The sequence below is a fragment of the Ylistrum balloti genome, unplaced genomic scaffold, assembly GCF_031769215.1.
Source record: "Ylistrum balloti isolate Yb309-2 unplaced genomic scaffold, AGI_CSIRO_Ybal_v1 Utg369616, whole genome shotgun sequence".
NCBI lineage: Eukaryota > Metazoa > Mollusca > Bivalvia > Pectinida > Pectinidae > Ylistrum > Ylistrum balloti.
Window position 1 is genome coordinate 907,501 of NW_026781889.1, and position 114,131 is coordinate 1,021,631.

At 33.7% G+C, this 114,131-nt stretch overlaps 2 protein-coding genes across 2 annotated transcripts in view; both read right to left on the reverse strand.

Annotated features, from left to right (window-relative positions):
• Window positions 1–22,334, reverse strand: part of LOC132548305 (ADAM 17-like protease) — a 29,602-nt gene extending 7,268 nt beyond the window's left edge. The window contains exons 1-15 of the mRNA XM_060212163.1: window positions 22,268–22,334; window positions 21,049–21,178; window positions 20,338–20,465; window positions 19,425–19,513; window positions 18,926–19,026; window positions 17,838–17,941; window positions 17,136–17,272; window positions 15,878–15,973; window positions 15,410–15,499; window positions 14,024–14,165; window positions 12,830–12,940; window positions 12,060–12,065; window positions 11,439–11,557; window positions 11,184–11,253; window positions 807–933 (exon numbers count right to left, since the gene is read on the reverse strand). Of these exons, the coding sequence (XP_060068146.1) occupies window positions 807–933; window positions 11,184–11,253; window positions 11,439–11,557; window positions 12,060–12,065; window positions 12,830–12,940; window positions 14,024–14,165; window positions 15,410–15,499; window positions 15,878–15,973; window positions 17,136–17,272; window positions 17,838–17,941; window positions 18,926–19,026; window positions 19,425–19,513; window positions 20,338–20,465; window positions 21,049–21,178; window positions 22,268–22,334 (1,517 nt within the window). The remainder of the gene's footprint in view (window positions 1–806; window positions 934–11,183; window positions 11,254–11,438; window positions 11,558–12,059; window positions 12,066–12,829; window positions 12,941–14,023; window positions 14,166–15,409; window positions 15,500–15,877; window positions 15,974–17,135; window positions 17,273–17,837; window positions 17,942–18,925; window positions 19,027–19,424; window positions 19,514–20,337; window positions 20,466–21,048; window positions 21,179–22,267) is intronic.
• A 4,329-nt stretch (window positions 22,335–26,663) lies between these two features.
• On the reverse strand, window positions 26,664–96,435 carry LOC132548219 (leucine zipper putative tumor suppressor 2 homolog). The gene is made up of 3 exons (XM_060212044.1): window positions 96,252–96,435; window positions 62,893–63,562; window positions 26,664–31,094 (listed from the first exon to the last, which is right to left on the reverse strand). The coding sequence occupies exons 2-3, from the start codon at window positions 63,544–63,546 to the stop codon at window positions 29,697–29,699; spliced, it is 2,052 nt and encodes a 683-aa protein (XP_060068027.1). The 5' UTR covers window positions 63,547–63,562; window positions 96,252–96,435; the 3' UTR covers window positions 26,664–29,696.
• Between the last annotated feature and the right edge of the window lie 17,696 nt (window positions 96,436–114,131).

Sequence of the window (114,131 nt, forward strand, 5' to 3'; positions counted from 1 at the left end):
GGATATAGATAGCAGGTGTAGCCATGGACCATAAAAGGGAAATGGATACTGAGGTCTATATCTGAGCCTCAGAGGGATATAGATAGCAGGTGTAGGCATGGACCATAAAAGGGAAATGGATACTGAGGGCTATGTCTGAGCCTCAGAGGGATATAGATAGCAGGTGTAGGCATGGACCATAAAAGGGAAATGGATACTGAGGGCTATGTCTGAGCCTCAGAGGGATATAGATAGCAGGTGTAGGCATGGACCATAAAAGGGAAATGGATAATGAGGGATAGGCCTGTACCTTAGTTGGAGACTAGATTCTGGCAGGTAGACCTGGGCCTCCAAAGGGAAACTGATATTGAGAGCTTGGGCTCTGGAGGACAATGGGTACTGAGGGCTGACTGACCTTGTTTGTTGGTTAGGTATTATTTTTCAAAGAAGTATTAATTATCTTAATTCTTATGGTGATGATATGGAGGCATGGCTTTAACTTAACATACACTTGTAAACTGTTACATGTAATGACAGGAAATACTTGTAGCAACCCCAATTTGAATATAAAATATCAAAATTCATACCATAACTTCACCTTGATACCCAAAATAAAACACTGCTAGTTACTTACAAATAGGCCAGCATACCAATCAGATTTATTTAGTCATCAAAACACTGTTGTGTTTGGTTACTAATTTCCAACTCAGATATATACCATCAACACAACAGTGCTATAGTTGTTTGTCTAAGTATTAAAAAAATAATCTGACCATTCATATATTTACATACATCAATTTGAAATACTTTTGTGATTGACTACTTACCTACAAGTAGCCTGATCAACAAGCTTGCAATCTTTGTCACAGCAAAGGTCACCATCTGGCCCTGCATCACACTCTTCCTTGTCATCTACCCTGCCATTTCCACACAGAGCAATCCCACCAGTAGCAACTGTAAACCATCCATCATTACTTTTTCTCATAATACCACTAAAATGTATTGTAAGTTACTTTAAGAACTGGAGACTACATTTAATTAATTATTTGGGTCTCTTTTAAACATTTAAAACTGGCAATCATGAAAATTATAACTTTTTAAAAAAAATACAAGTTTAATGTATCATATGGTATAAAATTCATATGAAAGTTTTGTCTGGTCAATAATTAGGTTACATATATCTAGATTTTATTTCTCTAGCTTCCATACTTAATATCCAAAGGTGCTTTTCTGAAAACATGATTCAATGATATTACTTTTTTACAGATAACAATGACTTAAAAAAGACTTCAGTTATTCAAGTAGGATGTACACCATGAACTATTACAAAACAATGCCGGACCATACTGAATAATTCAGGGACATTGGAACTTGAAATAGAAAGATCGATTCTAAAATGAATTTTAAAAAAAAAACATGGATTAATTCAATATCTTATTTTTTCTTCTTTTTTTTTTAACCTGGATTTTACATCCCTGACAACAATCAGAGTGATGTGTTCTTTTATCAGATTCTATCAACATAAATATAAATGTATCAGGGAGTTTTTTTAAAAAAGGTCCTTTAAGCCTTCTTTTACTAGGTGTTCTTTGAGGTAGGGTGGCTCTTCTGCCCTCTTTTCCATACAATTGTATCAAAATTCAATTTTCAAACTAAATCTTAAATAATGCAATGGAAATGTTAAAGGCCTCATATACGTAAGATACACTACTATATAGCAATATCATACAATACTGTAAAATCTTATGCTTTCAGGGGGCTTAATTTTCATGGTTTTTCAAAAACTCACTATTTCATGAGCACTTCTTTACTTGGATAAAATTGATGTTGCTCGATAAATCTACTTAAACTAATTTTGGCATTTTGTGGATGTATGATTTCTTGGATTATGAGTATCCTTGAAATCAATGAAATTAATCTCCAAGGCAAATGACTGATTTTACAGTACTTTAAGTTAGTAATATATCTTCTGTACAATTAACATGTTATAAGACTTTAATCATGCTCCATATTCTTATGATTAATGATACAACATAAACTGTCATTCTCACACAGCTTCACATCTTATATCAATAATTGTTGCTGAAAATAATGTCAAAACTATCATGTTTTACAATATAAATAAACTGAAAATTAAAACTGTCACATTTAATACAATGTTTCAATGTTATTCTGTATTTTGCTGTATCCACAGACTTTTCTGAATATATGTCACTTTACACAGCTTCCTATCATCTTTCTAATCAAATTAGTAACACAATTGTTTAAAACCTCTAAGTAACACAATATTTTCATTATCTCACAGTAACACAAGTGTTTCATTACCTCCCAGTAACACAAGTGTTCCATTATCTCACAGTAACACAAGTGTTTCATTACCTCCCAGTAACACAAGTGTTTCATTACCTCCCAGTAACACAAGGGTTTCATTACCTCCCAGTAACACAAGAGTTTCATTACCTCCCAGTAACACAAGAGTTTCATTACCTCCCAGTAACACAAGTGTTTCATTACCTCCCAGTAACACAAGAGTTTCATTACCTCCCAGTAACACAAGTGTTTCATTACCTCCCAGTAACACAAGAGTTTCATTACCTCCCAGTAACACAAGACACAAGTAACACAAGGATTTCATTACCTCACAGTAACACAAGGTTTCAATACCTCTCAGTAACACAAGGGTTTCATTACCTCACAGTAACACAAGGATTTCATTACCTCACACTAACACAAGGGTTTCATTATCTCACAGTAACACAAGGTTTCAATACCTCTCATTAACACAAGGTTTCAATACCTCTCAGTAACACAAGGGTTTCATTACCTCCCAGTAACACAAGGGTTTCATTATTTCCCAGTAACACAAGGGTTTCATTACCTCACACTAATACAAGAGTTTCATTACCTCATAGTAACACAAGTGTTCCATTATCTCACAGTAACACAAGAGTTTCATTACCTCCCAGTAACACAAGAGTTTCATTACCTCCCAGTAACACAAGGGTTTCATTACCTCCCAGTAACACAAGGGTTTCATTACCTCACAGTAACACAAGTGTTTCATTACCTCTCAGTAACACAAGGTTTCAATACCTCTCAGTAACACAAGAGTTTCATTACCTCCCAGTAACACAAGGGTTTCATTACCTCTCAGTAACACAAGAGTTTCATTACCTCTCAGTAACACAAGGGTTTCATTACCTCCCAGTAACACAAGGGTTTCATTACCTCACAGTAACACAAGGGTTTCATTACCTCCCAGTAACACAAGGGTTTCATTACCTCTCAGTAACACAAGAGTTTCATTTCCTCTCAGTAACACAAGGTTTCAATACCTCTCAGTAACACAAGGGTTTCATTACCTCTCAGTAACACAAGGTTTCAATACCTCTCAGTAACACAAGGGTTTCAATACCTCCCTGGAACACAAGAGTTTCATTACTTCACAGTAACAATGGTTTCATTACCTCACAGTACCACAACGGTTTCATTACCTCCCAGCAACACAAATGTTTCATTACCTCACAGTAACACAAGAGTTTCATTACCTCACAGTACCACACAATAACACAAGGGTTTCATTACCTCACAGTAACACAAGTGTTTCATTACCTCACAGTAACACAAGGGTTTCATTACCTCCCAGTAACACAAGGGTTTCATTACCTCCCAGTAACACAAGGGTTTCATTACCTCCCAGTAACACAAGGGTTTCATTACCTCCCAGTAAAACAAGGGTTTCATTATCTCACAGTAACACAAGTGTTTCATTACCACCCAGTACCACAATGGTTTCATTACCTCCCAGTAACACAAGAGTTTCATTACCTCAGTAACACAAGTAACACAAGGTTTCATTACCCCAAGGTTTCACCCAGTACCACAATGGTTTCATTACCTCCCAGTAACACAAGTGTTTCATTATCTCACAGTAACACAAGTGTTTCATTACCTCACACTAACACAAGGGTTTCATTACCTCACAGTAACACAAGGGTTTCATTACCTCACAGTAACACAAGGGTTTCATTATCTCACAGTAACACAAGGGTTTCATTACCTCACAGTAACACAAGGGTTTCATTACCTCACAGTAACACAAGGGTTTCATTACCTCACAGTAACACAAGGGTTTCATTACCTCACAATAACACAAGGGTTTCATTACCTCACAGTAACACAAGGGTTTCATTATCTCCCAGTAACACAAATGTTTCATTACCTCACAGTAACACAAGAGTTTTGTTACCTCACAGTAACACAATATTTTCATTACCTCCCAGTAACACAAGGGTTTCATTATCTCACAGTAACACAAGGATTTCATTATCTCCCAGTAACACCAGAGTTTCATTACCTCTCAGTAACACAAGGTTTCAATACCTCTCAGTAACACAAGAGTTTCATTACCTCCCAGTAACACAAGGGTTTCCTCACCTCACAGTAACACAAGGGTTTCATTACCTCCCAGTAACACAAGGGTTTCATTACCTCACAGTAACACAAGGATTTCATTACCTCACACTAACACAAGGGTTTCATTATCTCACAGTAACACAAGGATTTCATTACCTCACAGTAACACAAGGATTTCATTACCTCACAGTAACACAAGAGTTTCATTACTCAGTACCACAATGGTTTCATTACCTCCCAGTAACACACAAGAGTTTCATTTCCTCTCAGTAACACAAGGTTTCATTACCTCCCAGTAACACAAGGGTTTCATTACCTCCCAGTAACACAAGAGTTTCATTACCACCCAGTACCACAATGGTTTCATTACCTCCCAGTAACACAAGGGTTTCATTACCTCACACTAACACAAGGGTTTCATTACCTCACAGTAACACAAGGGTTTCATTACCTCACAGTAACACAAGTGTTTCATTATCTCACAGTAACACAAGTGTTTCATTACCTCACAGTAACACCAGAGCTTCATTACCTCTCAGTAACACAAGGTTTCAATACCTCTCAGTAACACAAGAGTTTCATTACCTCTCAGTAACACAAGGGTTTCATTACCTCCCAGTAACACAAGGGTTTCACAGTAACACCTTCATTACAGTAACACACAAGTAACACAAGTGTTTCATTACCACCCAGTACCACAATGGTTTCATTACCTCCCAGTAACACAAGGGTTTCATTACCTCCCAGTAACACAAGTGTTTCATTACCTCACACTTACACAAGAGTTTCATTTCCTCACAGTACACAAGTGTTTCATTACCTCCCAGTAACACAAGGGTTTCATTACCTCACAGTAACACAAGAGTTTCATTACCTCACAGTACCACAACGGTTTCATTACCTCCCAGCAACACAAATGTTTCATTACCTCACAGTAACACAAGGGTTTCATTACCTCACAGTAACACAAGGGTTTCATTACCTCCCAGGAGTTTCATTACCTCCCAGTAACACAAGAGTTTCATTACCTCACAGTAACACAAGGGTTTCATTACCTCCCAGTAACACAAGGGTTTCATTACCTCCCAGTAACACAAGAGTTTCATTACCTCCCAGTAACACAAGAGTTTCATTACCTCCCACTAACACAAGAGTTTCATTACCTCCCAGTAACACAAGAGTTTCATTACCTCCCAGTAACACAAGTGTTTCATTACCTCAAGGGTTTCATTACCTCTCAGTAACACAAGGGTTTCATTACCTCCCAGTAACACAAGGGTTTCATTACCTCCCAGTAACACAAGTGTTTCATTATCTCACAGTAACACAAGTGTTTCATTATCTCACAGTAACACAAGGGTTTCATTACCTCCCAGTAACACAAGTGTTTCATTACCTCACAGTAACACAAGTGTTTCATTATCTCACAGTAACACAAGTGTTTCATTACCTCCCAGTAACACAAGGGTTTCATTACCTCCCAGTAACACAAGGGTTTCATTACCTCACAGTAACACAAGGGTTTCATTACCTCCCAGTAACACAAGTGTTTCATTACCTCACAGTAACACAAGTGTTTCATTATCTCCCAGTAAAACAAGTGTTTCATTACCTCCCAGTAACACAAGTGTTTCATTACCTCACAGTAACACAAGAGTTTCATTACCTCCCAGTAACACAAGTGTTTCATTACCTCCCAGTAACACAAGTGTTTCATTACCTCACAGTAACACAAGGGTTTCATTACCTCACAGTAACACAAGGGTTTCATTACCTCCCAGTAACACAAGTGTTTCATTACCTCCCAGTAACACAAGGGTTTCATTACCTCCCAGTAACACAAGGGTTTCATTACCTCACAGTAACACAAGGGTTTCATTACCTCACAGTAACACAAGGGTTTCATTACCTCACAGTAAAACAAGGGTTTCATTACCTCCCAGTAAAACAAGGGTTTCATTACCTCACAGTAACACAAGTGTTTCATTACCTCACAGTAACACAAGGGTTTCATTACCTCCCAGTAACACAAGTGTTTCATTACCTCACAGTAACACAAGTGTTTCATTACCTCACAGTAACACAATGGTTTCATTACCTCCCAGTAACATAAGAGTTTCATTACCTCAGAGTAACACAATGGTTTCATTACCTCCCAGCAACACAAATGTTTCATTACCTCACAGTAACACAAGGGTTTCATTACCTCCCAGTAAAACAAGGGTTTCATTACCTCCCAGTAACACAAGTGTTTCATTACCTCACAGTAACACAAGTGTTTCATTACCTCACAGTAACACAAGAGTTTCATTACCTCACAGTAACACAAGGGTTTCATTACCTCCCAGTAACACAAGGGTTTCATTACCTCTCAGTAACACAAGTGTTTCATTACCTCTCAGTAACACAAGTGTTTCATTACCTCACAGTAACACAAGGGTTTCATTACCTCACAGTAACACAAGGGTTTCATTACCTCCCAGTAACACAAGGGTTTCATTACTTCTCAGTAACACAAGTGTTTCATTACCTCTCAGTAACACAAGTGTTTCATTACCTCACAGTAACACAAGTGTTTCATTACCTCACAGTAACACAAGGGTTTCATTACCTCACACTAACACAAGAGTTTCATTACCTCCCAGTAACACAAGGGTTTCATTACCTCTCAGTAACACAAGTGTTTCATTACCTCTCAGTAACACAAGAGTTTCATTTCCTCTCAGTAACACAAGGTTTCAATACCTCTCAGTAACACAAGGGTTTCATTACCTCTCAGTAACACAAGTGTTTCATTACCTCTCAGTAACACAAGAGTTTCATTTCCTCTCAGTAACACAAGGTTTCAATACCTCTCAGTAACACAAGGGTTTCAATACCTCCCTGGAACACAAGAGTTTCATTACCTCACAGTAACAATGGTTTCATTACCTCACAGTACCACAACGGTTTCATTACCTCACAGTAACACAACGGTTTCATTACCTCCCAGCAACACAAATGTTCCATTACTTTGCAGGAGTTTTATTTCATTTCATTTAAGTCCCTGCAGACAGATTTTTTCTATGTTTTAAATCCTTGGATGGTATTACATGGTCAAATCCTACCTAATTTTCAAAAGTATTTCACCCTTCTGATTATAATGATATTTTATACCTTAAAATAATAAGCAACATATGTTTTTCATTCAAATCTCACTGAGTAGATGAATGGGACTCTTAATAGAGAACAGAATTACCTTCTTGATTGTTTAAGTTAGCACTATAATGCATTACAAACCTTTACCTATGTCTTCACAATAGTTTATATCCACTATGTACACCTTCATCTTACACTAAGGATGCTACTTAAAAAAATAACCTTTAGTTGATCATGTAAGATAAGTTCCAAGAGCCATAACTCTACCTGTACATACATGCAGAATATGCATTATAACATCTGATACTATTATGGTACATAGAAACTAAAAGGGACTAGTTCGACAGACAGAACATTCCTTAACTACAAAACATGGTGGAAGGGGGCATTCCAAGACTTTTATGGTGAATAATGGATACCCAATACTACAAAATTGTAATCAGAAATAGACTGAGTTTCTATCTCAAATATGCATGGGACGTTCTATTATTACAAATCTACTAACTTGTATGTTTATAACTACCTGCATCAGGTTTTTTTTCTGGAACATTAATGATATGGTCTTCAATTTTTACTGCGGTTTTATTTCAATGCGGTCTATCTTGTGCAAGTCAGTACCAAACCCTACTGCTGAAAGCAATTCCACCAAGAAACTAGCAAATTCTTTTCAAATAACATCTCAAATACTTCAAATTTAATTTATTTTTCAATAACTGGGAATCAAGTTATTCCAACTTTTATTAACCATTCCCGTCGACCTGGATAGAAGCATGTTCACAAGCAAAGGGTCTTACTGTGGGAGGAAACCAGAGGACATGAGGAAAACCCATGTGGACAAATAGGCACTCCAATACTTTTTCCAGCCATTCAACAAATCAAACCTTTGATGCCAAGATGAAATGCAAGTATTTATCATTGCCCTATCTGAAAACCCAACATTCTTTAAAAACATAAATTTGATACCTTGTACAAAAGTTATATTTCCAAATAAATCAGGATAATCATAATAAATGCTCCATTTGATTAGGGCCAAGGTCAGAATTTATCAGAACAAAGGCAAATGGGTAATTGGATCACACATTTTTTTGGGTGACAAGGATCATAATGGTGTATCGTACATGTGTGTTGAGATTTCATTTCTTTTGCAAAAGTAGTTTAATGATTTATCACTACACAATTTTTACACAGATTTCAATAAAAAACAATTTTCCAAAATAATTTTTTTCTCTGAAACTATTGCAGATTGCATTCTACAGACAGAAGAAAGAGAATATGATTTTTGCATACTGTACTAAAAAGAATCCTGGGACCTTACCTTAACCTAAAACCACATCATCAGAATTCATATCAATATTTGACTTATCTCTTTCTTCTCTCCATCTCTGTTTTAAGATGCCCATAATTAAATGTGAAATATCAACTTGTTTTGCAATATTTGAGATTTCATAGCACAGGTTTTCGTGGCCAGATGGAAATGTCATAAAAACACAGCAATATTGGAATCAATAGCTATTAACATTAGGTTGTTAAAAATGGTCAAAATCATATCTTTACAACCAAAAGGGAGCATCCAAAAAGAAACCAAAAAGATGTTTGCCTTTCTTCTTGTACTAAATAAATTATGTAAGTAAAAAATCTTAATTTTAAAATGAAAACCACAACTTATGGAATAAGTATTTACTTATATACACATCAATATTAATGAACACAAATGTTCAGGTATCTTATACTTTATTTAGTATAATACATCTACTGTTTTATTGATAACACATCTAAATCAGTATTAGTGAATGTCTCCATTAATTTCTGTCTGTAAGATATCAGCACTCTTATTGAAGAGTAATTTGAAAACAAGTTTCTTACGAAATCTGATGCTTAATTCTGTCTACTGGCTTTCTTTGGAATTTCACTTTAGAATACCATAGATCTTAATATGTAGATGATAAAAACAAGGTTTTGACAGAAAGAGAAGAATTTAATGATATTGCATCAAATAAGAACAAAGATCAATCTTTTGAAAAAAAAATAGATCCAAGAAAGACTCGAAGAGGACACTCTCTTCACAGAAATACTGAAGTATTGCAGATATATCAAGCAGTTACCAAGGTACATTAAATCATTAGTAGGTCCGGGCTTTAATGGGTTAGGTTTAGCTTTTAATGGAGTTTAGACCATCCTTTAATGAGTTTTGTCCATTTTTTTAATGGAGCTTGGTCCAGTCAATTGGTTAAGAGCAACAATTAATTGACTAAGTTCAGTCTTAAATGGGTTAGGTCCAGTTTTTTGTTTTTCTGTTTTAATTTCTGTTACTTTGGTTCAGTTTACACCACATGTTCACCATTGAGTGGAGTAATACAAACATTTGTGTACACAGTGGAAACATGTTGCTGTTGAGAAAAATTTCCAAAGTGTGGGTTATTTCTCAAATATGCTTTTAACAAATGTGCAATCAACAGCAGTTCCTGAATTTTATTAACAATTTATTGTGTATTCTCTCTAGAAAATATCAGCCAATCAGAATGTGAGTTGAAAATAAAACCAAACAATTGATTATGAAATATTAAACTGAACTTAAATAGAGAAATTGTGGGTAGTGAGCAGAACCTTGAGCAATAACGCTGGAGTTAATCAGTGGGTTTTTTTCTGGTTTAATACAACACCACTCTTCATCAGTTATTGTTAATATATTCTATGGAGATATACAAGTTTATATACAATTCCTTACCTGAACTTTCTGTTAAGGAGAATTAAAAAAAAACTTTGAAACAACTCGTTTGAGTACATGCAAAAGCAATTTATAAAACCACTTGCCAATTAATAAAACCATTCGCCAAATTAATGAACAGAATTTCCAACACAAAGTTAAGCTTGGAAGACTATCAGAGATTTAGCCTTAGTATTAAACAAGGAAACAGTTATGGACTGTAAAACCTTTTAAATTTGACACACGAAATCAATAAGGCAAGTTTTCAGAACATACAGGGTTTAGCAGTTGAAGTCTAATAAGATGTACATTGTATGTATGTCAGATTTGATAGGACATTTGACTTTACAAGTTCTACTTTTGCAAAGATTTAAAATCTATTCAGTAAGTCAAAAATATAAACTATGACAAAACTGTCATCCAGTGAATGTAATATTGTTCCAAATATTAAATTTCTACTACAAACAAATCTTTTATTTTATATTATCTTTATTTTATCTTTTTCATTTTTAAGTAAGTTTTTCTTCCAAAAATTACCAATAACAAGTGTATTAGTTTCTACTGATATTTCATCCATCTAGTTTCTCAGGTATTGAGTAAATTTCTGCAACAAGTAAACTGATTATCCATAAACCAATTTTCTATTATAATCTTATACATTATTCTACATCTGTTGAAAATTCTTCTGCTTATAAAATCCCTAACATTTTTGATTTTCAATATTTTGTTTCCTAAATTTCTTAAATTGACTGGACTTATATTCAGATAACCAAAAACAAATTTCAATATTAGAAAGGTCACACAATCAGGTTTTAATAATTGCTGCAGCAGTTAATATCTATTTCCCAAAGATAACATAATCCTAGCTACACTGTTATCTGTGGCAGTTATACTTAAATCTGTCCTTCTGTATCATTGACAGAAAATAGATAATTGCTAGGCATACCTGAGAAGCAATCGAAGCCTTTACTTTCCAGAACTTTAAACACATACTGTCGACTGCATTGTGAAAACACCTGAAAGAGAACACAGACATTTTTACATTTTTTCATCAGACATCTGCAGAAAATTGACAATGATCCCTGGTCCACTTCCTCATACTATCACCACACAAGTTAAATGACTGATGATGGAAAAACTGACCAACCCACAATCTGATGATAGGCTAATGAGAGATTGTTTGAATTTTATAAACTGTTACCTGATTGTTGGCCTGGTAGCCAGTTGTTGAGCTGGGATACATGATGTACTTGCCCCCAGCCGAGGATTTCGGAGAACAGGTGACAGTGTCAGGATCATGCTCACTTCCCCAATTGTGACCTAATGACAACAGTCACAAAATGTATTTGACAGTCACTTCACAAAATTAATTACTTCATATAACTGGTTTCTTGATTTTTTCACATGAATAAATAAAACTGTGTAGATACAGAAATGAATATGTATGTCAGTGAAATAAATAATGAGTGCTCTGATGAATTTATATCGCAATTAGCCAATGTAAATGTTGACCTGTATCTATTTCTGCTCAGTACGTAGAATCATCTACAATGCTATTTGATTGTCCTATAATAGGCCCGCCCCCTGACCATGAATCAGAGATCAGTGTTGATCAACTGAACTTGTCACAGTATAAATACAATACATAGTTTGTCATGTATTCTATAATCATAAAGATCAATAATATCCTCAGTAAATTTTTCACTTGACACAAAAATAAAGAATTCCAGTCAACAAACAAAACAATACAAACAATTAAATATTTGGAAAGAAAATAGTAATGTTGTAAGACGAAATCGTGCTCAATAAGATATCAACTTACCTAATTCTGTAGTCAGAACAATCCAGCACCATATGAAAAAGTCGAATGTATTTTCACATTAATTATGAGAACAGAGTATGAGCTAACCATATAAAAGGTATATGATATCTAAATGTAACTATCTTATCTCCTTTTTAAAGAGATAACAAGTGACTAAGTGACTCCTGAAATGTCTTAAATAAGGCATTCAGAAGCTTATTTGACTTAGATGCAAAGAAATCCTTATGAAATCAAAGTGTAAATACACTTGTTTGAAAAATCAGGAAACACGATTAAAAGGCATCGTATGTAATTAGGCTGAGCATAGCTATGTCATTAACATTTATATAATTAATTGTTTTCATAGGTAGCTTTAACTCTTACAGAAAACACAGTTTGATACAAACAGGTCTGATGGGTAAGGTAGCATATACCCTTAACACAATCACAAACCACAAGTTTGATAGGTAAGATAGCATATAGCCTTAACACAATCACAAAACAGAGGTTTGATGGGTAAGGTAGTATAACTCCAACACAAATCACAGGTGTGATGTGCAAAGAAGCATAAAGCCTAATCTCTGACACAAATTCACAAATTACTGTGTCAAGTAGTGCAGTGTAATACAAATATATTAATAAATGACTAAAAACTGTACAAATTCAAAATTTTTTCAACTAAAAAACACCACTAAGAAACATCAGAAGTACTACTTTCTGATAAACAAATAGGAAACCTACGATATTTTACCTCTAACAAAGATGATGAAAGAAAACAAAATTTGACATACCGTGGGATACAGTGAGTGTTGAGGGTAAACTCATTGCAGTGCTGCCCCCTGGTGTTCGGAATGAGCTGACACCTGTGTTGACAGCTTGCTTTTTCCTATTAACATATGCCGCTGTGAGAGACAAAGAATGTGGTTTAATATTTATTTTCTCACACATCATTTCTCAGGTTTTATTCTTTTCAGATGAGTACTGCTTATTATTTCACAAGCAAAAACACTTCATTACATTACTTTCTTTTTCTACGTTTTTGATTACAAAACTAGACTAGTATTATCTTATTTTCTGCATGCTATATTCATATCTGCATTCTTTATATATGGATTTTTTTTCATGGGGTAATGATATCAATATTGATATAAAATTAGGTAAGTTTTGTTAAATTCAATACAACTTTCAATATATAAGCATCAAAAGCTCACAGGACAAGCAAATTGCAGAGTCAACATGAGGCCCATGGGCCTTAACAGTCACCTGAAGTCTCCAGGTCTGAACAGTTTTAAATATCTGTCAGTCAGTCCCAGCATTGGGAAGACAGAACAGAACTGATATATGCATACTTACAAAGATCTATTGTTTCATAGTTTGAAGGCTTAATTTTCAATTAAACGGAACTGATAACACTGACTGTTGTTACAGTTTAGCATGTTTGACCCATGGGATCTTGAATGAGGGTCAAGGTCATTCATTTGAATGTGAATGTAACTGGTAGCCCTTCATCCCAGCATGCTACTGGCTTAATATCATGACCCTGGGTCATTTTGCTATTGATAATAAGTCGTTTAAAGGTTTTTAATTCATTTAAACCTTGTGACCTTGAAAATGGGTCAATGTCATCCATTTGAATAAACTTGGTTGCCTTTTATCCCAGCATGCTACTGGCCTAATACCATGACCCTGGGCTTTTTTGTTATTGAAAACAAGTTGAAAATGTAAATTGTTTATAATATACAATGAACATGCAGGAGGCCAGACAAAATACTATCACAATAGGTTTTTGTCTCAGGTGACCTAAAAAGTCAATTTTACAACATGTGATACATCTGAATGTCTCTTTTAATCAATTCAATACATTTGTAGTACAAATTTCCTATCATTCCACATGTTTCTTTCTTTTAGATAAATTTTAGCAATGACTGGTTAATTACTTATTGTGAAAAGTGTCAAAGGAAATCAGAATTTGTATTTGTTCATACCTTCAGAACAAATTCCACCCAGGTTATACTTGTGTGGTGAGGCAATGTAGGCAAGGCCCAGCTTTCCTTCGAATGCTTGATATGTAAACAGATGCCCTAGACAAAAATTCTTGAAATCTTTGACATGTGCTTCACCAAACCACTGAAATAGTATCATGTGAAAAAAATGTACAAAGTCAAACAAATAATTACATTTACAAAGTCAGTTTAACAAACAGTCATATGATACTTTCTGAATCAATGACCCCCATCCCCACCCACTCCTAAAAAACCAGGGATTCACATTTCCTCTACTACTCTCCGAATTTCTTTATATTTCGAAAGAAGAGTTACCCTTAACCTTTACTCATGACCACCAACCTGTCTAAGAATTTGATGGTGAGGAGTAATGGTGCAAATTAGAATGAATTCTTTGGAGGGGTTCATGAAATATCTTATGCACAAATATTACACTTATGTACCAACGGACACACACAAAGCATTTACTATACATGCATGTCACTACTAAGGGACAGGTGAGGTATCATATTACTGATACAGTTAAACCACATATATACATACAAAATCCCTGAAGCATATCAACATTATAATGCATCAATAAAATGGAAGAAAACACTTTAAAAAAAATCCTTGCCATTTCTGAGGAGGAATGACATTTGACCTGAAAGGTTTCTATGACTTGAAAGCTTTAACAGAATGTTTTGAGCAGAGATGAGGTAATCTAGCCCAATTCTGCAGACTCATAGGGTCTGTATCACTACACGGGAATCAGAGTGCATGAGGTAGAACCCAGGGTAGAGGGTTAGAGGGAGCAAAGCCACCCCAAAGGAATGAAATCAGGATAATTTTGAAAATAACTTGCTTCATTTTGTGATGATATTTAGCAGATATGTATTTGTACAAAGATAATTACATGCCTGGCCATATATCTAAACAACCCATAGCAAAAAAACATGACTATTGCAAATGTCATCATACCCAGCAAATGTCTACTTTGATAAGATGGCGATTTCAACAATCACCCACATTTTGGCTCCTTCTCTAACACCTCTGTTGAAGTCAACCAACTTAATTATGCTTATTTTTAATCTATTCTTCATGAAAGTACTTTCAATCAAACATTAATGACATGGATCAATCCCACGGTTCTGGAGCAGAACTTATTTCAAAATTAAGCCCAGTTAAATGAGGAGCCTTTGACCTAGATAAACATTGAGATTTAGCAACGGTATTCTGATTACATTTCCCTGATAATTAGTGTAATCCATGCAAATGTTCTATTGATGATATATCATATATGTGGGCTTATTACCAGATATGGGCTTATTACCAGAAACATGTATATCCTATACCGGAATGTAATTTGTATGGTTACTTCTGACTTACATCTAATACATTGGACATATCTCTGACACGATTGGCCATGTTGTAATGGTTGTTTTCACTGCTGTTCGTGTACGACTCATGGACTATGATCTGAAACAGGAAACCACAAACTATTAGTACATGTACAGATTAAGTAATATTGTACTGTGTATAACTGCTCAGTCATATTCTAGGATCATGCTGGCAATAAAGCTTGAAAGTCTTTGATGGGATATCACATAAAAAAAGTATTCTTGAAAATCTCATTTTTGTACAAATCTAAAATAATTTCAGCAATATTTTTAAAACAAGATTTTGAATCCGTTTTTGTATCTCATCTAAAATTTACAAAGTTTGTTCCAAAGCCTCCCCAACCCAAAAACTTTTTTTATCAAATCCTGTAAGAAAATAAAACTTGAAATGATTAAAATACAGCATGATCTGAGTATATACACAATATAATATTCCAGGTAATTTTATCGTGTTTACCTCAGCTATTTCAAACCCTGCCTGAATTATGTTCTCCTTACTGTCAGTCCAGATAGTTTTTTTGTAGTAACCATTGACTCTGTCTATCAGACTTATCTGTGGAACAAAACATATAATATAAAAGTACATTGATAAATACATAGCATTACACTGTGCTTTAGATTTAAGACTTAAAGATGTGTGCTACCTACCTGTGATATGGTAACTTATTTTTGTACAAAATCTACTTATGCCTTAAAACTAATGAGTACATGGTTTAACTGCCACTTGGAGACTTTAGGGGACAAGCCATGATCTGCCACAAGGTGACGTTAGGGTACATGCTATGATCTGTCACAAAGTAAAATTAGGGTACAAGCCATGATCTGCCACAAAGTAAAATTTGGGTACAAGCCATGATCTGCCACAAGGTGACATTAGTGTACATGCTATGGTCTGCCACAAGGTGACCTTAGGGTACAAGCCATGATCTGCCACAAGGTGACATTAGGGTACATGTTATGATCTGTCACAAAGTGAAATTAGGATACAAGCCATGATCTGCCACAAGGTGACCTTAGGGTACAAGTCATGATCTGCCACAAGGTGACATTAGGGTACATGCTATGATCTGTCACAAAGTAAAATTAGGGTACAAGCCATGATCTGCCACAAGGTGACATTAGGGTACATGCTATGATCTGTCACAAAGCAAAATTAGGGTACAAGCCACGATCTGCCACAAGGTGACCTTAGGGTACAAGTCATGATCTGCCACAAGGTGACATTAGGGTACATGCTATGATCTGTCACAAAGTAAAATTAGGGTACAAGCCATGATCTGCCACAAGGTGACATTAGGGTACATGCTATGATCTGTCACAAAGTAAAATTAGGGTACATGTCATGATCTGCCACAAGGTGACATTAGTGTACATGCTATGATCTGTCACAAAGTAAAATTAGGGTACAAGCCATGATCTGCCACAAGGCAATATTAGGGTACATGTTATGATCTGTCACAAAGTGAAATTAGGGTACAAGCCATGATCTGCCACAAGGTGACATTAGGGTACATTCTATGATCTGTCACATGAGACTTAAGGGTACATATTACACACTGCCACAAGAAGACATACCTATCTCACATGTTCAGAAGGGGAAAAAACGGATAAAATATATAAACACTTTACAAATTTAAAGTCAAAGATACATAGTAAAATAATTTATACTATCAAAGATGATCTTATCTGTTCATTCAGTAATATTGTATCTTTACCATAAATTCACTTGTCTGAAAGCGGTCACCTCGACCCATAGTGGAAAAAAAGTAGAAGTCTGCGACTACAGCCAATCTGCACACAGTTCGAGGCCCTATGATGGGAGACACCGCCTGACGTTTCTCTCTCTGGGGAGCTAAAACGGGAAATTAACATCAAATTTCAATATTTATAAAACAATAGATATTGAGTACCTATTTCTATAGTAGATTCTGATAATTGTCAGTCATAAATTCACTGTTCTGTGTTTATCTGGTGGTAAATCAATGTCGGGTAATAAGCCAATCCATATATAAAGCTGTTCAGCAAAATAACAAACCATTACTATTTCATTGTCCTGTAATAAGCCCATTCCCTGACTTCGCCTGATAAGTAATGTGTTGCTTCCCTTGTTTCATTTGAAGATAAATATGGTCAGTCCAAAGGATTATTGATTTAAAACATAGTTTTTCTATCGATAATTTGGTGCTATGAACAGCTGCCATTATAAACTATCGTGTCAAGTCAAGACGCATCTTCTTCACTCCAACCCCCATCAAACCTTCTCACTGAATAATCACTGTAAAAAGAACTTTTACAGACTTTCACAACAAAGTGAAGTACAAGTTAACTTTATAACTGAAATGATAAATGAGATTCAAAACAAAATAAAAATTATTTCAATTTTAAAAGCAGGAAGCAGATTTGATATGGTTTTCTACCTGTTTTCTCCAGCTCTGGTTCCGGTTCTGGTTCCCGTGGAAACAGTCTGATGCCGTCATTAAGTTCCATTCCAACAAAGTCATCGGTGTTATCAAAATCTCCCCTGAAATAATGTACATATATCAAAATATTATGTCTATCATCATATCCTCACTTCCTTTTTTAGGTATGTTGGCAATTAAGATTGGTCCATGATTGGTCAATCTGAGGAATCAGTGGCCACATGTCCATTATGTCGGAACAGCAAATAGTTAACTGGTGTTTACATGCTTAATTCGGCTAGGAGGTGTAAAGATCAAACGAATGTGATAGGTATATTGGAAGTTAAACTGTGTACTTTATTTAATAACAACTTGCACAAATCTTTGAAAAGTAAAACAGCATACAAACTTTGTTATCTTGAACTCTGATAACTCAAAACCTTGTTTTACTTGAAGTTTTTATCCTGTCTCAGACTCTCTATCTCCGTTAACTCCATACCAGGATTTCTTAAGATCCCCTCGACATCAAGATAAAGAGGTCTGACTGTACTGTCAATTTGTATATGTCTATTGTACCATATCTGAGTCAGGTTTAGGATTGCTTAGCAACACAATCATTAATGGGGTGTTTTTACTCATTTATTTTATTAAACAATCACAGGCATAAAGTTTTTCCGCAGACAAGTAGAAATTCCTTTGATTGTTAACTGCAGTTAAATTTAGAAAATGTAGCATTATTCAATCAACAAGTCATTATCCACTTACTTCATGTACTGATAATGTAACACTGTGTTTTATAATCCATTAAGACAACAGTGATGTCAAAATAAATATGATACGCCAGATATGTATTTTACTCCCAAATGAGATTAGTTAATAATTACCAAATATTCTAATATAATTAAATGTTACATATAGCTTAACCTTTATGATAAATAACTTGTTTTCTTCTTTTTGAACAATGACATTTTTGCTTTAATTGACATTTACACCCTAGGTGAAATGAACATACATTATATGAAACATTGAATTTGTTTTTATCTACTTTTTTTTTATAATAAATCTGTGTCTTTAAACAATTTAATAAGTCTGTGTTATACATGTACCTGACTCCTCCAATCACTGCATCAGGGTCAAACTTGACATCTGACTTCTTGTAGGCCACCATGGAGTGGTTTGCAGATGGTGACAGATGTCGCCAGGAGGGCTGTAATACAAAACATTCATTCAGATGTCTTAAATATTCTTTCAGTATGTGCAGGTCATTAGTAAATTTAACAGACCATAATAGGCATTTCAAATATTTTCTTGCTTTCTGCTTAAAAAACATTAAGCATTTTTTTAGCAGATTGAACACATTTTTATTGCACATGTCATATAAGTTAGATAAAATCTGGTACATACTGCTCTTCATAATTAAACATGACACAACATTTCTAATTATTTTTGATATTCATTTCCATGAGAAACTGATGCTCAGATTTATCATCCAATCAGATATGAGGAAACAAGCAGTGTACTTATTACATGTTATGGGTTGATTACATGAGCATGTTAGCCAATAAAAATGCTTGTTTTCATGAGAACGTAATTATGAATAATTACCTCTACAAAATACACTTCATCATTGGTTGATATACTGGCCGTCATGATCTCACCATCCCAGAGGACATGTACAAACGAATCAGGATCATCTACAGCAAACAAATAAGAACTTCAAGCATCATGCTACACAAGTGTGAAATGTACCTCCTTTTAAAAAGATTTCTTTAAACCATCATCATAAAAATTTGTTTTAAATAAGCAAGCTGTTTGACTGATTGTTGACCCACAAGCCCAAATCTATATCTATATGATTCTAAAAGTGTTTTTTTTTTTTGTTTTGTTTTTTTGTATAAAGAGATTTTCTTCATAATTAAACTTGCAGTAGTAATGTGATATTTTTTCTGTACTAAATCACAAGAATAATCCAAATATTTTAAGCAACTATCTGTAACACTTTTAAAAAATGTGGACAACTATATGAGGAATATAATGATTTTTGCAATTCAAGCAATTATTTCAAGCAGTAAACACAATTAAATGGGTTTCTTTTGTACAAGAATAAACAAATCTTGTCTAGTATTTTTCTACTCTTTTGTCTTCACTTTCATTTATCTACATATTAGATTCTATGATATACAAGTATGTAAATGAAGTATGTTGCATAAGTTAATATACTGAATGTGTTTATTGAGTGTAAGTATGTCTCTATATGAGTATTTATAAGTGCATGTCAGTATTAAATGTATGTGGTGAGTTTATATGTGAACCACTACAAAGATGCTTTGTATATTTAAAATGTGAATTCAAAATCAAAATTAAAAAAAGGAATAAACAAATCAATGAATAATTCTCTCATATATAAAACAGAAAACAGTTTCACTGAGGTGATAAACATCACAATCAGTTGTAAGACAAAACAAGAAAATTGATGGTTAAATCTTTCAGTCTCATCGCAGGTGTTTGCTATACATACCATAAAGTTTACCAGATAGAAACTTGCTCCTATCAACAGAGAAGGTCTCCTTGCTGTCACCATTTATAGCTGTTGCTTTGCAGTTGGAACTCAAGACAGTAGATTGGTGCAAATTTAAGTGAAAATCTCTGAAAATACCAAACATTTCTATAGTGAAACATTTGCCAGAAAGAAAAGATTTCTGTATACATCAGTCAAATAAGTGTTTCTTTTATCCATGAATCAACCTTTGAAATTTCAAACATTGTTCTCCTGGTTGGTTGCTTGGTTGGTTGGCACAACACAATATGCCATTAACCTTCCATAGTTGGACACTTAATGTGCTTTCATTTCAGCCAACAAAAGTAATTAATTATTGATGATGTAACTTCTTGTTTCACAATCTTTGTAAAATAACAAAACTAACTTCAATAACTAGTCTTTAAGAAAAATGAAAGTTCTGTATGTGGATGACAGGAGTCCTGTTACAGAATCTTACAAGAAAGAGCCAACAATGGGTTGTTTGTTTAAGTGGTTTCTTCACAGCTGGATATAATGATGCAACATACCACCTCTAGAGGATATAACTCCTGATTTACCTTGAAGTGATTGACTATTTTTTTATTCCAGGAGCCAGTCATATGGTTTAATTAACATGACATGCTCAAGAAGTAAAGAAAAATTTGTAACCCTTGGATTTTGAAGTTGAGGAGGAGATTGATTGAAGCTTACCTGCCCATTGTGTTGAACCAAATTTCTTTCATGTCAAATCCTGGGTTTTTGTCAGCACTTCGTCGAACACGTATCCGAATGTCACTTGTGTGCAATGTTTCATAGTAATGGAGTTTGTCATCTAAACCAGCTTAAATATAGCATACAAACAAAATTATTCTTTTATTCTGATTGTTCATCAAATATATTTGATGATGTTTTATGATCCAACTGTTGCTGTGCTTGGCAATAGTCTAATATTGTTTTTTAGATATCAGCATGAAGACATTCTCAAATTGTACGCACAGCGATACATTTACACTGTTTAACAAAATTCTTTTTTTTTTACATTTGAAAGTTTTATCTCAATTTCCCAGTAAAGGCATTTAATTAAACTCTCTTTTCTGGACAAGGTGATCTAATGAAAAAGTTTTAATTTTATTTAGCTTTAAAATAAAGGTCAATTTATTGTTTCAAAATTGAAACCAGGAAGGCTTGGGAAGTATCATAAAATGAGAACAAGGACAGGGAATCATTTTCCTTTTTCCACCTGAACATGAAATATGACACATCATACCCGCAGGTAACCTGTTATCATGTTCAGTCATGCATAGAAAGTATTACTTTATAAGTGTCTACTACAAAACATAGGGCAATCAAGATATATGAATGATTACAATCCTAGTTTACTACTTTTTTTTGCAGTACTAGTTTCATTCTATAAATTTGAAGCAAGAGAAAAAATATTCTGTGGCTACAATACTAAGCTATCAAACACATATTCTCATAATGTTAAAGACTGTCTGGATTATGACTTGTTGGCAGTTGTTTACACTACATTTATTTGTAAACGTATGAACAATCTAAAACAATAACAAATAGCATTATAATTGCACTAGATTTTCAAACGTAAAATGAAAATACAGATTACGGTGACTAAAATCAGGCCATCTTATTTTGCAGAATTTTGTAACATGTTCATATATTGATGGAAACTAGCGCGATTGCATGGACTGTATTTTCTGCAAATTTGATACATTCATACATATAAAATAACACTGTAGAACTACGTAACTGACAGTCTGTCTAACGGGATACAGTAAAGTGTACGAGGAAATCAATCGAGCAATCACTTGACGAATTACTTTCGCTTTTGAGAATTGATTCTGGTCGTTCATCAAAATTTCCCTTCGGATCTGATGAAAAACATATCAGTAATCTATTAGTTGTGACTACTTACAACTCCACACCAGATGGTAGTGACATAGCAAAACAATTATCCACAATAATGAAGTTAGCCTCTGCATACTGTCCGAGATTACAGGTAACTTGGCCGCGCCTGACTCAACCGGATGTTTGGCTGTTTTGGTCCAAATCGAGCTTTGAACTCAGTCAGATACAGGATCAGCAATTCTATTTTACATTTATCAGGTAGGTGATTATAACTGGGTTGTTAAATCAATTTCATTCCTCGAATTAACATTGATGATTCCTCATTATCTTGTAAATAATATATAACACAAAATGATTTCTTAAATTTGAAATTCCCTTGTCATTTATTTGCGAGTTATCATCCTTTACCTATGCCTGCGCCTACGTAAGTACTGAAAGTTTGAAGTTGAAACGTTTCGTTAAATTCCTCTTTGTGGACAAGAGACGTTCCGTAATTTATTTTACAATGTTTGCTGAGTTAATGATTTTTTGAATCAATTTTTTATCAAATGTAATTTCATGACAGTACAATTTCCGAGGAAAATTGTATAACTTTTCAACGGAGTGCTTTTGAATCCTGTTAAATTCTTCTTGACATTTCACAAGTAGACTTTCAGCTTTCTTTTTATCAGTTGAACCAGGGACGTATCAACAGGAAACGATTTGAAACAAATTCTAGAGATCATAGAATTACATTGTATAAGGTTGTTGGTGCTGAAACATGACAACAATTATCATAATTGTTAAATAGAAATTGTGATTAATTTGAAACAGAAAGTTAAACTGATATTTTGTAAGAAACAGGGAAGATTCTTTCTTTCCAATTTCTTCGCCAGGAATCAAACCTACCTTTAGATAGAGCTAAAGAGAAGTTCTTGGTGAGCAGAACCGATGGAAAGTCTATCTAGAAAAGTTGGTTTAGGATTTGGTCGGTTGGTTGGTTGGCAGATAGGTTTTCTGTCTCCGTGACTCCTTCCATATCTGAGTATCGTCTCACTGCTTGTTTCAACAATTACTGGATACTCACTGAACACATTCTGATTATTACCAAAAAATGTGCTTTCATTTCCTCAATACTTAATATCACATTTTATGCTTTAACAATAACAAGTATGGTTGAACATTACCATGGATTTTTGTATTTTATGGTTTTTGTTGGTGAAAACAAATTTTAAATATCAAACAGTGTAAAGCCATTGAAAGAATAGACTTGGCCCGAGAAAGTCTGGCATGATGAGTTTCAGCCAATCGATTATCAAAATTTTGGGCCAATACTAAAGAGCAAGTGCAGATTATTTTCCTTCATGGAGAAAAAATTTGTATGCATGTAAGTATTGTGTTACTGACTTAGTTATACTTTATAAATAATTGCCTTTTTTATCTTGGCAATTGAAAGCTGCTAAACACCATGCATGTAAACAACACCTGTATCAACATGAAAAAAACATCTTTTTTCGTTTAGTTCGAGTTGCACAAATACCTCACCTGAAGTATCTGGCAAAGAAATGATCTGCAGTGTTCCAGAATATCTTTGGTACAAAGAGGTGACTAATATAGGTCTCAGTGGTTTTTGTCTATGCCTTTTACTTATAGAACACTAAAGAGATTTAACCTCATGTGTTGTACATAAAACATGAGCCTCCTTTTGCTGTTGTTGTGGTTGAACAGGTTCAATGCCTCTGATGTAACTAGTGAAACATATTCAGGTGCTGTTATATTTGCTTTGCCACTGCTTAAGGTTCTGTATTTATTTTATTGTATTTATTTAGATCCTATCTCTTGGGACGGAAACAAATTGTAAATATTAATGAAGTAACATCCGAGTCATGTAACATAAAATGGGGGGTACCTCAGGGGAGTTTGTTAGGTCCTCTTCTGTTCTTGATATATGTCAATGAAATGCAAGTCAGCATTGATTCTAACTGCATGTTGATGTTGTATGCAGACGATTCTATTATACTTTTTTCCCATCTAAACCCAGCAGTAATAGCGCAAAAATGTCTTTGGTGTTAGAGTCCTGTCAAGAATGGTTAGTGGATGACCAGCTTTCTCTACATTTAGGTAAAACAGAAAGTATATTTTTTTGGCCCTAAAAGAAAGTTGGATAAAGCTAAAAATATGAATTTTAAAATATTGTGCAATAATCATGACATTGAAGTTATGAAGTGTATAAAATATCTTGGTATAGACGTTAACGATTTGCTATCAGGTGAAGAAATAGTAGATTCAATTGTTAAAAAAGTAAATCAGTGACTAAAATTTCTCCACAGAAATGACCAATGTCTATTGTATAGGTCAAGAAAAACACTTTCCTCAGCATTGATTCTTTGTCATTTCGACTATGCGTTTGCTGGTTGGTATGAAAGGTTGTCAAAAAAACTAAAATGTAAATTACAGGTAGTGCAAAACAAAGTAATAAGATTTATTTTGAATGTTCAAAATAGGCACAGCATAAGATGGAGTGATTTTTTGCGTACAAACATGTTAGATATTAATTATAGGGTTAGTCAAATGAGACTGGATCACATGTTTAATGTTTTCCATGAAAAGGCTACAAACCATATGTATAATTCCTTTAACAAGAATCCATGTCTACAAAATACTCGATCCTCAGCATATAATTTCAGTCTCCCATTATTACAAGGTAAAAAATCTACAACATTCTACTATACAGGCGCAAAAAGATTGGGATTCTCTTCCAGATTATATTAAAAGTATATCAAACAAGCTTAAGTTCAAAACCCAAGTGAAACATTACTTTCAAAACAAAATGCAAGAGAATCATTATAGTTATTATGAATATTATTGAGGGAAATACATTTGTAAATCCATTTTAAGGACCCCAATGGAAATAAGCATTTTAACGCTGTTTTGTGACATCCTAGGAAATATGTACTTTAGTCTTTATTAATAATTATAACTAGATGATACATTAAAGCTATAGCTAACAACTTATGATTATGTATAACATGTTATATGTGCCATATATTCATATATTTTGTACACAAATCTGTACATATCTATCCTGAATAAATTTATTATTGTTATTATCATTAGACTCCCATTAGAAATAATATTGAAAAGAAGGACTGATTATTAGCAAGTTACCCTATTTGCTTTAATAAATGTTCTATTTACTGTTGTGATTTTTGTTTTTAGTTAATACTGTTGTGAGGTGTACATCAATAAAGTGGAAAGACACTGTATTTCCTACATCAAGACTTTTTGTTGTGTTTACAATATGATGGAGTGAGGTGTCATGCTGCTGCACACGTTATAGCATTTCAGTGTGATGACACTACATCTGTGGACACCATCTTCATATGACCTTGACTGTTGTGAGGCCATGCGGACCCAGCCTTTCTTCCTTATGGGATCTTGGTCATATTTGATACCCTTTCTACTCTCCACTAGACTTTGCTTCAAATATAATATCAACAAAGCACAGCCCAGTGGATAAAACATGTACTAAGTCTGTTAATCCAGTCTAACACTTATGGAGGACCAAACCTTTGTAGGGTCAAGGTCATTGTCACTTTCTTTTTTCAATCCTTGTCAGCACTGACAATGTAGATAGCATTTTCATTCCTAAATGGATTTCAATCAAACTTTACACACTGCCATTTTATCTTGTACATCAGTCAAGGTTGAACTGTGATATCATTGCAGATTTTGAGATACATCATCTGGATGAATGTACAGTTTGGTATATCTACAAGATAAAGTCTGTGAGTTGCAAAGAGCCATTGTCATATGACCTGCAAGTATGAAACGAGATTCTACCTGAAGGGTGAAGTGAGAGCGAGAAAGACTCCATTTATACAAAATTGAGACCTCTTCACCAAAGAATGCTGTAGACCAAATTTGGCAATATATTAGCCACACCGTAAATCATATAATTTGTAAAACAACTTAGACAATTTGGAGATAAGTTATGAGAATACACTGTACATTTTAAAAGTAAAAAATCACAATGATCAAATGTTAGCAAATGAGAATATTTGAAAGGTCAAATATGAAATATGACAAACTAGACTCGACAATGATGTGTTTGTGTTTTACAACCATTTCAAATTTCCCTAACTGAAATGTCTCTTACTCTCCCAAAAGGAAACTATGCTAAATATATTCCAAGTTCAAGAAAGTATGGCTAGTTTAACCATATCTTCAAGTGCAATTTTGAGTGATAGTGTTTCATTGAAGAATTAATAGAATCTTTCATCTCTATGTGATAATTCAACTCCTGAGCAATATCTTTCTTGTCAAATATCCTGCAGGTTCAAGTAACTCTGTCTACATCATCCGCAGGTAATGATTATTTTTTCTCTCACGCTTAATAATCATAAAACCTTGGAAATTTTAAAGAGCGGAAGAAAGCTGTCATGCACCAACACATCAAAATAAACCAACACAAACAAGAAAAAGAATGTTCATAGAATTTATTAATCAATCATTATATCTGTAATAATCTGCAAGCAAGACCAATCAAACTTAAGAAAATTGCAGTTATGCAAAATTTCTATAATGACTAATTGTCAGAAAGACCTTGACCCCGAAAATACATGACATGAATGTCATGCTTTTAATTTTTACATACTGATAGGCATGTTGTAAAAGTCAACTCAGGGAGAACTGAAACATAAAAATCATGAGCCATATAATACAAATATTTGAATGAAGGTTTTTTTTTTTTTTTTTTTACATGGTAACATATTTTGATTTTTACTAGATTTTCACTGAAATTTTCTTATGAAAGAGTTTATAACAAGGAATGATTTACGAGTGACGGGATCAAAGGTCAGAATAAGATGCTATATTCCACATAGCTACAAATGACAACGATTGGTTAAAACTAGCTCACACTTAAACAAACTGGATGATAATATTGTGTCTTGACTAGAAAATCACTGGTTGCAGTTTAACAACCTACGAAAGACTTCAGAACTGAAGTTGGAATATTGTTATTATTCCTACATGTAAATGCTATAGTATTAAGTAATATCAGGATCATTATGTACATGTATATATAGCTGATATATCATGGTAACAGGTGGTACCCTATTTACCATAATACTTATCACTAATCCCTCTTTGAAAAAAAAATGCTACCCATCCCATTTACTATGTCATGTGTGCTATGTTATATGTACCTAACATATAACCTTACATATGGAAAATACTTCATTTCACCTCAACAAATCCTTTTATTAGTTCCCTCCAAATAATGAAATCAAACTCAAAATACATAGAAAACAGATACATGCTTTCTTCTAAAGTTTCTGTATTTCTGTATTAATTTATTGCCTGGTGTCATATTCAATGCCAAGGGTACACAGAAAAAAATTCAAATACAATCTAAGATAAAGTAGAATTGACAGTATAAAAATACTTGGCAGTTTGATAGTTCTGTGTGTTCTTAAAATGCTAAAAAAAAAACTGGCAGTACATGTATTTAGGTATGTAGAAAATTTCACACCAGGAGTTATCTCCCCTCCACTACATTTGGCCAAACGAATTTCTGAATTTCTTAAAAACCAGTTAGTATTACTTCATTTAGTTTGACTCATAAAATATTTATCCTAATAACCAACATTTTCATGGTATGAAGATAAGCTTCACTAAGCTTTCTTGATCTTAAATTTGTGTGCACTCAAATATAGATCCGTGATTTTATTTATCATCCAGGGTGTAAAAAGGTTCCTCAGGTTTGACAGATTTTTATCACACAAATTATCTCCAGACTAATAACAGGCCTCAATACAGCTGAACTCCTCGAATATTTCACAGTCATTAAGAAGACCGAATACCGGAAAAGTTTATCAGATACCTATAATGTATGTTGATATTAAAGAAGTCACTGGGTGCATGTACATGATCAGTACAGGAACGGAAAACTCTATACATACATCTTTTCATCTATTATATAAATCATTCATTTTATTATCTAGGTGTATAGCTGGTAATTTCCATGAGTCAAAATTTTCTTGATCTTTTAAAACCACTGAATAATTTTTGAACAAATCAAAATGTCACATTCTTGATGTGAAATTACATCTAATACACACATCTCATTAATTCATGGATGAAACTTTTGCGATCACTTTAATATACTGTGATATTGAGAAAATATCATCACCCAAAAATAACCAGTTCTACAGTAAATTATACTGATGTTAAGACAATTCTAAATAATTGAACTTTCACAACACAAAATGGAGTAAGAGAAAGATCATTTTCTGAAACAAAATACCCATTTCAATTTTTGTTTATGACAATGTCACCAATATATAAAGTCAAAGAAAAAAGAAGCTTTCAAGAATGTGGAAAAAATTGTTTTGAAGAGTTTGTCAGTTCAGCAATATTGAATGACTGAGTAATAGTAAAGGTTGAAAACCATAGAACTGGTTCAATCTGCGATGCATTTGATATCTGATATTTCAGAATCCACTTTCTAGATTTTTTAGAACATGTATATAAAGTTTTTATATTCTTTCACATAATCAATCAAAATGACTTGTTAGTTTGATAACACTACTTATACATATGCATGTACACATAGAAAACATTGATGGAAATCAAAATACAATTTCCTCCAGCTCCCAAAAACAATTAGGTCAATCTGTGTCTTGGAATGATACCATCTTTGAACCAAAATTAAATATATATCAACCCTTAAATTATGCCTATATCACTTCCAAAAGACTCATACTCCTTACAGAAATGTCAAGAATTAATGAAATACATAGTGAACCTGCATGTTAATAAGGAATATCAAATACTACAGAGTTGAATTAACTACAAGGACAAATGTATTTCTAATCTGATGTAATATATCAAAGACATCAATCTTGGCATATGAAGCAGAATGACAGAAATATTTTAGTGACTATATCTGGAGAAAATTACATGTGGTTTCCTTTTAAGGAAAAAAAGAATATTTCATTAAAATTTTGGCACAAAAACTCGAGATACACTTACTCTAAGGTTAGTTACAATTTTAAATCTATAAAATCTTCAAACTTTTCTGTTTCACTGGCATTCTTTAGTTCTCCTGATTTATACATGACATCTGACGGAAATATATGGCAGTGAAAATCAGGATACAATTCTTTATCAAGGATTGTCCTTTTCAAGAATTTTTCAAGATATTTGATATTAACAGCATCCATATTGAATCTGCAGCAATGTTCCAAACTGTAGTTTTTGAAATCCCGATAATCAATTTTTTTTCCAACTTTCCTTACACATATATGAATACATATACCGGTATATGATTGATTGTTTTTTGTATATGTATGTATACATAGTTCATGTAAGTTCCCAAGTACATGATTTTAGTTTCCAATGAACTGGAATTCTTGTACATATCAATTAATCTAATGAGGATTTCTACATGTCCAAAATTTTGGTAAAAGTACAGCATATAGCACCATAATTCCTTATTGCACTTAATCACCCTAGCACACCGACTCCTCTCCATTGATTGACATGAGTTTAATGTCCCTACTCTCAAGTTCCAGAGTCAGTTGTTCAACTTCTGCTTCAAGAAGTTTATTTTTACGAAACATTTGTACATAATTTAACTGAAGTTGCTTTTGATAGCGAATCACTTTGTTCTTTTCATCTGCCCATTGTTCCCGTTCTTTCTCAAGGGTATCATGATGGGCTTCAACTTCTTGCCGTAGTCTCCGAACCTCCTCGTTTAGACCTTCTTCGGCCAAGATAGGGGTTCCAGGGGATTTGACTCTATCACAGTTAGGAGACTTGCCTCTAGATTTCAAATCTTTGTCACAAACACAAGGTGTGTCCAATTCTGCTGAAGATTCTAAAGAGACTCTTCGCAAACTTTCTTTCAACGATTGAACCTCATCTGTTCTCGCAACAATTTCACGAAATTTTTCACCAATTTCTTCATCCTTTTCTAAGAGTTCTTGTTGTTTCTCCTCTATTTCTTTACGAAGCTTAAGCACCTCCTCTGTCTTATTAGCAAGACTGTCATTTAAGCTATCCACTGTTAGGTGCAAGTCACTGATGTTGTCATCCGAAACCGACTTATTATGTGAAGAAATGTTTGATACTTCTAATTCTAGTCTCTCAGTTTCCAGTTCATACGATTTCACTTTTTCCTTCAGCTCCTCATTTTCAGCTTTAATCCGATCAGACTCCTCCTTCATGGTTTTCTTTTCTTGTTGCAACTTGTAAACCTGCAAGGAGAGAACCTGTTCCGTTTTGTAAGATTTTCTTTGCTGTAACTTCAGTTTCTGATCATATTCTTCTTTAACTTGTTTCATATCATGTGACCAGGACTTTTTCTTTTCTTCATAAACTTGAAATATCGCTTTCTCATTTTTTTCCATCACATCACGTAATATATTAATTTCCGCATCCTTCTCCTTCAACATGGCCTCCAATTCCCCGACCCCACTGTCACTTGGGGAGGGAGTCTGTACATAACCTTCCAAACGATTCACAGAAACACGACTCATATTTGAAGATGGTATAGACTCGGATCGCTCTGGTGTATATTGTTTCTGACTCTGTCCATCACTTGAAAAGCTTGTCGAATGATCACTGTCCATTTGAAATGATCGAATAGACTCAGGCCGATCTGGACTGAACTGCTTGCTGTGACCATCACTCGAGAAGCTAGCCGATCGGTCGCTCTCTGTGTTAAGTGATCCATGCGACATATTTGCAACATTACGCTGGTTGGTCATTGGGTAATCCTGTGATCCGTACCCATCATCCTGCTGTGAATATTTCCTATGGTCCACCATTCGGCGAGTATTGACGTAATTGTGATTCACAACAACAGGCTTGAATGCAATTGGCTTTATAATTCCACGGGCTGGTGACTGTAACGACAAAAAGAGGTGAAAACAATTAAAAGATATCACATATAAATAGCTCAAAAACATCATTTTAGTTCACAACTGATTTGCTTACAATTTCAGAACAAAAATCCTGCATCCTGTAAGATCTATATTCGTACAAACCAAGTATAAATACATCAACTGTTCCTTTCATTGCATCTCAAATCGTTACAGGTGTTTAAAACCTTCCTTCTGATTTTGGCAACTGTTTGTGTTGATGTGTCCAGCTTAGTTAGCAAGAAATTTGGATATCAAACAAAAAACACATCCAGATGTTACCTTATCAGAACTCTTCATAATTAGAGGCACATTTAGCATGCCTGCTTAATCTGACATTTTACTGGGGTTAATTTTAGAAGTGAAACAGACATGAAGTTGATTGGAAAATGAACACACAGTACATTGGGTTTCTTAACTAGGTCTACTGAACTATTGAAGATAAGTACAAAATATTGGTAGAGATTAATGTCAACACAATTGTGATATCCGGAAAGTTCAGAATATTCAAGTACATCTCATCATGACGCTTCACTCATATGCCATTCCAGGAAATATGAGGAAACTGTCAAAAATTACTGAAAATCCTTTGTGGGGTTTTTTTCAAAATTATGTTGAAGAAAAAAAAAACATCAGCTATGATAGATTTTCGCAGAAATTATAGATATCTTATAAAGCAAAATTGTAAACGATTCATTTCTGGCAAGTGATACTAGCGCATAGATATTCAAAAAAAAACCTGTCATGTAAAGAAAGAAATGTTTTGAAATTCTTCCTGGAACAGCATAGGGTTGAATTTTTTCATCAAGTTAGAAATTTACAATAATGAATTTCCTCCATAAATAAATTTACCCCAAGTATTTTCGACACAACTACAATAATCCTTCCAATGAACTGCAGGTACTTGTGTTAAACATCTTACATACAGGTCAACGCACACATCAAAAGTGACATCAGGTGTATTTATATTATATAACAATGACATCAGCATTCAACACCTACCATGTTTGGCTTCATTATGATGTATTTTCCTGAACTAGAGATGACATATTTTGTACTGAAATCCTATCTTCAATGGTAACACACCAGTCATTAATATCCAGAATGTGTCACAGTTCAAACAATACAAACTTATTGGTAGAGTATTACATCAGTCCAACATGTAAGTCCAGTAACCTCACTTTAAAAAGTATGGCAAACAGTACTTGTTTTAGTACATCACTATACATAGACATGAACACAGGTAACTACATACTGGCCACACATGTGCTATATACTACAAGTGTCTGTGTATTGTCCACATTATGACCACACATGTGCTATATACTACAAGTGTCTATGTATTGTCCACATTATGCACATATCCTCAGTAATCAAAGGGATCCAGATAAATGAGGTATCATAATACAACTGCATATATCCTTTCTGTCCAAATCAAGGTAAAGTATTTTCACCTTTTGTTAAACAAATGTAAAAACTTTCTATCACTGAAGGTGTTTCTCTGTACAGGTAAAATAAATCACAGTCAGGTAAGACAAGATCTGACTGAGGGGATGTCACTCAGTGACAGCCGAGTCGTGTGACTGTAAATCGGGGTACATTCTACCTGGTAATGATAACAGTAGGGCCGACTGCGGAAGGACAGACACTACCCGACTCCAACGACCTTTGCCTGACAAATGTGAAACAATTACACCCTTCCATTATCAGTGGAGATATTTAAAGCATCACACACCCTTTTCCGCTATCTAACACTAAATCTGCGTAGATAAATGTTTCGTCTGTGATGCGACAATTATTCCAGATCACCTGTCGCTAACGTATAGTTAAAGATTACATTGCACACTTTCATGTCTGACGACAGATGATATGGGCTTTAATGGTAGTCTTCCTCAATTTATCAGGGAATTTAAATAAAATTTCTAGTACAAAGTATATAGAACCATTCAGATCCTGATTTAGACTTTTAAAAAGGACTTTGTAAATCTAGGGCATAAGAAAGCCTGCTGAAAGGTTCAGATTAATGGTTTATTTGATGTGATTTTTTATGCTGACACTGACAAAACTTGGTTGCCTGGCAGATTTGAACTTATTGATATGAAAATTATACCTGATCCAATTATGTATCCAAAGCACTTGATATATGAGACTTTACACTTTGCAAACCATATCATTAGCCTAAATATGATATATAAAGACAGTCATCACACTTAACAATTGTCTGCATGTCACATCTTAACACTTGGAACTGAAGAGCTTCAGTAAAAAATTCATTTGGAACAGAACTGAATTTATGCAAACAGATATCATGGAATTTAAGGGAAATTTGTTGAATTGTTGAAAAGATAAAAAGTATGCGTGTAAATTATACAACATACCATCACATTGTGGGTTTATTCTAATACAATCTGATTTCATTAGATTAAATTGAATTAAACTGAAGGAGTCGGTAAACTAATCAATGTTCAAAAGGCTTAAAGAATTTCTCCACGGTAACAGGATAGGCTACAATTATGTGCATCAACATTCCCAAATTGACATTTCCCTGATCTTTGACTGTACTCTTTACCCCACCAAACAAACATCCCTCTGACCTAGATCAAGTTAACCTACAAAATACTCGTTTCTTTGAGACGTAATAGATAAATCAAAGAAGAAAGGCAAATGCATATGGAATACATGCAATTTAAAAAAATAGATGCTAATCTTTTATTTTTTCGACTTTTCCAATGCTTTCACTTTAACACAAATGAAAAGTATCCACTGATGATGACTGGCAATTCATTTGTTTTACAATTCTGTTGTGTGGTTCTAGTAAAATAACTTCTAACATCATATTTCTCTCATTAAATGTATGTTGTAAGAAACCTCGTATAATGAAGTCACAAAAAACTCAATTTTTATGTCATGACTCATGAAGTCACTTGGACATGATAATCAATCATGGAAATAAACAATATGAATAAAAACATTTAAAGACAAAGATTCAATCCATTATACAGATAAAACAGATACTAAAATCATCGAGAAAACTAACAATAATAAAACATTAATATTGCAAAAAGAGAACAAATGAAATAAAAAAATGGTGTGTGTTATCATCTCTGCAATGAATAAAACCTTTGCTGATGTATATGAGAAATATTCCAATAAATGAAAAATTAAAATTCCACCAAACAATGAACAGCGTTCTCTTAACAGCTCTTTTTACTACCACTGGTCCAGACAGATAAAAATGTAGACATTGAGGTGTCACTCAATGAAATGAAGTGGTGCGGTATACTGTAATCTTAAAAGGTAACACTACTCTATGTTTGACAAGAGTGCCCTCCTGGTCCATTTCCTACTCAGCAGGAGAAGTAATCATGCATTACCAATATCAAAGACTAAGTTATTTTATGATTGTAAGTAGTATAATCACAACCTACCTATATCTGCAAGTTTTCAATCCTACATCTTATATACAGAATACTATTCCCTTGAAACCGTGGTGTATATTTGCCTAAAGTGATGGGAATAAAGACAGACAGGGTGTTATTGTAACCCCCTAGGGATTTCCTGAGCCAGTCATACAATCAATTGGCTAAAGTATGTAAGATCTACAGGTACACATTCAAGGCTGTAAGTTAATTAGATGTTTGTCTAAGCATGATTTGCCAGCAGGAATCACAGGTATGTGATAGTTATATCTAATAATCCAGGTATATATGGAGATGTTGACCTGAGAATTTTGTAACTGTCCGTTAATGGACTCATGATACCCTTAATAAACATCCTACAGTTTTCATATCAATCAATCAGCAGAGCCTCAGGTTTTCACAAATTTTGATCAATGGTCAGCAATGTGACCGCTGGATTTTAGTGGTCAGTTACTTTGATATTTGTCTAGGGAGACATCAAGCTTTACTGATAAGGTGGACAATGAGATAAGCCTTATATTGACTTACACCAAATATATCATATACATGTATATACCCACAGGTAGTGTTTGTAGGAGACATGCCACAGATATACAATGTAAACCATGCTTATTGTCATCTACCTTACACACACCTGAAACTTATCATTATTTATATATACTCTATATCCCCTGGTACTGTCATGGTATCTGACCCAGGAATGTCTGTTATCATAGCTCAACCACTTCACAGATCTTTCTTTAAAAATCACACCTTCACACTGTCAATTTATCAAACTTTTCCACCAGTAATGTTTTAATGTCCAAAATAAGATAAATTTTTCATATGCATCCTTTCAAAATCTGGACCCAATCAAACTTCTTGGAAAGAACATATTTCTTTTCTGTTAAAAACACATCTGCATATCTGAAGTATGATTGAATAAAATATTTATGCACCAGTATAGAAAATCATATGTTAATTGATCAAGATGTTCACTGAAATCATTTCATTTATCAACTTCAAAATTTTGACATATTATTTCTTTTACTAGGAAACTGATGATAAACATGTATATTATCAGAGACATATATAACACGTTATATACGTCTCTGATATTATACAGGAATCTGTTAGTTATGGAACGGAACACTTAAACATTTTCTTTGACAAGAACAGTAATGTTCTTTTGAATTCAATAAGTCAATCTTAGTGGCCAAGGCTAAACATAAGACATATAACAATTCCATAAAACTAAAGCATGGTGAGAGACAAACTTACCATGACAACAGCACTTTCATTTGTTAAGTGCTGCCTGTAATATCAACCACTTACATCAGTTCTATAAAAACATTTGACCTTGACCCTGTAGAGAATGACAGGGTCCCCAGGCCAGAGTAATTGATGGAAACAAGTGAGCTGACAAGTTGTCACATTACATAGCAAATATTATCTTAATCCTACAATTGTTTTTTTTTTTTTTCTTTCTTTTTTAAATGATAAAGACTCATTCAAAACAACACCAAGAAATTTGGGCAGGTTTACTTGATCTGAAAAAGGAATGAATTTTGGTTAAAATTCAGCTATACTCATTAGGAATGGTGAAATGACAGGGACATTATATTCAACTATGCAGCTAATGAGACAAACAAAAAAATTAAGGAAAATAAATGTTTAATTTACATCCCATTCAATCACAAGAAAAATGTATTATCTCACGATTTTGTTTGGATTTTTCGATAATAGTTGCTCAGGCCACTAAATACCAGGCCCCACTTGTATAAAATATCTCAATTTCAGATTTCCTCAAGCCCAGATTTTCCTCAGCTAATATCTCCTTGAAAATATCTTGTATGAAAATTCCACAAGGAATTTCAGGAAAACCTAGCCGATGCCTTCCTCCTGTTCCTTGAGAAAATTTTATAAAAGCCATTTTTGAGGAGATATCAGCTTAGGAAAATCTCAACTTGAGGAAATTTCAAGTTGAGATGTTTTATATGAGTGGGGCCAGGTATATATAACCTGTGGGTATATGGTCAGCCATGCTGCTTGATGGAAGGACAGAATATTTTTGATAAACAAAAGCTCTAGAATCATTTACATCCATTAAAATATAAATCCCGGTGTATCAAGTTCAGAATTAATCTTTTAGTTGGGAGGATTTCCATTCCTAGTATACAAAAAAAACCTTATCTTGACAAACATTCCTAGGTTAGAAATAATACAACAGATATATTACAGTACTGATGTTGCTAACCTCGTATCACTGGTATACACTTTCCTCGATCAATAAAGCTACCAGTAAAACTGTATACTACAGCACAGGATCAATGATCAAATCTTTACCTCTCCTCTGTTAAACATTTAGAGACTTGGCAGATGGTACTAAATATCCAAACACCAACTTTTTCACATTTGATGCCTCAGCATTTCTATTACGTGTTAGAACATCTCACGCGATTCTGTTGGGAATTTTTCTCCATCAGTTTCCTGAAGCTGTCATGCAATGTGTACACAAATGGGATATTTACACGTTGAGAAAATGTATTTTCTGGGTATCTCATCCAGTACAACTGTCGTCATTCCTTATTTTATCTATAGAGCTTACGCAGACTTTTTTTCGATGTACTTCACATTTGTTTAAAATATATCACAAGCTGGTTTTTTGGTTGCAGGAATCATTCCTATCTTGACAAAAACTCCATTTCATATTTCGACAGTAACCAGCATGAATCCAAACTACTTCCTTAAATATGACAAAAAAGATGGCTTAAGTCCATTTATGTTGTCAGACTAATGCTCCCCAAGATGCCAAGTTAAATGTCCACATTGTACAATGTCATCAGAAGTCTACAGCAGGTCAGCATACATCACTGTCACCTAAATGTGTATTAGTCACGCTCCATTATACACTCGTCTTCATATTCCATACAAACATTCAAGCCGCTGAAGCACTGAGCCATTTGATATCAACAAAAAGCTTAACTGAATCAATAAGTTTTGAACCACAGGATCAAACTTTTTGCTTGTAAAATGTGTAGAGAAAATTCAAATAGAGTTTGTTTCATGATTAATCACTGTAGAAGAAATTTCTAAAACCACAAAAGTATAGACAGATTTAGCCCAGTGAAACCTATCAGAGAAAATGTCTAGAACATGATGGCAAGATAAATGTATGTCTATGAGGTGTCAGTCACTACCGATTTGTGACATCAGCAGTCGCCAGTGTACAAAGCCTTTCTGATATACCTTTGATCAACGACCATAGTAGCTGCAGGTAGAATAATTTTCATTTAATATATGTTAATAAACTCAGGTAGAATTTTACCTATAGAGGTTTACTAAACAAAAAGACGATGCTGTAAAGCCAAACATTTACAGGTATAAATCCTTAAAAATCTGTGTCACTGTTTTATTAACCCTGCCTCACTACAAAGTTTGTTATCAGTATAGACAGGTACACAACAGATGTAAAATGTTGGCAGGTGGTTTATAGGTCTACTGGCTAGTACATATAATACTATATAATGCTACTTCAATTTACACTACACATAAAATATACGTCAGTACACGCATCTAATACCTAGGTCTATAATGCATGTCATTCAAACGCTGTATTGATCTCTTGACAGTAAAATATTGTGTGTATTGACTGCATTAAAAGTCCTAAATTCTCTGACAGAATCGTTGGGTAAAGACGACACAGGATAACAGGAAAAAATGTATCATTACATAAAATGGTCAATTAAAATGTTTTTGAGGGCTTGGGTATGGGGGTGGGGTGGGGGGAACAATTGGGTATATCAGTCAACTAAGCCATATGTCAAATACATGTCTGACTTGCAGATTTCCTGAAATTATGCCATGTGTATTCATTTCAAAATTACCATAATGTATTCCTGACACCAGTATTTTAGCCTATATAGTACCTAATACAGTATGCATCTACTTGCTATCCTATAAAACACAGCTACAGATGATGTCAATTACCATAACTGTCTTTCTGTTCTACACAATACAGGTGACAGCAAAAACATGTATGGTCTCTAATTTCAAATTTAACTTGTGATTTTCTGTTATGATTTGTAATATAATCCACATATTTCCCAGACCAGCCCCTTCAAAATGCCAGAAATTCACTCTGCTAACAATGCATTTGCTAGAATTTATATACATTCATTGCATCGACAGTGAAAAAGAAAAAAAATTACACGTAAATTTATGATGCTATATATAAATAACCATTGTACATTAAGATGTACACAAATACTGTATTTGTATCAAACTTACACAAAACAATATCACTGCATCAAATTTCACCACAGATAATGATCAGAGACAGTGAACGAAAATCAATCTGGTTTACCTACAATTTCTTGTACCGAGAAGAGAATAATGTATAATCCTGCGTTGTAACAGTAGGGAAAAATATCCTGAAAACCATCACAGACCAGGATCCCAAATGTATAATGCCCCTACCTGTACAGGTATACAGTATAGCTGATGCGTAAAGGTATAAGTACTTCATGTGTATTAGTGTCCTGGTCAGTGTACAGTCATCACTTTGCATAATTCATAAGGACATGAAAACTGACCATCTTGAACTGGTATAAGGAGAAGTGTATTAGACATGTGGTCAGGATACATGTACAGTCATAGCCATGTATAATCATAAGTACAAAACACAGACTGACCAGTGACATCATCTTTTATCTATGTCATTAATGCACCTATACACCTTGGACTGGAGGTGGACACTAGCTGTCCACTGTAAGGTGTTAAGCATGGAACACCTGCGACATTTACAGTACACCTGTATACACAGATATCATTTTACTGTCAGATACTATACAGGTGTTGTCATACCTATTATGCTGTAATGGACTCTGCTACCCATTGATGTGGATTTATCTATGAAATGTATAGGTAATGACAGGGTGAAACATCAATCATAAAATGTCTATCTGAAATTAAAACAGAGAACATGTTCTGTAATAATACTAATTATTTGTCACATGTTGGCAGTCAATAAGGCATTGAGTCAGTAGAATTTTTCCATCTCAAAAAGAAATTCACAGTACCAAATATTTTTTAAAGTGTTTGCATGGATTCTGTTAGAAAATAAAAAAAACACATTTGTAAATTAAAAGCCATTGCATCATTCACAACAAGAAGTTGTATTTCTATTATAACTTTATCAGACTTTAGTATATATCTAAATTAAAGTCCATACTTATATATGTATATCTAAAACAAGGTAAAAAATTTATGGGAGATAACTCTGTCTCACAAAAGAATGATGTGTACAGCATAAATGATATTGATTACATGATATTTACTGACCATTAATGGTGAAATAGTCATCTTTCTCTATAGAATAGATATTTAATATTCTGCCTAATCTATATCTAATGCATATCAACTTAAATCACACATGTTGTCCAGTTACCTGACTTCGATGATATCAAATTAAGAGACTGACTTGAAATTTAGTGATGGATCAATTCAACTCTCTCCAAATAAGAACAATTATTCATGGTGTATGAAAATGATACCTCAGTAACTTTATGCTTTCATCTGCTGACCTTCACATCTCAGAGGGAGTTAATTACAGCTGTGTAACACCTGCCAACTGATTATGAGACGAAGTTGTATAATATTTTTTTTACTTTCACCAGGTGTGACATTAGGTCTAGCATCATTACCTACCTAATCAGCAGCAGTGAGGTATATATATATATATATATTCAGACACTAATTGGGTTCTTCTTTAATTATACCCTAAAGAGATTTCAGCAAATTCATTTACAACCATTACCACTAAGGAACTCCATATCTGCACAACAAAATACCACACACATCATCAAAAACTCATTATATATAACTGAAATACAACTCTTCACTTGCTTCATTTTGATTTTTTGATTTTTTTTTCAATTGGTAAAAATATCTTAAAAGACCGTTGATAAATGATTTTAATAGCAAAAAGACATAACTTAATTGATCATAAGAGACAAATTCAAACTGTTTTAGAAAATATCCATGGAATTGATTAACATCTGTCAGTTTAATATTAGTTTATTAAATTATTTTGATTTTCATAATAATAATTGCAGACTTTAAAATGGTTGTATACTGAAGAAAAATTTCACTTGACCTTACAGATCAAAACATTATAAATTTAAATATTTTCGAATTTCTTTTTCCATTTTCTAAGTGAAACCATTTGCACATCAATGTTCTGTTTGACCTCTTGACCTTATAGTGGGTGACTTCTTTTATACAATATCACAATTATGCTGATAAATCTGCATGAATTCAAATTTCAAAAAACTAATGTGTATCATTTATTTTATCTTGTCGCGTAAGTAGTAAAATCTGTCCAATAACGACAACGTAAAACATCTAACACCTGTACAGATGTGAGTTCCTGGACAGAATTAAACAAACCTGATTTATACTACAATATACAAAAGTTGTGATGGCTTTTTAATTGTCCCTAAACCTTTTGTAACTTTTAGGATTTATGGCTGTCACAAAATTACAACATAATGTCACTTATCTCTTGTACTCTGATATATAACCAGTCACATAAAGAAATAATAACAATAATTACAAAAACATGTATACTACACTCCCACAAAATTGTGCATAATTATTAAAATTTGAAATGGTTTTGTTTCATGTACGTTTTCAATTACGAAATTATCCATTGATGTCATTTTTGTCTATGTTTTATAATTAAGGACAGTCAGTTTTGATTTATGCAGTTCTTAATATACACCCAGAGCTGAATTCAAAAACAATACCCACAATCCTCTGAGGTTAAAGTTGAACAAACAACTATAATAAAATCACAGAGGTATGAAATGGGTCTATCAACAGCTATTGATCACTAACGTGATACATTTTGAAGTGACCTGTGACTCATCCAGCTATTTTGTTTTAGTGTTATCAAGTTGCTTTTATAAAAATCTCCAATCATTTAACACCAGCCTTAATCAAAATCTAAATCAGAAGTCTATCCTTGATTAAAATAATATCCCTTCATTAAAACAATAGAAGGACATTCCATTAGCATGAATCAGAAATTATAGATGAATGATTAAGCCTTATAATGGTCATTTTAAAGTCAAGCAGTTGATTTGAGTCCTGATGAATGAACTGTAAGGTTTTAAGTGCATTTAATGATAGAACAAAGTGTATATGCAAAACAGAAAAAAAGCATGTTTTGTGTCATACAAAATGAGATTTTTGTGAACAAATACATCTTTCGGAAAATGTTGAGAAAATTTGACAGAAAATGAATTACCTTGAATACAAAATAACCAGTTTTATGAAGAATATCGCCTGGAGTATGCCAAATGAAGCAAATTTGAGAAAAGAAGAAATAGAAATAGGAACGATTACACATTTACCTGTAATCATCAGCCATCCATAAGATAAGTGCTATCTCAACAGCCTCATTATTGTCTTAAACACTGTTGACATAGAGACGATTCAGGCCAACACCTGACTCGAGTCTGTATCATGTGACCTTACAATACTTTTTACCATGGTGACACAGGTATTTTGATGTGACGGCGACATTCATTTTAGTGGTAGATACTTCCCTTCTACAGGATTAGAGGCTGGTATTTCAGCAAGTCAGCAGGACGTGATATAATCCTGACTTTACTTAGTACAGATAAACCTAACATTTCACCCCTTTACAGCCTCCGTTTACATCTCTAACAGCAGTGATCTGCCTTGTCTACAACCCAGCAATAATCAAACCATGACATTTTGAGTCCTTGCTTAAGTTGTCAACTGTTTAAAAAGAGAGTATTCAAAATTCTCAGACTAAAACAGTGCCTTTACCGATTTCTATGTGACAAAATCAATGATCCTATCTGATAGATTTGTTAGCAATTAAAATGTGATAAATAAAACAAAAGTTTAAACAATGTAACCGTAGAGAGAATATACACTATGCAACAAGACTGAGGCACATCCAAACTTAGCACAGACCCTTCAAACACTTGATGCACTGGCCATTGGTGAATCAGGGCCAGTTCAGATCAGCTCATTTTTCTACACTCTTTTTTTGAAGTCTTCAAATCCCAGAGAAAACTGTTTTGAACACAATCCAAGCTCCAGGTAAAATGATACAATCAACTTCAAGCAAAGGTTGATGGCATGCACCACAGTAACTGAGCATCAAGAATGCAACAGCCAGATCCTTTAACCCAAATCTGCCAACTCTGAACTCAAACCCAACACACTTACACACATCTTAAATGATAAGCAGCAATGGTCCAGATCGGCTAACTTTCCTTTCTCAAGAAGACTTCACCATCAAAGACATAAACAAAATCAGACAATGTTCAATGGTCAATGTATCCTTTTGCCATGAATATACAAGACTGCTTCTGACAAGATAGGTACCAGGTAGGGCAACTCAAAACTTGGAGACACTAAGGAGTGGTCAAATCCATTTCTGCTGCATTGATCAAACAATATAGCTTGAGTTTCCTTCAAACCAAGGAAAGATTAATGAGCATGTCTTCCACAATACTTAACTGATACAGTTTTTGGAATTTTTCTGTTAAAAGCTATGAGAAATTTTATCCTTGTGAACCAAGACCGTTACTGATACAAATGCAAAAGTAGTTACATAAATCAATTCTCTAACGCATGCTTCAACTTCTACCGTATTGTCAGCCAAAATAAGGCAGCGGGTGAAGATTTACAATTCTTATCTAATGATACTATTGATGTTGGTATCTAATGATACCTACACTGACCATCTTAAGAATAGTACGGTTATAACAGCCTAACATACTGTACCATTTATCCTAGCTATGACCTCTCGGTCTAAAGGTAAGTAAGTCTACCAATGTTCATCCCATTCACAAAATGTATATATCAGATTTTTTTAATTTCTTGAGCAGACATCCATGTGGCATATGATTGACTTACCAGTCAGAATTGACCTACGTCTTGCCAGATATTTCCCTTCCAAGTGAGTGCACTCCAAGGTCAGACAAGTTTATAAGCAAACAGAAATCTGTTCTGAGTAAAAACTATTGTTTCCAGCACTAAGTAATTTCCAATACACATTACTTCTGTCCATATTTGTAATCAGTCATAGAAATTCCATTGATCAAACCCATCATTCTCAAACTGAAAATGTTTTAAATAAAACTATCAATCATACAGAATAACTTAATCAAGGTGAAATACTGACATAGAAATTCACTCTTTTGATCCTCAACATTTGGTAAAGCTTAGAACTACCTAATTCAACCTAAGGAATTTATATACCAACTATCAGATTCTAATGTCCTTAACTATTCTTTTTAACTTTCATCAATGACAAGACATAGTTCTTAATCATCAATAAAGCAACTTGTCGAGTACTTCACACTCCTTGACTGATAAGGTTAAATTCCAGTGTCCAAAACTGATACTTTTTGACTTGCAGGTTTGACAAGGTTCCTTATCAATATACTTGCATTTTTTGACATATGTAAGAATCAGTAAATCCAACTCCAACTATACTTTTCTGCCCCAGACGCTCTTCCACTGACTCTCTGTCTTTGGAATAAATATTGTCTTCACCAAATTAATTTACTTGCATGGCCTCTCTGCAGCCAGGTCAAATTCCGGAGTGTCCAAACCAACTGTTTCAACTAATCTCTATGTCATCTTGTTTTACGACTGGAAATTTTACTGCGTGGAACGAAGAATTGGCTTCTTACAATAGTGTTAGTATCAATTAACAAGAAATTGTTCAATTATTTAAGATTTTTAAAACTGACAGAATGTATGGTGTCTAAGTACCCTGAACCCAAGCTGTTCCTATCACTGACAGTTAATCAGTGGTCTTCCAATACGGACAATAGAATTCTCCAACTTACACACTGCTTAACAAATAGCCTTTACAATTTGGTGATGATTTTAAATGTCCTAGTGTCGCCATGTTGATGTCCAACCCTTCCGAAGTACAAAATACGTATATGCAGTGTAAATAAATGAAAGACCTATATGTATTTTGATGACTGCCATCTGGTTAGAAATTTTTGAAAATAATGCTAAATTGTTACTTAAAAGTCAGTTAGCAAATTAAGATATATTACAACAAGTCTGATATTAATTTTTGAGAAAATTGTTAAGAAAAATTCAATTTCAAAATAAAAAAATAAGCAATATATCAAACTGTCAAGATTAATTGCACCAGGTTATGTATGTATGGAACTAAAAAAAAGTAAAAAAAAAAAAAACTTACATTTTCAATATCTATAGGTTTCATCGTAGTATGTTTGATAGTAAAAATCTCCAGTAATTTCCATTGAAGAATGATCACATTCACCGTCCTCCTGAAGGCATGTGAGTAACTGTATTACACAGACCTATATATCTACTCATATACATTTGTAAATGGTACGTCCCAATACACATCTGATTGATTTGTCACCTATAATTGGTGTACGAAACCAATAGGTCTATACTCACCCCATAGGAATCCCTAAATATGGTCTTGACACCTTTAACTGTCCAATACACAAAACCGCTATATATAAACTGTTCAAAATCTTTCTATACAGCCTCTATTTGGAATTACTTGTGTATCCACCATAGAACAATAAGACTGTGAATAAACAATACAGGTTTGTTTACCTTTATCTACTGAGATACTTACCTTAACTATCTACCTGTGTGGAAGCCTGCCAAAAATTATTGCTTACATTGATATTTGTACTATTAGTCATCTTCAAACCAGAGTTCAGACATGATATTTAGGAAATGATTATCTGTTTCCTTACAGATGATCTGCCTGATTACCTGTGATTATCAGTGGTTATCTGACCACTACAGACATTGTTGTGTCCACCAGGTGACACATGCCTTGATTTAATTACAGGTAATGTCATCATAATTGTTTGTCCATCAATGAACCAGTGGTCAAGTTGGGCCCAGGTTGTGTACACAGTGATAAATGGTATCCACTGACCAACACCAGTAAATAATCTGATTGTCAGGCATACCTGCTGGTCATTGAGATTAATATCTGACCACTTGGCATTTTAAATGGTTTTCCTGTAAGTCAAATGCTTAATTACATTTATTTTAGAACATTTTGATTCATACTGTGGCATTTTGCGATTTGACATCTCCAGGTTTAACTTATATACCATATACAAATCTTAATTGTAGCAATTAATGCAATAAAATACAGTGCATATAATCTTTAAGGTAATAACAGAATTCTATCTTATAAACATATTCAAATCAACTACTGTACAATGATATACTATTTCTTTAATTAACTCGTAAGAAACATTTTCCTTTGATTTCTTACAATAAACCAAACCTGTTTTCAGATTTTAGTTTGGTTATACCAATACATGTACTTTAACCAAATTTTAATCAGAAAACTATATACGGTTGTAAGTTTGAAAACAACTTTTTTTTTTCAAATCATAGAAAAAAGTTAATTCTTTTGTTGCACCTTTTTTTTCCTTAATTATTTGAGTAGTCAAAGATCAATTCTAGAATGCCAATGATTAGGAGGAAAGGGAAGAAAAATTACAACATTTTTCTCTAATTGAAAACAGCAGTAGATTATTCGAGAAAACAGTGTTGTCAGAAATACAACCCACATGTTCAAAACATGTTCAAGAAATTTTTACATCTAAAACATTCAAGGTCACCTTCAAACACCCTGTAATTTGGAGATCTTTTCTGTATCGTCAGCTTTAAAAACCTAACACTTCAGTTATCCTCAACAAATATTTATCTTTTTCAAATAATTTTCTGCCTCTATAATATTTATCTAACGTATTACTATATTTCAGCTATAATAGATTACTTCATTGAAACTCTGCTTTATTGGATGCATCAAATTTAATTTCCTTCAAATTTGGTAATGATGACAAAACACGACAATCACAAACAAGCCAGCAATTCAGTCACTTCCTGTGTAATTTCTCTGAAAATCTGTTTCAGATAAAAACATTTCTAGTACATGTATATTAGTTTGTCGTTTGTTTTTTATGATGTACTTCAACATAGAAACCATTATGACCAGACGTGTGGATCAATATGAGCTGTCACGAAAATCACATTTAAAATTCAATCAACATTTCAATATTCATAACTTCAGAAAGGATATATCGCCCCTCGATATTTAGTATACAATAAGTATGTATGTTTATAAGCATTCCAAACACTTTTAGATCATAATGATTATGAGTTTAATGGTTAAACATTTCCAGCAAGTCTTGACATAGAAATATGAAACAAGTGGTATACATGTTTATTTTGATAATATAATAATCAGAACCCTGAACATTAATAAATAATTATACTCTATAGCATGTTAATGGTACCATTTCTGCTATATACAACATGATTTTGGCTAAATCATTTATCTTGATCTTTAATGATATCACATCAATGAATTGCAGAGTGTTGAAACTTACATATTACAAACCTGAAGCACCATTCCTTGTGCCTATCACCAGTGGAAAGCACAATTATACCTATCTCCAACTGACCATCTGGTCAATCAATCCCGACAAAACCACAAAGAGACATTCATTTCAAAACTATCACCATGTACTAATCATGTGGTCTGATATTCAGGTCACAAATGGCCCTATACATCTGATAGTCTGTTTGTAATACCTGTATTACGTCCGATTCTGTTTGTTACACCTGTTGTAATGAATGAATCTCCAACTAACTTACCTGTGTGTATATCTATAGGTAATACGTACAGGTAAACATAGGTACTATCTAACCCTCCAGATCCCTGTAGTTATCCCCTCATTGTCCACTCATTGTAACTAAGATCAAGATGACACAGGTTGAAGTGATTAGGTTACACAATTCTACTAAAGAATCGGTCAAGCCAGACGTCACAGAACAGTGAGTTTGTTTATCAAACATTGCTTCACCAGCATGGAGTCTTCCCTATTGTTGTGTATGCTGGAATTTGACAACTGGACCTTAAGGACAACTGAAAGGTTTATAGTATTGAAGTTTTGCTCTTAAATTTCCAAATAAAGATAAAATCACTAAAAAAGCTAAAAATATTTAGTGATGAACATGATAATTAATCTATGTCCATCATGATAAAAAATAGTCACATGTTTAAGGTGATATACAACCAAACACAAACTTAAGCACAGATGAATTGACAATGATTTAAGTGCACGTACTTCCTGTTAAGTGACAATTGTTCCCTTGGTAATTCATCTTATGGCGAAGAGATTTTCTTTTACTTTTTTTAATTTTTAAAAAAAAAATTAAAAAAAAACAATTTAAAAGAAAATAAATGGAAATTTTTATCGCACTTATCTGTCAGAAAATGTTCTTACAGTTATGTCTAGACTTCAACTTGTACTACGTCAAAAGGGGATCGACTGGAGAATTTGATTATAATGATACGATCTTTGGTTTAAATTTTCACCTGCGCCAGTACTACCAGGTAATTATGGTCACTATTGTGCCTTGCTGCTACCAGATCTGGCCTTTTTCAAAATATATGCTAATTGCTCATAAAAGACTATTCTGTTCAATGAATTGTTTTTTTTCTAAAATGAATTGTCACGCTATATAATCCGGATGAATCTCTATATATCAGAGATTAGAAACGTATTGACAAAACACAACAATAAGACGAATTGATCTTGCAGACCTTCTTCTAACATTTCATTTCCTTATTTTCATTTCAGCTTTAAAAATCCCTTTATTTAACTTTTTTCCATTCATTCTTAATCTACCTGTAAGTTATCAGGTAACAATACCATACAAATAAATACTATACTTCTACAAACATCCTGGACCATTCAACACCCAGTCATAATATTGACATGGCAGATATTCTTTCAAACAGAATGAAATCTGCCGACCTGCAACATACAAGACTGGAAAAATTGACATAACACTGTCTACAACTAAACCCAAACTTAAAATGAAAGAAACGGAAATTGGAATCAGGATAATTGCTTTGTGTGCAGTTGTCCTTGTGAAATTTCTAAAGATTCCTGTAATTAACTGGTAATTAACAATGTTGACACATCTGTAAATCACGTCAAAACTTCATTCATTTTTTAATAACTCATTGTAATAGGTTCTCGTGGTGGCCATTCATTAAAAATTCCATATTTGGACAAGTCATACACAATCTTACCATGTAATTTTTTTTATAATTATCTGACATTGATTCATCACCAGAAAGACTTTCAACCGATTTTCTTTACAATAATCCTGTATAAACATTATATCATACTTTGCAGTCACATATAATTGATGGTCAATCAGCAACATCACAAGAGATAAATCACATACATGAAGATGTACATTTATCAATGAAATTGTTTTCTTTTCCCAAAAACAATTATCAAATCGTGTCAATCAAGCTGAATCAACTAAGTGTTAGTCATCTCATTTATCTTTATTAATCATCTAAATCAGAAAAATGGCACAAGACAGGGAAAGCCAGACTGAAATATAACTCCAAACTGGATTCAAACCTATGACCTTAAGCTCTATGTACACTAAACTTAAAGTTGGAATGCTCCAATAAACTATGATATATAACAACTGAATTAGGAAGCCATTATGATAAAACCAAAGAGGAGGAATCGAAATATAAAATTCTGCTGATTTTTTTATTTTTCCATATTGTAATTTTCACAATCTCAGCAGTGTGATACTTAATCTTGCTAGAGGCCATACAATCAACAAATCAGGTCTTATCAAGACACCTATTTTATGTTCTGACATTCATCCAGGTAAAAAAAATGTGATTAATATAAGGTGCTGTAACTTAACAGTACATATAAAATTGATTTTCATAATGCATCAATACATACTGAAACTATCATACAGAAGTGAAAAGAAGTACAGAAAACACATAATGACAACTGAAAGTGTTTCTACAATGACTCTACTACAACTGGCGGCTTTAATATGTTCAAACTTTGAAACAAAAATTGACTCCCAGTTACATTTTGAAAAATTTTTCTTCTTTGCATTTAGTGAAAATAACTTAAAAACCTCCTAAAATATTTGCCTGACCTATCGGTGCTTAAATATAAAGTCCTGATTTTCCCGGACGGGATCATTAATAACGCATGAATAACCCCATAATCTTGTACAAAAACAAGACTTACAATCTTATCTAATGCTATCAATATCCTGTCATTGTGCCCAAACACTTTGTAAATACCAAGATCTGTAATGGAATTTATTGTTATAACTTCTTAATCTACCATTTTAATCTTGTTGTGGCGTGTTGCATAGGGATTCTGTTTCTTTGCTCCCAAGAATATCCCTTCATCTAAAGGGCCAGTGTGGATATTATACTCTGGAAAAAATAGGGTGTCAAGAGTTTATGTAACCCTCTAGGGAACAAGGGGCCACTACAAAACAGGGTGTTACTTGAGATTTTACAAAGAATTCCCTCCTAAATTGCACACCTTTTCCTTCTAAGATTTAAAGGGGTTTTGTTAGCAGGTGACACTAGCCAAACAGGAAAAAGGTTTATAATTTTTGACAGGTATCCCTCACCACACTAGCATTCGGTCAGAATGTGTGTCAAATTAAACAAAAAAAGGAATGGTGTCTATTTCATTCACTGATGGGTAAGCTAGCTGACATAGTTTTCTACTCATAAAGAATTCCATTCCAGGTTGAAAGCACTATTGGACCAGTAATTTAACAGTATTATAAATCCCACACGCAGAACTTTTTCATTTTGAAATAATAAGACATTAATTTACTGTACAGTTATTACGAAATCACATATGACAAGCTTCTTGTCTACACAGACTGAAGAATGTGATGGTCTCATGACCTGGCCCACATATCCATCAACAAAACCCCAGCTTTTACCATTTACTGTCATCACACACAGACATGGATCCCTGAAGAAACAGCTGAAGAAGCCATGAGATATCTCTGTTGACTATGCACCATTGTATATATAATAGTAAAAAGTATCTCATTCACTTAATTTTGATGACAAATCAACGTCCAGTGTAAAAATCAAACTCCCTTTTTTGATAAAATCTACACTCCAAAAAGCTTTCACTTTTACAGGGATAAAGTATACAACTAAGGTAAGATATGACGGTCAACAAGAAAAAGTGAGGCAAATAAATTGTGGTAATTCCAGTGCATTTTACAGAAATAAAGGCGTCCTTAATTTAAGTTTTTGATAATAGAAAAGGAAAAACACAAGAGTGGATCACACAATTGTCAGTTTATTTTCAAAATGATAGCTGAAAGGGCCAGAGGTAGAATGATAAAGTGAAGCCCATGGTAAAGTGAACCGTGGTTGACTTCATCATTATGGTAACTTGGCACTGGTTTATTTCACCATGCTTCACAATACCATACTATACCTGGAAATAAATATATCTACTGCAGTAGAGAAAAGAATCCTTAAAATTGGAACTCTTCTTCATGATGTTTGAATTAGTGACATTTTGCATTAAATAGAAGCTCTATACCAAATGGCATATCTGAGCTGCTACAAGAAAAGCAAGCCATGTCAGATCACAATGGACTGACATTGGTACTAGCTGATAATATCATGCAAAAGACAAGGTGATACGTATATCTTTGTTAGTGGAAAAGACAAAAAAGAAAAGTGCACTGCTCATGGTCCAAGTAAAGTTCCTGATTTTAAGACATTTAGAAATGAAATATGCAAGAATGGGTTGGGTGGCAGAGCATTACATCAGTAATAAAACAGGAGATTGCCAAGTCCTGATCTGTTCTACACTTATTTACCCGAAATATACACTCCTGAACTGGTCAACACTAACTTAAATAATGCGGACATGATTCTGTATATTCGACCCCAGGCTCAGATAGTATTGTACTCGTGTCAAGACGGTCTGTAAAAATGTCACTGCAGTGTAAATTTTTAATTCAAAGATTTCCGATAAAAAATCTTTTGGTGACCTTTGTGTAAACACAAATTATCTATGCATTGATATCACAGTGTGTTCAATAGCTGTTGTGACAAAGCCATCAAGATCAGATGTATCATTGTGAATACAAAGGATACATTATGCAAAATAAGCCCATATCAAATGGTATCAAATATTACAGGTAAAAATTGCATGCAAATAATATGGTTACGTGTAAGAATAATTTTATCATCATTATTTTCTAAGGTGTCGCTTTTCAATGATTTGAATTGATTTGAAATGACATGTAAACACTGAGTTAGAAATTAACCCCATAAACGTGCAATCAATTGAATAAAAAATAATATGACACTTCCGATGATAAAAGATTGCCAAATGTCAAGCTGGTTATCATTCATCTAGCCACCACTTGATTTTATCAACATCAGATTAAATTTCTACCAACCCTGATTTAAAAGTCTGAACTTTACAAAACCCTCGATTAAACCTATTATATATGAATTATACAAAAAGTCAAACACATGAAGTCAAACGCTAGTTACCAGAACCCAAAATCACAACAAATTTATAAGATCTATGGCTTAGGAAAAAACATAATCTAGTGCTGCACTCTCGCTGGATCTATTGTGACATGACATTCAGATTTCAATGAAATGCAAAATTTTGTACCAAAATTTCAAATGTTGCACTTTCATAAATATTGAAAATCTCTTAAGTTAAGTATTGAAGAAAGGGTATTCAAGAATAATGGTGTAGGTTGGTTATCATTATGTCGCACTCAAGTGAACATTTCTCCTAAATATAAAATTTCATATAAAAAAATCTATTTGATAATTTCATAGATTAAAATACGCATTTGATATTGGCTTATTTTACACTCAATTTGAAGATGACACAGTAAAATTCCATTTCATGCACCATTAGATGAGAATTTGAATTTCTTAACCACTGACAGTGAATTAACTGTTAAATTAAGGCATGGGTGAATCTTTTTTTGTTGAAGTGCGTATTGTCCATAAAGTTAAACACTATAATTATCAGGTGGTGACTTCATATTTCACTTTTTCCACTGAGTGATTTTCTTTGTAGGGAGATCAGATATTTCTTGAGTTGAATCTTCGGAGTCAATGTGAAACACTATACAACAGTTTATATATGTGACAGAGAAATATCCCATTAATACCACTTACAACATACTGAGCAGTCTGGGTGCATACAAAATTGGTGTAATGTGGGACATTTATAATCTCATAAACTAGAAACCAAAATTATATGCATAGAGTAAGTGCAACCTCTTGTAATAGGACACTAATAACAGTATATAGTAATACCTGGTGAACAACATACAGGGAAAGATGTCTTACCAAAGAACACGGCCATGTCAGCATTGACAAGCCCGTTTCTCAGTTTTCTTGAGAGATGCAAACTGCAATGGGTTAAGGGAACATGGAACCACAGCCATGTTGGCACTGAAAAGCCCGTTTCTCAGTTTTCTTGAGAGATGCACACTGCAATGGGTTAAGGGAACATGGAACCACAGCCATGTTGGCACTGAAAAGTCCATTTCTCAGCTTTCTTGAGAGATGCAAACTGCAATGGGTTTAGGGAGCATGGAAGCACAAATCTCAGATCTTCACAAGAGGTAACATAAGGTCAATATTTTAACCTACTGAGCTCACAGCCCCATACTTTTGATGATGCATCAAATAACTTTATTAGACACTGGGCATAATGGCAAATGTTTTTTAAGGTGTAATTATGAAGATCGTATAAAGTTTTCAAAGAAATTCAAGAAAGACATTTATAAAGGATTTAGTGACCCCCAACTATAGTCAATGGTAACACAAGTATACAATAACAATAATTATGATTACTTCACAGCTATGAATCAGGTTAATGATCCGTCAATTGTATCCAAATAATTTTACTTGTACAATTATCTAATTACAAAATCATTAATTATCCTAGCTCTTGTGGGAAAAAACTCAAAGAATGGCTGACCAGAGTATCGTTGTACATAGTCACATCTGGTTTCTCTTCAACATCAACATTGCCATGGTAATGTAAGTGACAACATCAGACTTGATACTTACTACAAGGTATATATAGTAAACAATATATACTGCCTGTCAAACAAGCATCTTGGGAACCTTGATTATCCTCTTGAGAACTTTATCCCATCTTGTGTGCCTGAATGTTTTACTTGGATAGCTGCCACAACAAGCAGTAAACATCTATTTATCACAGCAAGCTTCAAAGTCATAGATGCTTGAGGCTTGGCTTCATTACAAACAATTATTTAATGATTTATCATATAATATCAAATTCAAGATTCCTTGTGGCTTTTTTTATTTTTCAGAATCAATAACTTCTCTAGCATTACAAAGCAATATGATATCAGGTACCATCTACTCTGTAGCTGTAGCTAACAAGCAGCATGTTTAATGATGGAGCAGACTTTCAAATCCAAGGGTTTCAAGCTCTTATTGTGTCTTGTCAGGCATGAGCAACTTACTTGGTTTACAATCATTGCCTTATTTTTTTTTTACTTTATCAAGCAATATAACCCCATGCCTGGTACGAAGCACTTCCATATCTTCTATTGTTCAACAAAATGATGAACAAATGCTAGGTCTTTGTCAAGCAATAAGTTTATTCAACTGGGCCCCTTGGAGGCTTATTAGGGGATAAATATCTATATGGTATATATTTTCAACTAATAGGATGCCACCAACATAAATGACATGTAAGACATAATTCAACTAAAATGCATAAATCAAATGTCTGAAATTGTTTTTGCATTATTCTCAAGTATATTTGAATATTCATATGATAATGCTGCATTGGCAACTGAGTAGGAAAGTACGACATGATACTCAGAAATGATGAAGAATTAAGTATTACTATTTTACACACATTGTTCAGACATTTACTACAAAATGCTGATGAATAAAACGACTTCGAAGTTCAACCCTTAACTACTATAATAGGGATCTGAACAAGTGAATTGCTCGTACACTGCACAGACTTACAGATGATTTTAGCATGCAGCTGAGAAACCAACTGATGTCATTAAAAGCATGACTAGGGTTCACACTAATAACATGGATTGCAGTAAAACAGTTTTTGAAATCAGTATGATAACAAATTGGTACATACATTTGTGATTCTCTGGCACCAATTTGTATATACTTCTGTTAAATTACACCTATCCAGAAGAGATTCGTAGACCAATCTGCCGAATACTCAGAGAAGAGCATACTTCTTCATGTAGAATCTTTTAAAACTTATAAATACACACACCACTAAAACCTTTCTGAGTCAACACTTAAAAGCTACATACCTAAATTCTTAATCACTGATATTCTTTTAAATCATTGTAAAACATAAATATCACAATCATATGTAAACCAGCATGATAATTTGTGAGGAAGTATTAAAGTGTGAAATAACACCACCTACCGTAATGTTTGGCGAATGCATGGATATACAAAATTATCATGAACATATGGGGACAAAATCAGTGTAGAGTGATATAGATATGGATGTAAAACATCTCCACAGCTTTATCCTGGTCAGAATGATTTTCTATGTTGCAGCTATAAGCCTACATGAAATAGATACTTTGGCAAGTTTTTGAACATGTATTGTCATAAATTCAAACCAGACACTCATTATATTACACAGGTCATGACCTGTATTCATTTTAACGTCTCGCCTTGTTCTTTGTAATACTTTACATGAAGATATAAACCAGATGCCCTGTTATCTCATAAATCTCTATATTAATGCATTTCGGATACCAACACTATTGTCTGTTACTCAACATCCTGATGCTATGCTAAATCTAGGAGATTTTTTTTTGGGGGGGTGGGGGGGGGTGGGGGAGAGGGGGGATCTTTAACAGCTCATGATTTGTTACTGCCAAACTCTGTAATCATTATGTTTAACATCTAATGAAATCAACAATCAAAGCAAATATAACATACTGCTATTTTGACAATGCATACAATCAACAATCAAAGCAAATATAACATACTGCTATTTTGACAATGCATACAACTGATGACTAATCCACTCTTCAGAATGGGTACAACTATAATATAGCATTTAAGTGCATCCTTCAGATTTATAAACTTGATGAAAATTTACCTGACTCATAATCATCATTTTCCTTTCTTCAACCATTCCTTCTTCAATCTATTTATTCAATGTTTGAAGGAAACATTATAACTTTGTTAACTTTTAAAATATGACAGACTACTGACCTACTGTATGATACAGCCTCACCTATAAACCCTCATTAACACCTATTTTCAAACTAATAGAACCACATATAGACAAACTTTTTGAAAGACTATCACGGCTACATACTTCGAAACAAGCTCAGATATTTTAGATATCACAATAGTAAATATTGTATCATTCATTGTCCTTATATTTCTGTCTGCTCTCTCTATCAAACATTTACACTCCAATCCAAGCCTCTTTATCAACCCTCATCATGAGTTTGTCATCAGGATACCATCACCATCCTATGGTACTACGGTAAATGTGAGAGAATGTTTGAAGTCTGTATTTTCCTTTTAAAGCTACTGGATAACTCAGTTAAATTTGTTAGAAAAAGAGTAAGTAATGTATATATATGTCATGTATTATGCTGTTGTCTGTTTAAACTGACATGTTAACTCCCAGCCAAACATTGTGATTCTAAGTGTTGCAGGATATTTGGGTATATAATTCAATGTAAGTATATTTGATTATAGTTTTCATAAATCTACAATTCTTATTCTGTGATAAAAATTCTGGAAATATACAATTGGATCTTGGTATTAAACTTGCTAGTGGCATTTTGGATGGGTAATAACTTTCTAAAACAAGGATGCAGACAATTTTTATACTGATCACAATTTTCAGACATTTACAGTAAATTCAGAAGCCATTCCTCTCCCTCATCTAACTGTCTATGGCTATCATCATTCTACTGATTGGATCCCCCTAACAAACCTCACATCTGTAAACCTCACGAACTCGGCAATGAGCCAAACTTTTTTTCACTTATAATTTTGAAAATATTACTTGCAATCTGACAATGAAATGACTTCCACCTGAGAAAAAAATCACAGAAACAGATATTTTCAATGAAGAATATATGTGAATCTATTGGACAATATTAAGCTATGAAGGTTCATATAATGAAAACTTCTGATATCAGTTAAGTATTGGGAGCTTACCATGACACTGACAAGCTATTGGAAGTGTGATAACCAACCAACAAGCTATAAATCAACTATATATATATCTAAATACCTACCAGCGGATTTAAAATCAAACTGTTATCATACACTGGTGTTTCATTGAATTAAAGAAATGAATTCAACCTTTATTAGTTTCCCATCTATCTTATTCTGTTTATTTATATTCAGATAAAAAAAATTGGAATAAAATGTTTTAGGACACAAGAATCAAAATACTTTATTTTTTTCTACATTCCAATCATTCTGAACCTGTTTATAACAGTAACAGCAGAGTAACTACATCAGATTCTTCAATATAACTGACAATGGACCGACAGGACTATACAGGAGTCTCAATCTAAGGAACAGCATGTTTTCTGCCAAACATTTTGAAGACAGGAGAGGCATAATTCAAAGTAGGGTTGATCAGAACAAACAAACATCTGCGATGATTGTACATAGATCTCTTTGCCAAAACAAACCCAGGATGCCAATTTAGTTGCAGCACCTTCCCATATCATACATCACCAATTAGCAGAGTGGGACCGCATGTGGTCCAGTGAGACCTAGACCACCTAATGTCACTTCCTATAACAATCTGGGTTACATCACCACACGAGAGGTATATCCTGGTTACCATTGGTACAAGGCTTCATTTTATCACCTTCAAACTTGTCAACTCATCAAGGAAATAATTGGAATTTCTATTTCAAGGAAATATTTTTAGTTTGTTCGGAAACAATTTTATATCAATATCATTATAACGTTTAAATATCTTCTTATTCTAAGTATCTAAGAATTGATTTCTATATTATGAGAAAGTTTATTAATTGTAAAGATGACAAAATGCTTTATTAACATACCAAGTTTTCTTTAAAAAATATAAATAGGATCTCAACTAATCATTGATTTTTTTTAAATGATGTAGTATTGATGCAAATTGAATTGGAAGGATTTTCAACAATATGAAAAAAAACAAAAATATAAATTTTCAACAAAACCACAGAATGGGTTAGTATGCAGTAAGCTAACAACTGTAACATCACCTGTTCACTTCTGTAACAGTGTATGAGCAACATAGCACTCTGATGGTAATCTAAAAACATATACTGTAACTGTAGGTTATAGGGGAAACAATATTGTTCAAGGAATATGTCTTTAATTAGGGTTAATGAACTCTGAAGAAGAAATGTACTCCATTCTCTTAACTCAATGCAAAACCAATAAAAAAAGCAGTCCTGGCTTAGCAGTGTTAATAATTATTAGGTCTGGAATTAAGTTCACAGATTTGCCTTTTTTCCTCATTTTTTTAAGGACAAAGCACATCAATTATTGGCTGCTACTCGTCCAAGCAATACCATTCAGAAGGGAGATAACTCATGTTAAGATTACAAATACACAGCTACTATGTGTTCAATAAAGTGAAGTGTAGAGCACTATAAAGTTGTTTGAATCTGAGATGTGATCAATCAGGGTCAACAGTAAATATTTTTGAGAGCTAGCCTCTTATCAGCGGCAGGTTTTAGTATCTAGAGACCGGATACAGTGTGGACAGTAAAAACTACCACAATGTTTACCATTGTCAAACAAAGCTAGTGTCAAGGTCATGCATGATTCTGTTGATAACACGGGGTAAAAATAACTTAATAATTTTTGTTAGTACATAAATGTTTGTATTTACTGGGTAAAACATTCTGATAAAACAGATATTTGGTACTGTGACTGTTTCAGCATTAACTAGATTGGTAGTTTCTGGTGTAATCATACAAAGTTTTCATAAAAACAATAATAAGTTGATGAGAAAGTTTGGTTGCCGTGGTGAAAGGTGGGTTTGTTTAATAGATATAACCTTATGGGCAATAGTCAACTCCGGTCATAATCTAGTCTCAGATACACATTTCCATAGTCAGAGCAAAAGTTTGTCACCTTATAGAAAGAATGTGATGAAACGATGCTAGATACATGAAAACTCCTCCTTATTCCTCCCACAGAAAAAGATTCTACAATCCAACAAATAAAAAGTTCCTAACTCCTAGTTTTGCTATGGGACAACAGGTCATTTCTGATTTTTCAGTCACCTTAATTAGAAGGCAAGGAAAACACTAATTCTGGAGAGCCCCTACGTTTTTAGTTACATATGATAGAAAACAGTTAAAATTTCTTCTGAAGTCTTGAGAAACCTGCTGGGTTTTATTTATAGGTATTACCCCCTGATGACATGATGGGAATAGACTAGACGTGATAACAAGTCAACCTGAAAGGAGTTCACCTGTCAAATTCAATACAGATAACTCCTGACACACCCACTGACCACCACGAAAACCAACCAACCAAAATCTTGTCATTACACTCTGTGAAATGTTTATACCCCTGTAATTTTCATACTGACCATTAATGCTATGTAATTCCTTGGGCATCACCTGAACTATCTACCACAACAGAGTCAATGCAATCTGTACCTCAAAGATTTGTCAACTTTTTAATCATTGTTTGGACGATGTTGTATTCTATATAATATATTTTGCATATAGAGCATATAGAGCTATTACATGCCTTATCATAGAAATACTCTTGTCACCATTCATCATTTTAGAATTAGACTTTTTAGTCAATGACAAACATTTTGTGTTTTCAAGGAGTTAGCTCCCTTGAAGATATAAGCACATTCACCCTGCTATTCATAATAATCTTATATGCTGTGGATCAGTTACCAATTATGAAATATATTCCTCTCTTTTCAGAAAATAGTGTATACAGGTGATAGAAGACAGCAAGCATCCTTTATTACAGTGTATGTCTCTAACTAAAAATAGCGACACATGACAAGAAAAATTCTTCAATATCATAGACAATGTGAATGAACCGTAGAAAGTGGAGTATTTCTATATAAAAAAAAAAGAAAATCTGTTTTTTATGATGCGTTAATGTCGTCTATTCAAATCTCATTATTTGGAATAATACAAAAAAAGGTGACATTTTTTCATAGATAAAGTACAAATGAAATGTTAGATATGGACAAGACGACTATGATAGAACAGGCCCGACACCCTACAGGTAAATAGTTGTGGTTGTTTTGTAGGTGGAGTGAGTTAGGTCTTACGCTCCATTAGGTCCAAAAGGGACGTCGACAATGGGTCTTTGGGCCTTACTCACCTATTCACAAGGTGTCACAGTCGACACTGATAGGGTATATACTAAATACTGTATAGCATTGAACACATATATCATAAACTTTCAGAGAATTCTGCCCCATCATCATCCTAAGTCATTTATTTCAATTACTAGTTTTTCAAGTTATCAATGTCATATAAAATACTCCACAATCAAATGATTTGCAAAAGTAGATTAGACGATGTTCATATTGACCAAACTTGAATGGATAAACATCAGTCAATTAATATGTAGCTAGGTCAAATTTCGATGACAATGAAAAGCTAGCTAACATGGGATTGATTCTTATTCAACATCCAAGCTGTTGCGACTGATATCAAAACACGAACATTCAAAATCCACCATGGTCGGGCTAAGCTAACTTAATCTGTTGAAGTATTAATATTCAACTTTATACTTCTTGGCCCAAAATGTGAACAGAACTTCTCCCATAATATGCATTTCAGTAGTACTATTTGGTTCATCTGCAATAAGCACACCCCAAACTGCAAGTCAGCATATTTGCCTCCCATTCTTTTCTTCAGGATAAATACAGTAACAAATGAAATTTATCTCTTTAAACCAGCATTGGTTATTCTACTTTTACAAACTCCAGGTAAATATTTAGAATGCCAATAATTAATACCAGATATATAGATTTACAAATTTTGCTGTTTTATCACAAATCATGATCTAAAACCGGAATGTTTATGAATTTATCACAATTCTACATACTTTCATCAGAACAAATTTCTACTGATAAGCATTCAAACAAAAATAAAGAAATTATGAAGAAAAAGGCTGGTTGGACAAATTACCTCCCTTTATGCATCATTGACTATTCTAGTGTTTACAACAAAAATATTTATACAGGATACCTATGCAACATCAAAGTATTTGAAATATTTGTGAACAGAAATGAATATAAACAGCTTGATGACATACCAGTATACAGTGCACTGGCAAAATTCTGATTACCTATGCAGGGTTAGAAAGTGCACATCTTCAAACAACTTAACAATAAATGAATAAACTGTTAAACGCAAACATGTACTACTAACTAACAGCATTCATCTTCATAAAGCCCCCAGGTAACTCAGAAATCAGGACAAAAACGATTTTACGAGGATCACATGCCAAGCTTTGAAGAAATAACATAGATATTGTTTGCAGAATTTGATCCATCGACACGGCTGTATTAAAAACAGTCTTCTATACAAGCTACCAGATTACCACACCTCAGATAATTACCACTTAAGATAAGTCAGAATGGTTTGAACACCTGAATATGATTAAATTATGATAAAAATGGCCGACTTTCATGCTATTGATGGTATATTTACTCAGACAACTACATCAAAAGCCCACATTCCACATTAATCAGGTTGGTTATGCCAGGTACGAAACTGAAGTTTAGACGAGCACAGAACAGATAATATATTACATATGTAAATCTCCAAATTTATCTTGAATCAATTGAATATTTTAGTATTACGTATGTCTTCATGTCAGTTTAAATAAGTTATTAGAATTGAAATTAAATCCAAATCTGTTTTTTATTTCTGTCTTTTCATTTTATTATTTTAAACTATTTCCTACAACTTAGTCCTTTGTTGAGAAAACATTTTGACGTTCATTAACACATTTTACAAAATAAAGTTTTATATCTTCCAGACAGCATTCAAATTTCTGGGAAAAGATATCACAGTCTGAAAAGGAGACTCTGAGTCATTTTTTCTCCACAGTAAAAATCTGCTAACATTCAATTGAAATGACATGAATTTATCAACTGTCCCTAATTTATACTCTTCTGGGTTAAAGAAAAGTTTGTCTACAGCAGGACTGGTCAGTATAGGTAACATTTACACTTACCCGAACATTCAAGGTCATGACAAAGCTCCTGTCACTTACATATATACCTCTAAAGCAGAAAACGTCCTGGACATAAAAACTGGCCACAACATAAATTGAACAATATTAAAATGTCTTGTGTTGGAGGCTATCACAACTGCTCGATAAGCAGACCCCAACTCACACACGCCAAAATCAATATCAACCCATCAGCTGCCACAAATCAATCCATCCAGCATTGTTCATGTGTAAAAAATTCCACACACAGCACATGTCTTTTGTGTGAAATGTAAATGGATGTAAATGGTGAAAATCTGTGAAATCTAGCCTGAATCAGTTGGTGACGCTGATAGGCAATTAGAAGCGATCCGAAATGAATCTTGTGATCAATATGTCTCCCAGCTTTACTTAATGCTATGAGGAAATAAGACCCTGAATCAATGATGTGAAATGTTGGTATCAATACTGTCCCATACCTGAATTAATTGATTGGCTTCAAGATATGGTAATCCTGTCAAATTTGACCTTACTTTCACCTGCACAACTCGATAAGACGATTAACATTGCAGTTAATTGTAGAATGACAGACTTTCCAGTTTGACAGTATCCTTTCATCAAATAAATGATCAACTAAGTCATAACAAGGTATATGTACAAAATGTTTCTTCAATGACATGAAAATCCAGATAGATTATAAATGATCTCACCTGCATAATTATCAATTATCATACAATAATGAAATCTATATAAGATTTCTATTGATATTCCAGGATGTGTTCATAAATTTTGTGTAATTTTTCTGTGTTTTTAAGGTGGGGAGGAGGGGGGTTGAGAAGCTTTAACTTGATGTGTCCATCAAGTTTTATCTTTGATGTTAAGGAATAAAACAATCAAAAAATTATTAAAATGATCAATTGCAGACAAGATGTGACATGTCTGACAGATGAATCATTAATTTATACTTTTGTAATAGTAACATTAATTCATCTTTTGTTATAGTAACAAAAATTCATGCTTTGTAATAGTAACATTAAGTCATACTTTTGTAATAGTAACAAAAATTCACTTTGTAATAGTAACATTAAGTCATACTTTTGTAATAGTAACAAAAATTCATACTTTTGTTAGAATTACAGTATTAATGAGTGAACAAAATTAACGTCTACTGCAGGTTTACAGGTTTTTTCACATAGCAACATTCAGTGACACTTACCCTGGGAAGTATGCCACTGACTGGTGCCAATCTGGGTGGAGCTATCTCTGAATCATCCCCCTGCATTCGGACTTGACCATTTACAATACTATCATAGTTATTTTCCAGCAAATCATTGCTATGACAGTTTCTCACATTGCTAGTGCTGTTACTATTATTAAGGTTTCCTGTCATGCCGACTTTTAATCCAGAAGGTGTCCATGTTTTCCGTCGAGATGGAGGATGTAGATGCTGATTCTGTTGATTGCCCTTGTAATACTGTGTGACACTGCCACCATTACTGTGTCCATTGCTATGATTATTTCCACGACTATTTCCATGGCCACTGTTGCTATGACTGCCATGCCCGTTACCATGGCTTGTCGAGTAGGACCTGTGTGTATAATCTGACATAAATGATGACACACTTGAAGTCCTCAGTGGGGGGTCCGGGGCAACAGGGGCAGATAACTTGCGATTAGGAGTATACTGAATGTGTGAATAATCATCGTACTGATTACTGGGAGTACTATACTCCGAGTCAAACACAGAATTGAGTATTTCCTGCGACTGCATAGAGAAGTTTGACATTGGAGAGTAGAGTTGTTGTAACCGTGGTGACAGCTCCCCATCTGTGAACACCAGGTCTGAAGTGGAGTTGGTGCGACTAGCCATGTCTGTTATACCATGTCTGAAACACACAAAATAAGGCTTCATCTAAAAACACAAAAATCACAACCACTGACTTTTTGATGATGTTGGCATAAAAACTCATCAATTATGTTAATTATAAGTTGCCTGCCAAGATGAAAAACATGTATTTCACATAATGCAAGACAAATATTTTATAATCGACCAGGAATAATCAGTGCTCTATAATACAATTTGGAAACAACATCAAATCTCCATCCTAGTACGTAATCAATGTGATAAATAAACAGTTTTTATATATATCAATAGTCATTTATTAATCATTATTATGAAGGAAGTTAAAAAACAAAAGTAGATTTTCATGTTTGACTGGAAAGGAACAGAACAACTCGGTTGTCCCACACAGAATGTAGAATCACATGGAAAACAAACCTTCTTGAAAGTAAGTCAAAGGTCAAAATGTAGGTCAGAGTGACCTACGTTTGATGCATGACACATTGCTTCACCAACTCTAGTGAGCTATGAAGGTATGAAGTCATTCTGACGAGTTGTGTGAGAGATTAGAGCTTGGACAAACTTTTATTTTGATGTAAGTTTAAAGGTGAAATGTAGGTAATTGGCCTTCTTCTGATATACAACAATTCACCTCTCTAAGGTGAATAAACAATTATAAAGTTCTAGTGACAGGAAGTATAGGAGAGAGAGTCCGAACAAGATAGAAAAGAGATGGATAGAAGGATGAAAGGAAGAACAGAAGGACTGACAGATACAATGCAAAATTATAGTCCCCCTGGTTCCTGGTCTGGTGTGGCATTGATGACCTAATAAATGACATGAGATTATATGTAGTGAACTGTCCATGAAACAAAATTGCCAATATCATTCCTTAGATATAAAGATACGTAACCTTTTAAACAAACATGTATATTGTTTTCAAGAAAATAAAGTGAGAAATTTTCACTTCTGAAATCATATCATTAAAGCGTATCACAATCATTAATATTGTTTATGTTCTACAAATATTGCACCAAGAACTGGAACTGTATTTAAATATATATCTTAAGTAAATAAGATTATAATGACCTCATTTCAAATTCATAACTGTTGGATGTTCAAGAATAAACCCTACCATATACTGTCCCATCAATCAATTTTGTATAGTAATTGTTGATGCCCCAGTCAAATCTTGAAACCAGCATCCCTTGAACAGTAAAACCCGTGAGGCTGTCACCTCACCTATTGTCAATAGATTCAAATTATGAAATATTTCAACATTTCTACAAATGGAACATATGAATATATAAATGAAATATAGAGACAGACATTTTCAAGAAATATTAAAACTTGCCTTAGTGAAAACACCTGCCTGAGTTCAGGAAATGATCTGATGGTATGTGTCAACTGGTCCTACATAATGTACGCATCACCAAATCCTTAGTATTTCTTACTAGATATATGTACAGTTACTTCTCGTGGCTCATATAAATATCTACTGATACTTCTAATGTATTACAGAAATAGGCTTGAATCACTCATTTATAACCAAATATCTGTATGACAGACAAACTACATACCTGTATTTCTGACACACACAGGTGTGGGTAGGTGTAAATTTTACAGGTAACACATCATCGTCTTCACTAACAGATAGAGCTGACTTTCCAGAGGCGAGATTTTTGCACGAGATATCGATACACTTGATAACAATATACATGCATTTCCACTACCCTTTTGTGAAACTGTAATCCACAAAAAACCTCAACTGGATGTCATTATTCACAAATGCTTCCAGTTAAAAAAAAAATAATCTTAACTGTTAAACTGTCTGCACTGTCTCTAGGAATTTAAAAAAAGGAAATGTGAACAACAAAATGCAAGAAATCATTTCAGCATCAATAACTTCCACTGAAAAGTTTTATCGCCTGATCCAAAGTAATTAAGTGTGTTTCCTAAGATTGTCTACATCAGAGTATCCAGAATAGGTAACATTAACACATTACACACAAAAGAATCCAAACTAACCAGCACCAACAAACACATCCAGACAAATATTTTAGATCTCCAGACTAAAAAGGTTCCACCATACATTTAAACTCCAACAAGGTTCCACCATACATTTAAACTCTAACAAGGTTCCACCATACATTTAAACTAAAGTGTCCACACTAACAAGGTTCCACTGCATATTTAAACTAAAGTGTCCAGACTAACAAGGTTCCACTGTACATTTAACCAAAGTGTCCAGACTAACAAGGTTCCACCATACATTTAAACACTAACAAGGTTCCACCGTACATTTAACCAAAGTGTCCACATTAACAAGGTTCCACCGCATATTTAAACTAAAGTGTTGAGACTAACAAGGTTCCACCATACATTTAAACTAAAGTGTCCACATTAACAAGGTTCCACCGTATATTTAACCGTACATTTAAACTCTAACAAGGTTCCACCGTACATTTAACCAAAGTGTCCACATTAACAAGGTTCCACCGTACATTTAAACTCTAACAAGGTTCCACCGTACATTTAACCAAAGTGTCCACATTAACAAGGTTCCACCGTACATTTAACCAAAGTGTCCACACTAACAAGGTTCCACCGTACATTTAACCAAAGTGTCCACATTAACAAGGTTCCACTGTACATTTACCCAAAGTGTCCACACTAACAAGGTTCCACCGTATATTTAAACCAAAGTGTCCACACTAACAAGGTTCCACTGTACATTTAACCAACGTGTCCACACTAACAAGGTTCCATCGTACATTTAACCGAAGTGTCCACACTAACAAGGTTCCACTGTACATTTAACCAAAGTGTCCACACTAACAAGGTTCCACTGTACATTTAACCAAAGTGTCCACACTAACAAGGTTCCACCATACATTTAACCAAAGTGTCCACACTAACAAGGTTCCACCGTACATTTAAACTCTAACAAGGTTCCACCGTACATTTAACCAAAGTGTCCACACTAACAAGGTTCCACTGTACATTTAACCAAAGTGTCCACACTAACAAGGTTTCACCGTACATTTAACCAAAGTGTCGACACTAACAAGGTTCCACCATACATTTAAACTCTAACAAGGTTCCACCGTACATTTAACCAAAGTGTCCACACTAACAAGGTTCCACTGTACATTTAACCAAAGTGTCCACACTAACAAGGTTCCATTGTACATTTAACCAAAGTGTCCACACTAACAAGGTTCCACTGTACATTTAACCAAAGTGTCCACACTAACAAGGTTCCACCGTACATTTAACCAAAGTGTCCACACTAACAAGGTTACACTGTACATTTAACCAAAGTGTCCACACTAACAAGGTTCCACCGTACATTTAACCAAAGTGTCCACACTAACAAGGTTCCACTGTACATTTAACCAAAGTGTTGAGACTAAAAAGATTTGTTTCACAGTTGCACAAAACAAAGTGTTGAGACAGCAATATTAAGGTTCCATTTTACACACAAACCTAAGTCTCCAAACTAACATAGATCTAATGATGCACAAACCAAACTTAACATCCAGACAAACAAGGATCCACTTTACATATAAACTAAATTTTTCTAGTTAATAATTGAGGTTCTACGTATACAAATTGTACAGACTAATAAGGTTTGCAAAACATGCATCTAATGACAGAAGAAAGCTTTTATCTGGACTGATGTAGAAAGAACCTCTTGGTAAGATGTAAACAAACTGAGACTACAATGGAATAAATCTCACCCGTACAATAAACTGATATCAAACAGACACAAACTGTGAAATAATGCTGCTCACCAACTGGGCAATCATATACCTACCAAATAATTGTGCATCTTTCCTTGATGTTTGATCCAACAATCCTACAGAAAACACTAAGGATGTCTAGTGTTAGACATGTGCTACAAAACTTCCCACATAAGAAGTATACCACTATGTTTTGAATTTCACATGATAGACACCAGCAAGAACTGTGATTCCCTGAGAGTTTTTTAGCAGCAAGTTAAATTTTTTTCTTTGAAGAGACAATTGTTAACAGATGGCTGACACCAGTGTCCAGACCAGATCCTCCAAGTACATAGAATGATCTGAAACAAACCTAACATGTCTAGTGTTTACAGGAAATGAATATCCTTGAGGGATACAAGGTCAACTCTCACTGGCTGGTCTACTATTGCTACAGTAAAAGTAAACCATGGGGGTCGACATTGAAATATATATTAAGCGGTTGTTGGGCTTATTCAAAGAAAGTTATATCGTACTTGTTAGTTTTTTTTAACGGAATTTCAATGAAAATAGACAGGCTTAATATTACATTATCAGACTCCAGTTTATTGCTGGATATAATAAGCATTTGCCTCTGATCATCGTTTTCTGGTCTTTCTTTCAGGTTCATGATACAAGGCAGGAATAAGTCTCAATACATATGTGAGGACAATAAGCCATCAGGTGTAATCTCTATGAGGGTATATCTGTTTGGCAATAAGCCATCCACAGTGATCAGTGTGAAGGTACATTGGTTAAACAATAAGTCATAAGATTTCAATGGAACAGTAACACTGCTGTGCAATATCACCTGTGGTTTTAAAAAGGATATTTCTGTTTGGCAATAAGCCAACTGATGTGCTTTGCTTGACGATACCTCTTTTTGACATTAAGTCACCAGAGGTGGTCAGTTTGAGGGTAACTCAATTGGACATTAAGTAACCAGAGGTGGTCAGTTTTGAAATATTTAAATAAATAAAGTTACACATGTGATTGGTTTTAAAGACACAATAATCTTCTAATTCAAAATATCTAGAAATTGTGTAATACAATAAATGAATAAACCAATAAACAGATGGGACGTGACTCAGCAATATCACAGGGAAAACAGGACCTTTATTTTCCAACAGGGAAGTAATCGGATACGTTTGGAATGTCCAACATCTCATTATTGGAAATAATCTGGAGCTCACTAGTACATAACATTAAACATCAGGTCATTGTTTCTGTTCCCCGTTGTAACAGGGAGACGTAAGACAGCTATTAGGGAGGGGCAGGTCATCATAAATTATGAAGGCTGTGTTGAGAACTGACATTACACTGTCCAATGGATACTAATGACTAAGGAGGAGGGATTCAGTTTAGGGGTTTTACAGATAATGATCAAGAGATGATGAGTAATAGACATAGCTTAGCCTTTGTGTTCACTTCTGCTTTAATGACATTTAAACAGTCCATAGAAAACAAACTGACCTTAACTGACTCCTTGGAAAAGAAAACTTTAAATTTATATGCATCATTGGAAACTGTTCAGAAGGAATTTTCAAGATAAATTCCCTGAAAATATCATTATCTATAAAGAAATGAAACTGGATGATAATTATTAAAGAAGATAGAATAAATGACTTTTGGTTAATTAAATGGGGCTTATAATGCTCCTGGTAAAAGATGTTGGAAAATATTGTTATCATCTACACTGTCTATGACACTGAAACAATTACTGGTAGTTCTTATCAGGACAGTTACAGTACAAAAAAAAGGGATAAGAATTTAGGATTCCGCCTACCCATTCAGATTGATATTACTGAAAAGTATTTCTTAATTATACAGCACAGCAGATATGGTCTCTCTGTTGCAATAGTAGTCAGAAGATGAGAAGTCAGTGGACCAATTACTGTAATTATAGTGATATCAATGTCTATACTAGTTAATAATCTCAGTCATATCTGTTACTGTTTCATAGCATTTTATACCAATAAATGCTATTTTAAAATCTTCTGATAAGCCCACCTTCTGACTTTATATGTATTATGTTCCCTGGGGTATATTGAAGGATAAATAGTTCTGAACAGGTCTACATACAGCTGTTATAGTTTATATATACACATGCATATGTAAAATGAATAGCTTTAGAAGATAGATGCTGGCAAACTGATGCACGGGAAAACTTTAGTCCAAGATGGTAATTGATTCAATTGTTTTAAGATATGCATTGTATTGGTAGTCATCTTAATTTCTGTCTCATTCAGTGACATTTTCATTTCTGTCTCATTCAGTGACATTTTCATTTCTGTCTCATTCAGTGACATTTTCATTTCTGTCTCATTCAGTGACATTTTCATTTCCATCTCATTTACTGACATTTTTGTCTCTGTCTCATCCACTGACATTCTAATTTCTGTCTCATTCATTGACATTTTAATTTCTGTCTCATTCATTGACATTTTAATTTCTGTCTCATCTGCCTACATTTAAATTTCTGCCTCAAACACCTAAATTTAAATTTCCATCTCATCCACAAACATTAAATTTGTCTCATTCACCGATATTTTACTTTATATATGCTCAGCTTCTCCAGGATTAACTTCACAATTAAGCCAATCAAAATTATGTAAATCATTTTTGCGTTTTTGTTCTTCATTATTCAATCTCCAACAAAAGAGAATTTTTAATTAATTACAAGTTTAAATGTGTGACTGCAGTGTTACAATTTGTATTTTGAATTTAAATTTTATTCAGTTGTTTTTATATATTCTAATGAAAAGCTTATAGTGGTACCTCTTGTATTGAGAAGAATTTATAATCGATACTAAATATAATACCTCATGGTGTGTCATGGATGAATACAATTATTAATTTGCATTAAGTGCTTCCAAATTCCCTTTGTAATGAAAGTGATTACTTGGAGGATAAAACCAACAACAGCTTGAGCCGTCCTTTTTCCATAAATACATCAAACCCATCACATTCAGAAAGAGTACCATTAAGAATGAGATAAAATCATAATTTCAATAATTTCCCTTCATCTATATTGCCCATGTTCATCAATTAGTAATATTACACCTTATGATGCGATAATAAGTGATTATTTAATTGTTTTGAAAGGTTTAATCTAGTGATATTTTAAAGCCCTAACAGATACTGCAATTTTCCTTGTTTCACTTGATAATGGTAAACCTGAAAATGTTACCACAATCTTTGGGAACATTATCTCTACATCGTTAGTTAGAAAGTGTCATCCCTTCAGTTTGTAATTCAAGACATCCAATTACAATATATGATACTTAAAATACTTGAATTTATTTACTGACAGTTTTCAATTATGGCAACCTCATCATATATTCATTATTTGTAAGTGGTTTCATGCTAATTCCAAATCTGTTCCATCTCCATAAGTTTACAACTTGTTCTCTTTTCAGTATAAGCTTTTAATCTAACAGCTGTTTATTCAATATAACCAATAGTTTGTCTATTACGTAATAATATATGAGCAAGACATGAGCCATTTTTAATGTGGATCAGAATGCTATCAAAATTAGAGGAAAAACAGGTATTTTTCGGAGGCTGTCTTTATGACAGGTTGGATTGTCGCCATTTCTCCAATAAAAGTCAACATCTTAAATGGTACTGTTGAAGTCTTTTTATCTACATGGTTACACAACAAGTAATTATGGATTCGAACTGAATATAAATCTCAATATTTTCACACCTAACAAAAGTGAAACATACAAGTTTACATTTATTACATGGATATTGTATTAATGAGATGGAATCACATACAGTGTCTTCCGTATCTGAATGCTAATTCTTTTTGATGGACTAGTCATTTGCATTATACAATTAAGTAGGAGGTCACATCTTCAGGATGTAAACAATACTTTAAAAAGACATCAATGTCAAAATGAATGGTCTAGAGAGAATGTGTGTTTAAATCAACACAGAAGCCACCTCGAAATTACTTCTTAGTCATTTAGTAATAAAAGGGTCTTTTGGTTAATGACCTACGGGTCACATACTTACTCAACTAGTTATGAATGGTTTTATGATAATGAGACTGTATAATAATACACAGGACAAGACCTCATTTCACACCTGTCTGTAATAACAAACTTCAGCAAATGAAAAGTCTATAGTGTATAGCAGCACTTTGGTATTTTGACTACAAATGTATTGCACTATGACATTCACAGTATCATTTCCAAATTCAACCATCTTTGAGTGAAATTCCTGCACAGTTTTAAGCCCTACAAATACAGAAACTATAGACAGCAGTATTTCTGAACAAAATATTGTGAATATCTTGAATATCTCTAACTTCATCTAGATCTTATACCTTCTAACTGTAAACATTTATTATTCAATACAGTAATAAATTGATGGTTTATCAGAGAGAATGTTTTAACATAAGTGTGCCAGACATGTTTTACATGTGCAGTGGGGGTGGGAAACAGGTGATAAGCTCCTGTGGAGTACTGCTATCTGACCTTTTAAACATTCCCACCCTCTCTAGGTTTAGAGTATGCTGTATTTAATCTTTAAAACATTTCAACTCTGTCTTGTATTTCATGTGCCATTTTTATGTTTTAAATGTTCTCATACCCTCTATACTTTTGTGTACGTAAAAGCTACCAGCCAAGTCACCTCACTAGCCTCCACTGGTGGAATTTCACTTTTAAACTTTAACCAGGAGTGGGAGAGGTCAATCCTTTGTGCCTAAGGAGAGGCAGGATATTTTAAACTACTTCTTCTTATCCTCTTATCTTCCTACCCTCTGATATGATAGCAAAATACTCCTGTCCTCTCAAATTCAGACAAAATATTCCCATCCTTTTAAACAAGGGGAAAATACTCCTATCCTCTGAAATGAGGGTGAAATATTCTACCCTCAGATGTGGGAAAAATATACCAATCCTCTCAAATGAGGAAAAACTATTCATTTCCTGTCAAAAAAGGACAAAATATTTAAATCGAATGAGGGCAAAAACATTCCCATCCTCTCAAATGAGGGCAAAAACATTCCAATCCTCTCAAATGAGGGCAAAAACATTCCAATCCTCTCAAATGAGGGCAAAAACATTCCTATCCTCTCAAATGAGGGCAAAAACATTCCTATCCTCTCAAATGAGGGCAAAAACATTCCTATCCTCTAAATTGAGGGCAAAATGAGGATAAATGCCTGAACTGAGGACATTACAATAAAGATAAATGTCCAGCATCTTTGTGACATGGTGGTTTGATCAGAAACTTACAACAAAAGAGCCCTTTTTATTTCGACAATTAGACCAGGTGTTTATCAGAGGAATTACTGTCATGGTGTGTTTCTAGTGGTAAGTTACACAGCCAGACTGCATGTGCTTAAGTGAAATTTGAAAAGTGGTATTCATGTAATGTTTGATAAAATCAAATTAATTCTAAATGTTATCAGGCAAAATCTGGCAAAGGGTATATGTATGTATACAAACCATTCTTTACTACCCTGTCTGTCTGGTAACCCCCATATACTAGCTATCCATTCAGGCCTTATAAAACAGTTGAACATGCTATAAACTTTAGTTCCAGCCATTCTGGAAATTTTCTTGTACAATGTGTAAACATGATAGCCTCTTGAATTTTTACTTTTGTGAAAGTTTTAAATGTTGTTGCTTTCATGAAAGTATTCAATTTCTTCCTTTAATAAAAGTTTAATATCTACAGAAATGTTGGCATCTTCAATCCTAAAAGTCCATTATGTGAAAAAGTTGTCACAAGCACTGCTTTTTTATATGAAATACTTTCATTATATAGTTTATTAGTTAGGTTTGGTTTCGTATGATTTATCGCCCCCATGAACATTTTATAGTAGTTTTTTCTTCCTCACATAATAGGCCTTTCACATGCCATCCAGAGCAATTAGGCTACAATGTCTTTCAAAGAATATCACCACCTCAGCACAGGCTGACCACTTTATCAGTCGACTTGACAATTAGTAATTTCCAAAATCTTCAAAAACTGTTACACATGTAGATTTTGAACCTGTATAGTTAACTTGTAAAATTTACATATAGTAGACACAGGTGCTTTGTTTAGTCAGGTTCATAGTCCAGAAAGTTTTATTCCAAACTATTGACAGAAAGTACAAATTGAATCTTAACAGGTCATAAATGACAGTGGGTGTTAAACAATAATCATGTAATTGTCATCTGCAATGATGTCAACATGTAAATAAATCTGTAAATAAATTAAAGATTAAACATGTAAACATAACAGATGAGGAATCATCCATCAACAAGCTGGCATCCATCAGAAAATATCTGTGTTAATTGATATATCGACAATTTTCTTCGTGTAATTACCGTTACCTGGAGTGCTCTCCCATTAATACAATCTTTATGGCTCAATAGCATTTAAGCTGGTTCATTAAACATGACAAGCTATAAAAAAGATAAATCATAATTATAGAAAATAAAAATGTCACCCACACCTGTCGTATCAATAATGCAATGCACAAATATTTGTAAAAATCCTTGAGATGAAATTACCGGTGGTTATGCATAATTATGTTTCTAAAAATAACCCCAAACACTGTCTTTTTGGAGTTTCTTGTACCATGGGTATACATTTGATCATTTGATCTTTAAAGCCGTGATGTAAAAATATCTCAAAGCAGGACTTGTTTACGTTTGAATCTTCTATGAAGTGGGTAGGTAAATCCCTAACTTCCAATATCAAGGGCTTTAGTACCGTGGTCCAAAATACAGCAATCATCATCTAGTCCTTCAGATCTGCACAGCAAGACATATAATTGAGCTAGAAAAGGAATTTGCAGAAATTGTCATATGTGACCTTTGACCCTCTAATCTTGATCATTGACAATCATTATATATGAAAGGGTGTAGAACATGATGTTACAATACTTTGGCACAAATCTGAACTAAATTTTGTTGAGAGGTTCTCGAGATATGCCGGTGATTCGTAGCAGGATGCAATGCATCAGGATGGTTAGACTTGTGGGTAACACTATATGATATATTTCCCACCTGGTAAGCAAGGCCATGAGAACTCCAGGTATATGTCCCTATGCCTTGCCAAAATCTGACCTGTGTATTCATTCTAACATTCTGTCTGATCCATTCTAACATTCTGTCTGATCCATTCTAACATTCGGTCTGATCCATTCTAACATTCTGTCTGATCCATTCTAACATTCTGTCTGATCCATTCTAACATTCTGTCTGATCCATTCTAACATTCTGTCTGATCCCAATGTGGCAGTCTGGCTAGAGAGGTTTCTCTATTATCCAAAAAATATATTTTGCTATTATCATGATTTCAATTGGTAGAAGATCTGGTATTTTTTCCACTATGACTCTTAAATAAACTTCCTTTGTCTTTTCATGTGAAAAAAAAAACTACAATTTGCATGAAAAATTAAACCTGCATGTTTTATCTCCGTAAGGACCCACCTGTAACCCTCCCTTAACATTTCACAATATGATAGGGTTCAGGAAGAGTTTCATTTACAAAAAGAATAACAAAAATTTCCCTAAACAACAATGATTATTGAAACTACAGTAATCATTGTTGGTCAAGAAATTTTCCAAATTAGGCAAAAGCTGATAACGAGCTACCTGTCATAGCTATCACAGCTGAAAGTTTTTTAAGTGTCTAAAGTACATCAGTACTTTTACATACAGCAGGTGTCTTGAATTTTAATTTAAAGGTTACCTTTAAGGTGCAAATTGATTAAGGTAATTAGGCATAAGGTTTAGTAATTACATCTAATGAGGAAGTCATTGTTGTATCTTTTGTATTGCATCCTCAGTACAGAAAGATTTGTCTTTATCAACAGTAGAGGTCAAAGGTCATCTCAAGTTCCTTTAAAGCCTTAAAGCAACTGTTGTTGTGATTCTTTGCATTACTGATATAAAATGCCAATGAGTTGTCAAGAATTCTAATGAGAGATAAAGGATTTAACACCTATCACTGTAGTAAGTTAGAAATGACAAATGCAATATTCTTGTTCTCAAAATGCAAATGCGAGCCCATACATCTTCGGATGAATTCATTAAGCAATACATATTTTGAAAACCCTGGCAAAAATTTCAGTTCCTCATAAATTCTGTGTTGAAATATTGAAAAATACTTACCCGAAAGCAAATTCATGATATCCACATGGCTTTAAAATTCAGTGAATTTAGACTGATCATGAGATCACTCTACAATACTGTACATCTGATATTTGTGTACAGTCACAGCTCAATCAAAATCCCACCACATATGATGAAAATTTAAACAGATAAAATTCAATCCTCAATTACTCAACAGAAATCCCAGCTCAGATAAAGTATCATTTGCAATGCCGACTCTGTGAACAACCATAGAAGTCAAACACTTCAAATATCAGGTCAGATACCCTGTTATCAGTCAACATCATATTGATTTTTCAACATCAAACTTCCTCTTTTTTGGCCTTATCAGCAACTAGGGTGAGTTTACCTACATAATGAACCTGCTTTTACATACTGTGTTATATCCAAAGGAAAACCAACCATGAATTTCATCACAAAGTCTGACTTTTAGCAGCTCATCGAATTTTCGCGAAACTCCTTCCACAGATTTCACTGTATGTTATCGAGAGTGGTATTTCTTGCTATCATACTGTACAAGAATTCAGCTCTGAAAGAAGTTTTAAACTTGAGTTTGACATTACTATACACAGCACCAGCTGTTTCCAAAGTAATCAAATGCACAGATGTTTTGCTTTACGATATTTTCATGAACCCATTTTCTCAGTGAGTACCTTACAATTTCTGATTTTCTTAGTTCAGAGGAGTAGAATGGAGATCTTTGAGCCTTGACAATCATGCTACAATTAGAGTTATAACTAAATGTATTTATGAGGGCCTAGTAAGCCATATGTTACTAGTGATAGTAGGAACTCTCAACAATAACAATTGTATACACAGGTGACAATACTGATCCTGGTTTTCACAATGTATCCATCACACTCTTTAATAACCCCTGAAATTTGATTCATGGAGACTTCTAATGGTTTTGACCTTCCGGGGTGGAGAAATAATTAATCGTGATGTTTATGGTTTCACTGAAGCAGAACATCCACCAGACCACAAAGGAGAACATTTCATCCAATCTTAGGCTGTAACATGATGGAGCATAGACAGGTCAGATTCTGTATGGGGTCAACACCATGTGACAGACATATTTGATGGGTAGTTATACCCCTGACCAGTAGAGACTGACCATTGCTGCTGTCCATAGTGCCTAAGGGTGTTGATAGGTTATGTCTTAGGGTCAACGCCATCTGTCTCATAGCTGGTCAGACTTTTAAACCCTTTAACAGTAAAAATGATTCTGGGGACAAATTCAAAATCCTACTCTCTAAACCGAAGTCAAACATTACAGTATTTAATGTCCTTAGAACTAGTTCAGAAAGTCTTTTTAAAACTCTTGATCACCACACTATACTTTAATGTTTGTTGAAAATTCCTGGGATCAATTTAAAGAAAAAATCATTCCTCCTATCATTACAAAGTCTCAAAAATAGATCATAAAAATGTATCACTGGACAAGGTTTAAACCTCTATAGAATTTAATTGAAGTTTGCAGTTAAGTATAAATCTATCCTTAGAACAAGACAAGGAAAGTATTCCTCTAAACTTGATAGCATTTCAGCCAATTTTTTTAATGTTAAAAGTATTTTGAAGGGAGATAGTTTATCACAGATAAACCATAAATGAGGAAGTGAACTTTGTTATAAGATATATATCATTTACATGTATATGCATGTCATAGTAACAAGCACAATATTATCTAGGTAGCAAATACTACTGAAAATTTCCTCAGCAAAGATCTGAAGTAGAGTGACGTGTTACAAGGTTTTGTTTCTTATCCTACCTCATTTTGTTGTCATTTTCCATGTTCAGTAAGTTCACTGGTCATACTTCAGTGTTAAACAGGAGCAATTCCTAGCATACCTTGTTTACATCCATCTGGTTTGATATTTGAGTCGTTTTTGAATCATTTTATCACATAGAGACTTGGGGTAGAGTGTGACACCCAAGATAAACAGGTGGAGACCTAATCTCTCCTCAAGGTGTGAAGGCTTTTGAAATACAGTTATCAGGTCGATCTCAATTAAATAAATGAAAATTTCTCACTGGATGAAAACGGATTTAAAAATTTGTTTAAACTTGACATGAAAGATAAACAGTTTTATAGTGAGTTGACCCCCAGTTAATGAGGACTTAGCGTAACTGGGTGCTGAGATATGGCCACGATATGATTACACGTTATCTGTTGTTTGACTAAAGAATCTGACCCCAGATAAATACCCTTGTCATTCAAGATCTAGGATTAACACAGGATCAAATTATCTTTGACTTTTCCTTCTCTAGACATTGTCCATCATACAAAATAATGACCACAGAAGTCTGAGAAAGGAAAACAGACACAAGCCTACAACCAAACATTACACCAACCAACATAGTAAGCCAAGACTTTTCTTAACAAGGGTTCCCATCAACTGCTTAATCATGCTTTATTAATGAGTTGAAGATTGATGTCTACATTTTGGAAGAAATTGATGAGTATGGAGAAAGTGAATTTTCAAAATTATCAAAATCTTTGATTCAAGAAAATATTAATCAGGAATTGGTTTTAAAAAGTCCTAATGATTTGATTTTAAACTGAGAACCCAGACAACTGTAGGATCAACATCAGAACTTTGTCATCTACATAAAATATTAAGTTAATCTGGACCACTGAGAAGCTTCCAGTGATCATATAAACAGGCAGCACAATTGGGAAAAACATCTGTCTGAAGCAGATTAGAGACACAAAGTTCATTGTCTGGTCCTGTTACATTTTCCCTATAATATTACAGTTGTGACTGTTACCTTCATGCTTCAAGTACATGTTATATAATGTATGTTGAGTGCTTGGCAAGAGGATTATCCCGAAACTTGCATTAAAGTGTTGCCTTTCAGGAAGAATACTGTAGAAATGAGCGAAAGAGATGTACTGGAACTGTCCGAGTGACTCACTATGTCCCTAGGTTAGAATATGTATGAACATACAATGATTGAACCCCAGTTTGGCCCTGTCTTAAGATATATTTTCAAATACTTTCATTATGGACAATGGTCATCACATGGTACCTGTTACCAACATGACCCACCAGAAAAGTTTCATGTAGTAATCAATATTAAATCTCCTTGAAAAAAAAATCATTTCCGGCCAGTGCTGATTAAGTGTAAAGTACTAACTGATACTGTCCATCATGGTACTAAATTGTTGAGATCAATCGAGGCAGATCCCTCATCACATTAATAAAATCAAGGTATCAATCTAAATGTAATAAAAACTGTTTATACATACGTATTGTACTTCCAAACAGGACCGTCCATAGCTTTACATTAATGTTTTGATGACTTGATCCCGAATCATGATCCTATGATCCAATGAAAAATGTTCACAGAAAAAACACATATACTCCCACTCATTTCATTTAAAGTCCTTTCTTAAATGTGTCATTCCTTCGGAATCTTATCTTATGAGTCCAGAATTCTTATACCTATAAAATTCATTATCATAAAATTTACACTTCACACAAGTAAAATTAAAACAGAGGTGTTAAAAACTGCTCCCAGTACTGTCCTTTAAATCATTATACAGCTGTGGGCGAAATAGTACTGAAGTGTGATCCTCGAACTAAAACCAACTCTTCAATCCAGAGTAATTATATCGTAAGAAAATCTCTCCTACCTGTAACTTACGTGAACCAAGAAAGTTTTTATGACATCAACTTCCCCAGGTGAATCAAAAGGAAATGTGGACCTATCAATCAGTCTACGAACCAGTGTACGTCTGACGAGATTTTATACATAGACGTGTTCTTTAGCTATAAATCCTGTATACTGTTACCTTTAATAAGCCCACTTTTCCAAGGTGAGTCTACGAATCATGAAATTGAGCCGACTTTTAATTTTATAGATGTCTGCTATTTCACTGTATCCGAATTACATACATGTATGAATGCAAAAAGTGAACAAAATGCACTGACCCAAACCAACATTGCATTATAACTACAGGACATACTTGTAAATTTGGAATTTTTTTGCTTCTATGTCAGATTCAAATAAAAGAGTTTTTATTGAAATCATGCTATGTTATATTGGGTGTAGTTTTGTATCCTTTCACTGAAGCCGCCCCTACATCCGTTACAACACCATTACAGTTTAGTTGACAACACTGTTAGATCGATTCTCACAAAAATTTTATTACAAAACCTCTGGACCAAGTTTTGTGAATGTTTCCTTACAGGACTGGTAGCAGAGCTTATCTATATAGCTGATATTATGTGCCAGTGAAAACCCAAGCTGTTATTTTCCTTCTTACTTCTCACTGAAGAATTTCTTCAAGTTTAAGCTGACAGTGCACCTCATGCAGTTTCCATCGCATTTGAGAACTAAGTGCTGAGTTTTATCAGTTTTGACATTCAGTAAAAATCTTACATTTATACAATGTACTCATGCAAACAATAATTTTAAATAAGAAAAAGCATAATATGAATATATGCAATATCATTAAGATGCCAACAGAAAAAAACCAACAAAAGTAGAAAGCAGAATGGGGGTGGAAAGGAGAAAAAAATCAACAAAGTCCAAAATACAGTAATTTTCCCCTATAATCGCAACTAAAGATTTAATGGTTAAGAAATTATCCTAGCCAGATGAGGGGTGAAATGTAATGGCTTCTAAACCTTTATTGTAATTGTCATCAATAGATTAACTAGACAGGTGCAAATCTCTGATAAAATGTTGTTAAGGTCCCACAGACACCTGAGAACACCTGTATTATACCCATAGTCCAGTAATGTCCAGTTTTGTCGGTCTGACTAGAAATCCTCGCACCTAAATACACCTGTGTCATGGCTTGTAACATCCAACCTCATCAGAGAATAGAGCCTCTTAACGCTTTTGAAATGAAATGCATTTGAAAATGAATTTTCAAGTTAAATACTGCTTGCAAAATTTTGATATCTGAACACAATGCACTCAAGAGAAGAAAAAAATCAAAAATAAGATCAACTGATTTATAAAATTGAATGCAGTAAAGGAATAAAGTTCATTTTAAACTAACATTTATTTACTCATTCAGTCAATATTTATTTTCCTGAAGAGACCTGCATTACAAAATGCAACCTAGGGCCATTTCGCACCAACTGTACATTTTTGACATGGTGCTGTGAAATTTAATAAATACCTTTTAAACAGACGATAATAAACATTTAATGGCATGTTGAAATTCCTGGGTGACAGTTAGGATGTCACTAATGTCAGAATGTCACAGGTATAGTCTCTACAACACATTATTAAACTTAAACAGACCACAACATGAATGCTTATAGCTTTGAAGTAGTTCATTGTCAATGTTTAAAATAGCAAATACACACATTAGATGTGTTCAATATTTTCCTTTAAAATAGGAACCTGTGTACCATCTGATATCTTCTTATAAGTTATAAGATATTCTCCTTTAACCTTTAAGAAATTAATTTTATGTGTGTAGTCACAGACAAATTGAGGCTCTAGTCATAATCATTATTTAATTTTTATGATCAGAATTTCACAGCAAGAAGACAGCCCTATGGTGCCACCAGTCTGTCTAGAATTACATACCAATAAATTCTAATGATTTATAAATTCACATTAACATAAAGTACCATAAACCACCTGCAACATTAAAACAATACATCTCCTGATCACACTAATGAAGCTATTTGTGAACATGATCTGTTGATAGGTATCAAAAGATATGTAACCCTGGGAAATACTAGCTGCCATATACTACTCAGCTAGAGAGAACTTCTCTTCAATCGGTAGAGCATCAGACAAGTAAGTCAGTGTTCGAATTCTAGTGGAGACATTAAAATAAATAATGACCTCTGTTACATTGACACCCATATAGGGACTCGGGAATAATACTTGGTGTTATTTTCACAGGAATTGCTGTAACCCCTGGAAACTTGAAGATGAGTTATATCCTGGAGGGGATGTATGTAACCCTGGTAAATACTAGCCGCCATATACTACTCAGCTAGAGAGAACTTCAATTGGTTGAGCTTCAGACTAGTAATCCAGAGGTCCCAGGAATTTGATTTTTGGTATGTTGTTGGTTACATGTCTATTGTCTCATTGACTCATCCTGTTTCTTGGCATTGTCTTGCCACCAAACATCAGTGTTCTGGCGACCTGTTTTTGATCATTTTGACTGGATACCTGACACATTTTACATATATTCTGATTTGTGTGACTTACACTAGGAAAGGTAATTTATGGTAATAAATGGTTACAACACAATATCAGTTTATGGGTGTCGGTACAAGATTTTCTTAACTTAAATTTTAAAAGGCCAACAAAAATAACATTTCTAAAATGTGTTCCGTAAAATCTTATAGGAAACAAAACTTCATTTACCCGTAGACCCTATATAATATATAAATTAGTTTAGTTTATCAGGCTTGTATCAGGTAAAGTAACTGTTTACTCACTGGTTATGACATTGTATTACTTTATCATAATCAATGAAACCCTTCATATCAGAAAATTTCAAATTTCCAATGGGTTTCCTTGGTGACAAAATTTGAGATGTATATTAGTTATGTTAATTTTCAAATAATTGTGTAGAATTACAATGAATGTCTCTAGACATATTTTACCAGACATTTGGTAAAACTAGAAATGAATTGGCAATCTTTACATCATAAATAATGTTTGAGCTATGGTGTAGGCTCTAGCTGTAAACAGATTTAATCATATTGCAATTATTCGTAAAAGTATGCTAAGTACTTGTCGTGTATGCTTTATACTACATCATCATCTATCAAACATTTCTACTGTAAAAATTAATAAGCCAAACAGGGCTGTTAATTTAAACAAAGACGAAACATGAGGCTATAAATGAATTAATGTCACTTCAGAAGATTGATATATGGAGTAATTGTATTTCACACAAAAAACCATGACTTTTCCGTGGTCAGCTAATGTATAATCAACCTATCGGTCAATGCCTGGTAATGAATACCTACCAGGTGATGTATACGCATCCCGAATCATTTTACAAATTCTTAAAGGGTATGTTATACATATTTAATGTTGTCATTGTTCCTGTATGCGACACTCATTCAACATCTCCTTCACAAACTTTTTCACATTTATTAGAACTCTGTTCACAATTCGGTACCTATATCACAAGATCTCCCACATCCCTGTGGACACGGTCAATGCCATTTTTATTGGATGTGACTGAAATGAACACGTTGTTGTCATTTTTACCAGAAAAGCTTATCAATTCCTGTTCGGATGAGCACCCTTTATGTATTTATCCACTGGACACTTCAGACATTTCCAAAATAGCCCTTGGGGTTTTTTTAACCTTCCGTTATCAAAGTTGACATCTTACATAGCTTCGGTCACTGACCCATATTAATGACCAAAGATTTAAGTCATTAATCTCTGAACCATGAAATTGATGACAAAATTTGGGCCAAATGTTCATGTAGATAATGATATTACCAAATTCAGGTTGTCTGTCCTCTGGACAAGCAAATAAAGTCATAATCATGGGGAACAGTACTCTTTGATAGAAATCCTGATTTGATAAAAGGTGATGTGTACATGTATGTTCCACTCCATTTGTTAGTCTTACAGAAAAACTGTATGAACCCTTCTTTCTTTAAGTATTTTCCTGCAAATTTAAAAAAATGACACAACCAAATATGTTTTACAGCTAAGATTTACTTCCTCAAAATGTATTCATCTTTCATTTTGATGGTCTTCATTCATTATTCCTGGTCATTAGTACTGGTTTGATGATCATAAGGATTATCACAATCATTTATGATATGGCATAGCTGCTTATTTTCATGGGGACAATATTTTCGGTATTTTCGCAGTACATTGACAAGATTGTGAAAATTCAATTCATGAAATGATAAGACACCAGTGTACAAAGTGTAAATACCTCTTACATCCAGATCATGAAAATTTTGCCCTGTGAAAATAAGTAGTTGTACAGTAGTTAATAAGCAATATGAAATCTTGAAATGGAATTTCATTCCAACCTGTTTTTATTTGTGAAAACCAACTCCACATTTACATCAGCAGCACCTACATGTATTAGACATGATTGATTTAAAAGAGAGGATTTCTCACCAAACCTGTCCCTAGAAATAGTGAACTTTGTTCAGCTTCAGTTTATTAAAGTTTCTTTATATGGTATTACAAAGAATTCTCCTTGTACAATGTCTGACATCAGTTCTACAGATCTAAAATCATATATCTTCATGGGTTTAATTTCAGTGGCTTTTCAAAAAATTCCTATTAAACGTGTACACTTGATTTCATAGATAAATATAAACATGGACACTTGATTTCATAGATAAATATAAACATGGACACTTGATTTCACGGATAAATATAAGCATGGACACTTGATTTCACGGATAAATATAAGCATGGACACTCGATTTCATAGATAAATATAAACATGGACACTTGATTTCATAGATAAATATAAACATGGACACTTGATTTCACGGATAAATATAAGCATGGACACTTGATTTCATGGATAAATATAAGCATGGACACTTGATTTCATGGATAAATATAAGCATGGACACTTGATTTCATGGATAAATATAAGCATGGACACTTGATTTCATGGATAAATATATCTGCAGAAAGTCTATGTAATGATTATAACAGTAAGTGGCTATAAATGGATTTGTGGTTGAAAACTACCCAAGAAAATGAAAATAAAACCTTTACAAAAATTAGCGATTTCACAGATCTGGGATGTTACATAGGAATTAAAGTCTAAACCATTACAGTTAGTTTTCATTACTACTTTTCAACAGGTTAAACTGTATACTGAGACCTTGCTTTAAGGTATAAGCTGTGTAATATTCTATAGTCCACTTCATTTGACCAAAAGTCAAAAATAGAATTTGATAAAGCAGCTCAGGCAAGAATTAGCAAAAACTTGAAAGTGGGCAGATTGATATATATACACTCTTTACAGGGTAAATTCTCAGGTACAGCAAATTGTACATTTGGAATTAATTATCCATCATCATAACTTCACAAAGTTATTAAGCTAACACTCTGAAAGTTTGATATAATATGCAAACTTCTTTACACTTGTAAAGAAAATTTTGCAGTCTATTAAAAATCCATTTTTATTCATTTCAAAAACATGAATGAATGTTTAAAATGTATATGGCCTCTATTAAGCCAATTCATCTTGATCCATCTGGAGTGCTTGTCAAGTACATGATGAAAATCGGTCCAAACCCTACTCGAGCTGGAGATATTTATGAGCTCAAGGTTTATCAACAACATTTAAGTTTCTCACCATAATACAAGATCTTATTTTGTTTGATGTTTCTGTCATTCTTAACAAACTTTAATGCCTGCAAGAAATAATTTAATAAATATTTCTGGGCATTCTTCATTTCAGCCTGTCTCCTATCATTCCATACTCCTTTCCTGTACTCAACTAAACACAAGTTGGCTTTTTTTCGTTCAGCAATCTGATATGTTGCCATCAATTTTTATTTGCAGATAAAACTACCGTAAAATATGCCATGTGTCTCCGTATAAAGTGATATATGTTTGTCAAATCCTACCAAATCTATTTTACCCTATTTAAGAAAAATTGTACCGGATCCTATTGGTATTAAACTCCTACCAACATATTGAATTCCCTTGTAAAACCATAAAAATTTCATATATTTATAACAGTCTTAATTAAATGATTCACCAGGGGCACTCAGAAAATCAATACAAATTACTTTAAATTAAATGCATTTCTTCCAGTTCTTAAAATAATGAAATTAAATAAGATTTGTGTACAAGAAACACTGCAGGTAACATGAAACACAGAGGATTAGATAATTAAATTTTATTTTGAAGAATAGAGTAAATGAGAATTTAAAACAAGATCTATTTAACACAAGAATAGGACACAAAACCAAGAGCATGTACCAAAATTTATATTTTCAAATCTTAACTGAATTATTTTGTTTCAAATACATATATATTCATTTTTAATTTCCCTTTCAAAGCCTGTGTTTAAACAGTTACTGTAAAGTTATTGACAAAGTAACTGCAGAATAACAGTGGCAAGTTTACACAGATTACAACATGGACAGTTTTTTAAACAATAAGTTACTGAACTGGTGACACTTTGTAATCAGATTTCAGAGAATCGGCTAGTCTCAGCATTTCAAATAATCAAATTATCCTAAAAATATGGCCAAAATCAATACCATACCCTAATCACAGAAGTAATAGTGTTAGAATGTCACACAACAAAGTGTAACAAGCCTTAACAGATGAAGTCTGTTTACAATAACAGTTTAACACAGCATATTATCCCATCCATCAATCTAAAAGCTGTATCAGTCTGACCAGATGACGATTAAAGCATTGTTAGTTTAACATATGGACTATCAAATATATGAGAAAAAGAAAGAAATTCTAATCAGCTTTAATAAACCATTTTTAATTGGTATTTAAAACAGAGTGAACAAGGTGCTGAAAAAGACATTTTTGCCCACAACCTTATCTTAACTGGGATGAAAAAGTAGAAATGCAAACTCCTCAGCTGGTACCAATCAAACTCCACGGTAAAGAAGCATGTTTCTTCAGCTGAGTGACAGCTAATAACTACTTTTACTCTCAGTACCTCCTCTGTTTCACTATAACAAATCTAAAACACACTGTCAACACCTGTGGGAGCAAAAAGGTAGCAAATTACAAATGTGATTGACCTTGCAAAAGCATTCCAATAGAGCAATTTCTAATCCAGATCGCAAGAGCATTCCCACTGAAAGGAACAGATTTTAAACGTATACCTCGCAGGAAGCCAACCCGAATTTCCAGAATATACCCCACTGGAAGCCAACCCAGTTCTCCAGAGCATTCATCTACAAAAGGATTACGCAGATCTCTTGAATATTCACACATAAAGAAACCCAGTTCTCCACAGAGTGCTATGTAGGAAGCAAACCAAGATCTCCAAAGCATAGGAAGGACCCTAGATCTCCAGAGTATTCTGTGCAGGACGGAATCCACAACTCCAGGGCATTCCCTGCAGGTATGGAACCAGGCTTCTATCATGGTTATATATGTATTTTTTGTAATATCTGTTCTGTCTGCTATTTGGTACCAAGAGACCTCCATTTAACCAAAGTCACATCAACCTAGTTGAATCTAATTTTTTATAGTCTGTGTACTATGAATGTACTTAACAATCGATAAATCTTTAGAAAATGAAAAAGGCAAAACAAAGAAAAATGAAATTAAAAAAAAAATCATGAAATCAATAATTAACACCAAGTAATGATAAGCTAAAAATACATTTGCAATTAGGATACCAACAAATCACTGGACTCAAGACCATGGTATAAAAGTTTAAAGCCTAAAATCCTACTCAAGCACCATAAGGTTGTCAAGCCCCAATTTGATCCCTGTGATCATTAATGAAAAAGTCTGAATCGATCACTGTTGGAAGGTCTAATTACAATTTTTAGGAGTAACAAGTTAAGTCAACCACTGACAGTCACACCTGCAGTACTGCGTGATAGTGTTTCCACGTCATTGCATCGCCATTCAATAATAATGGCCTCCATCAGGTGCAAACAGGTTCAGTGACAAAGATCTAAGAGTCGTAGTGACAGAGGAATCCTTTATACTGATAAACCTGTATACCAAATAGTGTCCAAAGGTGTTCAGCTTTGTAATTGTTTTTTCAACATAGATGGCACGAATGCCCTAGACATTTGATTTAATATGACCAAAATAACATTCAACCTGTTGCAACCCACTGACAACTAAGGAAGATTCCAAATCAGCTTTGAGAAGATTCCTTAACTGATTTTTGGGGAAAGCAGGGTGACTAGATTACAATGATTGATGATATGTGATGTCACAGTTAATTAACTGTCTTATTCAATTATAGATGCCTTCCCAACATAACGTTTTATGAATGATGCAGAAAATACAACACAAATGGCTGCTATCTTTGTGAACGTTGATATATCCTTTTCAGCTTGACAGCCAATAAAAATATTCATGAACACGTGTTTCAAGATTTGTTATGATCAATTTTCCATTGGCAGTGAAAAGCTTTCTACCTAGGAAATTTAGTAAAGCCTGTTTAATACTCACTTGACTTGCAAAACAGAAATAAATTGCACTCTTAAGTTTTCATTCCAAGCTTGCAATATTTTACATTTATACAATTAGCGTTGATAAATACAATTCAAAAGTTCACGAGCAGGAGGAGGAAATGATAATTTCATTGTAAATATAAATTATTTTTTTCTTTTTTTTTTTACTCTGCAATGTCTTTCAAATATGCAACACCATGTCTGTATTGCAGATCTGCATAACAAAAACTCATGAATGTATATATAAATGTAAAGGGTCATTATTACAGTTATGTTTGATGGTTACCAGGGATATGCCATCATTAAGTGTTGCAAGTCAACATATCAAGATTAATGTACAGATGTCCATGAAGCTGGGAACTGATGTATTATTCATAACAGCAACTCCGATACATGAAAGCCATCTCCTTAAAAGCAAAACACTTGTTACGGTACACAAGGTTTAAAACCTGTTAGATACAATACAGAAACCCTTCAAAATCTACCTGCAATACATTTCCAGCTGTGCAGCACCTACTTCTGAAATCAGTCTTGTTAATTTAAGCATTAAAACATTCATGGTCAATATTTTATTCTACTCATTTGTGAAAACGGAAATTAGTTTTTGCATTTAACGGTTTAATCCCATTCAATTTGCAGTTTTACGGCCAAGGCAAAACAGACATTGATAGCTATCAATTTGATCTCAATATTCTTTTTCATTTGGCTTAGACCAGATCCCTTTGCAGATTCAAACACATCGAAAAATATAAAAGGCCCCTGGGTATAAACTTCAGATCTGCACATTTAACTCACATTTCCAATCAGTCACCAACAGCTATAAACAAGTAATTTGGTATTAATTTATTCAGCCTGTTTTTTTTCTCACAATTCCAAACATCTAGGAAGCAATAATTAGGATTTGAAAATTAATCACATTCCCTGGGGTGGATTTCACTCCATCCATATCTCGACATGTCTTTGAAGGTGAGAACAAGGTCATGATCTAAAGCTTTAAATGAACTCATCAACATCTGATCTACTTTCAGTTAGCTCTTATGTTTCCCAGAATCATGATGACCATGATTAGTGGAATGAGTAAATCCTGGCAGGATATGGCCAAAAAGAGCTGAGGGATAAGGGGATGAAGGATTTGGGCCAGACAATTACCAAGATATTGTAAAATGTTGTAAATTCCATATAGTACACATATATAGTTACAACAGTATGCATATATGGTAACACAATACTGTATTTGGTGTAGAGGAAGAAGGGCATCTCAGAAAATCTAAGTAACTGACTTTCCAAGTGTAGGTGATTACAATTTGTTAATTTGCATTTCGTATTACGTGTACCCAAATATGGAAACCTGTAACATGTTAAACCATTTCCCTGAAGATTAGATGAAGGAAGTGATAATGACAGTTCGCAAGAAAGCAGTAGTCATGATCATCTGCAACAGAATATCATTAACCACAGACTATCTAGTATTTAAGGGGTGATAAAAAAAAAATACCGGCTGATAGGTGCAACTTATACTGTGTCAACACATCAAATATTCATTAGTCAAAAACAAGTCACCACAGAGTCTGTACTATTAATTATTTACAACAGAAACTAGCAATAACTTGTTTCATTTCAATATTTGTGTGGGTAGAATTTATAGGAATTTTATGAATTAATTTTTTAACTGTACAGTCGCGTGATCACAAATTTGACTGAATTTTCCAATTTTGTGAATTCTTCTCTTATACCCAAAACAAAATAATGAAACAATTAAACTTTGTAAAAAGAAATCAATATAACAAACATCACCAGAAATTGTATTGAATCTTGTGTTAGCATCATTAAATATTAAGGGCTATAGTGTAAATCCTGTAAGAACACGCCAAATACTGGATACTATGTATGGAATTGACACCAACATTTTAATGGAGAGAAACATCTTTTGGCATATACCCAAGCCTGCATGATTAATTTTTGTCATCATGGCATCGTTAGATCACGTAAATAGAAAACATATCATTCTTTGAAATACAAACTTTAAACTAATTTCTACACAAAAGTCCATACATCAATGCTATTTGTTAGGTTATAAAATGTTACTTAAACATTCGTTGTATACTTCTATGAAACGTACCAAGTGACGTTTGTAGCTGATTAAGATACAGCGATCAAGACAATTATGCTTAAAATACACAGCTAATACTCAGCCATTTTAAACAATCATTTGAACACCACAACACCTTAAGGCATATCAGATTATGCATAATATGGCATGATTAAAACAAAATTTGTCATTTTGTGAATTTCACTTTCCAAAAGCAAAAAAGAACATCTTGTTTTATTTTTTCTATATGTAAACTTTGTTGAATAAAACACTGATTGAATTTAATGTAAAATTTATATATACGTTTATACATGTATTCAAAATGTTGTTGGGAAAACCAATCCCTATCAGCAAAAACCTCCTACTTTTGTAAAGAAAATAAAAGCAAGATCACCCAACATCATCAGACTACAGGCTTTTTCTAAATATGACCATCTTCTCCATATTAGAGTACATTATGATACACCTGAAGTCCCGCAAATATTGCAAAAAAGCGATAAATAATTTTACAGACCAAAGCAACATCTCTATATCACAAAGCATACCAGAACTAATATGCAACATTATAAAGACACGATCTAAACTAGATATACTCCCAAAGAAATATTTAAAAAATGATATGAACATGAATCCAAAAGATGTGTAAGAATTGTACGCTTGATCTTGTTGTGATCATCAGAAGTTTTATACAAACTACAACATCTATCTTTCTGGTTTTTATAAATGAGTGGTTCATCATTCATCTTCCCAAGCTCAGCTGTGTATGTTTTTAAAAAAAACTTAAACCCATCAAAGATATTTTTTCCTCATCAAAAGATGTTGTTATATTATTACTGTAAGGTTCTTAGCTTCTGTTTTCTTGGGAGATAAATGAGATTGAAAAGTATACCACTTAACTCATATCATAAGGGTTCTATATACCAGCATTAAAGTAGACAGCTGTCAGGAATAGAAGCAAAAGATATAATGAAGTCTACCTGCTGTCCTTATAGAATAAACTGAAGTCAATCTGCTGTCCTTATAGAATAAACTGAAGTCAATCTGCTGTCCTTATAGAATAAACTGAAGTCAATCTGCTGTCCTTATAGAATAAACTGACACCCTTCAACTGTCCTTACAGAATGAACTGAAGTCAATCTGCTGTCCTTATAGAATAAACTGAAGTCAATCTGCTGTCCTTATAGAATAAACTGACACCCTTCAACTGTCCTTATAGAATAAACTGACACCCTTCAACTGTCCTTACAGAATGAACTGAAGTCAATCTGCTGTCCTTATAGAATAAACTGAAGTCAATCTGCTGTCCTTATAGAATGAACTGAAGTCTATCTGCTGTCCTTATAGAATAAACTGAAGTCAATCTGCTGTCCTTATAGAATAAACTGAAGTCAATCTGCTGTCCTTATAGAATAAACTGACACCCTTCAACTGTCCTTATAGAATAAACTGAAGTCAATCTGCTGTCCTTATAGAATAAACTGAAGTCAATCTGCTGTCCTTATAGAATAAACTGACACCCTTCAACTGTTGTCAATCTGTCCTGTCCTTATAGAATAAACTGAAGTCAATCTTCTGTCCTTATAGAATAAACTGAAGTCAATCTGCTGTCCTTATAGAATAAACTGAAGTCAATCTGCTGTCCTTATAGAATAAACTGAAGTCAATCTACTGTCCTTATAGAATAAACTGAAGTCAATCTGCTGTCCTTATAGAATAAACTGAAGTCAATCTGCTGTCTTTATAGAATGAACTGAAGTCTATCTGCCGTCCTTATAGAATGAACTGAAGTCAATCTGCTGTCCTTATAGAATAAACTGAAGTCTATCTGCTGTCCTTATAGAATAAACTGACACCCTTCAACTGTCCTTACAGAATGAACTGAAGTCAATCTGCTGTCCTTACAGAATGAACTGAAGTCAATCTGCTGTCCTTATAGAATGAACTGAAGTCAATCTGCTGTCTTTATAGAATAAACTGAAGTCTATCTGCTGTCTTTATAGAATAAACTGAAGTCTATCTGCCGTCCTTATAGAATGAACTGAAGTCAATCTGCTGTCCTTATAGAATGAACTGAAGTCAATCTGCTGTCCTTATAGAATGAACTGAAGTCAATCTGCTGTCCTTATAGAATGAACTGAAGTCAATCTGCTGTCCTTATAGAATGAACTGAAGTCAATCTGCTGTCCTTATAGAATGAACTGAAGTCAATCTGCTGTCCTTATAGAATGAACTGAAGTCAATCTGCTGTCCTTATAGAATGAACTGAAGTCAATCTGCTGTCCTTATAGAATGAACTGAAGTCAATCTGCTGTCCTTATAGAATGAACTGAAGTCAATCTGCTGTCCTTATAGAATAAACTGAAGTCAACTGAAGTCAATCTGCTGTCTTTATAGAATGAACTGAAGTCAATCTGCTGTCCTTATAGAATAAACTGAAGTCAATCTGCTGTCCTTATAGAATAAACTGAAGTCAATCTGCTGTCCTTATAGAATAAACTGACACCCTTCAACTGTCCTTACAGAATAAACTGAAGTCAATCTGCTGTCCTTATAGAATAAACTGACACCCTTCAACTGTCCTTATAGAATAAACTGAAGTCTATCTGCTGTCCTTATAGAATAAACTGAAGTCAATCTGCTGTTCTTATAGAATAAACTGAAGTCTATCTGCTGTTCTTATAGATTAAACTGAAGTCTATCTGCTGTTCTTATAGAATAAACTGAAGTCTATCTGCTGTTCTTATAGAATAAACTGAAGTCTATCTGCTGTCCTTATAGAATAAACTGAAGTCTATCTGCTGTCTTTATAGAATGAACTGAAGTCAATCTGCCGTCCTTATAGAATAAACTGAAGTCAATCTGCTGTCTTTATAGAATGAACTGAAGTCAATCTGCCGTCCTTATAGATTAAACTGAAGTCTATCTGCTGTTCTTATAGAATGAACTGAAGTCAATCTGCCGTCCTTATAGAATAAACTGAAGTCAATCTGCTGTCTTTATAGAATGAACTGAAGTCAATCTGCCGTCCTTATAGATTAAACTGAAGTCTATCTGCTGTTCTTATAGAATAAACTGAAGTCTATCTGCTGTCCTTCAATCTAGTGTCAGCACAGGATACTGTTGTCTGTCTAATGTCAGCACAGGATACTGTAGTCTGTCTAGTGTCAGTGAAGGATACTGTAGTCTGTCTGGTGTCAGTAAAGGATACTGTTGTCTGTCTAGTATCAGTAAAGGATACTGTTGTCTGTCTAATGTCAGTAAAGGATACTGTTGTCTGTCTACTGTCAGTTCAGGATACTCTTGTCTGTCCAGTGTCAGTAAAGGATACTGTAGTCTGTCAAGTGTCAGTAAAGGATAATGTAGTCTGTCTAGTGTCAGTAAAGGATACTGTAGTCTGTCTAAAGTCAATACAGGATACTGTTGTCTGTCTAGTATCAGTGTAGGATACTGTAGTCTGTCTAGTGTCAGTAAAGGATACTGTAGTCTGTCTAGTGTCAGTAAAGGATACTGTAGTCTGTCTAAAGTCAATACAGGATACTGTTGTCTGTCTAGTATCAGTGTAGGATACTGTAGTCTGTGTAGTGTCAGTAAAGGATACTGTAGTCTGTCTAGTGTCAGTAAAGGTAACTGTAGTCTGTCTAGTGTCAGTAAAGGATACTGTAGTCTGTCTAAAGTCAATACAGGATACTGTTGTCTGTCTAGTATCAGTGTAGGATACTGTAGTCTGTGTAGTGTCAGTAAAGGATACTGTAGTCTGTCTAGTGTCAGTACAGGATACTGTAGTCTGTCTAAAGTCAATACAGGATACTGTTGTCTGTCTAGTATCAGTGTAGGATACTGTACTCTGTTTAGTGTCTGTAAAGGATACTGTAGTCTGTCTAGTGTCAGTAAAGGTAACTGTAGTCTGTCTAGTGTCAGTAAAGGATACTGTAGTCTGTCTAAAGTCAATACAGGATACTGTTGTCTGTCTAGTATTAGTGTAGGATACTGTGGTCTGTCTAGTGTCTGTAAAGGATACTGTAGTCTGTCTAGTATCAGTGTAAGATACTGTGGTCTGTCTAGTGTCAGTAAAGGACACTGTTGTCTGTCTAGTGTCAGCAAAGGATACTGTAGTCTGTCTAGTGTCAGTAAAGGATACTGTAGTCTGTCTACTGTCAGTACAGGATACTCTTGTCTGTTCAGTGTCAGTAAAGGATACTGTAGTCTGTCTAGTGTCAGTAAAGGATACTGTAGTCTGTCTAGTGTCAGTAAAGGATACTGTAGTCTGTCTAATGTCAGTAAAGGATACTGTAGTCTGTCTAGCGTCAGTAAAGGTAACTGTAGTCTGTCTGGTGTCAGTAAAGGATACTGTGGTCTGTCTAATATCAGTGTAGGATACTGTAGTCTGTCTAGTGTCTGTAAAGGATACTGTTGCCTGTCTAGTGTCTGTAAAGGATACTGTTGCCTGTCTAGTGTCTATACAGGATACTGTTGTCTGTCTAGTGTCTGTAAAGGATACTCTAGTCTGTCTAGTGTTAGTAAAGGATACTGTTGTCTGTCTAGTGTCAGTAAAGGTAACTGTAGTCTGTCTAGTGTCAGTAAAGGATACTGTTGTCTGTCTAATGTCAGTACAGGATACTGTAGTCTGTCTAGTATCAGTGTAGGATACTGTACTCTGTTTAGTGTCTGTAAAGGATACTGTAGTCTGTCTAGTGTCAGTAAAGGATACTGTAGTCTGTCTAGTGTCAGTAAAGGTAACTGTAGTCTGTCTAGTGTCAGTAAAGGATACTGTAGTCTGTCTAGTGTCAGTAAAGGATACTGTTGTCTGTCTAGTGTCAGTAAAGGATACTGTTGTCTGTCTAGTGTCAGTAAAGGATACTGTAGTCTGTCTAGTGTCAGTAAAGGATACTGTAGTCTGTCTAGTGTCAGTAAAGGTAACTGTAGTCTGTCTAGTGTCAGTAAAGGATACTGTTGTCTGTCTAGTGTCAGTACTGGATACTGTTGTCTGTCTATGTCAGTACTGGATACTCTAGTCTGTCTAGTGTCAGTACAGGATACTGTTGTCTGTCTAGTGTCAGTACAGGATACTGTTGTCTGTCTAGTGTCAGTACAGGATACTGTTGTCTGTCTAATGTCAGTACTGGATACTGTTGTCTGTCTATGTCAGTACTGGATACTCTAGTCTGTCTAGTGTCAGTACAGGATACTGTTGTCTGTCTAGTGTCAGTACAGGATACTGTTGTCTGTCTAGTGTCAGTACAGGATACTGTTGTCTGTCTAGTGTCAGTAAAGGATACTGTTGTATGTCTAGTGTCAATTTTTGTCCCTTTTTATTGTATATTACATAAAACATCCCTTTCACTCTCAGATTGCATGTCAGAACACATTTCTCCCTTAGTACTCTGGTTTCCTTTCACATGGAGATTATAAACCAACCATGGAAACATACTTGATATTAAACACTATAACCATCAGAGTACTTTTTCATGATAGTTTCAGGTATCTATAATAGTAAGTGTGATACTCAGAACAGACAATGGTCGAAATACTTTAAATTTTATGATGGTTATTGCCTTACTATAAACTGGCCTAAATTAAAACAAATGCATATTATGCCTTGATCTGACTTATCAGAATCAATACTGAAATATTGGAACATTTGGAAAAAAGTTGTTTGACAGTCCCTGAAACTAACAAAGCTTGATGAGCTGTCAGCCAAAGACTGCTACATCATTGTTAACATGATTTTAAGAGTTACACTTCTGCTATCTGGTTTGTCATGTAATGTTGAAACTTAAAACCATAGATACTATTGTTAATGAATTTTTATCTTGTCATGAGAAATACATTGTAACAGGATTCCTACAGGCTAACCACAGACACTAGCTAATGTAGAAACAATGTGTTGGAATGCTACCTATGTATTTTTTTTTAAACTTGGATTTTTTCCAACTTTTCAAACATGTTTGACAAATAAAAACAACCTGTAACGTTCATCCTTAATTATTATCTAAATCTGGAAATTTACGTCAGATTAATTGCAAAAATTTTCAAACTATTTTTGAAACTGATGAAACCATTCAACTTAAAAATGAATGATTTATTCCGATTTACATGTATACATACTTTTTTTTAATTTAAATTCAAACTTTCAAGAACAGTACTTGGTATATGATCGGACTATAGGTCCATACAAAGAACACATTAAAATGCTAGATTTTGATTTTGTAATCTCTGCATGTGGTTCTCTCGACCTCCCTCATAGTAACACAAAACTGTTTCTCCGAGTTAGAGATCTGTGTGGGGTCTGTTTTTGTATTTCACCACAAGTTACATTATTTTAAAACACAGACTCTTCTAAGCCCTTTCTTTACTTTATAAAACCTTCTGGAAATGTTGACAATGAGTTGCCATTTTTATGGTACTATATATACTACAATTTCAAAAAGTAATGATTATGCAAAAAAAATCATTCACAATGGGAGCTATTATTATCAATTGAATGAGTAATTATGTTGATACAGTCTGAAATCTATGTCAAGTGAGATTTATATACACCAGAGCAAAACAGTGATTTTGATTCATATAAAAATCATCAAATTCATCATTTCCACCATTGTTAAAAGATGGGAAGATGTACATATACTGGTATAGTTTTACTTACCAAGAGTTTCTAACTTGTACTTTTTAAACATCCAGAGAGCGATGGCGACACTAATTACTGGTCCAATTATATATGCAGTGAAAATTATCACAAACACACAGAGTTAACACGAGGTAGCTAGCTTTGCTAATAAAAACATCCAAGATCCAGAGAGAAACTGCCTGCTACCTCTCATTTCAACTACAGAGCAAGCACATGAGCCGACCCAATACATTAGTGCCCTTTACACCCCTCTATAATAATGGGACCATACCGTGACCTTAAATCACCTCCATTTCTTTGTACGCAATCAGCCAATCAATTTTGCTTCCGTAGGACGAGTTTATGTTGTAAATAGGGTTGCAGCCGTGTGTATTGAGGAATGTAAATATGAGACAGATGCACTGAGCCTAGAGGCATAGTATCAAGGGGTCCGCCTGAAGCAAAGGAACCCCCAAGGCGACCTGAATCCCAAGGGAGCAAGGTTTTTAGGGGAGTGAGACGATAATGTGTATATTATTTAATTTTCAAGATACGTATGACAATACTGTCCGAGTCATCCGGTGATAGCTCCAAGTCTCATGATTGATGTATTTTTTTGTTTCATCGAAGTTTTTTCCCTTTCCTTTATCATTAGTTATTTTCTTGTGATTTATAAGCTTGCATGTTGAAAAAATAGAATTTGACTTGTATTGACTATTCTTATCTGACTTCTGAGACATCAAACTTTGTAATCAGACACTATAAGGGCTTTCAGATCACTTCCCCGACTTACAGGTACCAATTTATACAGCTTGGTAGGCTAACTTGTATGTGAATATTTATCGCCTTTGACCAGGGATGTATAATTTGAGAGTTATGGTTCTTATTTCACAAAGGGAAATGGTATGTAAAGATTTTTATTTTAGTTATGCGTCTTGTTACAAATTGAAGTCTTGCAATGAAATCCTCAGAATTTTTTATGGAAACAATTTATTTTTCTGTAAAATGAAAATGTTTCAATAATGCAGGTTTTTTAAAGCTAAATCTTTAAAATGTTCTTTTCAAGAATTCTATTTAAACTTCAAAATGCTGGAATAATTCTGCTTTCATTATCATTTTCCCATATTATCACAAATACAGATCAAATACATGTTGATGTAACTGAAAACAGCCTTATGCAGATATCGGGGGCACACACAAGTGAATTTATTTTGCCATCTTTTATATTACACACAATGTGCAATTGTTTTAATGTTTACTGGGTATATTGCTGTCAACATAGTCGGGGTCTCCTTAAAGTAGCAGGTGACTACTTCATTGAGCAACATATTGAAAGCCCATCGTCTCGAGCAACATAGTCGGACTGGTTTGCCAAAGTACACCACCACAAAATCATAGAAGTTTAGAGATCTCAGCTTTCAGCTAAACAAAAACTGCTCAGAGTATCATAGCATGAGGTTAAATCAGCAGTCAGAAACCAATACTGGATAGCTGAATCAGTAGATTTAAGCAGGTAACATCACTCAACATACAGGTACTTTGAATATTTCCTTATATTCATTGGTGTATGAGCAAATATTGATTTTCACAGATATTTCCTGATTTTGTCACATTTTTGTTTTTGATAAATGACAAATGTCACTCTTTGAAATGTTTGGTATTCTCAAAATTGCAGTTTTCATTTTAAAAGTATAATATCAGCAACGGTACTCAATAAATCATGGTTTAGTGGTCTGAAAGATTTCTCTATTCCATGCTATTTTCACAGTCTGATCACAACATTGCTTAATGAAATATGAAATAGACCACTTGATAACGATATAAATAACAGTATATATATATCGTGTGTCATTACTTGGTATTTGTCATGTGCTCTCAGCCTTAAATTTAAAAATATCAAATTCTCTCAGTGAAAATAGCCAGACATGATTGATAAGTCTAGTGTGCTAATTTCAGGTTTTTTTTATATTTTCTGAATTTTCAAGCGATTAAACTTATGAAGGACCACCCAATCATTTTCAATTATGTTATTTTATGTTATGTTGGTAACTATACTATATACCTGGCATGGATTCTGATTTCTTTTTCTTTAAATTAAATTCTTTTTAAATATTCACTGTGAAGAATGAATAATATGCTTATATCAATTTTCATAAATCATTTTCTGGTTTTGAAGCATGATACGAGACACAATCTCTTTTCATTATAATTAAAGACAAGATCTTGAATTTTGGTAGACACCTTTAGTGTTTCAATAGTCTAGCAAGTTTCATTTACATAAAGTATTGTTAGATTAACAAATTGATATAAGTAAAATGTCAGAAGACATTTTCCATGCAGAAAAGAATATTGATTAAACTAATGTGAATCAATAGTTACTTGATGAAACTTCAGGTTTTTTCTTTCTTTCATTTTAAGGATTCATATGTTTTTGAAATTTTATTTTAGAAAACGTTAAGCTATCAATATCTTAACACCAGTGTTATGATTGATCTGCGGAAGGGTTCTCTTCAATAGGAAACATATATGGAAGGATTATCTAATTTCTAAGCCATTATCTGGTATGCTGTGCACCTGTAGTTATACAACAGACCCAGTTTTGTATCAAATTTCTATAGATATACAGTTTTACAATTTATGAACCGTAACTCTATTTCCGTTTTAAATTTTTTGTATGAGCATTTTCGTAGGCTATAGAAAATGTATGGGGGCATCTATTTGCATGGATGAAAATTACCTCCAGATAAAATCAAATTGTGTATACCTGTATTTAAGTTTTTTCATGACAGTGTGCTAAACATTTTATCACGCACCTGCCAATTTTGATGTTTTGTTACAGTTTTAGAATTGTCTTAATGGTTTCAACATAAACTCCATCTTTTGTTTGCTTTTAACAAAAAGTCATCGTTGAAAAAAAACTATTTTACCTATCAGTACTAATAACCTGCTTGTTCCAAGGAGTCTTTGATGGAACTGTCCTTGAAATAAAGTGTGTCATTTTTTTTTTTTTTTTCTTCAGTTATGAAAATTTTACCAAAAGATTAATGACTTGAACAATATACACACCATGAATCTTCCATTGCATGCCTTGTTCCGTTCATAAGCCATAATTACAAATAAATTTCCATAAACAATTTTTTGTTGTTTCTTTACAATTTGAAGACAATAACGTAAAAAAAATCACATGTACTTACTTTAAGATTAATAAGTATTCTTGCAGATATGTTCTCAACACAGAAATCCTTAATTTGGAAAAAAAATATATAATTTATACCAGTGCTTCCTATTTTCAGAGTTCAGTGTTTCACTTGTATGACAGCCAAGGAGACAAAGGTACTGTCCGTATATGTTTTAATTTAAAAGAATAGATATTTTCTTAAGTAATCTGTGTATCAAGTTATAAAAAAGTAGATAAAAAGCAAACCAGGTTCCTCAACTTCTAATGAGACATCTGCAACACATTACAAATAAAGGGCTGTAACTCTTTAATCCATTTGACATTTACAGTGATCCAAATTTAGTGTGTGATAAAATTGTTTATATTATTCATATAATTCCTAACAATTCAATTGACTATTACTAATTCAGTGTAAGATTTGATTATTTTGAATGGCTGCCATGGTGGTATGTTCTGCATTTTGCAATCAAGATTCTGTTAAATTGTTTCTCAAATGTAAGTTAAGGTGATAAGAATTGAAAAGAACTTGATTGTGAAGTATCATTTTCACGTTGTTTTATAAATGATATTCTTATGATCACAGCTTTAATTTCTGAGAAGCTAAACCATTTCTGAGCATATTTGAAAAATACTTATTCCCGGAATGTTTAGAGTTTCAAATCTGAAATATTGATATTTATTTCAATATTTAAAAGGAATGTATTTTCTCAACAAGAAATACTTGACCTTCGTGTAAAGTTAATGAAGGAGGTGGGCTTAATGGGGACATGGCTTATTGTTTGTTAAATACATGTATAGCATGTTAAGTGTAGTACTTTCTGTATTGATTGAAATGACTGAAGTTATTCAGAAATGTTCTATGTAATCATCAAAGGCAGTTTATATCTTTCATCTCATTTATACCATAATGCATCATAGCATCTCCACATTTTTTAATGGAATCTTTAATTTCCATGGCAACCAAATGATCTGGATAATTTTCTCTAAATTTTGTTGGACAGATAATTTGTGCGTTGGAGCCCAGATGCCTTTAAACATGCCTTTGCTTGCTGATTGTAGTAACTGGACCCTAATTTGGTAATTAGGGCTATGCATATGAGTCCCTAGGGACCTAAGGCATGGAGAGATCACTATCAGCTGATAATGAAGAGATGAGAAGGGCTGTACTATGCACAGTTATAACCAACCTATCAACACTATCGATCCTTCTAATAAGTCTTACACAGCTTTTGTCCAAAGTTTTGTTAACTTAAGCAGTAATTACTTTGTCATTTAACATGCTTTTCCCCTAAATTTCAGATGAATTATTTTTTTCTAAATTTATACATCTGACCCTGATGACTGGAGTTTTAAACGTTTTTCATATAAATATATATATTTACAAATAAAAATTAAGAATTCAGAACCGTTGGATTTAGTGTTGAAAAACTGGGTGTACCAAACTCTGTTTGTATTGCGTTGGTATTGTGGGCATGCTAAGCAGAAACTCACTTTTGTTTATTTTCTGGCTGTCAGATGAGGGAGGGGGTTTGGCTGAAGTGGTCTCATTTTCCTTGTATGTGAATACAGATTTCTGATAGGAATTAAGATAAGAATCATGCAGGCAAATTTATCAGAGCAGATATCTGTGTGGTGTGATTTAAAGCAGTGGTCTTTTGTATACAGCTGCCATGCATTAAGATGCAGGTTTCTGATAATGGTATAATTAAAGCAGGCAAGTCTTTTAGCAATGAAAACTGAAAACTATCAAGGAGTTAAATTTGTTAATTTCTATTTTTCCCTTGGTTAATGTTTTTATTTTACTATGGAGATCTCTCATTCCCTGATTTGATATCTAATTCCAGGTAATGAGTGCATTCATTCTAAATTCTGAAGATAGAGCAATGTGTTTCATTGCAAGTCCAAATTACATTTCAGTAGTTCTTAAATAAATCTCTTGTCCAACATTAAGGTGTGTAGAGCATATTAGCAAAATGTCTATCATGGTGGTCTTTGGTACCATGAGAGGTTTCAGAGATATATCTAAATAATTATGCATCCAAGATATTCAGTCTTCCAATCATGTTAACTATGAGAAAAAAAGACTGGGGAGTAAACAGGTGATGGGTCAGAAACCTATATTTTTATGTATCTGGGCAGACTAGTACACAGTTCAATTTCACTGCATCATTCTTTCCATCAGTTTAGGTGAAACCTAGATAAATGAAATACATTTATTGTAACATAAAGTTTCTTTTTCCTTGTAATTTTATAAAAGGATATTTGACAAAGATTACAAACAGAATCTATTTGCTTTTGTGTATTGAGACAATCTTATTATAATTGTTGGAATGGCTAGATGACAGTACGGTTGTGGTAGCTTTTTATCCTCCTTAATCAAGTCGGGTAGATCTGTTGAAATCAAACTAACAAAAACATCTTAATCTAAAGAATGATTTTGAGTGTATACAAAGATAATTAGCTGGATAACTGGCGGGGTATTGACATGCCTTGACATCTCCCATGGATCTCTATTATTAACATACAGGTGGAGTTTTTCGGCAGATTCTTAACAAGTACGACACTGAAAAGGTGCCTGCTGTTTTTAAACTCACATGTATATTTAGAGGTAATCTTAATCTGATCAAAATAGTTATGATTATCTTTGGAAGACTGCCGACAAAAGTACACCTTGTCCTTTATAATCATGTTGCTTTTACCTGATTAAAAAAAAAGATACGCCTTTTTTATTATCTTTTTTTTTATTTACAAGTCAATGAAAAATTTCAAAGCTGCAATTTTTAGAATTTACAAAATTTGGAAGTAAGAGATTTAAAATTTGTTTTGTTAAAAGGTCATTACAACTAAATAATTGGTATGTCCATCCAGTGTCTGCACATTCAAAGATGGACAGTCAGACAAATTTTGTGTTTAGTACTGTCTATTAGCAGATTTTATAAAATATATGAAATTTTAAAAAGAACAGTGATTGGCAGGTTCTCTAATGATCTTGCTCAGAGTCAAATTTCTTTGTGATTCGATGAAAAATTTTACCCTCAAGATGGAAAGATAGGAATTAAACCAGTTATTCAAATCAGTTCAACTCAAGGTGATTTGAGCACAAAAATTAACATGCCATCAGTATATCAGTGACAAAGCCCTTGGAGGTCAGGTAATAGGGGCTGGGTGTGGTAAACTAGTGAACTGGTACTTTCACCATTCATACAATGTGAAGATGTTGGCACCTCCGACTCAGTAGAAGATAATTAAAATGATAAAAATCATTTTTGAATTATCCGTTTTCAGTTTTCCAAAAGGTAGTAAGACTAAATTTCTTCACATGGACATACAGATAAAAATTAAGCTTGGTCTTGTATCCATTAAGTAAGAATCTTCTGATGCTACACATACTTTTAGATAATAGAAATATTTTTTGTGTTGTAGATATAAAGTACAATAATGACAAACAACAGGTAGCTACATTTTGTGAGCTAAATCAATCACATGTGTAAAAGAATGGAGACAGGCTTTTTACTACCATGATCAAAGCCGATTTTCAGAAAATATTGATTATATCACCATGGTTACATAAACTAGTTTCTAAGCTTAATCTCAAAACCTTGACAGAAATATTACCTGGTTTCTGCTCTACATTGATTCAGCAACAAATAGATTTTATATTTAAAATGGTAATTAAATAAACTGAACTGATGTGGTTTGGTTTACATATCATAACAGGCAATGCCATAAGATGACACTGTCTATAGATGATTAGGTAAATCATGGGCAGTTTACAAGATTGAAATAAACTGGATTGATGTTCAAATATTAGAGATGATATACTTCTTAATCCAGTCCATGCTTTATAAACTCATTAATGTAAGTGAAGGATCCAAACAATACAGATTCAGACAACATTAGCGGTTTGATGGACTGGCATTCTAAATACGAATACATCAGAGTTATTTCCTGTGGAGATACATACATATATACATACATACATACAGACGGACGGATGCACGCACGCGCGCACACACAATGACTTCAGTGTTAATTAAGTAAATAAATTCAAATGACAAGATAAATTCACACCAAATTATCATCCAAAAGACACCGTTTGACTTCGTGATTGAGTGATTCAGGTTTGATGTCATTATAATATATGATAGACCAGGCATATTCACCGAAGTAAAAATTTGCATTTTAGATATATAGAATCCATTATTTATACAACACATACTGATTTCTGTATTTCACATTTCCACATACCTTTGTTATTTCCTGACACCTGTATGATCAAACTGTTAAGTACATTACATAATATTGATTATTGAATTTGATCTTTCTGTATCAACATCTGTTGGTATATCTCATTTTACAGGTAATACCTCTCATAAATTTCTGGCAGATAGTTCCATTAATTGTTATATGATGGAGTTTTATGGATACAAGGCAATATCAACAGCAAGGACAAGACAATGGAACATTATACTAATACCATAAGATACATTTACCAGAAATGTATACATTTCATATCTGATTCTCTGTGATATTGAAACTGTGACACAAAATCAGTGATTGAATCATTTCATTCATTATTCTTCATTCCTTGTCCTGCATTAAAACTTTTGTCTATTTTAATAAATAGATATATTCACTATTTTTTGTATTATCATTATTATTTTCTAATACACAAAATCTAACCTAAGGCACTTGGTCACAATAGAATGCATTATACATTTCTGCTTAAGGGTATATGATATTTTAAAAGGACATGATCTCTTCAAGAATTTCACATTAGTTTTTCCTTTAAAAGTCACAATCAATTATTTTTTCCTTGATTGATGTCTTTACAAGTTGATATTGAATTAGTAGAAAAAAAAAATTCAGAAAAACATAATTGAATTCTTAACAATCTGTACTAAGGCTTTTGGGCTGTTTTTTTTTTTTTTTTTTTAATTTTTTCAACCAGCTGCATGACTTCATCCATTAACAAATGCTCATTATGATAATATGCTCTTTCCTTGAATAATTTCTGATTTACCACAAGGATTTTAGGTAATTAGGTGACAGACAGAAATACAGACAGGTATGTGATGTCACCTGATCAACCTGCTAGGTTCTATAGGTACCTGGTATACATAGAGTTAAATTAAGGACATTGATCTGTGTTTTACCTTGTAACTGACCATTGGCTATTTTCATTAATGACCATAGCCAGACAGCCTTATAATGACTGCCAAACCCATTTTGTAGAATAAGAGGATAAAACTGATAGCAATCTATGGTTGTAATGGTTTTATATTCAGATAGTACCAACATCTACAATAAAAACACCATGTCTTTCATGGCAGTACTGTACGATAGGATCAGGTGACACTTGTAACAAGATTCTGGACACCTCACCTGTAAGCATATTATCTACCTGCAAAAAAATCCTTAGACATGCCTAATTTGCTGTGGACATTTATCCTCCATAAAAATTCAGATTTTATCTGTTTGAGAGATTTTGGCCTCTGTCCTCCAGGTAGAAGGTCGGTTTTATTATATTTACTTTTAATTTCCAGAAGAAAAAATCACCCTTATGATGTAGATTCAAATTACATTCCTTGCTGTGCATTAAGTGTGTACAGCCAGCCACAAATTGGTGAATAAAATCACTTAACTTGGCACAAAAGGAATTTATTTTTTATTTTGTGGAAATAAGAAATCAGCAGGGAAAAGATTGTGTTTGGCATAGAGACTACAAGTCTATTGACTCTGGATCATGTAGTCTTTGTCTGTTATGAACCAATTACTATTACCGTATTTATTCATACAAATGTCACCTCATACCATTATCAGTTTTCACTTTCTTCATACCACATTTTGATAAACGACTGGAAATTTATATATGAATGAGATATTAAAATACCCCATAAACATCTAGATCTTTGATGCCATATATGTTTTTGTAAACATTCAAAAGTTTAATGCCAGATTCATCTGTTTAAACATCAAAATGTTTGATGCCACATTAATCTTTGTAAACATACAAATGTTTGATGCCAAATTTATTTGAGTAAACATCCAAATGTTTGATGCCACATTTATTTATGTAATCATCCAAATGAGGTTTGATTCCTCATACAATGTTGGAAAAGTATGGGGACACCTGCCCAACCATCTGGGTTTTCCATGGATTTCCTCCCTTGCATATTTCCATGCGGGCCAACATTAGCAATAATGATTTGTTTTGCACATGTTGTAAAATAAGTTTTAATAGATTCAGAGTAATGGAAAATTAAACCATGAATCACCTTAAAAATGTACTTACAAATGTATTATTCATTATAATATATTTTTATCATAATAAACATTCTCTAACAAAAGTTTGATTGGAAGTTAAAAGCAAAGAACAAATTAACAAATATCAAGTATGGCAATAAGTTCCAGATTTTTTCTGCTTCTGACTTTTTGGATGATAGTAGCATGTTCAAGATGGCCTACAAAATAACCAGGTAACAACACTTACCTGCAGCCTATATACAGACTCAAAGCTACAAAGGACTAGCACCAGTCATAAAACAGCCTCTACTGAAAGTTTATTGCAATCAATTGACCAACACTTGTGGTCAGATTGAGAAAGCTTTTGATCATTTCCATACCATTATATAGCATGAGAAGGACTACACCTATGTTAAGTAGTGATGGGAAATAAGGTAAAAACACACCTGCGTGAATCTGTATTTAAACTTTATCCATTTAACTGTGCTTTAGGAAAACGGGGCCAAAAATTGTGTATCAATATAGCTATACCTTTAAATTAATAACTCGGTATAAGATTTGTATATCCAACGGTTCAAATTAATTCTGTATTCATAAATATTGATTTTAGAAATTAACAACTGGATGAGTTAATCAACAATGTGGTCTGAAAAATGTAAATGTTTACCTGTGAAATTATAAATTTTGAAACATATCACACAGGTTTTGTGGATCTTTTGTGGATCTCTGCATGAATATTTTTTCCATTATTTGAATCTATTTTAATGTTATATGGAATTCAGATATGATAATAAAATGTTAAATTTCATGATTTCAAAATCTAAAAACAGAAAACTTTTAAATCAATCATATTTTGTTGTTGTAGATGACCAGTTTATACAAAATTTCAATCAATACAAAGATATCTTGTTCACTCTCATTTTGAGTGAATGAAAATGATTTAACAGATATAAAAGAAAAAATATTTTTGTTAATCAAGTGAAGACACAAGAAAGAATGCAAGAGAAAATAGAATAAAACAAGTATCAAAAAATCACACAAATATTTTCTTTTAAACTTATCAAAAGTTACAACAACAAAAAGTTTAATGAAGCTATTTCAACCTTGCTGTCAACTTGGAGGATATACATTTTTACATGTTTCTTCCTGCAATGACATATGATAATATGTTTCTGTTTCTGGATAAACCTTTTTTTCATTTCTTCAAGAATTCTGTACATTCATATACAGTAATATAGAAGCTGTCTGTATTAGACACACTTTTCTAATGTAGATAGAGTTTTGGACTAAAGTGAAAGTGATACTTACATCATTTGTTGGTCATCATAAAGTGTTATATACATCATAGAAGGCATCTGATTCCTTGTGTTTAGTAATTTACACAATTTGTGTTGGTCAGTATATATCAATATAAATTGTCATATGTTGATGTTCAACTCTGACCCTGAATTTCCATAAACTAAACCGTTTAAGTACAGTGTTCCTTCAGATAAATTTCCTGTGGTCAAAAGTCTGTGGTCAGTGGTCAATATCCGGTGGTCAATACTATTTCCTCTATCCAGGAGTCAATATCATATAGATATATAAGCTATTAGCTCACTGACTTGATTATCATTGTATTAATCACTATCGAACAACTTACAGAATATTAACAATTTGGACTTATTTGGCCTCCTAACCCTACAACGGTTTCACTGCATCTGACCAAAATGATTCCAAAATTGTAACTAACCACAGAGATTTTCTCAGAGTCTCAGAAAGTGGTCAAGCTGACCATCAGAGCTAAAATATTCCCAGACTTACACTCTGGTCTGTGAATGTATTGGACAGTGTTGACTAGTCTGAGCTGACAAAAACTTGAATGGGTTATATAAACAGTATACTTGCACTGATCCCTCCTGCCAACAGAAATCAGTATGTTTAGCTAGGGGATAGACACCCTTAGATCTCTGAGCATCAGTCTTTTTTCATTTTTTGTTGTTTGAGTAGTCAAAAACTACTCTAGAGCAATTGTCTTTCAGTAGGCTTTCTAATGTCACAAGAAATGGACATCTATTCAATTTTTAGACAGACTGTCTAAGTGTTTCCTTCCATATGATATGATGTTTACCTAACTTTGGTCTGTCTGTGTAAACAAAAACATACCTTGTTTTAAACTCTCAGTTGAGAAATTGGCATATGCTGACAGATCAAAGAATTTTACCTGTGCCTTTCTCACCTGTATATTTGTACCTATCTATATCTATACACCTGTAGAGTAATACAATTACAAATGATGCCTTCACTTCTATCTTTGTTTTGATGATGTAAAGTACTTATGGGATATCATGGATAAGATATGAAGGGTTTGTATAATAATTCTGTCTTTGAAGTGACAACAATACTTTATAAATCACCCAAGGGTTTGGCTGAGGTTACCTTTACCTGTATACTATTATCCAATATCATTTGATATGACAAGACAAGCAGGGAAGTGTGCAGTCCTCGTTAAACATATACAGCATACTTTAGAAACTTACTCACATACCAAGTCATTATCTGTATATGATCCTAGACTTACATGCCTAAATCGAAGTTTGTAATATAATACATAAACGACATGCCATCATTTCATGAACCATGTACATGATAATATGATGAACAATATATGCTCAACATTGTAATTCTTTGCAACTTTGATTATTAAACATAGAATATTATATCTATCAGTCACCAAAACGTATATGTGGGCTGTTGAAAACTGCATTTTTGTTTTCACTTTTTATTGATTAAAATAATACTTTATCAGTTCTTAGTTTTACATGAATTAATTACAGATTATCTACCACTCACACCAATAAGGACTTGGGCACACAAATAATCTCTTAGCAGATAGAAATCACAAAATTCATCCTCTGTACATAATGTAAGAATATACGCCTACTGAACAGAGTTGCTACTATAATGAGTCTGCAATGCACATGCACTAATGGATAACGATGGACTACAACTTTGCAGCACTCCTAGATACTTTCACACTCTAAGGTCATCGGGATCAGTTTACATGCAGACAAGTTACAAAATCACAAATTAATTAATACACAGTTCAGACAACAAACAAGGTTGACCGCTGGCTAAGATTTCAACAGATTACAATAGTGTATTTTTGCCTTCATGACTTGAAAATAATTAATTTCCTTGAGCAATATAAAGTTCAGCTGATGTTTCCTCTTGACTACCCCGATTCTTATTTTAAGAACATTATATTACTTCGATTTGATTTAGATCTTCCTGGCTGTTGTCGACAGTGAAGAAGGTTTAGGCGAGTATCTTCTCGGGACAGCAGGTCTATTTCATATGCATACCTTATCTGTCTTAAAAACGACAAATATATTAAGATATTTTTTCTTCATTTCATCGACTTCTGATCATATTTCAATTTTGTGATAGGTTAATATCGACGTCCGGTTGTTGGTTTAAAAAAAAATATATAACATGTACTCGTAACATGTAGAAATAGGTGAAATTAGAATGGCATTTATGAAATAAGACTGTTTTAGGCATATTTGAATCAACTACGTCATATGTGGATTAGTAGTGGAATGGATTTGTTTGAAATGTTGGTGGAGCAGTCAATTGCATCTTCACTAGAGAACGCGAGATACAATACACACGTTCATATTATATAATTTCCCTTCCCACACACACAGTCATTACTTTACAATGACGGGAAAGGTTAAAAGTATTAGTGATGAGAAAGTTAAATGGTGTTAGAGGTTAAATAGATAATGAGATTTGCATGAATCACCAGTAAACGAAGTACGAAGCCGAGCGATTCTCCCCTACACCTCTATCTTCGGAGATGCCCTATCTCCCCTCTAGTCAATCCCTGTTCCGTCCCCATTAAAACATCTTCTGAAGCTATCTTGAAGTACAAACTAGCTTGAACTTTCGGAACTTTATTTTTCCATTTCACAGCCTCGAGTGATGACGTAAGTAACGTGGTATTCTTTGAATGAAATCCAATTCAGGACTCGTGTATATAGAGATCATAAGTGAATTAATTTGAAAGGAATGTTTTTAAAATGAAACAGAGATGTTTATTTAAGTACACGAAGATATATAATGTATACTTTTATGATAACAGCGGTCTTTGTTGTACCCGATGTTTACCTGTGTGTATTCGATCACCGGGTAAAATGTAACAGTAGAAGACAAAGAAATACAACAAAACACGAAATGTTATATGTGTGAGACCGATTTCCTGCTGGTGAATTCTTTACCTGTCAACGAATTTAGAATATGGGTATAAAGGATATTCAGTTGGTGAATTTTTTACTGTTTATTTTGACTATCGTTCCAGGTTAGTAATATTTAAGCTTTCTTTAACTCGTTTGATAAGTACGTACTACCTATAGTCCCACAAATGTTTCCTGTATATATGATTTTGCTGTACCCATACATTGGTATCCTACGAAAGCCTAATGGTGTCAAAGCAAAAAATTTAAAACGTGGAAACATGCAATAACGCGAAAAAAACATGTAAATACGCAAATAAACCAGAAGTAACGTGATTTTTTACGTATAACGCAAAAAAAATATAACGTAAATAAACACGTAATAATACAAATAAACACGTTATTACGCAAACTGAATACACGTTATAACGCGAAAAAACACGTAATAACGTAAATTTAAAACTCGTAATAACGCGAAAAAACACGTAATAACGTAAATTTAAAACTCGTAATAACGCGAAAAAACACGTAATAACGTAAATTTAAAACTCGTAATAACGCGAAAAAACACGTAATAACGTAAATTTAAAACTCGTAATAAGGCGGAAAAAAACACGTAATAACGTAAATTTAAAACTCGTAATAACGTAAATTTAAAACTCGTAATAACGCGGAAAAACACGGTATATAAGGGTATTTTAAATGCTTTATTATGTGTTTTTTCGCGTTATTACGAGTTTAAAATTTACGTTATTACGTGTTTTTTCGCGTTATAACGAGTATTCAGTTTGCGTAATAACGTGTTTATTTGTATTATTACGTGTTTATTTACGTTATAACGCATTTTTTCGCGTTATTACGTAAAAAAACACGTTACTTCGAGTTTATTTACGTATTCACATGTTTATTTCGCGTTATTGCATGTTTCCACGTTTTAATTTTTCTGCTTTGACACCATTAGGCTTTCGTAGTATCCGAAAAAAAACGTTTTTTATTTGGTAGATTTTAAATGAAGATGCAGGCGTTAAGGAAACGTGGTTAATTATTTCTTGAGCAGTGTATACACATAAAAACACATTTCTCAGCAGTCCGCACACACAGCAGATGCGATGGGTTTGTATTGCGTGACTGAAATAGCATGATGTCAAAACAAATCATTATGCTTGTAATTATAACATTGCACAGGTACCGGTCACGATTTATTTTCCAACTAGTTCACTGCTTAAATTCCATAGCAGCCAACCTACGGAGAAATAAAACCTGACTGATACCTGTGCGCTGCAATGGGCACATGCAATGCCGTATTGCTGACAAAACAAAAACAAAAAACTGCTGAATGCAAATAGAGTGAAGTGTATTATGTAAATCTACATTCTCTACACGATGTCTTATACATTTATCCTTGTACTTCATGTATAATTATAACAAAAATCTTCTCATTGGCCTCACAGAAATTATATACTTCTCACTGGAAGTCTGAATACGTTGTCCTGAATACGTGTAGTTATCGTAAATGTTGGAATAAAAACACATTTTTTGTATATATGTAGATAGAGAGAAAGATACCTCTAACTTTAAGGATACATCTGAAGGAATTTAATATAGCTGTTGGTTTTCACGTGTATACTTAATTATTGAGCGATATCTTTGACACCCTTTAACCGTCCAGTATTCAGTTTTGCATTAGTCTATTTGCTTATATACGTCGCCATTGGGTGAATTTCATAATATCACTAGAAGTGATTAAAAATAGTATCTGAGCAATTTGTAAAAGCTGGATGTAAAATATTCGGTGGCGCCAACGAAAGAAATCGGTGTTAACTCTAGTATTTTTCTTCCAGTTCCATGAAACCAGACCAAAAAGTAATAACGTAAAACAAAACCAGTCATTTCGGAGGACAACAACATTCATTATTAAGCTAGATTGTTTTTGGTTACTTATGAATAATGTGTTTTGTACGGGCTTTACATCACAGGTATCAATATTTCATACCGCGTTACACGGTAACAGCCATCCATTTTGTGTAGTTAATGATGCTGGAGTATTTCCAGAAAGAAATAACATGTCACATATCTAAAGTTTTAATGTTTCAAACTACAGGCTAGAGCAGGGTAGCTCACGAAATTGACTTTACAAACGCCTTGGATACATCGATTATTTAAAGAAAGACGAGCAGAAAATGAGATTTTGTCCTGGAAGCACATCTTCGCATTCATGTAAACCATACATAGCGGATCAATTTCAGCAGATATAGCTTTGTACTACAAATGTACTTTAGTCCTGTTGTTGGAATATTCGATTTCCTTAAAAAGTTCGACATGAATATGGAGCAAGCTCTGTTGTATACCGTTTAGCTCCTTTATCAAATCATAATGGTTAAGTTAACGTTACAAACATTTCTTGATGCAATCTATTCTGAAAATGAAGTTTCTTCAAACTAAAACTAAACGTTCCTGCAATGTCGATACTAACCCTCTTTTCTATTTCAACATGCTTCCTATACTTATACTATCTGTTACGTTATACGCCACTTGTCATCGTGGTCACGTGATTAAGAGACGGCAGGTGTACGATGTAATTTCGTACTTCATCTAACAGCACATTTAGACCTCTTAAACATGAACATGCACGAAACTGACTTTTTGAAAAGGAAAAGCGTGGTTCGAGAATTGGTTCTAAATTTCTCAGAGATTCAAACTGTGACGCATTAACGATCAATACATGAATCTTACCTTGGAGATGCGGTGAGGCCTGCTCACGAAATAGCGTCTGACGTTTACAGGTTGCAAGTACAAATTAAGGTTAGATCGGACTCTTCAAACATGTTTGGGAATGCAATTATGACATGTGGGATTTTTTATTCTTTTCTGAAACTCAGACATAATAACCATGATTGCTTATTTCCATGGCGGCGAGCCAAATTTCTAACTGTGGAAAATGCACCGCTGCCTGCCTCAAACGTTGATATGAAATAACAAACAACACATGGAAAAAGGAACGAGATTTGCTCTAGTTGTTGTTAACTGTTTGATCTCGATTTAATTGTTTTTTGGCAAAATTGACAAAACAAATAACTTATTGTCAAAGTAAGTCGACCAATGGGTATTGCAAATCATTTAATTCCCCAGGAACAGGACTCTAAGCGTACTTTTATTCCTCACAAAATATGCACCCATGACAAAATTGTATCTGTTATTTTCTTTAACATGATTTCTGGGAAATCCCTTCTCTAAAGCGAAGGCTGCCAAAGATCTTTTTTTTTTATCTTCTTCCATTTGTCGGAGTTGTCTCCCTTCAATACACCAACCCCGACCCTTCAGCCACAATATACTGTCAACCTTTGGTCGTTATGAAGGGTATGGAATATACAGAAGGAAAAGTATGAATAAGAAAGAATAAAGAGTGAGTGATAATATAATGAAGGATATTGAGCAAAAGAGGAAGCAACCAAGCAGAATGAGCTGATCATTGAAAATGCACTATTCAAAATATTTTACGACGGAATGAAAATTTAACATAGCAATATGTGGAAAAGGGCTTATTCTAAAAACGAAAATAAAAATTCTTAACATGAAGATTGGACACTTAACTATTTGGACCACTGTTATCAATTCAACTTATAACATCGAATGTCGCAAAAGTTGTTTTTTCTTTGAAATTTTAACGTTTAATTTTTTAACCGTAGCTTCGTGGCGTTCTTTACCACTTATGTGCCTGGCAGATGTGTCTTAGCAAGACTATGCATTGTGGATTCTACCCCAGTACCTGCAGACGTCCCTATTGCTTCTTATTAGGGAGAGTTCACCAAGACACATATTGGTGAAATAATGATTGCTTCATAGAAAATGGATGCCCCTTTGATCTGGGCCGCCCAAATTACCATCCCCTCATCAATCCATCACTTTAAGGTGCTGGCCGCCATTTTTATTCGCTCTGAATTTTCCAGTAATCGTTATCGAAGAAAACTTATTACTGCTTTATGGTACGTTCACACAAATTATTTATAGATCAGGGTATTGGAATGATTTATCGGCTCGTTTAGGACTTAATATGGTGAGACGGTCAGTGTACCTTGACCATTGATTAAGCAAAATCAATTCTCACCAATCTAGCACGAAATATACAACAATTCAGGCTAATTAAATCAGAAACGTATGTATCAAAACGTTTAACTACTACTACTTACACGAAAGGCAAGTTAGGCATTGCAAGTGATTAATACTTTTGCACAAGACTTCAAATTTATACACGGGGATGCACTAATATAGTGATATTCA

Bases quoted from the DNA above. Each gene is read 5' to 3' on its own strand.
- LOC132548219 (XM_060212044.1), bottom strand. From the start codon at position 63,546: ATGGCTAGTCGCACCAACTCCACTTCAGACCTGGTGTTCACAGATGGG. The intron at 31,095-62,892 runs GTAAGTGTCACT...TTGTCGTTACAG, and splicing joins TCAGTGGCATACTTCCCAGG to TCACCAGCCCGTGGAATTAT.